At 52.1% G+C, this 140,937-nt stretch overlaps 2 protein-coding genes and 2 long non-coding RNA genes across 10 annotated transcripts; 2 read left to right on the top strand and 2 right to left on the bottom strand.

The window, feature by feature from the left end:
* Positions 1-20,727: 20,727 nt before the first annotated feature.
* Positions 20,728-48,304, bottom strand: Fam167a (family with sequence similarity 167 member A). Of its 5 annotated transcripts, XM_063234949.1 has the most exons (6): positions 48,075-48,293; positions 47,723-47,819; positions 43,185-43,284; positions 35,935-36,168; positions 34,915-35,648; positions 20,728-23,253 (listed from the first exon to the last, which is right to left on the bottom strand). In XM_063234949.1, the coding sequence occupies exons 5-6, from the start codon at positions 35,296-35,298 to the stop codon at positions 22,990-22,992; spliced, it is 648 nt and encodes a 215-aa protein (XP_063091019.1). In that variant the 5' UTR covers positions 35,299-35,648; positions 35,935-36,168; positions 43,185-43,284; positions 47,723-47,819; positions 48,075-48,293; the 3' UTR covers positions 20,728-22,989. The 5 variants fall into 5 exon arrangements, with proteins under 5 accessions (XP_063091019.1, XP_023417293.2, XP_063091020.1 ...); XM_023561525.2 differs by lacking the exon at positions 47,723-47,819 and having other exon boundaries at positions 48,075-48,304; XM_063234950.1 differs by lacking the exons at positions 47,723-47,819; positions 48,075-48,293 and adding an exon at positions 46,409-46,915.
* Positions 48,305-67,608: 19,304 nt separating this feature from the next.
* On the top strand, positions 67,609-114,383 carry Blk (BLK proto-oncogene, Src family tyrosine kinase). Of its 2 annotated transcripts, XM_063234948.1 has the most exons (14): positions 67,609-68,200; positions 100,575-100,751; positions 101,924-101,975; positions 102,129-102,275; positions 103,135-103,228; positions 103,873-103,971; positions 104,852-104,955; positions 108,915-109,061; positions 109,528-109,680; positions 110,281-110,460; positions 111,361-111,437; positions 112,922-113,072; positions 113,461-113,592; positions 113,939-114,383. In XM_063234948.1, exons 2-14 carry the CDS (start codon positions 100,647-100,649, stop codon positions 114,142-114,144), a joined length of 1,647 nt encoding a protein of 548 aa, XP_063091018.1. In that variant the 5' UTR covers positions 67,609-68,200; positions 100,575-100,646; the 3' UTR covers positions 114,145-114,383. The 2 variants fall into 2 exon arrangements, with proteins under 2 accessions (XP_063091018.1, XP_023417345.2); XM_023561577.2 differs by lacking the exon at positions 102,129-102,275 and having other exon boundaries at positions 67,610-68,200.
* On the bottom strand, positions 105,400-125,179 carry LOC106025737 (uncharacterized). 2 transcript variants are annotated; one of them, XR_010042672.1, is made up of 5 exons: positions 116,903-116,982; positions 116,555-116,786; positions 108,816-108,929; positions 106,295-106,443; positions 105,400-105,764 (listed from the first exon to the last, which is right to left on the bottom strand). It is a non-coding gene; the product is annotated as an uncharacterized LOC106025737 (long non-coding RNA). The 2 variants fall into 2 exon arrangements; XR_010042671.1 differs by lacking the exon at positions 116,903-116,982 and adding an exon at positions 125,056-125,179 and having other exon boundaries at positions 105,401-105,764.
* On the top strand, positions 124,386-135,240 carry LOC134472738 (uncharacterized). The gene is made up of 3 exons (XR_010042673.1): positions 124,386-126,068; positions 129,985-130,149; positions 130,889-135,240. It is a non-coding gene; the product is annotated as an uncharacterized LOC134472738 (long non-coding RNA).
* Positions 135,241-140,937: the final 5,697 nt, after the last annotated feature.

Here is a 140,937-nt window from a genome sequence, read left to right as displayed (position 1 = left end):
TCAAATCCATGACAGTGTGCTTCCCAGGCAGGTGCTTATGCTGCTGTTAAATCCTCAGCTTTAGTTAAAATATGGATTTCCATTCTCTGAAATTGGTAGAACTTTATGTTGGAGAAGTTTGAAAGTTCTGTTTATTGTTAAATCATTTTTGTTTTAGAGGAAAAGCTCAAACATTTACTGAATACCTACCATATGCTTTGAAACTAATTTGGCAATGTTTACTAACTTCTGGAAATGAACTTCTGTGCTGACATATTTATTCAGTTTGAAACAGATGGGTGGGTGTCTGAGGTAAGAAATGAGGGATTTTAAAGAATCTTTCTGTTTTATTAAAGATTCAAAAGCCATCCCTGTTAATATATTAATGTTGACCTTGTCACACAGTTGTATGGAGATCGTTTTCAACATTTCTGTTCGAGGCAGAAAATTCACACTTCCCTGGAAAGAATGTTTTGTGCTATAAACATTGTTCTTAATACATGTTTCTGCTGTGCAATAAGAGAATTTTGAGAAATTTGAGAAACCAAGTGACTTCATAATTTAAACCCTATCACCTATAGCTCTCCCATCCCCAACAGAAAGTGTTAAATGCTGTCCCCTTTTTTTTAGTTTAAAATATATTTAAAACCTCATTTCCTTTTCTTCACTGTGTGCCTTGTATTTTCCTGTCTCCAGCAAGGGTAATGCCTATATAATCTTTTTTTTTTTTTTTCTTTGTCTTTTTGAGACAGGCCCTTGCTATGCAGCTCAGGCTGGCTTTGAGCTCATTTTGTAGCCCAGGCTGGTCTGGAACTTGCCACACTCTTCCTGCCTCAGCCTCTTGAGTGCTGGATGCCTATATAATCTTACAAAATCCCAATGTTGTGAAATGTTTTTATTAATGTTTAACATAACATGGTCTGCAAATCTTAGGTATAGACCAATGCATTTTATAGATACTTACATCCAAGTAGCTACTACCTGATTGATAAAGATTTTTAAATTTATTTTTTCTAGACCTATGGTTGACCTTTCCAAATTCCTTATTAGAAACTATGCCTTCTTAGAGTTGATTCGTAGATTGATTTGTGGATTTTCTATAAAAGGTTACCTTTGTGAATCATGAGAACCCTCTTTCCAATCTTTATATCTTTTGTTTCATTATCTTGTATTTTAGCATCAGTAGGATGAGGGCTGTGAGCTTGGATGGGAGTGGTATACATGAGCGCGTTTGCCAGCTCCCTCTGGAGGAAGGTTTTCAGTATGTCACCATTCAGGATCCTGTTAGCTGGGGGTGTTTTATGAATGAAGGAGATCCCTTCTACTTTTGGTTTGCTGTAAAAGTCAATTTTTTTTTCTATACTGATAAACATGTTTAATATACTTCCTGTTAAAATTCTAGCAGGATATTTGTAGGTAAAGATAAGATAATTCCAAAATTATACAGAAACGTACAGAAACCGGAATAGCTAAATTAGCTTTGAAAAAGAAGAAAATGACACGAATCAGTCTATCTGACTCCAAGGCTTCCTGCATAGCCATGTGATCGCCATGGGTTGGTACTGGCAGAAAGGACAGACACGTGGACCAGTAAACGGAGTGGTGATCTCAGAAACAACTTTCATGTTTATTCCTTATATTTTGTCAGTGCTGAGATCAAACCCAGGCCTCCCACATGCTAGGCAGCTGCTCTACCAATGAGCTGCACGCTCAACACCCAAATCATTTTTGATAAAGGTACAAAAGTGATTCAATGCAGAAAAGATGACTTGCTCAGCAGATGTTGCCAGGGACAAGTTGATGTCTGCAGATCAAAATGTGAACCTTGGGCGAAGTCTCATACTTTATACAAAAATTAGCTCACAAAATATCATGAACAGAAAACATAAGTATATAAAACTTTAAAAAATAGTAAGAGAAAATCTTCAGAACCTAGGGTTAAGTAATGAGTTCTTAGATTTGATGCCAAAAGTATAATCTCTGAAAAAGTTAAACCAAATTGATATGTTGGACTTTACCCAAATGAGAAACTTACTTTGCAAATGACTCTGTTAGGGTTAAAAGACAGCTACTGGCCTGGAAGAAGATCTTTGCAAACCTCATACCCAAAAAAGAATTAACACGCATAATAAATGAAGAATCCTCAAAAGTCAATTCATTTAAGAAGCAGACGAAAGACTGCAAAGGCATCTCACAGAGGAAGAGGCACTTCCCTGCAGCCTGCCCCCTTAGTACTGGCTTAACTTTGACATCCAATGTGCTGAGTACATAACCTAACCTTGTATTCGATAGCAGAGTGGTTATTTTCTAAACACTTTCTGCTTCCACATTCTTTGATTACAGAGGCCAGGCTGTGGTTGGGACTCTTTTCCTTTTGCACCATTTGTCAGTTCCAGGTCGCCAGCTTCTCCACACCCAGTCTGGAACACATACGAGAATGCATCATTGTTTTGCTTCAGTTTTTTTTCTCCTGCATCTTTCTTCTAAAAGGGAGACAGGCTTCCTTTCAGAGTCTTCATAATATATATCCCATGTTTTGTTGTTCTTTAGAGGGAAGAGTAGGGAAAGGAAGTGTATTCCTTCTTGAAAGCTAGACTGCTTTTCATTTTTATTTTTATATATTTGTTGGTGATGAGAATCAAACCCAGGACCTTGCACATGCTAGACCAGCACTCTACCACTAGTTATAGCTCCAACCCCTCCAGCTAACTTTTAAAAGTTCAAAATTCATCCTCTACCACTATCCTCTATATGACATGTAACTGAAAATGATATGAAAGGAAAAACTCACCGATAGGCCCATTAAAAACATTTAAATAGGTTAAAATAAATTAAGGCAAATAGGTTAAAAGAAAAAAAAGAGATACATGTCAAACTCTGAGAACTGAAAGAGAAATTCAGCAAGGTGACAGGATATAAGACCAATATACAAATATCAAACGGGGTTCTGTATGCTAGAATGGACTAACTAAAAGTGAAATTTATATTGTAATGACATCTCAGTAGATGGGGAAATTTATTTGGTAAAACTGCTCTTTGTAAAACTCAGAAATGTAGGAGCTGAGAGGAACTTCCTCAGCCTGCTACAGGGAACTCACACACAGGCATGGACGCACGCACATACAGAACCAGCTAGCATCAGTCTTTCCCCTTAAAATCGAAGGACAGGAGGATGTCTACACTTGCCACTTCTGTTCTACACTCTACTGGAACTGCTACTGGAAGATCTATCCCGGAAGTTCTGGGGCAATAAAGCATGAAAAAGTAACAGAACACATCCTGGTTGGAAAGGAAGTAATGTTGCCTGAGTTAGTGACAACAGCTAGTGCATAAAACTGGAATGTATTGAAACACTACTGCAAGTAAAAAGTGAGTTTAGTGGGATTGTAGGACTGGAGATGGACACGCTGCTTGCTGATTGCTCTGTTACTACTTTCACCTGTGTCTCTCAAGTGTTTTGGACTGAGAAGCTAAGTCTGTGAGCCACGACCCTGGTCAGAAGTCTCCAGTTAGCACCCTCTGCTGAGACCTCCACCTCTCAGGTCCTGTCCACTGTCCCTCCCGGTTCCTCTGCCAGCTGTGTCATATTCTGTGCGGCAGTGTTTCCCCATCTGTTCTTCTACTCAGAGTCCACGCTCACTCTCAGCAACCCTGTCTATGTGAATGGTCCCCTTGGTGTGGGACCAAAGTCACCAGGCTAAAGAAGAAACAGTCCTTCTCCTGTGTGACTGAGAGTCTAGTGGGGAGAAATAGACAAAAAGCAAAGGGGTAATTAGCCGCACTGTGGTAGGTGCTAAAAGGTAATACAGTTTTTCCCTTGGACATCTGAACGGCATCTCAGAGTTGAGTTTCTGTTAGGAAATCTTGTGAAAGAATTTGCAGTGGGCACAAAGATTACCAGCTGACCCATCTATGCCTTTCAGCCATTATTATGAATAATTTTATTTTTAAGCAATTTCATAACTAATAATTTTTTGCAGCAATTTCACACCTGGTAAAACCAAGAGGAGGTGCCTCTCCTCTGCCACGATCTGGGGTGAGCTTTTCCACATCTCTTGAGGCCCCCGAAGCAACAGAGCTGTAACTGCTGATTCTCCACCTCTTTGGATTTTACTACATCTCTACCGATTTTGTTTTATTTCTGGGCCCCTCAGGCTGGTAAGCAGCTCTGTCTGGGTAGAAGCAATGAAGGTATTTGGGTCTATGTACTTTTTAAAAAATTTTCTGTTGGTGACAGGAAAATCTATGTTCATCTTTTGTCTCTTTCTATTGGTCGTTTTTAGCTCAAATCATTTAAGAATTCTGTGTCCACTGAGAAGAAAGTCCTTTTATACCTTGTACCTTACGACTCTTGTTTCTTTTTCAAATTGCTCTTGACCAAGAGCTGAAGTTGTGGTGCAGCCAGCAGGAGCCCTCTCTATACCTGCTGTGGAGCCTGGATTTGAAATGTTTATCTGTTTCTGGAAGTTTTTTAAACCCTAGATGAACCAAGGATTTAGCTCAGTGGTGTAAGCATCTGCCTGGCAAGCGCAAGGTCATGAATTTGACCCCTGGTGCCAAAAAACAAAACTAAACAACCCTGGATTATAATGTCCCTCAACTTAATGCACGTCTGTTCTAACTTTAGAGATAAATAAGTGCTCATGTAAATATTCTTAGAATTCCCACAAAATAAGGAGATAAAATTCCTAATACCAGATCAGAAACATTTTAGAATCCCATTTCGCATGATTAACTTTTGGTAAATGAGACTAGTTGAGTAATTTTAATTAGAGGAACACTCATGTTACTTCTTTCAAATGATTTTTATTTTATTTTAAAGAGGATGAAACAGACTAAAACCAATCACAAATCAGTATAAGAGAAACAGGACTTCAAAACATTACAAAATCAACAATAATTACCATAATACCTTTTGATGTCTTCAAAATACCTGCAGATAATTTCAGACATAGTAAAAACCAAACAACAGAATAAAACAGAAGCAACAAAAACAAGACATGAATGCAATAAAGGACTTCAAAACAAGCCAATAGTAAATCCAAAATTGCTACCATAATTTATTTTGCCATCCTTGAAATAGCTCCTCCTGCCATTGGATTTAACATAAACAAAACAGAATAAAACTCATCCCAACAAAACAATGGAAATGATATAGGACTTCAAAACAAGACCATAGGGAATCAGCCATGGCTACAACCCTCAGAAGGAGATCCCCCTAGATGCCACTCTGTACTGCTATCCTCTGAACCTGTGATCAGACCACTGGCCCTAGACATGCAATATTAGTGAGACATCACAGCACCACAGGCATCCAATTGCATTTCTCCTCCGTAGCTATCATCACAGCCTGCATTTCTCTGGATCAGCTGGCAGCTTACAGGGGGTATGTAGGGGTGGGGTACTTCTTGTCTGTCAGCTTAGGCACTTGGGCTGGGGTCGGGCTTATTTGCTCTGACTTTTTTTTTTTTATCATGCATACATTTAATCTTACTGAGTTTGTTCTAAACTCATACAAGCTTACTATCAAATAAGTACTTATTTAATTTATACAAGTAGAATTATTAAATGTGTAAATTAATGTCAAAATAAATTCATTCATTATGCTGACAAAATATTTCTTTCGGCCATAACTAAAGTTTTGTACTCAGAAGACAATTTCCAAGCTTTTTCGGTGTCTTGAGGCCTTGGGCTGCGATGTAAGTTAATTGATGGGTAATCGTGGCCCATGGGGATGACGTAAATACTACATCATGATGAGGCCTGGGTTACTAAATGTGACCTAAGTGTGCAAGCTACTCTGTCTGATTTGCACATGATGGAAGGATTCACCTTTGCACTTCTCTGGGATGTGCCGCCAAAAAGCGGGGTGCTCACTTACCCATGTCCTCGCTTCTCTTGCTCTGTGAGACAGGAGTTTGGTTCAAGTTAAAAATGTTAATTCGATGCTTGCAGCTCTGCACAGTGACAGGTCCACATATGCTGGGGTTTTTGTCTTTTTAGGAAAGACCACTTCTCCTAAAGTGGGGACACCCAGCTTTTCCAATGGGTCTTCAGACCACAGAGCAGGGGTCTCCCATTTTTGCAAAGCACCTCCTCCCATAGCTGCCTCTCTTCCCAGGAATGCACAGGGTCTTGGTCAGCCCGGAATCAGGCCAATAGCTGTCTTGTGCTCTCTCAAGGAGAGCAGGTTGGGAGAGGAACTTGTCCTGCCAGCAGCGCCTTACTGCAAGAAAGGGAGGAATGCAGCCCTGAGAAGGGCTGTGACTTTATTGTGGGTAGCACAGGGGACAGGTGCAGAGGAGCAGGGAGCCCGGGGGAGTGGGGGAGGACCTCAGGACGCTAGGAAGGGAAAGGTAGCCATGGGCTTAACGCCAAACAACCCCAGCTTCCTGATGCTCCCCACAGCGTGAATGGAGCCCCAGGAGAGGCCACTTCCAGGTGGCTTCCCATCCTCTGACCTTGTTGAGAGTCCCCAGAGCCTCTGCAACTGCACATCAGGGCTCAGCTTTCCAGGAGAGGGGACTGGTTTTGCTCACAGTCTCAGAGGGGTCCCGACACCCTAACGACGAGCCATAGTCCTGGAGGATCTGTGCATCTGGCTTGAGGTGGGGCACGAGTGTGCCATTTGTTCCCCACTCTGGCCAGGAATAGGCTTGGACCAGGCAGTCCCCACGGCCTGGGGGCTGTGGCAGAGGAACAGACAGGTCGTGTGCACAGCTTGGAGCAGCTCCTGCCCTGCTCAGCTGCCCGGCTGCTCTACCAGGTCTATCAGACCTTGGGTACTGACAGAGTTCTCCCGGCTTGCCAGAGTCAACAGGGCCACGGCCGTCAGTGCTGCTTTATCGCTGCTCTGAGCAGGTACGTTTGGCCGTTGTTTGGACAGGTCCTTGGCCTTTTCCCCTTGTCTTTTCTCCTCCGGAGACCACGGTGGGTCAAGAGCAGAATCTGTCCTGCCTTGGCCTCTCTGAACCCCTCTCAGAGCACCACTCTTCTACGCTTGACTCTTGGGCATTTCCTTTGCCAGTAGGAATTGTGTTTCTAGAATCCGTGGATGTGTAAACTGGGGCCCTGGATTAGATACGCCTAATCAATGTAGACTGAGCCACCGTCCCTGGGTGTGCTGGTGTCAGCTGCAGAAGTGGGGATGGGAGGTATTGCACGCTCAGAGTCCTATGTGGTGGTGTGTATGTGGCTTTCTGTCACTGCCACAGCATGCCTAGATGGTCCACTCAGATGGAAGACTTATTTCAGCTCATGGCTGCAGAACGTTCAGTCTTTGGCTAGTTGACACCATCGCTGCTGGATCTGCAGTGAGGCAGCTCATGAAGAAGCAGAGCTGCTCACCTCCATCTGTCCAGGAAGCAAAGCAGAGAGGCAAAGGGAACCCCAATGGCAAAACTTCCTCCTACTATCCCTCCCCTAAGGGTTCATCACCTCCCATAGCACTGCAGGCAAGTGACAAAGCCTTCAACAAAAATGTCCCTTTTGGGGACTTTTAAGCTGCACACCATAGCAGCTGTGAAAGACATGATAGCTTCTCCGTCAGGGGTCCAGAGCTGAAGCGCAAGGTCCTGATGGGGAGTTGGGCAGTTTCCTTAGGTCCTCATCCAGGAGAGATGACCTTCACTCCCCAAGAGCTTTTCCTCTGCCTCAGGTTCTCTGAGGTCTCTTGTTAGGAGTCACTGCTCCTCTGGTCTTGGCCTATGAGTGTTTCCCACAAGGGGTTTCTTGCGGAAGGGGAGGCTTCAGAAGCTTCAGGGGCCCTTAGGAGTTGTCCCAGGGGTGATTCATGGCCAAGAACATATGCAAGAAAAGCAAGGAATGCCCTGGCTTCTTTCTCTGTGACACATACAGATTTCACAGCAGGGAAAGCCCCATTGGTTTTTCTTGGGAAACAAGACCCAAATAATCAGGGTGGGATGAAGGTCCCTGCTTAGATGGATGAGGACAAGTGCCAAGGGGTGACTCCACTCCCAGGGTCACATATCGGAAAACAGGGACAAGCAGGCCGGAAAGCAACCCCACCTCTGACCAGCTGGTTCAGTGGTGCCACAAGTTTGCTTGTGAGCAGAACAAACTAGAAGCTGATCCCCCGGCAACTAAAGGCACAGTCTGTCATGGGGAGACTTAGTCACAGAGCTGCTGGGGCCCATGTAGAAATGGCTGCCTGCTGCCTGGATACTGAGGGGGGTCTTGGGAGTGGGTCACACCCAGGCCCCCCCCCTCAGGAGCGTTGGTGGGATGAGCAGGTCCACTGGGGAGAGCCGGGGAGAGGGATGCAGGGAGAGAAGAAATGTAGTGCTTGATCTCTAGTCCAAAAGGAGAGAATTTAGAGAGAGAGAGAGAGAGAGAGAGAGAGAGAGAGAGAGAAAGGAGGGAAGAGAAGGAAGGGAAAGCAGGAAGGAGGAGAGGAAATTAAAGATTTTGCAAATAATTGCAAATACTGTGTCTTGGAGCAGATGCAACATGGAGGCCAACATTTTATCCTACAGTGAGCCAGAGCTCTGGTCAAGGCAGAGCTGATCCCCTGCAGGGAAACCTCAGCAACAGGGACCTGGTCACATTTCCCAGGAACCCAGTGTTTGGGACGTGGTTTCTAGGAGACCTGGAGAGCCAGGAAATTGGCAGGGTAGCTGAAGAGGTGGAGGCAACTCTGCTCCCTGCTGTGTCCGCACATGGTTAGTGGGTTTTTTTCAGTCTTGATTCTGCAAGAACCAGACAGAGGGTGGAGCTCTGTATCTGGTCTAGGACAGTGGCAGTACCCCCAGGGGGAGGACCAGACATGGGGCCATCTAGTGGCCCTCCTTAGCTGACCTGCCCTTAAAGTGAGGAACCCCATGTTCTCTGGCTTACATTTCTAGGCCCCCACCTCCTGCCCTGCTACAGTGAGCACTCTGACCAACAGCCTGGCCCTCAGCACCTGGCATCCCCACCCTGGCCTGTTAGAGGGGCACCCCAGACCCCACAGCCCAAATCACAAGATGCTAGAAAATGACAGGTAGAGGACAGTTCAGGAAAGCAGCCGTGTGACCTGTGAGAGTCATGGGAATCTAAGCAGATTCTCTTGTGTAAGGCACTAAACAAAAACAAAATAGACAAAGCCAGGAGGCTATGGAAGAGGACTTTGGAGCCGCTTCAGAAGTGGCCAGAACCAGATTTGTTCTGGAAGGGATTTGTGGTCCCGAGTCTTTTACTGTAATGCATTTTCACAGGTAGCACTCATTGTAGTTCCTGGTCACCCTTTGTACTGAATCTGTTCCTCCTTTCTGAACAATCCCTTTCACTCTCTATGGTCTCAATTCCTTTCCTCTCCCAGCCAAGCTCCTAAAATTGTGAGTCAGACACCGCCTCTCCTGACATCTACTCCTGATTCTTTCTTGAGCCCACAAGCCTCCTGGCCTCCCGGGCTCTGCCCTTCGGTTTCTGAGGGCCCAAGAGAGGTCCCCACGGCCATCTCTCCTCCCCACTGCCGAGTGTCCCCCACCAGCCCTGGTGAGTCTCACTGGTGTGCAAGGATGTTCTCTGTGGACTCTGCTGGGGGCCAGGTGCTGGTGACGGTGAACAGCAGCAGGCTTGCATCAGAGCTCCCCGGAAGCTTCTGAAAGTCCCATCCTCAGTCACATTGCATGCCCGAGAATCTGCAGGACAGAAGAACCGGGAAGAGACTCCAGTCTCCCAGGACCCAGAACAGGCCACCGGCCAGGCCTCCCCTCACCTGGGTCTGCTTAATCCTTGACAGGGAGGCCAAGGCCCACCTGGACACATGGCAAGATCCTGTCTCAAAAAACAGCCATCAGAGGAGTCTCTAAAGTGCCATGGATTCAAGAGGAAGGGGACCACGGTAAAGGAGAGCACCCTGTCCTGGAAATGTGAGAGAGTTCAGAGGGGACGAGGTGACAGATGCTTACGAAGGCAAAATGAACAGGGTTACATCAGGGATTTTGAAACAATAACCTTTGGCCGCAGAGATCAATAGCAAGGCTGCTCAGGGCAATAATGAGCGAGGAGCCCATCAGAGGCCCGGAGATGCTGGGCGAAGGCCCACCTGGCAGCCTCCTGGCCGAAGCTCTGCTGTCCTCAAGCTGGCAAAGAGCCGGCAGGATGCCCTGCCCTGGCTCATTCACTGAACTCCGAACTGCGTGGCTTCTGATTTGTCTCCAAAGTACAGTAACCGTGAAAGGGAAACTTTGAATTGATTTGAAGTAGCCATGACTGGGCAACGTAAGACACTTAGGAAAGAAGACTTCCGGACCTGCTTCAGAAAGGGACCTAAGGAGGGGAGAAGTGTGTCTGAAGTGAGAAGGAAGGTTTTGATGGGCACTAAAGTAATCACAATGTGCCTTTTAAGGAATTTTTTAAAAATGGAAACATTCACAGTTTTTTTATCACACCTCATATGACTCGGGATAACCTATATTATATTCAGCACCTCCCGTTTTTTTCCACATAGATTTGATTTTCTTTTTAGTTGTTATTTTTTTTTTTAGCTATAGACTTTCTGAAATTATGGTCTTGTATTTTTCTGTTTTAGTTGTTTTGAGTAATTCCATCTTTTTTTTTTTTTTTGTCTTTTTCATTTTCATCGGTACCGGGGATCGAACTCATGACCGCTGAGCTAAATCCCCAGCCCCCGTTTTAGTTGTTTTGAAACTACATAATGCATACAAAATACATGTGGCATGTGCATATGGCATGTGCCAAATTAATGTATTCTAGAAACGTGTATACCTTGCTTTTCTCCTATTTTTTAAATTATACAAAAATATCTATAATGTAAAATTTACCATTTGAAAACATGTAACTTAGTAAGTGTAAAACTGCACAGCTTAAAACTCTGGACCCCATATGCACGGTTCTGCATCCTCTTGTTTAGTCACCTGTGAATCAAAAGAATATTAAGGGGAAAAAAGCTTGCATTTGTGCTGAACAGTATGAGTGTTTTCTCATCATTATTCCCTGAAAAATGCAGTCTAGTGACTGTTTACTCAGCACTGAAATTCTACGGGGCCATCGCCTGGAGATGAATGGGTGCAGGTTATGTAGGAGAGTGGCTGTCTGCAGATTCGGTGTCCGGGTTGGCCTGGAGTCAACCTCCCCTGGAATTGAGGGGTGGGCATCATGAAGCCAAGTCCTCAGTGCTAAGCAGCTCAAGAGTGGACATTTACAGGATGGTCTGGGGGTGAGCAATGCTGGAAGCAGAGGGCAGGACAGGACTGGAGGGCCACCGTGGGCTCAGGCCTGGTTGGCAAGGGAGGGGGTCTGAGTGCTTATTTAGGAGTACAAAGGACTGGACCTGTCCTCTGACTTCTCACATCTCTGAACAGTGCTCAGAGTGGCCTATGGCCAGCCCAGGCTGGGGGAGATGCCTGGCTCTTCTTGTCAGACAGGGGACCTGGCAGGCAGGTCAGGCACTGCTACCTGCCCTGGACAGCCCGGGGGGAGCTTTCTGGGGATGTGTCCCTGCCACCCAGCCCAGCAGTAGGGCAGACACTCAATTGGCTTAGTCGGAGGGCCTGCTGGATTTCAGGTGACAAGAGAGAAAACAAGTCCCTGATCAGTGACAGGTCAAGGCAACCCCTGTGCTTGCAAGAGGGGGAGTCATGTGGCCATTCTGCGAGCTTCCGAATGGGGAGTTCCTAGTTTTCCATAAGCAGCTGGGAATTTCTGTTACCTATTTATACAGAACCAGACTTCTGAGGGGGCAGACCGTGACAAATAGCACATCTACCCTGGCCTTTCATCTGTCCAGCTCCCATACCGCCCAGGGTCAATGTTATTTTTAATTTTATATGCATCTTTCCAGAACTTTCAAATGCATACCCAAGCAAATCAGATACCAGAGTCCTATCTGCCTCTATTTAATATATCCTAGAAACTTGTATAACTTGCTTTCTCCCTACTTTTTTGGTCATGGCAAAATATCCGTAATATAAAATTTACCATTGGAGCATTTCTCAGGCACATTCCGCACACAGAGTGCATTAGCATTGTCACGCAGTGGTCTCCACCGTCCATCCGAATCTTCTCACCTGGCAACCCTGAGAGTGCCTCCGCCCACCACAGCGCCCAAATGTCTGTCTGGCTACTCTTGGGGTAAGTGGGGTCACTCAGGCCCCACGTTACTGTCTCATTTCCTCCTTGGGGTTCACCCAGGCGCTCAAACCTCGGGGTTTCCTGCCACCTGCGGGTGGAGTTGTGTCTGTCTGTGCTCATGGCCCATCTGCTGACTGACCCGAGGGCTCCTTCACGTCTTAGTTGCAGTGGTCAGCGCCACAATGAATGTCAGGACGCGCACATGTCACTCTGTTCTTTGGGTGTGTGCACATTTCCTTTCTGTTTCATTGTTTTAACTTTAACAGTATTTTAAAGATCTTTCCAACCATGGGAAGATCTTTCTTTAATTTTTACTTTTGCATATTAGGGATTAAACCCAGAACCTTAGGTATGCTAGATAAGAGTGCTACTATTGAGCTACATCCCCAGACCTTTTTAGTTTATTTTGAGACAAAGTCTTGCTGAATTGCAGATTGGCCGTGAACTCGTGACCCTCCTGCCTCAGCCTTCTGAGCAGCTGAGATCATAAGTTTTGCTTTGTAACCCAGGCTGGCCTCAAACTTGTGATCCTCCTGCCTCAGCCTCCTGAGTACTGGGTTTACAGGCATGCCCCACTACACCTGGCTCCACATTCATTTTATACATGAAATCCCGAGTCCCATAGAAGGGGAGGACCTTCCCAAACTCCAGATTTGCTGAACCCAGAATTGGGTCTGCGAGATGAGCCTCTCACTCCAGACCAATGGACTCCCAGAGCCATGCTACTTTTCCCCAGCATTCTGTTATTTATGTAAAAAATTAATCCTAGCTCACACACTCAGGGCCTAAAAATAATATTCCCCAAAAAGTGAAAATGACATTTGAGATGTGGCTCCCTGTCATTCTCTGTCTCACATACACACACACCACCAATCATGCTGATAGAAGTGGTTGTCATTTCCTACACATGGACCAGGCAAGTGCCTGGTGATTTGTGCACCTCACATCTTCTGTTCCATCGCCGCTGAGTCAAACCCTTTTAACTCAGGGGAGAGAGACACGTGTGGGTAGTTCCCACCACTCGGTGTGCTGGTCACTATCCTCTTATACCCAGCACCTCTCCCACTGCCTCAGGGAGGGTCTGCCTCCTTTCCCCATCATCTGCCTCCTCTCCCAGCCGTCTGCCTCGGGGAGGCCGAGTGAGCAGACTGCTCGCCAGTCCCCTTGGAGTGCTGGGTCCAGGTGAGCCAGGGACTGACATCAAGGCTCCCCTTCTGGGGGCAGGGTTCTGAACCCAGAGTGTCCTGGCCTTGCTGGGAGCCAGGAAGGAGGGGGCACTAGGACCGGCTCCCACCTGCCAATAAGTGTCCCTATATGATGAGGGATTTGGACAGAGAGGGACACAGGCAGAGGAAGGCGCTGTGAGGTAGCTTTTCTCCCACATGGTTTTCCTCACGAAGCTCTGGTGAACAGTTTCTCCCTTCTGTTGTCCCCACATCCTCACAGGAGGACTGAGGCAGGAGGATCACCCCTAGTTCAAGGCCAGCCTGGGCTCCCTAATGAGTTCAAGTCCAGCCTGAATTGCATAGTGAGATCCTGTGTCAAACAAACCAAAGAAACAAAGAAACAACACTTTTTAAAATGTAACATTTATTAAATCAATCAGGTGACTCATGCCTGTAATCTCAGCATTTGGGAGGCTGAGGCAGAAGGATCATTATGAGTTTGAGGCCAGCTGGGACTACATAGTCAGTTCAAAGCCAGCCTGGGCTATGTAGGGAGATCTTGACTCAATAATAACTAGATAAGTAAATGCATGCATGCACGCATGCCTCTGTGTGAAAGGACAGAGGCCTCTCCTGCAGACCTTGCTCATGGCCAGCCTCTCTGTGGTGTGCGGCGGGGCAGGTGTGGCACAGGTGTGCACAGGCTGCAGGCTGTCCATAAGACCCAGGAGACAGGAGAATGAGTTGGAGAGGCCCCTTCTCCTAAAGCACAAGCAGACAGAATTGGGAAGACAAGGCTTGCAGAGCCGTGTCTGCTTGGAGAGGAGGTGGGGGCACTCCCGAGAGTGGAGTGTTTCAGAGCTGGGTGCGCAGGAGGAAGGCAGAGGTGGGCACAAGCCCAGAAGGACTGGGAGCCACATGCAGAGCCGGCAGTAAAGGGAGGGCACTGTCCCTCCTGTGAGAAAGCCAAGCGCCAGCTGCAGGATGCCAAAGGCCCAGGCCAGCCTGGGGACACCAGCGTGCGGCAGACTCCGGAGATGTCAGGCCTCTGCTGGGCAGGGATGGGCAGCGGAAGCAGGGAAGCGTCCTGCTGCACCATCCCTGGGGAGGTGTCTTTATCCACCAGGAACTGTAGCTTTGAAAAATTAGACGGTGAGCACCCAATTAAGCAGAGATTTAAAATGTACCATTGTTTTCAGGCTGATAACGGCCGTTTTATCTTCTTTGTGAGACACTGGGTGCCAGAAAAGAGGACAAGGTGAGCAGCAAAAACAGGTGGCACAAATGACAGTCGAGTGTGATTTCAGCCTCTGGTCACCTTGCTTCCCTGGTAGGCACAGTCACAGAATTCAGCTGCACTGTGACACAGCATGCCAACTGGAGGTTCTGGATTTTGAGTGATGGAAAACAGCATCTAGATTTAGGATAGCTCCTCAGAATCGGCACACCATGACAACCACAGCTGCCAGTGAAACAAATAGGGTGGGCTTTGCTGAAGTTTGACAAAATGCCCAGATAAATAAATTCCTCATTTGTCCAGCAGGGGGCAGCTTGGGCTTCCTTAACACAGTCAATCGCAAATGGTGACTAAAACTCACCCCCGCCTTTCCTCTGCAGGGATAGAAAGTCACAGACTTGATTTTCAGACCGCCTCTGCTGTGGCTAGGGTGGGCACCCTGTGCAGGGGAAGGCAGAGGGAAGCCGGATGAGAAATCAAGAGATTTCGGCCCATGTCCAGCGCCGGGGATGTTGGCCAATGGCTCAGCTCTTAGACCCATTTGTCAGTAATAGGAACTCCTGCCCGACTGCTTCTGCCCTCTGGTGCTGGCAGCACGCATTGCTCTTCCTGGTATGTCCTCCCTCAGCTTGGGCTGAGTGCAAATTCATGCTCTTTTAATATTTTGTATGATATAATTTGCTTTTTGAGACAGGGTCTTGCTACGTAGTTCAGACTGGCCTGGACTTACTGTGTAGCCCAGGCTGGCTTCAAACTCACGGCAATCCTCCCGCCTCAGCCTCCCAGGTGCTGGGGTTACAGTTGTGCACCGCCATGCTTGGCCCACATAGTGTAATTCTGAGCCCCATTTTGTCTCAGAAAGCCCACCTTTCTCCCTTATTCACCCCCAGCTGCTCCCTGTGGCTCTGCCATGGCTCTAGAAGTGCAGCATGGCACTCTGCTGTAGCCTGGTTCCTGCTGTCACAGAGCCTGTGCGGGACCCATCTGTGTCCTGCAGTCCTGCTGTCTGGGGTCATGTAGCAAGGAGCCAAGGTCCCAGCACTCAGAGAAGCTTCAGTAACTTCAGGTTTATGCAGGGCCATCCTTCCTCCCTCCAGAAGGATTCTCTGTCCTCATGTGACTCAGTGCCCAGCTCCCGCCCTGCTGCCCCAGCAGGTGGGCAGTGTCTTTGCCCGGACCTGGCTGGCCTGCTCTGTCTACTCGCCTCTCAGCTACACTGAAATGCAGCACGGAGGCGGGGTGGGGTGAGGTGGTATTTTTTAATTTTTGCTTTTGCTTTGCTAGAAATAGAAGCAGCTAAAATACCTTTTTTTCTTTTTTAACACCAAGTACATTTATTAGAAAAGAAAAAAGTGATGGACTATCCTCATATCTTTCCTTGAGAAATTAAATATAAAAGAATAAAACCAAAAACAAAGAGAAGAAAATAATCAAGATCAGAAAACACAAGCCCTTACAAAACTGCCAGCATCCTTTTCCATATAGATTAACACTGTGATTCTGACATTTCTGTAAAAATAGAAAAGACTCAAAACAGTCTAAACAACTTTGATAAAGAAACAAAATTAGAGCTCCAATCCTCCCCAGGCCCATGACTTATCACAAAAGTCACACCAATTGTGACAAAACGGCATTGATATCAAGATAGACCAACCCTCGAAGAACCAGTATAAAGTCCCAAAATAGATACCCACATAACAGACCATTGATTTCTGGCAAAGATGCAAAAGCAGTTAAGTGGACACAGGGTTGTACCCTCAATAAATACACTAGAATAACCGGATACCCACATGCAGAAACCCCAAACCTTCTGCAGCTGAAATATCTTACACAGAAACTTCTCTTGCTGCAAAAGCAGCTCTGTGTTCCGGGGCCCCTGTGACCACTTTGAAGACAACATCTCCAGGGCTCCTTCCCGACACTGATGGCAGGGTAGAGGCACAGGACGGGGAGAGGGCCAGGAGACAGCGGCGGCCCTGTGGGTCTCCTGTCCCTACGGAGCCTGCTGTGGTCTGCTGCAGAGCTGTGTGCGGAGTGACCGCCCGGGGCTCCGCAGACCAGGAGCAGCCGCGGTGAATGCGCTGAAGTCCAACCTCAAGGGACAGCTCTGTGACAAGCTGGGCGGGCGGGCAGTGTGGAGCCGGTGAGGGACGAGCTTGCCTGAGCAGAAGCTGTCACTCAGGCCCCTGTACTTGAAATTGGCTTGGACATTATTTAAGTGTGTGGGCAGTGCGGAAGGCAAAGCCATTTCCTGGTCTCAGATTTGGGGCTCATTCCCAGTCTTAGCAAACCTTCCCCACCCTGACTTTCTCGATTTTGTTTGCTGCTCGTCTGCTTCTCGGCCGCCTCCCACTTTCCTACTCTCTCTCCCACCTGTGATCCCTGAGCTGCCGCCCTGGGTGGTGCCCTAGACTGCACTGAGGTGAGCAGGGCTCCGGGCTCTGGGCAGAGCGGCGGCAATGCCATGCTTGTCCCCAAAACGCAGGAGTGCGAGTTTCTGCCCTCTGCTCCAATATCGGGTGTGCCCTGCCACTTCTCAGGGGAAAGAAGCCTTGTCCCATTGCACGAGATACAGCTGGAGCCACAGCGGAGGAATCAGACAAGGTGGCCTCAACCCTGCTTGACTTTGCCTCCATCGGTGAAAAGGTTTGTGTCCCCCCCCTTGCAGATTCACACTTCATTTCATGGATTCCTGTACCAAGTTATGTACACTTAAAGCATATTGAAAGCAGAAAGGAAAAAGCTAAAAATATCACCAGAGTTGTCACCTTTTCTTCTCACACCTAGTGGCATCCTCCTGTGTCCTGCCAGGTGCTGACACTGCCGTCAGATCTGCTGGTCCTTAGGGTGTGGGTTGGCTGCAAACATCCCAGAAGGATGATGTGGTAGTTTACTCGGTGCCTGTTCCTTCTCTCCTCCGCTGGGGGTCAAGATGACCCTGCGGGGGTCAGAGTCACCAACGACTGGTTTTGGCGAAGGCAGGAGGAACAGAAGTGACCCGAGTGCTTCCAAATGGATGTTTTTTTTTTTTTTTTTTTTTTGAAAGTATACAACAGAACAAGACAGAATAAAGCCAACTAAGATCATACAGTGAAATTGGTACAGAACTTCACAACAGGTTACCAGGATAACAGTATTAGGTATCACAGTATATTTTGTTATCTTTATAATAGTTGTTCTTTCAGTCATGTATATCAAAATGAGATGAAATATAGAACATTATAGAACTTATCAAAACAGAATATTGGATAGAGCAGTACCATTAATTAGAAAAGAGCAAAACAGTAATAAAAATATTTGCCTTCAAAGAAATGGTAGAAGGAAGTGCCCCTTATTTGCTATGGTCAACCTGCCAGGAGATGCTCAGATTTCTGGTTCCCATTTGCTAATGGGGTAGGGAGGAGAAGGAGGATAGGGGAAGTGGGATATTTGACTCTAGGCCATGTAGCAGTAGGTTCACTATTGCTAAGCAGGGAGGCAGGATGGTCATTTGTTTTCACAGCGTCCTCAGTTCCAACATGGCGTGGATCTCAGGAGACACTGCTGGTTCTCCCCCTGGAAGGGCTGCAGTCTGCCACCCTGCCTCCGCTTACCAGGGAGGGGAGGTGCTTGCTTGGCTTCCAAATGGATGTTTGATGGCCAGGTGTGGGAGGGCAGGGATCGGAGACACAGAGGAGAAGCAAGAGGCAACGCAATTGCAAGAGTGGGGGCTTCCACAGTGGTGGACGTCACTGGGCCTCTGGAAGCCACACGTCCTGGGTGTGGTGGGGCTGGTTGCCGAGGCCTCTCCCTGTGGCCACAGACAGCGTCCCTCTGTCTGTCTGTGTCTGAACCTCTGCTTCCTGGGAGGACATCAGTTAGCTTCGCTGAGCCCTCAACCTGCCTGCCTCAGGTTAACTGTTGGCCTCTCTAAAGCCCCATCGCCAGCCCCCAGGCTGAAAGCCAAAGGGAATCTGAGGAGGGAGAGGGCATCACCCCTGAAAGTGGCTTCTGCACCCCTCTCCGTGGGCCGCCCTCTGCCTTTCTGTTCCGGATATGCCCTCCCCCTGTTGGGAGCCGCAGCCCCGAGCCCGGTCGCCTCACTTGGCGGACGTGAGGCCTGTAGTAAAGAGTAAAGCCTGAGGTAGATTACCCCTCCCATCGAGCACGTTAGTTTCCTGCTTACCGCGTAAGCAACCCGCTCAACAATATAGTCTGCCTGGCAACTGATGATGTTAGCCAATCAGCTTGCCTTGCTTACTTTAACATGATTGGACACTGTATCCGTATATATACTGGTGCCACCCCTGGGAGGGAAGAAGAAGCCCGGAAGTAGAAGCCCAGAAGGAGCCGCGGGGAGCGGACCAGAGGAGGCTTCGGCTGGGAGCGATCCCAGGGCAGGCTGTACGGAGAAGAAAAATAAAAGAAAAGGTTGTCCACTGCCAGACTTTGTCGTGTGTCCTTCCTGCCGGCCGGGAGCGGACATCGACATCCCCCCACCCACACCTCCCACCTCTTTCCCCTCTCTGCTCAGCCTGGCTGCCCTGTCCGGCACCATGCTGGCTCCTTTACAAGACACCTTGCTCCTGCGGTCCCATCCTCTGTGAGGTTCCCTGGCAAATCCACTCTCTTGCTGCCTGCGGGGTCATCTCTGAGGAAATAGCCAGGTTGCTGGACGACATCAGGCAGCTGTGCTCAAGGGCTCCACTTGTGTGTGACTGCAAACCCCCAGGGGCAGCCAGTGCCCCCAGACAAGTCTGCTACCTGTCAAGGAACGTCTAAATACTTCTTTTTTCCTGATTCCTAACCCTCCACCCCTCCAACCTGTGCTCCTATTTTGCAGAAAAAACAGGGGCAAGGCCCTGGGCTGCTCTTTTCCCTGGGGCTCATGACTCCGGCCCACACATCTCTGGTTGCACCTTTGCCTTCTTGTTATGAAAAATACGGTGAATATTTAAATTTACAAAAACTTATTATGCAAAAGATACATTGCCATCAATCCCCCTCAAAATCCCCCTGGCTTAAACATTCTCATCCCCCTGTTGCTGCTTTCTGAAGCAGCTCCTGGCCTCTTCCATCAGGGTCCTATTAGCTGGGTTGCCCTGGCTGCTTCAGTGTCCTGATCAATTTGAACCATTTCCCTTTCACGGTCATTTTGACTTTGGGGAAGAGCCAGAAGTCACACAGTCCGGATCCTGTGAAGAGGTCAATGAGGACACACCATCATGTTTTTATTTGACAGAAAGTGCCGTGAACATTTGATCAATGGGGAATGATCAAAACATATAAATATTTGAATTAAAAAATATATTACAGCAAAAGATACATTGTCACTGATTATCTCCAGATACTCACAATCGTCCTCATTTTTTTGAAACAGGGTCTCACTCTGTAGTTCAGGTTGGCCTTGAACTCACTCACTTTAGACTGACCTCAAGCTCGAAGCAACCCTACTGCCTCAGCCTCCCGAGTGCTGGGATGACAGGCACATGCCACCATGCCCGGCTGCCCCTTCACCTTGAACACATATCCCATGGTTCTTGGCACTGCGATTTTCATTGTAATAAGTTTTTTGACTTTGGTCCCTGCTCACTCACATTTCTCCTTCTTTTGTAGCAAAGTAACTTGACATGGTGGCCTCTCCTGGCTGTCTGCAATCTATTTCACCTCCCATTCTCTCTTAGAGGTGTAAGAGGCTGACGGTATTAAAGCCGCGAGTCTTCCTAGCCATAGTTTGTGTTGCCTCTGTGGCAAAGGCTACCAGAGGAATGGACTGACCCGACCCTGGCTCTGGCTCCCACTCTGGCTCCAGCCAAAGGCAGGAGTCATGGCTGTGTCTCTTAACTCCACACCCTGAGCTCTCTGGTGCTCCCCGTGGGATTCAACAGTATCAATTACCAAGCAGTCTTGCTTTAGGGGCAGGCAGATAAAGAAAAGAATAGTGATGCTGGCCTTTCCTTCACACCCACAGCTTTATCTGAGTGCTCAAATGATTCATCCATTCATTGATCCATCCATCATCCATCCATTCACCTATCCATCCATCCTTTCACCCATCCATCCATCATCAAGCCACTGATTCACTTGTCCATCCATCCGTCCATCCTTCCATCATCCACCATCCACCCATTCACCCATCCATCCACTGATTCGCCAACCATCATCCATCAAGCCATTGACTCACTTGTCTGTCCATTCATCCATCCATCCTTCCAGTACTGTATCAGAATCAAGCTAAAAGGAAGTAAAGTTCTTCTTCATATGGAGATCTTCTTTTGAAATATTTTTATTTCACTTTATCTAACAGCAATATAGAAACATAATCATAAAAAATAAAGTTGTAAATTGTTCATTGATTACATAATAGCACTTGGTATTGCTACAGGGTAGGTGTTGGTCGAGGTGAGGCCAGGCCAGGTAGAGCCCGCCCAGGCCCTCTAGGTTTCTGTGATTGCTACAGACAGAGCCCCTGAAGGCAGTGGACCAGACCACTTGTGGCAGGAGCACTGTGCTTACATCCTTGGGGTGGTGACAGGCAAAACTGTGGACGGTCCTTATTTACATGCTGAGTTGACTGCAGACACGGGGCCAGCACTGCCCACACAGAGTGGGGACCTCACAGATGGGGCTGAATGACTCAGTCAGCTGCTTCAGTTCATCGTGGAAGGCGGGAGCTAACAGACGCCGGGCCATGTGCAGGAAACTGTCTTTCCAGCCACCTCTCTGACCCCCTCGCCCCACTTAAATAAAATCCTCAGGATGAAACAAACACAAAGCTAAGACATCCAACCTATCCCAAACCGGGTCTCTGGGGCTTGATTCTTCCAGGTGAACAAAGCAAGGAGGAAAACTGGCTTAACTGAGCCTCAAGCTCTTCAGCTGCACCCCACTCAAGAACCCAGTTTCCTTCAGTCCTTTTCTCCTACGGCTATGACTGATTCTGAAAAAAAACCCAACTGATCAGGCTCTTTTTCAGAATCTGGGTGGGCTCCGGCATTCCTCTGCGGGGCGGTGGGGACGACTCCAGGACAGTCTGGACTCATGGACAGAAGTGACAGGAAAGGGACACCACGCAGGACTCGGCAGTGTGGGAAGTCAGGATGAGTCCCCAGGGTTTTGGGGTGACAGGAAATCCTGGCTACATCATTCTACCCTCTTGGATGCAAGCACAAACTTTCTGGCTCTTGGAGACCACCATGAAGACACTGTGTTCCCTGTCGGCTGTTAGGGGCCACTTGTTTGTGTCTTCCCACTCACAGCCCCCAAAGCCGGGCCCTCCTCAGTGGGCCCTGGTGTGTGTGGATGGAAACTCCTGCAGGAAAGAGGTGAGGTACGTGGGGTCAGTTGCCTGGTTAGACGGCAGGACGGTGACGAGCAGACATGTGCCCTTGGGTCCACCTGAGCGGGTGGAGAGGAGAGCGGCTGCAGTCTTTGGCCTTGGCAAAGCATCAGGGCCATCTTTGGGGTGCGAACTCAGTGAGGTGTGATCTGGGGAGGCCTCATTCACGAGGACCTCCCAGCCCGGCTTCCCTTTGTAAGTCAGAGGGCTCCACAAGATCCCTCAAAGGCCTCGGGAATGCCTGATCTTGGGATCACCCCAGGCACCATGTGCTGTAAGTGTAGGAACAGCTCAGCTCGAACAGCGATAACGCCAGGAATCCGAGAGCCAAATCTAACTCTGCTTGACCTAGTCACCCATTTGCCTGCTCAGATGAGAATCCAGCAGTGACCCACAAGTAAGCCACACAGGGTGGCAGAGTGACAGTCTAGGAACACTGTAGGCCAGACAGTCTCAGAGGTAGCTCGTGAGCTCCCTGGGTGGCATCTCTGGTGAGACACAGTGAGGTGATATAGGTGACACTCTCAGAGATGTGCCCTCCTGGAGGATTTGGCCAATGGAAATCAGTTCCCAGCCTGCCAGGCGCTCCTGGGGGATGTGGGTGACAGTGCAGGGGAATGGCTGGGGGGACAGTCAACAGGGTGTCTGGTCTTGCTCTACCCAAGTGAGGCCAGTGCGTGCTCACCACACGTCCAGGCCACTCTGGAAAGTGTCCAAGATGCTTTAGTGCCAAGCTGAGAGAATGCTGGGAGCCTGGGCCAGCTGCTGGCTGAGGAGCCACTCTGCTACTTTTTGGGGATCCTAGTGGGTTCCTATCAAGGTCACTGGGTCACCTCCTTAGAGCCAGGAGTTGGGTGGCAACAGCACAGGATTAGTATACTGGTCTTCTCTCATTTCTTACACCCCTGGGGAGCCTCTCGTGAGAACAAAGTTCTGGGAGCCCTGTGGAGGACCCCAGTTCACAGCACCAATGACTCTAGACACAGGAATGTGGGCTGCTGAGGGAGGGAGGAGGTGGGAACCCAGTGCGCACCCTGCTTGTGCAGACTCTGTGAACGGAACAGGACCCCGGGTTGTGGAGACACTGGGACCCCCAGGTGGGACCCCAGCAGACACCTCCCACCAGGTCTGGGCACCCCACTTTAGCTGCCAGGAAGTAACGCCCTCAGCTCTGGGCCCACCCCTCAGGCCCCTCAGCAGAGGGAGAATCTCCGGGAGTTGATGTTCATCTTGGTGACTCCAATGAGCTTGAGTGGCGTGGAGAGGCTGAAGGCAGAGGCCAGGGGCAAGTCGCAGAAGAGGTCGGATAGCTCGTCCCGCTCCTCCAGCTCATAGGTGGCGTCGTTCAGCATCCGCCTGTGCAGGTGGCAGGTCTGCTCGATCTTCAGTTTGTTGATGTCCCCACACAGGCGCATGAGCTGCCTGGCCAGCTGTTGGTCCTGCAGCCTCATCTCTGCCTGGAGGGGGAGAGGCGGCATCGTCAGGAGAGGGTGGCTAAGGCTGCTGCTCCTACCAAAGCCAGGCCTGGCCTTCGGAGGCCTGCTCTCGGGACCTACTGGGCTACCTGGAGATAAGCGCCCCTTCCCAGCATAAAGAGACAAAGATTCAGACCCAGAGGTGACAGGTGTGACCACCCATCAGGACCCTGTGCCACACTAGCTACTCCCTCACAGTCCTTTACTGAGCGAGGTGCCAGGCAGTCAGGCTTCAAGGTGCTTCCAGTTTACTGTTACTGTTGAGAGATTTCTAGCTGGAGGAAGCGGGTGAGAGAAGGATGGGAATGAGAAAACCAACTCAGGCCCGTGGCTCCCCTAGGCAGGAGGAGGGGGTCTGATGGGGAGGGTACCAGGGGTGTCAACTGCAGCGGTGTTTGTGATTGCACACTACAGAGCCGGCTGGCTGCGGTGTGTATTTTTAAATTCCTTAGAATGTTTGAAATGTCTTGCAATAGAATTTCAAAAGAGCCAAACATAAAAATAAGTTACTGTTCACTAGTACAAGCCAGCCCTGTTCCTTGCTCTTTGGGGCTATTAGCACGAAACAGTTGCCCTTAACACCCACAGGTCACGGAGAGGAGGTGGAGACAGCAAAGAAACCCTGTCACCACCTCCAGTGGTGGTGGAGCTGGGCTGGGAACCCACAGAGTCAGACTCCAGGGCCCAAATGGCTGATGCCAAGTTCAGCAACAAGAGTGGCATGGAGTCTGGAGCCCATTCAGGGCTGAGTGACCTTGGAGGAAGGTCATCAGGTTGTTAGAGCCTCAGGGTTTCCCGATAAGGAAGGGAGTGAGAACTCCCATAAGCAGTTTCCAAAACCCATTCATATATTGTCCCTTGGGAGCCCTCAAAGCCTCCCTTGGGACCTGTCACCCCACTGATGTAGTCATGACATCCTCGGGAGCCCAGGCAGAATCTCGGGCCTTTCCTGGGAAACATGCTTTGCCACTCATCCGAAACATGCTTTGGGTTTTCTTCTTGCACATAAGGGACCTGAAAGCCATTTTTGCTATGAACCTTGCCTTCTCATTTGGATGTACAGGTGCCCAGTAAGTAATGAAAAGCAGAACAGAGTTTGACCCTTAGCTTGCATGTTTTGTTACTGTCTGGGGTCAAATTGCTTCTCAGCTCTGCCTGGGGCTGTGTTGATCTTTTAGACAGTGTTTGTCTCAGAGGTGGCAGAACAGGGTTGATTAGCCCTGAATTTGCATGGTCTCATCCCTCGTCAGGACCTAAAAGCCTAACATAAGAGGTTTACAGGGTTTCACACCCCGAACACCCCGAAGTTCCCAGCCACTACCCTAAAGCTGTGGGCACCTGGCATTGCAGTTTACATCGAGAATGCCCCCCCCAAAGGCCTCATGTGCTCAGGGTGGGGCTTTGCAAGGTGACGGAATTACTGGACAATATTGCTGACTGCTGTTGGGAGGTGGGGTCTGGTCAAAAGAGGGGCCATTGGGCTGCGGCCTGTAAGGGTGCATCTCCTCTCCAGCCTCCTTCTCTGCTCTGTGCTTCAGGGCTGCCCTGAGGTGAGTAGCTTTTCCTCCACTGTGCCCTCTGTTATGCTACTCCTTTAAATTGGGGTATTGGGTATTGCTTCTCAGCAACCATCCACCCTCAGTCACCCGAGTGACTAAGGCCCCTGGATTCCAGGAAAAGCAGAGCCCTGCATGACGGAGACCAAGGACAGCGAATCCTTTCCTGGGAACACAACCGCCCCTCAGCCATGTCATGGTATGACACTAGGGCTGACACAGTGACCAGTGGGAGCCCAGGCCACCAGCAGATCCCTGAGAGCTGGCCTGAACTGCATCTCACATGTTAGGACACAGTTGTGCAGAGGCTTCGGGACCAGGGGAACAGGATGGAGCCACCTCTTGCCAGGCTGAGCATGCTTTCCATGAACAGCTTTGTCACCAAGACCAGCTGCCAGCTGCTCCTCCTCCACCTGCGATCTGGTTCCTTTGCACCATTTTTTCCCTACACTTGAAGGTGGTAACTGTTTTGTACTTTTGTGTCTTTATGCTCTGCTGTGTGGTCTTCCTGGTGCCCGGAGCCAGATGCCCCAGGAGATTCTAGAGGGACCGTGGTTACACAGATCAAGGCAAACATTTTCACTTTCCCCTGCTCAGGATTGCACATAGACTTTGCTGGGTAAAAAAGAAGAAATTAGCAACATGACTGGTAAGTATTTCAACATTTCTCTTTCTCTCTTTCTCTCTCTCTCTCTATTATTTTGTAGCTCACTTTTCTCCTAATTTCATAACTGAGAAAAATTGAGACCAGAAGCCTTGCTGGAGGGTTATCCAGGTATATAATGCCAAAATTGGGAGAGAAGTCCAGAGTCCCCTTTGACTGGTTCACTCTTAAATCTGTGGGCAAGACTCGAGTTCAGAGCCGGAAAGTCTGCTGACAGGAACAGTGCCCCCGTGAAGGGTGACGGGCTGCCCTGGAGTGTCTGGACATTAGTTGCTTTCTGTGGAGCCCTGACTGGAACCTGGCACCAGGTGGGGTGTTGCCAGGGCCTGGGGAAGGACACTGGAGTCAGCTCTGTCTGCAGATGGCGCCTGGTCTCGCCCAAGCCTCTCTACACGTGGCTAGTTCTGCTCTCTGGGGCACTGTTGTCCAACCAAAGACAAGGCTCTCTGAAAAAGTGAGCAGCCTGTGGTTTAGATTTGAACCTTGGCTACAGGAATTGACCCTTTTGCCTGAAAGAATCTTTCAGAGGTGGGAATTTCAAGTCTGAGCAGGTGTCTGGGAGCAGCTGTGAGACATAGCCATGTGTGTGGGGTACCTGGGGAGGGAAAGGGGCTGTTTTTCTAGGGTCCAGGGGATACACAAAAAGGTCAGGGAGCCATGGAGGTTTGAGGGCACATTGGAGCCATCTGAAGGAGGGAGATAGGGGGCAAGGCCCTGGTTCTTTGGACTGGTCACAGGCCATCATGGTGCAGTCACCTCTGATGCTCATTCTGCTGAGGTGCATTTGATTGTGCACATGGAAAGGAAGACAAGGAAAAGCAGCATTTCAAAGGGCGTGGGATTCTGCCTGGGCCTCGCCCCTGCTCCGTGTGAGCACGAGGAGGGTGAGGACCTGGCAGCTCTGGTCTGACGGTGACTCTCAGCACAGCCACGAGGACTCACTGTGGGTCCACACATTCAGTAGCCCCTGGTACCAGTGAACATGTCACTTCAGACCCACAAACCTGGACCGGAAGGCTGGCTGTGTGGGAACCTCTGTGCTCTCCCTGTGCACCACTCAGGGGACCTGCCAGGGAGACTTGCTGCCTTAGACACCAAGCAGAACCCTGAGGAAGAGGTGGCTACTGGCTCACGAAAGCAAATCCATAGAGAAACCATCCACCAAGAGACTTCGCTTCCCCAGACAAATGCATTCTCAATGGGGCTGTCATTTGTTTGTCCCACAGCTAGGTAGCTCTGAATCACCAATGGCACATGCCATGCGTGACTGTCCCATCGGACGGCATGGGACGGTCCCCTTGGGAGATACAGCTGCTTGATGAGACAGTCAGTCGTGTGTGTACCCCCAGTGGTTCAAACCAGGAACATGTTTTTAAAAACACATTGTAGTGTACAGTGCAGAAGGCTAAAAGGAACGGCAATCTCCGTCCTGGGTTTGGTCTCTGGAAAGTGCTGGATTCGCAATGGAAGAAGTGGGCAGGTGGGTGGTACGTGTGCTGCTGAATGGACGCCAGGGCCTGGGGATGACACACAGGAGAGGTCCAAAGGTCCCCAGGAATATAAGTGAGTCTGGTGCTACCTCCATGTGTGAGGACACCTCTCTGAGGAGCAGTGGCCCAGCCTCGGGGGTCAGGCAGGGCAGTCCCTGCTTTGCAGCCCCTGGCAGGGCTGGGGTGGCAGGGTCAGCAAGGGTGAAACTCTGCTATGTGGCAAGTTCAGATCTGCTGTGTTCGTGACGCAAGTTTGGCCTCTGGGAAGGAAAGGACGGGCTGGGCTCCTGGGCAGGGCCTGGATGGGCCCCAGGGATGCTAGCCTCCAATCCCAGAGTGACCCCATGGGATGAGCAGCCATGGGCAGGCAGGACCCCCCATAGGCAGGGCAGACAGAGCACCCGGCCCAGCCACATTGCCAGGTGCCTTGGATGTGAAGGGGCCTGGACACTCTGGACCTGGGTGTGGGTACTGGAAACCATATTCTCTTGACCAGGTGAGGACCTGAACAGACATTTCTCAGAGGAAGACACCAGGGGCCAGCAGGTCCTCAGAGCCATCCATGATCAGCACCACCGATCACCACCAGAGTGCAAGTCCCAACCACAACTTGGGCTCCTGGCCTTCAGCTGCTCATCAAAAAGGCAGAAGCAACAGGGGCTCCGTAGGATGTGAGGAGGGGAGAACTCACCTGCACCGTCAGTGGGAGGGGAAGCAGGGGGGGAGTAGGATTCCTGTGGGGTCCAGCACTCTCTCCACAGTCTATCTCCAAAGGAAAAAAATCATTACATTGGAGGGATCCCTGCATCCATGTTTACTTCAGCCCTGCCCACAAGGGCCTGGACAGTGAGACAGCTGCGATGCCCATCAGCGGGTGCATAGATTAAGTAGTGGGCTATGCACAAAATGGAGCAGTGTGCATTCATGAAAAGGGTGGAATTCTGTATTTGTGGGACATGGATAGAACCAGACAGAGGACTCTATGTCAGGTGAAGTAAGTTTGGCACAGTGGACAAATATTATAAAGTCTCACTTATTCATGAAAGCTAAAACAAGTTACTTCAGGACAGCAAGAGTAGAGGTCACTAGAAGCTAGGAAGGTCAATGGGCAGGGAATAAAGATATCGGAATACACGGATGAATGAGGAATTAGTGCTAGTGGTCTTCAGCACAGAAGGAGAACCACAGCCTGAAACAATTTTATTTATTTTTTTGTCCTTTTCCTTTTCATCGGTACCGGGGATTGAACTCACGACTCCCTGCTTGCAAGGCAAGTGCTTATGCCGCTGAGCTAAATCCCCAGCCCCGAAACAATTAATTAAATTTTTGAGACTGAGTCTCATTCTGTAGTCTAGACTGGCCTTGAACTTGCTATGTAACCCAGGCTGGTCCCAAACTCACAGCAATCCTCCTGCCTCAGCCTCATGAGTGCTGGGATCACAGGTGTGAGCCACCACGCCTACTTCAGTCTACAATTCATTACTCACTTCACCACAGCCACGGGGAAGAGTTTGAAGGTTCCCAATAAACAAAACTGGTAACAGATGAGGATGGGAAATGCTCCTTTTCTTGACTCGCCCCTGACGCACTGTACACATGTTGAATTACACTCCTGCACCCATGAATAAGTACACACACATCCTAAAGGGATGTCACACGTGGGCAATGCCTCAGGAGGGGCAGTCCGTCAGACGCTAAGGGCCACTGGGCCTGCCCTTCACAGGAGAACCAAGGCCTCTGACTGAGAGAGGGGGAAGTTTGTAGAAAGAGGCCAAAGCCACAGACCTGGAGACTAAGACCGGGAAGTGCAGGAGTGAGAAGCTGTGCAGTCAGGCTCACAGACTAGGGGGCAACTGACGGCTGAGGAGGACTGTGGTGGGCCTGAGTTTGAATCCCTGCTCCACCCTCCATCTGGAGCAAGTTCCTTTACCTCAGTTCTTTCATCTGTAAAGTGGGGCAGCGATGGGGCCAGCCATGGCCTCCTGGGAAGGTCACTGTGGTGCTCTAGGAGCCGGCGGGTGCCCACCACCCTTCTGCTGCCTGGCTGTTGGCCTTTGTGTTCCCTTTATGACACAGGGACCGGCAGGGCTTTATCACCCATCTTGCAGTGATGGTACTGAGGCGACTGGACAGACTGGCTTTCCTGGGCAGAACTTGGCTGGAGTCTGATCTGATTACACGATTTCATGTCTGACGCTTTTCTACTTGACATGAGCACTGACTGGGCCAGCTGCAAGAGGGGCTCCTTGGTGGACTGCTACATCCCAGTGCTGCCCCCTGTGCCACCTAAGCTTCCCTGCCACTACAGATTGCCTGGGCACCACCACCAGAGGTCCCCGTGGACAGAACCCTGCCCCCTACACACAACAGCTGGTGGCCCTCGGGCTGCTGAGTTCCTACTGGACAAAGAGAAGGACACTGAGAGATGGGTCAGCTTCACCCCGTGGGCCAGCAGTGCCACGGGTCAGCTGTTGGCCCCAGGCAGAAGGCACTGATTTCTTTATCTTCTCTAGGAGACCCTCAGCTTTTACTGCCATCTGCAGGGTGAGGAAGGTGGACCCCAGGAGTGGGGACTCCTCTTTCTTTGGTCTTTTAGTTCATAACTTCCCCTCTCTGAATATAAAGTGTGGTGGTCAAAAATACAGTGAATGTTCAAATTAAAAAAAAATATTATTGCAGTATAAGACATATTGTTAATTCTCCCCAAAATATGGTTCTTCTTTCATGTCTTTAGTTGCACTATGGTGGCTGCTTCAATGTCCTGGATTCAAAATATTGGCTTTCCCAGTCATTTTGGTTCTGGGGAGGAGTCAGAAGTCACACAGCAGGGACACTAATATTTGGACAGAAGTTGCTGGAATTAACTGTGAAGGGTTCCTGAAAACAGCCAGAATGTTGGCTAAGAGAGTTGCATGCGAGGGGAAGGATTTGGAGGGGGATTAGCAAAACGGTGTGTTTGTATAATTTTTAACTTCAACCTCTGCTGTATTTTGTGGTCGTGCCTCATATATGATATATTCTTGGTTTAGAAATTTCTCAAACTATAGAAACATAGAAAGAATGATAGTAGCATTCAGAAATAAAGATCGGCAGTGTTGGAGCGTGCTTGCTTTGTGGGTGACTTGATTTAAACATTCTTTAGTGATGCCTGGGAGGCAGAGGCAACCAAGGGACAGGCTCAGAGGGTGGCCAAAGATGCCTGGGCTGGGTCCCTCCTGTGAGTTGGCCTCCACTCAGCCAGCCACTCACTGGTGGCTCTGAGCAACCTCATGTCCTCACCGAGAAGCTGGCCTGGTCCCTGCTAAGCGCTGTCCTGTGTCACCACCATGCCTGGACCCCTGCAGGTCTGGAATCAGGAGGGTGGAATACAGGATTTCTGACAGCCTGTTGACCTGAACACCTGATGCATCTGGGACAAAGGAAGGAGGTCTGGATCTGGAGGTGGGGCTCATCTTGGTTTGGCCATACCTGGCACTGGGGAGGAACAAGTCACACCCATTACCCCCTACCTCACCCCCCACCGTGCTTCAGGTCTCTAACATTTCCTCATCTGCTCAATGGGAACAGCAAATGCTTCTAAGCCTCCTGGGGGGCGGGGCACAACCTGCTCCTCAGCTAGGAGATAGGACCATGGCCCTTTCTGCCTCCCCCGCTGCTGTGGGTGAAGGCAACCTGTCACCTGGGTGGGCCATGCAGCTGGTATGGACAGTGCTGGCCTCAGGGAGCTGAGCCCACAGCAGGGCCACGTGCTCACTACACCGCAGCTGAGCAGGAGAGCTGTGGCCATGGGGCGCCTGTGGGCCAGTTCCAGGCCTGCCACCACACAGGTCCTGTCTGCTTTAAACCTGTTGGCTTTGTCTTCTGTCTCCTAACAACTATAAACAACTTCCTGGGGCACTGTCTGCGGGGACCTGGCACCTGCATGATCCTACAAGAAACACGTCTGCTGGTGCCTGGCAGTTTCACTGGCCGCAAAGGCAGCCCATTAGCAAGCTCCAATGTTTTGTTTTCAGCTTTGCCACCTCGGGCAGAGGGGAAGATGCTTTTGTCCATGTCCTTTGGCTCCCAGCTTGGCAAAGGGGATGTGTGAGACAACTGAGAGACTGGCAGAGAGGAAGGTCCCTGTTCAAAGTCCCATGGGTCAGGGGCATTTGCAAAATGTCCCGGATTCTACGCTCAGCTGAAGGGTAAGGTGGGTGGCTGTGGGTGGCACCTTCCCTCTTCTCAGTTTCTCAGGCTCGTTCCCACCCCGGGCCCTGTGCCACCTTCTGATGCTGGGATGGACATCCTGCCACCCGATCCCGAGTGGTGTCACAGGGACAGTCCAAAGTCACCTGTGCACCTTCTTGTGTTTTCCCCATGCATCAGCACCAGGAAAAGCTTCTCCCCCCACAGGTGCCCGGGGTGATGCCACAACTGTCACTTCCCGAAAGTGACAGGTCAGAAGGAGTGTCTGGGGCGACCCTGCAGCCCTCACTATGGGATGGTACCCCAGGAGGCCCTCTCTGCTCTTCACCTGGTCACAGAGGATGCAGTGGGACAGGGACAATGCTTCCAGAGTCTACTAACTGCCCCAGCATGGCTTCTGGGTGTCAGAGAGCAAGGTAGGGCCTGCCCACTCCTGGGCCTATGGCCCCATGGCCCACTGAGTTGCAGAGGTTTGGTTGGTTTCATTGGCCACGTGGAGAAAACACAAATTCCCATGTGACCATGCCAATTCAGTGGGGAGGGCCTGGCCCCGGTATGGAACACTTGACTCTGAGCTTAAACAAATACAGTATAATAAAAGTTATGCAAACTATTCTCGCTGGCTGAGAAACAGGTCAGGTTTTTTTTTTTAATAGGTCAGTTTTTTAAAGGCAGCTTTGCCAGTTCACAGAGGGCAAATTAGGGATCAATGGTCTGAAGCTTTGTTTTGACAGAGACTTAAAAACTAGCAGAAGCCAAGTATGGTCGTGCATGACTGTAATTCCAGTACTCAAGAAGGCAGAACCAAGAAGGTCTCAAGTTCGAGCCCAACCTGGACAATTTAGGGGCTTAAAGAGACCTTGTCTCAATCACTCAACCAATCAATCAATAAAAAGTAAGATAAATAAAATAAATCAGATGTCTATAGATGTAGCTCAATTCAAAGGCTTTGGGTTCAATCTCCATTACCAAAAAAACTACAAACCCTACAGGTTCCCCTTCAGTGAAGGGTTTTAAAGTTGCTGCTGTTTAACCCTGATGCGGGCAGGCAGGATTTCCTGTCAATGTGCCTGTGCTCCTATCTGTGTGAGGCTGCGCTGGCTCAGGGAGATCTTGCCCGGAATACACGCAGATCCTGGACAGTTCTGTCAGGAACCTGTATGTAGGCTCCTAGGCCCCTTCACTGGCCCAGCCCTGGCCACATCGGGGTTGACAACAGCACCCAGGCCTGGAACCACACTGGGTGCTATGCTCTGCTCTCCGAGGTCTTATCTTGGTTCCCTGGCCCCACACGGAGCCTCCTTTCTACTCAGAGTGTGTTCTGTGGACCGGCACCATGGGTCACCTGAGAGCCAGTTGGAAATTCTGAGTCACAGCTCTTAACCCAGACCCATGCAACCCGAGTCTTCCTGTCAACAAGTGACTCGGAAGATGGATGTGCACAGAGCAGTTCGGGGGGCCACTGATTGATCAGCCCATACCCCCAGGCCCCTGCAGTGCTGCCACTCCCCACAGCCCTCTACTCCAGGGGTGCAGGTGGAGAGTGAGCCCTGGCCCTTCCATTCCTGGTCTCACCATCTTACAGGGCTGCCTGAGCATGAGGAGCCAGTTTACTCACCATAGGATGCAGACAGCAAGCACAAGGCTTGTAAGAACCAGAGAGAGCAGCAATGGAGGCTGAGAGTCTCCCTCCCTCCTGCTTCTCTCCCCGCCCCACTGTCGTGGCCGAATCTTTGAGAACTCACATTTTTAGGAAAACCAATTCCCTTTGGAGAACACCACGTACTACTGCAGTCAGGAAGTGCCACCTGGCGGGTTGGTGTCCAGAGGCAACATCTGTCTTACTGCTGTGTCTGCTCTCAGCCAGGGAACCTGGCAGGTGAGGCCATGTGACAATTACAAGAATGACTACTGTGAGCACTCGTTTAGGGGTGAATCTCACTGTCACCCTCATTCCTTTATTACCCATTCAACAGCGCAGAGAAGCGGCTGAAAGAGTGGAAAGTGTTATGCCAATAGGAAGCACTGTTATCCGGGCTAATATTCCCTCTGCCTGTTTCGGATGCTGAACCCTCTGCTGTCCCCTGGGGGTCCCTCTGCACACTCCCAGGACTGCTCCTGCACCTGGTCCACCTTTCTGCTCCATCAGCTGGTACTGCAAGCATGGCGATGTTTGCAAGCTACTGATGTGGGACACCACCCCAGACACTCATGAGATTGGTCAGGGCTGCGGCAGAGGCTTCAGGAGCTGAGGTCGCCTCGTTGTAAGGCAGGCACCCCTCATCTGCACAGCGATGAGGGGCCAGGCCCTGGGAAGTCCCTCCTGGTTTGCACACACAGAGGAGGATCCTTTCTCACCCTGCCCACTCCAAAGGAGGCTCCCTGGGAACTCCAGCTTACTAAGAAAGTAAACTTGTCTGCTCCCAGAAGCAACACAGTCTCAAGTGAACTCGAAGACAAGTCCTATCCTCTATGAATGGGAATAATTTTTGATTTTTTTAATAAAAGCAGATCCAAACAGCTTAACTCAGGAATTCAAAGGGCAGCTTTTGGGGCCAGACTTGAGGCATAGCATGTCCACACCCCTACAAGCACCCATTGATCATGGAGCCAGAGCCCACAGGGGCTCTGGGCAGAGACCACATGTCCTCTGTGAAACCTCTCGGCATCAAGGATCACAACCAAAACAGGTTCCCAGGGAATCAGACACCCAGTTCCCTTCCCAGCCCAAACCCAGCTTCAGAAACTCCAGGTCTTGATGAGGATTTGTTTTCCAGGATTCTGCAAAGCCACCCAAATGGGTCTCTACACGCCCCGCTGCCCCCAGAGTTACTCCTGGCTCTAGAGGGCAGCCTGCCCTGGCCTCCTGGGTTGCTGGGACCTGGCAGATCTAACCTGGGCCTCAGGTAATGGGCAGGGCAAGGGCTGAGAGCTTGGGAGGCTTAGCTTCCTGCCTGGCTCTGCTGAAAAACCACCATACAGGGACTGGAGATTCCCCCAGGGGGAGGCGTGGACAGGGCACCCCGCTCTGCAACCCACCCCCTTCTCAGGCTGAGGTGCACTGCATAGCCAGAGATGCTCCTGATAGGAATCTGCTTTGCCTGTGGGCAGAAAAAGGGCCAAGCTGCTCATCCCAGCTCCAAGAAACATGCCCTTCCGCATACCCTCCTTCCTGCTGGAACACTGGTCCCCAACACTGCCGCCCTGACTCTAGAATGGACTACTACTCAGCCTCTGGGAGGTCCTCACCCGAGGCATGCTCCCTCCTGCAGGCCCCTGACAGCTCCCCAACACCACGCACTGTTAGCACAGCACCCTCTGCAACAGGCCCCGGGGCCACAGCTCCCAGACAGAACACCCTCCCGCAATCGGTGCCCAGCCCAGGATGTGGCCACTTGCTTGCTGAGTGAGTGGATTTGGGGCCAGCAGGCAGTTGGGGTGGAGGGCAGGAGAGGTGACTTCAAGGAAGGAGGACAGGCAGACTCCAGGAGCAGGAGTAAGATGTCCAGCGGGAGGGTGCAGGACCCTAAGCTGAGCTCAGGGCCTTGGGGCAACACATGCTGCCTCCAGTCCGGGGTTAGATGCTGCCTGACACATGGGTTCCAGAAAAGCAGGGATACGAGCTCTGCCCTGGTCTCTGAGGACAATCACAGATGTACAGGGGTGCATGGGTGTCAGGGATGGAAGGATGGACACAGAGGAGGAGGGGAGATGGGATGGGGCCCTGCAGGGCCCTGTCACTCACCAGTTCCTTCCTGAGCCAGGTGATAGCCTCATCCATGCTTTGGAAGCCCTCCAGCTTGCTGCCTGTGGACAGTGGCCTGTCGCCCTCCTGGGTGCTCCTGGGAAGTGGTGGGTGCTCTCTGGCCTCTGTCCAGCCCAGCAAGGGCTCCCTGGCCGCACACTCTGCCTGCTCTGAGCTCGCATCCTCTGCAGGTGGCCTAGGGAATGGCCATGTCTGCTCCTCCAGCCGAGCCTGCCACTCTAGGTAGGAAGGCCTGCGTGTCTCCAACTTCAGCTTCTCGGTCAGGGCCTTCAGGCTTCGGAGATGGTCATCCGGGGGGGCAGCTGCTCCCTCCTGCTCCTCATTCTCACCCACATCTTCCACTTGGATCTGGGGCGCAGACATTCTAGAGTCTGTCAGGGCAGTCAGACATGGGAGGGCGCGGAAGGCAGCGGGCAAGGCTAGGCAGTTGGCGAGGCTGGGGCCGGCTCTGGCAGTGCTGCATCCAGCTGGGGTGGGGTTGGTCTCGGAGTCTGGGGGAACTGAGAGCCTCTGGAGTCAGTCCTGGGGGCCTCTCAGAGGAGCTGTGGGGCCCAGGGTTTAGGATTAGTCCTGAAATCCTGTGGAGGCCATGCTCGGCAAAGGCAGGAACAGACAAGACAGCAGGAAACTGGCGGACAACGTTTGCCAAGAGCCACCGTCCCAGGGGGTGCAGAGCAGATACCAGGCCAGCGGGCAGGGGGCAGCTCGGGACCCTGCAGGAAGAACAGGAGCTGTGTCAGTCTGCATTCCTCCCACGCCCGTGGAGGCAGGCATGTCCACTCCCCAGGAGGGGAAACTGAGGCTCAGAGAAGTCCATGAGAGTGCTAGAAGTGAGACAACCTCACCTCTTTAACTCAAGATCTGCCAATGCCAGAATTTGATCATTTATAAAACAATCCCCCTTCTATGATCCAGTGCTTTTAGTAAGTCTACAGAGGTTTATTCTGATCCCCCTTTATGCTTGAGGAACCAGAGTCCTAAAGACCCTAAGTGACTCACCAAGACTGATCTCCTGGCTCGTAACAGAGGACAAGCCCAGCCTGTCCCTGAGGGTCCCCGGAGTCAGCTGAGCAGGCAGGTGGGCTATAGACTCAGCTGTGTGGGCTCCACTCGGGTGCCCTGCTTCTCCCTCGCCCGTCTTCCTCCTCCTCCTCCTCTTCCTCCTTGCTCAGCTTCCTCCTGCAGCAACAGCACCTGACTTCACCTCTTCAGGGAGGAACGAATCACCTGTGGCTGCAGAGGGAAGGAGTTGGGCTGTTAAACCAACACCAATCTTGTGACTCACCCTTCTGGGAAGCTGGTTCTCACATTCTCCAGGTGCCCACACCTCAGCCTTCCCTGGCGGGCCCAGCTGTGATCTGAGTCACTTCCCTGTGCTTAGAAGGGACATAAGCCAAGGGTCTTGTCACCCTCTCCCAGCAAGAGGGAGAAAAGTAACCCTGAGTGAGAATCAACAGGGACTCTCCCATCCTCAGGTCCCTGTGTTCCTGGGTCCCCAGGGACTGAGTATGTGGAGGGGGCGGCAGCAGATGCATTTGGCTTTCAGGGTGAGTTTGGAAAATCTGCACTGGGGCATGCAGCTGTAAAAGAGAATGAATGGCTGTGGAACAGCGTCCAAGACGAGACTTAGATGAAAAAGCCAGGTCTCAGCAGCCCGGCGTGGCCTCCTCCCTATGGAAAAGGAGGGAAAGAGGAGCCATGTTGGTTGATTTGTGAATGCTGAAGAGAAATCCCTGCCCGAGGTGGGAAAGACACCTCCAGGATGTGTGCTTGGAAAGAGGGGGACCCGGTGGACACGGATCAGGCGACAGCATGAAGAGGAGAAGGAGAAAGCCAGGGGCAGGCTGGGCTGCCAAGGGGGCCTGGTCTGCAGGGCAGATCTCCGAGACGATGGGGCGCCCTCGTCCTCCTGCTGAGCTGGCCCCAGTCAGGACTGAGGACTGCTGATCTCTAGAGATGCTTGGCTGGGATCACATCCCAGCTCTGAGCCTCAGTTTCCACATCCAGAAAGTAGGATGATACTGCCAACCGCTTAGGCTTTTGGGGTGCTGCCTGCATTTCAGGGTGCGCAGCGTCTGGCTGTATACAGCCTCCTTAGACTGTCTGCCGAGGCCCCTCCCAGGTGCCCACTGTTTGTCTGTCCCTTTGCTGAGAGGCCAGGATGCTTTCCGAGTGTGCAGGGTGGCCAGCCCTGCTGGAATTCCTTCCTAGGGTGAAGCCACTGGGAGAGGACCCAGAGATAACCGCTGGGAAGCCGAATCCTCCCTTCCCTGCAGGGGGCGCTGTGCGGTCAGGCTGTCCTGCTGGGGAGGGGACTCTCCACAGAGTGGGGTGGGGAGGTCGTTTTAATTAGCAGCTTCTGCAGCTGCTCCAGAGGACCTGGGAACAGGAGCTGGTAGGCTGAGTTAGCCAGGAGCAGCCTTTCATCTGCAGGGCTTCCTGGCGTGTGCCAAGCTCACTGCAGCCTCACTGGAGCCCAGGAGGCAGGTGGCAAGCGTGGAGGCAGGGAACAAGGGACCGAACACAGCACCCACCGTGTGACTGTGCTCAGCCTCTCCATCCACATGTGGCTGCCTTAGTGCCAGGCTGGGCGGCAGCACTTGTGGAGCTCAGTGCCCTCTGGAAGGCTGAGGCAAGATGATTGCAAATTTGAGCCCAGACTAGGCAACTTAGCATGACTCTTTCTCAAAATAAGAAACTCAGAAAGGGCTGGAGAGTGCTTAGCACGAAGGCCTTGAGTTCAATCCCTAGTACCCACCCCCCAAAAACATTCCTAAGAATTTCAGGATGGTGACCACAGAGCATAACCCAAACCTGTGACTTCCCATGCCTGGGTCCCACCCCCATGAATCTCTAGAACAACATTGACTTCTTAGGTCCTCAGATTAAACAAGGAGCTGTCAGCACAGTGCCCGGTCCAGAGGGAGCCCTAGACCAGTGGTGGCAAACATGTGGCCCCCATGCCACAGTGCAGTGCTTGTCACTGAAAGCTATAAAATGTTGCCACCCCTGCCCTAGACAATGCCACCCCAATGCATGCCACATTACCCCTGCCTCTGTACACCTCTGTACTCTGTACAGGCATCTGGTTGAATCTTGACCTGCCTGGGGACTGAGCTGGCTCCTGACCCTGCCCTCCTTCCCCGGAAGCCGACTCACACAGGCAGCTGGCCCATCTCCTGAGTTTTGGATGGCAAAGGCCTGAAAGATCTCCGTCAAGAGCAAGACTGTCTTCGCAAGGACCCCGCTCACTAGGCCAGTGCCCACACCCACTTCCTGCCTCTCACAGCTGAGGGTGCTGGGCTGACCTGGATTTGATGGCTGTCCATTCCAGAGGCTGAGGACAGACTTGGGCCTGTTTCTGGGCCCAGTGCTACTGCCAAGGAGCCCAGGACCCAGGCTCAGCCTTCTCCTCTGGGCCTGTTTCCTGGTGTGAACAGTATATCGGGAGCAGATCGGGTCCTGTATGGGAATGCTCCCTGAGCCACCAGAAAAGAGGGTTCTCACTGAGGGACAGAGGTCATAGCACCTTGCAGGCCTCCTGCCACCCCCAGCACACCTGCACCATGAGGACCTGCTGAAACAAGCTCTGTTCTCCAGGTCACTAGCACTGTCCCAGGACTGCCACCTCCGAGTGTCCTAGTAGCTGAAGAGGCCTGGAGGCGGGAGCTGAGCTGGAATGTCACCCACCCAGGCCAGGGAGGCCCAGGAGGAAGGTCCACTGGCCACTGCCCACGCTGGGCACTGAAATGGATGCATCCTGTGCTGGCAGAGAGGAGCCTCCCAGGTGCTGGGGCAGAGGCCTGGGCGGCCTCTCTGATGGGCAAAACAGCAGGGGACTTCGGGGCCTAAGCCCAGGGAGGAAGAGGTCTCTGTCAGCTGGGTAAGCCTAGGGTTGGGAGCATAGATTGAGGTGGAAGCCAAGACTAGAGACCCCGGGGGCTCTGGAGAACAGGATGTGAGATCTGGTAATCCCTCCAGGCCTGGGCAAGCCCCACCAAGCGGGCCACCCAGCGGCAGTGAGGACGCCTTGGGGGCGCCACCCCTCCCACCTCGTGATGTACCAGGGCTCAAGACCCACACAGCACCCACGCTGCCGTTCAGACACGTCTGCTGGCTTTGCTAGCCATGAGCTAATTCCCAGCTGCAGGAGGAGCCAGGTGGGTGCAGTCCCGGATGCAGCCCACACTCCAACCGCTTAAGGTACTCAGCTGGAAAACCTTCAAGCCCCCATGGCTGCTGGCGAATCCCCCTCCTCTTCCCCGCCTGGGCTCTCATCAGCACTTTCCTGATTTGGATTCTTCAGGAGCCATTCCTTTGCTCTGCTTCACGCACCAGTTTTGTAACCCCTGCCAGTTCCCCACCCTCTGGTTCCTCGCTGGCCTATACCCTGAGGCTGTCCCTTCAGCCCTGGGCCTTTCCTTCCCTCCTCTGCCTGGCTCTCAGGGGTCATCTCCTTCTGGAAGCTTCCTTGATTTGCCAGGGCTGTGTTGTGGGTGTCCGGCAATTACTTAGAGCAGCCACACCAGGACTCCTCCTGGCAGTGACCCCTGTGCTAACACTTGGTGCCGCTCAACTAGTGAGTACTGCCCCCCAGCTTTCAGACGGAGAGACAGAGGCATGGACAGGTTGGGTAACTGACCCCAGGTCAATGGCCGACTAAGCTGATCTGGAACTTGGGGCCCTGCTGTCTAACTGCTGGGCTTCCTGCCCCTCCTCAACTGTCACTCTCACCCCAGGCACTTTCTCAGTGGCCCCCTCTGTTAGACCCTCATGTTCACGAGGCTAAGGGTCAAACCTGTGTCCTGGGTTGTCCAACGCAGAAACGTGACACAGCAAATGGGCAAACAGGTCAGGATTCCTCTTGCTTGAGTGTGAGAGGAGCATACCCCACACCCCCTCTACCAGTTGTCCATAGGAGATGCCCCCACCTCTCCCTGCCCTGACACCCCCACCCCAGTCTTTCTGGACACAGATGTACGGGTCTCGCACTTGGAACCCATCAGAAACAGCTTCCCCTTGTGCCAAATCCAGGGACTCTGCACAGGACCCAGAAGAACCTCCCAGGTTCCCACCTTCTTGCCCCCTACTGTGAGGAGAGGGCCCTGCAGCACCCATGTCCCTTCCCCTTTGGGGTGGGGGTGGGGGTGCGAGTGGGGGTGGGATGGGGATGGTGGTCACATGACTCACCTGGGCAGATCACAGCCCAGGCCAGACGCTGGCTTTGCTCCCAAGCAGCCTGGGGCCCAAGCGCTTAGTGGGGAAGGGCTGCCGGCTCACAAGCCAGGCAGACAGGATGGTTTGGGGCCCTCATTAGACCTGGTTGGAAGCCACCTCACCCAGCCTTGATTATACAGCGGCCAAATTCTCCTCCTGGGCTTCGGCCACTCTGAGCTGGGTTCCCATGTTTATACCTGACTAGCAGAAGCTGATTAGAGGACAAGAGGCAAACGAAACTGTGTCTTGCTGATTCTTGGCTTTTGTTTGCCTGTTTGTCTGGCCTGTCTGGCCACTCTCCTGCTCTTCTGGCTGTAGTGAGCATCAGCTCAGTTGGGGATAGCAGGCTGAGTGCCCTTTGGTTTGCTTGCTTTGACCAGAAGACCAAATCCCCCCTCCCTTCTGCCTCTAGGCCCTGGCGAGCAGGTGGGAGCAGGAATTTCAGCTTGGCTATGCAGAGGCCCAGGCCTCTGGGATTCAGCTCTGTGACCGCTGGGTGTGGGAGGTGCCAGCCCTGAAGTAGCACCACCTTAGCCCAATTGTCCTTGCTAGAGGACTGCCGTGGGCCTTCTTCTCTGTCCTCCGGTGTGGCCTGCCTTCTCCCTCTTTCGCCATCTCTGTGAGCCCCTGATCCTGTTGCTGGTACTCAGGGGCTCTGATTTATGGGCAGACTCTCTCCTCTGTGTCCCTGTGTCTTCAGGGGTGGGCTGTGCTACCTGCAGTCAGGAGCCTCAGAGGGCATAGTAGCTGTCTGTCCCCTTCGTGAGACTACCATGAGTTCCTCTCATTCCCAGCTGATTTGTGTCCTCACCCACAGCTAACAACAGGCAAGTGTCAAGCTGTCCCATGCCTCTTAGAGGAAGTGCCACCCCTGGGTCACTGTAGAGAGACACCTGTCCTCTGGGTCACGCAGTCCTCCCCATCTGACTGCAGAGCCTAGGAGCTGGGGCAGACACTGCAGAGCCGCCCAGCCTGGCAAGGGGTGCGGGAAATGAGGTGCACTATTTAGAACATAAGTACAATCAGGGACCTCGCAGCCATGTCCCTGGCACCAGCACAGGCAGGGTGACAATAATGTCAAACTTCTAGGGTCTTCACACATTGGCATCTCTCCTACTCTGACTTCACACAGGAAAACACCGCGGCTCCCAGAGAGCACACTTGCCCTGGGAAGCAGGGCAATGGCCAGGCTGGATATACTCCCCACCAGGCCCCATACCTCCTGGCTTCTGACCCTCGGCCTGAGCCCAGGGACACAGGCACTGTCCCCTGCTTTTGGCCCCTGCGTGCCTCTGCAGGACCCCTCCAACCACAGTGCCAGTAATCTTCTGAAATGCAACCAGACCCCACTTTCCTGTGAGTGCCATCTTCATGAAGCTTGTGACACGCACTAGACACTGACACCTGCCAGGCACCCTGTGTGCATGACAGCCTTGTGATTTACAAACTACGATCACTCCCCGACAGATGAGGAAACTGAGGCCCAGAACAGGGAAACTGGCCCAGAGATACTCAGAGTGTACCAGCCAGGGTGAGAGGAGGAGCCAGCAAAGCTGCGCTGGGACCCAGATGGGAGCCTCTGCGTCCCCCTCCCAGTCCCAGCATCCTCTGGGTACTGTCCCCCTGGAGACAGCAGCTGTGCTCTGCTCTGCCGTCCTGTAACACAGGCCCCACTTCGGGGACCACTGGACTGCAACACTGAAAAGAAGCCTGAGCAGGCCTTCCAGTCACCTTCAGCTGGGCCAATGGTGGCAGAATCTCAGGCGACTGCCACCTTCCAGAGCACCCCACTGGTCAGAGCTGGCTACCGTGCGCCAGCCCCACCACGTGAAAAGCTCTCCAGCTGCCACCTCACGAGTCGTTTGAGAAGCTCCTGGAATGCAGAGGAGGCTGCAGCCCGGCAGGTCTGGGGTGGACGGTCTCTGGGTTGGCTTGGCAGCAGGCCTGGAAGCTGACCAATCTGCTGCTGCTCTGGCCGTAGGTGATGGCAGAGCTTGAACATGCATGTCCCTGTGTCCCTCTGCTGAGCATACCTGAGCAGGGTTGAGCCACAGGACCTCATCGGAGTCGTAGCCCAGCTAAGGATAGAATCTCTGACCCAGAGTGAGGTGGCATCTCAGTGCCCCCTCCTGCATCTGGTCATGTCTTGAGGACTCGGGTCTTTTTTCCTGGGTGGGCGCCACAGACTCTTGGGTCTGCACCTTGAGTCACAGGTGAACAGAAGAAGGCAGAGCTGGGCCATGGGCTTCTCTCAGGTTTAATCATCAACCCGACACTGGCGTCACATGGAGAGGCCCAGGCAGATGGTACTCACCTCCCAGCCGCACCTAGTGTGGCAGGTGGAGAGTGTGGTGTGGCTACTGGGGCTCTGCAGCCAGAGGGGGTTGAGGGTAGGGGACACAGCCCTGTACCCTGCAGAACTGCTGCAGGAGCTGCCTGCACCCTTCTGCCTCAGGTTACCATGGTGACCAAAGCAGAAGGGATGCCACTGGGCTGGCCTTGTGGCTGTCACTCCATCACTCTGTCACCCCCTCCAGGCCCACCGCCACCCCAGCCATGCTGGAAACCCCAGGATGGGAGACACATGTGGTGGCCCTGCTGTCTGTGTGAAGGGGAGTACGTCAAGGCTGCTATTTCGTGTGTGTGCACGGTGGCTCCCTGTGGGGCTATGCTCCGGGTGGCTGTGGGTGGGGAAGTAGGATTAGGGTTAGGATCAGGGTCATGCAGGACAGTCTTCTGTGGGGTTCTCCTCAAAAGTAGGCATACACCGTCTACACTGTAGGCAGGAGCACCCCACAGTGGTGGCTGCTGCCCCTCAGGTGGCCTGGACTTGCCACATCCTTTGCTATTTGATCACGCTCCCTGCACAGGCCCTGTGGGAATCCACCCCTCCTCCTGGAGGCGGCCTGGGCTCCTGCCGTTCCCCAGCTGGGTTGGGTGCCGTGGCGTCTCCTTCCTTCTGCAGACAGAGCTCAGCCTGCCAGGTCTCGGCTCTGCTCCTGCCCAGATCAAGGGCAGAGCAGCATGCTTACCTGCATTCTCCTGGGGACCTTCACCGCTTGAAGCTCAGTTTGCAGGTCCTGGGCTAACAGGTGCAGCTCTGCTCGGAATTCAAATCTTCCATTTGCACACCTACAGTAGCAAGAACAATCACAGACATTTAAAAATCATGCTGCACTTTATGGGTGTTTTTTTTTTCTTCCACACACTAGGACTCAGAACCCAAAAACCACATGGGACCAGCACAGGTCACCCAGCTCCATTAATGCTGCTGCATGGGCTTGGACCAGAATCCTTAACTCCAGGCTCATCCTTGCTTCTGTTGTCTAGAAAATGAGAAAACTTGCTTCCTCTTGCCCGGATGTGAGGAGGAAAGAATCTCTACAAACATTTAAGATCTTTGCAAATTCAAAGTGCCAGGTTAGTGCTGAATAATGGATGAGCCACACTCCTGCTGCTAAGAGGTGACCCACAGTCCTTCTGCAAGAAGCCTGGGGACGCAGAAACCTTTTCTCTCACTGTGCCCAGGGAAAAAAGTTAGGGAAGAAATCACCTCCCTAAATTTGTGTTTCACTGTTAATCAGTCAGGAGAAGGCCCTAGCTCCTGGAGCCAAATGTCTAATTTATGGCTTCTCTGCAAGGAGAGGACAATGCTCAGGGTTGCTCCAAGGAGGTGGGAGCTTGGGGACCCCCTGAGTCCCCACCATGTCCCCTCTGAGCCTGGGGCAGGGGGAGAGGTGCCAGGTCTGGGCAGGAAGGGCTATGGGAAAAGCAGAGAATGACGAGGTAGGGATGTCCACCCAGAATGGGGCCCAGGCAGTGTGTCATCATCCCAGCCTGTGACCCCAGGACTTTTCCGGCCAAAGGCCATAGTGGTAGTGGGGACTTGGGCACAGAGAACAGACAGAGTGGCCTTTAGAGCAGTCTGCAGAGATGACAGGAGAGTGCAGCTTGGGGTGGCGTCTAGGCTACAGGAAAAGGGACATTTCCCAGGTAAGCACACTGCAGCCCACCAAAGAGCCACCCAAGTGGCATTTGTCTCAGCCCCCAAACAAGGCAGTGAGACCTACTCAGATCCTCAGGGTAACCGGTTCCAACTTCAAATCAAAGCAAAATCAACAAACTCCTGCTTGAGTGGGATTTGTCCTTCTAACAATTCATTTCTGTTTTACTCGGCAAATTCCCAGCCTAGCCGTCGCAGAAGGACTTCTTAAGAGGCTCCATGGTGCATGTGTGTTTATGTGGGCTGCAGGTCTGGGCATGCTGACCTCGTGGTTGGAGGGCTTAGGGTTTCTAGCATGCAGCGGGGCCCATCCTGGGCTGGCAGGCGGGTCCAGCTGGCTGTGGGAATGATGCCATGGACACGCTGGGGTTGGAGGGCACTCTGTCCTGAGCGCCCACAGGCAGGATGGGACAGGTGGGTGTGACTGTGTTCCCTTATAGTACAAGCTGGTTCCATGACCTTGGTCAACCGATGCAACCCCCTAGACCTGGGGTACTTCATCCGGACAGATTGCAGTGGAAGCTGCCTCGCAGTCTGGGAGGCCCCAAAGGGAAAGGCGTATGTGAGTTCCCAGCTCCAGCCCTACGTTGACTGCTGTTGCTTGCCCTTCACTGAGTCCTTGGCCTGTCACATGGCGAAGCAGCTTTAGAGCCCCCACAGTCCCCTGGTGTATGTCCATGTACTACAGAGCATCACCGTCCTTCTCCAGCTGCACAAACCACAGGGACGTCTCAGCAGTCCCAGGCACACTGCATGCTCTTGGAGAGTAGGGCTGCTGCCCAGAGGGTCCTCAGTACACTCCGCACTGCCAACCTTAAATCCTCAGCAGACTTGGCGCCTGTGCTGTGCAATGTTACTGGGCTGGCTGCAACCCAGCTGCATTCCAGTCAGGACCCCTACGCCCCATCTCAGAGGAGGACGTCTCGACCCCCCAGGCAGCTGGGGCAGCTGTCCCAGTTTTTGTCCCCAGCAGCACCAAGCATTTGGTTCTTGGCCAGTGACTGCAAGGTATGTGTTGGTGTCCGTGAAGACAGAGATACCCAGATCACCCAAACAAACTCCAAGTGGCCTGACTCCGACAGGGGCAAGTGAAGGGATCTACCAAGCCCTCCTGGGAAGGCATTCAGGGTATCAGGAGACAGACCACTGGGACTTCACCGAGGCCCTTGGCAGGCTGTCTGGATCTGTAAATAAATGCCCCCAGAGCGCCTGCCTGTGTGGCAGAATCTCTTCTAAGGGTTGCCTGCATGCCAATCTGCTGTCCCCTTCCCCTAGGCTTTCAGGGCTGCTACCAACCAAATAAGATGACAGTGATGACCACACAACCATGTGAGAATCTTTCTGCATGGCCAAAGGGCATGTGTGGGTCAGTTCCTGCCTGCTGCGGGCTCCCCAGGACTGAGAGGCTCACAGGACCAGGCACCCAGGGTCCCTTCTGACTTGATGGTGGCTGGGGCAGCACCAGGCCCTAAATGGGCTCCCAGTCACAGACCCACATCCAGGACTGCCCAGTGGCCATTTCCAGCCAGACTCAGGTGCTGCTGGCTTCCTGGAATGAGGCCTTACAGAAGCTGGGACTGTGGCCACCACAGAGGCCTGCCTGGTACCAAGAGACATGCCCTGTGAGAGAGCCGGGGAAACCCACTGCCAGTTCCCACATCTGCATCAGGTACTTGGCAAGGAGTAAATCGGGGGCTCAGGTTGTGTCTTCCCAGAGAGAAGCTGAACCCTGTCTGCAGAGGCTGCAGGGGAGGCGGCTATGCTGGCTGGGCTGGGAACTCCACAGCATTGTCTGCGGGCCGGACCAGGCAGGAGAGGACCCACTGCCAGGAACTTGGAGGGCCCAAGGCCTGACCTGCCCCAGGGCAGAGGACCTCTCTTGTTGCACGGGAGCCAGAGGAGCTGTGCTGTGGATGGAGGTGAGGGTCCACAGGGCTCAGGAGGAAAGTGGACAGAGCGGGCAGGGCAGCCTGACTCCCCTTGAGGTTCCTCTCGATCCTCTCCTGGGTCTTCTGGAGAGGGTGTGGTGGGGAGCTGAACTCTGGTGGAGAGGGCATCTGGCCCAGCCAGGGAAATGCTGAGGTTTGGGGTCTTCCAGACTCCTTTCAGAAACTGGCCCTCTGTGGTGGCTGGGATGCTGTGGGGACTCCTGGCTCCCCGGACTCCCCACATCTACTCCAGCTTACTCCTCCCCGCCAGCCCTCCATGCTGGCTTCCTGTGCCCCACCCTCCCTGCAAGCCCCGGGTGCTCACATGTCAGTGACATCTAGTGACTCTGGAGGGACATCTACCAGTGGCTCTTGAGAATTCTCCATCTCCACTGTCATCTTCTGCCTTGGAAAGCAGCTCGATGTCCCAGTCAAGTAAAGAGCTATCATTTGGCAAAGCACAGCTCCGAGGGCCTACGTTCCAGGTGTTCCCTGGGCCACTGATTGTTGTCCATCGGCAAGATCCACCTGACCAGCATAGGAGAGACAGCCAGCTGTTCCCTCATTGCCTGGCGTGCACTGGTCTCGAAATTCACTTAAGTCCTCTTAGAGGGTGGCCGAGCTGGCAGATAGGGCAGCAGGAACTGGTCCCTCAGGGAATTCAGGCATGCAAATGGGAGGGCGAGGACAGGAGCAAGAGGACAGTCAGGGGTCTGGGTCAGCAAGAAGGAGCCTTCTGAAGCTGGCCAGGCCTTCCGGACCGGATGTGACAAACATTTGCTGGCTCCACAGTATCCCTGGAGATGGCAGGGACCTTCTTAGGTCACAGGATGAACCCAGCACACAGCTGTCAATTCATCTGGACATGACTGGCTTCTCCCCCTTCTCTGGATGGAGGACCCCTTGGATTTCCTACGACAACATCCCTTTAAGAGCACTGCTTCAGGGGTCTGGGGAGAGGGGCATGTGACTCTCTGCTCTTTCACCAGCTGCATGAGCTGCACCCAGTGGTTTAACCTCTGGTTTCCTTTGGCCACAAGGACACCACTGTCCCCTGAAAGGGTGGTCATGAAGCTAAAGTGACCACAGATGTGAAGGGTTCCCAGCACAAGCACTCCGTGAATAAATGCTGGAAGAACAGCTCAAGAGAGGCTGCTTTGCCAGGCCCCGAAACCACACTGGCAGGAGCCCCCATCCTGTGGATATGATCACGCTACAGGTGCCACCTCAGCTTTCAGGGACCATGCCAGCCCTTCCTGAGCAGGATGCCTGTCTCCCAGGACTCCCCTGGATAGCTCTGTGCTTGGGGACCCATCTCTTCGTCTGGGATTCTCCGGGGTGACAGAGAGTGTAGCAACTTGGTTCAGGAGAATCTGGTGCGGGCGAGACAGCACCAGCCTCCGCCACCTGGGATCACCCACCTCCAGATTTTCCCAGCCAAACAGGAAGCAAGGGTCTGATACAGGCACCAAAGGGTTTTCGGAAAAGCGCCACGCCCACCCGACTAGATGAAGGAGACCCCCCTCACCGCATGCGCTCCGCGGCCCCTCCTCCTGGTGACCCTGGTGCTGTGCGGTGTCCGGGTACTCGGCTGACCTGCCCTTTCCCTGAGGGCCTGTGCTACCTGGTCCCCTCTTACCCTGGTTTTAGTCCCAGGGCGATTGTGGGGCCCCCTTGTCCGGATCATTTGAGCTGAGATTGCAGTCTTGGGGCCAGGAACTTCGATGAGCCCGAGCCTGAGCGAAGGAGACAGGTGGGCATGGAGGTCACAGCTGACCTGGGCAGCCTGTACCACCCCTCTCTGCGCTGTCCCAAATGTCCTCCAGGAAGTCCAGCACTGGAGAGGCCAGCAGAGTGCTGAGGCTAGGACGGAGCGTGGCAGCCTCCCCTCCTGGGGAGGGTACGAGCCCCTGAGATGCAGGCGACTGGGACCCTCGGCAGTGAGGGCCCCGCCTCTCCCCGGAATGCTCTGGCCCCGGGCGCTAACCCACCTTTGGCGCGGGAGGCGTCGGCGCGATGGCGCTGGCGCTGGCGTTGGAGCTGGCGCTGGCGCTGTCCTGGTCCCCGCCGCCTGCTCCTGCCCGGCGCTGGCGGCTCCCGCCTCTCATGCATCCCGGCAGTGTTCTTTTGAAGGGACTTGGTTTGTTCTGCGTTGCGTCAGGGCGGTTGCCTGGCAACGCGGCACTCTGAAGCGGGCCTCCGTGAGGCCCGGGTCGCAGCGCGCGGGTCCTAGAGCCCCCCGAGTTCGCCCTCCGGACCTCAGATGAAGCCAAGCCCAAACATCCGTTTTTTTATGAAGACTGAACCCCTTTCCTGGGGGGGAAAAAAACGGAAAACAACAACAAAACAAAACAAAAAAAGAAACGAGCAATGTGGCTTTGCCACGGTCGGCGCTTTGCCTGCCCGGAGGGGGCTGCAACCCCATTCTCCAGTCTGAATCCCGCTCCACCCGCATCGGAGTGGGCTGTCCCCCGGCCTGAGGCCTGGCAGCGACTCCGTGCCCTGCTTGCCTGGAAAACCCAGAGCTGCAGGCACAGAGGACACCCAGGGCAGCCTGCAGGATCCGCGCTGGCTGCAGCTAGGTTCTTCATTCCTCCTCCCAAACCCAACCACGTCCCTGTCCTACCTGCCTGGGAGCGGAAGGGTCCCCAGAGTTAACCATCCAGTCTTTCTTTGCTTCCCCTTCTGCCCTGAAGGCAGCCTCTGCCCCTTGCTCCCTGTGTCCTTCCGGGACTGCTCTCCCTCACCCGCTGGGCTGGGGGACACTTGAGGGGTGACCTCCAGCTCGACCTTCAGCTCTGGGATTGTCCGATCTCTACCCACCACTGTCTGGGCTCTGAGGGGCTGAGCTAGGGTTTAGGAATATGGACAGCTGCGCGTGCAAACGTCTGCAAATCGTAGTGAGTTGATTCTGTTCATCCCTCGAGCTCCTTGTGAAGCTCCTGGAGTGCTGTGTACAGGTGTGAGCTGAGATTGCTGAACTGCATCAGCAGAACTGGCTCTGAGCTGCTGCATAGTTTATTTCGGGGGATATTGGGAGACATGAAGGGAGGCTGCAGGAAGAGCCCGGAGGACAGTGCCCATCTCTCAGGGTGGAAACCCTGGAGCCACCAGCCTGGGACCTGGCCTGGTCACTGCTCAGCAGATCACTGCAGCTACTTCTCTTGGGAATGTCCTCTGAGATCCTCCCTGCCCTGTGCAGGACTCTGGGGTGGGCAGGGGCCTTTCCCTTCCCTGCCACCTTCCTCAGGGCTCTGACTTGGTCTCCCCCCAGCCTCACTGAGACCCTCAGGAGAAGCCTTCTGGGCATTGGAACTGAAACTCGAAGCGCCCTCCTGCTTTTCAGAATTTCCCTACATTCACTTACTGCCCTCACAGTGTCAAGGAGCACCTGCTAAACAGCACAGTGTTCTAGGCTTTTGGGAGCAACCGAGGCACACGACTCCGCCTGAACCTGCTAATATCCTAGCAGATAAGCCAAGGCCCTAGTAAATTAGCAATATCATCAGTTACAGAGGACAAAACTGGAGGCCTGGACTGAAAGCAACGATGTGTGTATGTGGGGTGGGGGCAGAGCTGACCTCATTAGTAAGGGGGTTTCAGAGCAGAGGTTTTCAGAGGCGGAAGCAGGGGAAGGGTGATCCAGGAGAGAGCAGTCAGTGCAAAGGCCCCAAGGCAGCACATGTGGAGCAGGGCTAGGGAAGGCTGTGAGAGATGATGTCACTGACACAGCAGGGCCTGGTTGACCCCCCCCCCCAGGCCTCCACTTTCCGAAAGAACCGGCATGCACAGGGCACAAAGCACCCCACACTCCACTCTCCTGTCACCGTTTATAGGCTGAAGCTGCTGCGGGAAACTCCCTCTCTGAATCCCCTGTCATTCGTCTCCCTTCCACCTCCATGCTCACTGGTTTGGGAGATAACGTTTCTGTGTGGCTTTAGGATCCAGAGGATGGGAGAGGGACTTGAGGGTGACGCCTGGCCCTGTGTGAAAGAGCATTTAGGACCTCAGAGTCAAGGTCACAGTCCACCAGCTTCTGCCAGCTGCCCAGGAAAGGCCTTGTCCACGGGGGAACAACGGTGTGGTTTCCAGAGGAACCAGGAAGTGTTGGTGGGCGAATGTGGCAGCTGGGTGCTTTGCTGTCCTTATCTCTCTGACGAAGTGGCCCCACCCTAGGGCTGGGGCTGCAGGGAGCTTGCGAGGTCCTTTTGGGTCATTCTGCCAGCCTGCCTGGGTGAGGCATGGGGATTATATATTTTTTCTCAGTGGGATGCTAACTCGCTGAGTATTCACCTTGGTCCTGGGTGTCAACCGCCCCTCAGCCTGGCTGAGGAGGAAGAGCAGGCTTGGGCAGGGATCCTGAGGGTGTGAGGTGTCTGGGAAGCCAAGCTTGGAGGAGCAGCACCATCGCCCTGTGCAGCTGGGGGACCCCACCCCAAGTCAGAGGTGGAGGGGCAGGGGCAGTGATGAGGCACCAGGTGAGATCCTACATGGTGTGACCGGGAAGATGTCATTGCTCTCCCATTGTAGGGAAGCTGTAGGAGGACAGGACTGGACAGGAGGCCCAGGGCAAGATGGTGTGTGCTCTTCTGGAGGCAAGAGGAGCTGGCGGGGATGCCTCATGGAAACAAGGCTTGTTGCATTTCCCAGAGAACCATGATGTGAATGAACGGGAGGGTGGAGAGGGGCAGCAGATGGTGGAGGCAATCAGCAGGGGCCGCAGTCAGGCAGCCCAGGGTCAAGACCCGCGCAGCTGGGACCATTGTGCCTGCAGCAGTCACTTCAGAGAGCAGCCACTTCATGGATGCAGCGGGAATCATCTCATTAGCACTGAGCTGGAGAGGCCACTGGGCAGCCCTGGCCTGGACAGGGATGCAGAGAGCCTTGCTCTGGGCTTCTTCCGGGTCAGTGGCTGTGGTTCTGGGGACCTGTCCCTCTGAGTCCACACCCTTCTACTCTGCAAAGAAGATGTCAGACCAAGGAATCACACTCGGGCGAAGCAGCCTCTTCCTGCTCTGTGAGGTTTGGGTGGAGGCTAAACTATGAGACTGGGGAGCCCCTCCCCGGGGTCCCTGGGGTGAGAGGAGAAGAGGGGACCCCAGTGGGGGCTGAGGCCAGTTTCTCATGCCACACCGAGTTCCTGGAGTCCCAGGGTGTGAACTCAGAGCCAGACTTTGAGGTTGCTATAAAAACATATTTGTCCAGGCAGGAAGGAAGAATAACCCTTATTTCACAGTTTATTAGCTTTATTTATAATGTTCAAATATTTAGACACAGGGCGCGTGGGCCTGTTTCTCTGCATTTGCTTTGCGCTTTTCAAATGTCAGGGGTGGGCGTGATGATGGCCCATCTTGTGGTTTATTTAAGGAGCAGAAGGCACAGCACATGGTACACAGGCGTCTCCATCGTGGCCTCGGGAGGCTTGTTCTTTTCTCCCATGGACGCTTGCAAGAATGATAATGGTCTAAGCATTTGCAAGCCCGGCGCCAGCTCATGCCCAGGGATGGCTGGACAGAGGGCTGCCTTGGAGGCACAGAGTACTTGGAAGCAGAAATGTGGCCCTTCACAGTAGAGCTCATCCCTGCTGGGCAGGATTATAAGCACCATCTTCCCCCAGGAGCCTGCTGCCTCCCGGGATCTCCCTTGAATAGTGGAAAGAGTCCTGGGAGGCCACCAGGGGCTCCAGCTTTCTAGGCCCAGCTCTGTTGCTAATTAGACCTTTGTCGAATCAGTCATGAGTGACCTGAACTCTGGCATCTCCTGTCCCAGCTCTATGATACTCAGCACCACTGCCAGAGTCTGTTCTGCCTGCAATGGCTGTGAGGCCAGGGAATCTGGTGACCATGAAGATCTGGACCAGCGGCAGGCAAGGCCAGGACAAGGGTGAGTTGGGAGATGCTCACAAACAGGGTGGTGACAGAGGCCCCTCTGGAGTGGAGCCTGCTTGTCGTGCCTGCGTTGAGCCCAGGGTGGAGTGATGTTGGACTGATAGCAAGACACAGAAGTCAGGTCTTCAGGAAAACGCTGCTCCTACAAGAAGCCAGGCCTGGGACTCCAATGGCTTCTCCCTCTCCGCCGTGCCACACGCTGACAGTCTGGTTTGAACCACGAGGAGAGGCCCTTAGCGGGTGACTTCCTTTCTCCCAGTTGATCCCCTAGAACAGACCTCAGAGGAAGGTCAGGAGAAGTTGTCACAGCTAGAAGAAATGGAACTTAATCATTGTATGCCCTGGGAGGCCTGGTCAGAGTAAAGGCCAGGAGTGTTTGCCACGCAGCAGGAAGCGTGCAGGAAGAACGTGAGGAGATAGCTGTGGATCAGTCGCCCACTGAAACTTAACCAGGATCTCTCCCCTCTGGAGCTGCTGGGGTCTCCTGCTCTTAATTGTTCTCCTAATGTCAACTCACACTTACCTCCCGCATAGGTGTTAAAACAAGTGGGACGCAGCCCCCTCCTGCCCCGTCCTGACCAGCAGGGCTTGTGTCCAGGCACACGGCATGGCCGTAACCCCCCACAATGCTCTTGCTATCTGCTTCTTGGGCCAGATGTCTCAGCCTTTTGGGCCCCAGTTTCCTTATTTGCACACCAGGGGTAACAATGCCTTCCTTCAGGGGTCCCAGTGAGGCCTGGAATCAATGCCTACTGAATGCTGAGAGTCTGTTTGGTAGGGTGCAGGCAACAAAACACCAGGGCACTCATCAAGTCTGAGAGCCCGCAGGTGCCTCTGCCAACAGGCCTGGTCCTTGGCCCACTCCAGGTGAATGCTCTGCCGAGGAAACATCCAGGGATCAGGCCAGTGGTGTTCCAAGGGTCCTGGAGGTCCTCTCAGCCTTGTTTGCCTTCTGTAAGCATGAGGTAGCCCAGTTTGGAATCTGACACTATGAAACAGGCAGGCAGGGAGCAGACGAATGTGTCCCTGGGGTTCAGACACAGTTTGGGGGCACAGACTCCCGAGGTAGGAATACAGCAAGCCTCTCCAACAGTCAAGTGCCATTCAACTGATCCATGCCAGGACCAGGACTTTGTTTCTGCTTCACAGAGAGGATGGAGTGAAAAAGGGGGTGAGAGACAGACTCAGCCATGGGCATGTGGGGCTGGGCTTGCTCCCTGCACTGGAAGCTGGAGCGAGGCTGAGACTGAGATGCAGGGATCACTTCGGCGAGGTTGACTTTCCAGGAGCCACCACCACTTATTGCTTTGAGGTGTGAGGATAAAATTCCACAAACATGGTCAGCCCTCCCAGGGAACAGCTGGGATGATGCCACAGGCTTCTGAGGATGAGGAGGGGGAAGAAGAGGAGGAACAAGGAGATGGAGGAGGGGGACGAATAGAAAAAGAAGAAGAGAGAGGAGGAATAGGAAAGAGAAGGGGATGAAGAAGTACAAGAGTGGAGGAAAAGGGAGGAAAGGTGGGCAGGGCAGGGGAAATGTTCAGGGCAGTGTCCTAGTTACTTTATGCTCGTCGCTGAGACAAAATACCTGAAGCCCAAAGTTGGGAAAGGAAAGGTTTATTTCTTACAGTTTTTGGAGGTTTCAGTCCACACTCAGTTGGCTCCAAGACAGGCAGGTATGGCTGGGCTGCAGTTCATGGCAGCCGCCAACAGCAAACTCGAACCAGCAAAGAGAAAGACACACCTTCTTCCTGCCATTACATCACATCCTGGCTCCACCCCTATGTGGGTGGAGCACTGACACCATCAATCCAAGCACTATACAATGAACCATCACAAATGAACAATGCAAACTCATGAGGCCTGGGGGACACAAACATAAACCATGACAGGCAGGGTCCCTCCTTTTCCATAGCCTGGCATCCTGGGCCCTGGAGCCAGTGCAAGTCACCAAGAGACTTGGGATGCACGAAGAACGTGACTCTGTTTACCCACCAACCAAGTCAGGTCCTCACAGTGTCTGACTTTTTGTGTGACAGAGAAGAATGAAAAAGGGGCTGGGGATGCTGCTTGGTGCTGGGTTCCCAGCTGCACACATGAATAAAATTTCAGTATTATTGTCCATCTCTCTGGTTGCACTGAGCTTAAACATGGAATTTGCTTTCTTTGCATGGATGTTGGCCTTAATCTCTTTCTTGTTGCTGAGACACAATACCCAACACCCATGATGTAAAAGAGGAAAGGTTGATTTTGATTCATGGTTACTGGCTCCAAGACTGAATGGCGTGGCAGAGAGGCATAGCAGAGGAAAAGCTGCTTGTGTCATGCAACCAGGAAGCAGATTAAAAAGGGACAAGCTCTTGGAGGAGGAGGGTGCACTCTTCTGGTCACATGTCCAGTGGCTGGAGTCTTTTGATCAGGAGTCACCTGCAAACAGAGAGTCAGCTCCAGTGCCCAGATAACCCAGTAACCTTCCAAAAGCCCCACCTGTGAGAGCCTGAGACTTCTGGGGCACATTCTGCCTTCTCACATTTCACTCCTGCCCCCAAGAGACTCATACTACCTCTTCATGGAAATGCATTTAGTCCATCTCTGAGAGTCACCAAAGTCTTAGCAGTTCCAGCACTACTGAAAGGTCAAAGTCTAAAGCCTCCTCTGAGTCCTAAGACAAACTCTTAGTGGTGAGCCCTGTGGAAATCAAAAAGAAAGTTAAACTCTTCCAACATACCATGGCACAGGGCAAGCATTCCCACTCCAAAAGGGAGAAACAGGACACAATGGGACAAAAGCAAGACTGAAATCATGCAAAAAAAAAAAAAAAAAAAAAAAACCTTAAATTCTGTAGCTCCCTGTCCAGCACCTGTGGCAAAAATGTAAACTCCAAATGGGTGGGGCAGTCTTGTCCTTGTAGTGCTACAGGCAGATCCCTCATGGCTTCTCTCTTGGGGTGGCTTTGCTTACTTCCTGCAGCCTTCTCAGCAGATGTGCCATGTTTCTGACATCTCTAACTTCCTGGGGGTCTCCACTACATGCAGCTTCCACACTCTGCTCTGTCAGGGACAAATTGCCTGGCTTCTCAGGCCTGCTTCTGAAATCTGGGTGGAAGCCTGCCTGACTCCATGACTCTTGCATTGTGCATGCCTGTAAAACCACCACTATGTGGGTGATATTAAGTTATGCTACCAGGTCAAGCAGTAGCCAGGCCCCTTTGGATGGTGGCTAGTTAGGCCACAGAGTGCCTTGTTGACTGAGCTCCTGGAACTATGTCCTAGATGGTGCTGGATGAGTTGGGTTCCCTGAGAATCTGCTCAAAGTGAATATTTTTGCTTTTTCACCATCTATTGTGTGAAAATTGGGGTCCTGCTGATTCCCAGGATGCCCTCAAGGCATCTTTTTTATTCTCCTTCTTTCCAATCTTGTCAGCAGCCTTGCTTTCTAAAGCACCACTTTTGTAAGTGCTTCCTTTCTGTCCTCCAGCAAGCTTTTCAGATTATTCTACTTGACTTTTTGCTCCTGCTTCTCACAGTAGATCTTGCTAAAAGCAGCAAGCAATGTTCATGCTATAGCTTGAATGTTGGGTACCTTGAAATGTCCTCCAGATTAATTAGTCCACCACACTTAATCTCAAACTCTAATGAATTCTCAGGATATGGGCAAAATATAGATACAGAACAGCACACACGACCATCAGTCCAACTGCCAGTGGTGTCATTGTTCCCAATTGAAACTTTCTGAGCCTGGTCTTTACTGTCTGGAACTCTATGAGCATTCTGGTCTTTAAATCCTGATTAAGATCTCACATCAAGCTCTCTTCACAGCATCTCTAGTCAGCATCTATGAACCTTTCCAAATTCTTCCTTAAGCCACCTCCAAAGGCTTCTAAGTCACATGTTCAGGTATAGCCCTGGTAAGGATTCCACCTTTCTGGTACCCAAATCTGTCTTAGTTACTTTTTCTGTCACTGATACATAAGACTAAAATAAGGGAGAAGAGATTTAAGTTGTGGTTGCTGGCTCCAGGGTATAATGGTAAGGCAGAAGGATATAGAGGAGGAAAATCTGGTCTTGTCATGGTAGCCAGGAAGCAAAGAAAAACAGAAGAGCTTGGAAGGGGGACATGCCCTTTCCGGTCACACCTCCAGTGACTGCCTCCTCTGACCAGAGCCCACCTTCTAAGAGTAAGACAGCTACAGCACCTCCATCACCTTTCCATAGCTCCACCTATGAGCACAAGTGCTCCAACATCACTTATCAAATTGTTTTGTTTTTGTTTTAATACAATTGATTTTAATACATGTATGCATGGATGGTCTTATTGAATTCTATTGGTCTGACCCATTCCTGAGTCAATTACCACACTTAATTTTTTAAACTTTTAACCCATAAAGTTTGCCAATTCTTGTAGCAATTCTGTAGAAGTATTATTCTCTTTTTATAGATGAGAAAATTGAAGCCCAAAGGGTCAAAATGATTTGTCTACAGCCTGGCTCACCAAGTTCCCAAGACCAGAAGGGTCCACACAGGGGCTGTGGATTCCTCTGCTGGCTCAGTTTCCTTGAGGTCACTGCTTGTCCCACAGGAAATAACCAAACAGCCTGGTCCTTGAGCTTTGTCGTGAGTCCCGGAGAGGTTGTGTCCTAGCTTACATGGTGTCCCCTTATCCTGCCTCTAAGAAGACCCGCTGGGTGCTCTGGAATGCTGGGTTCAATTTCCTGTGATCTCCAGCCTCCTGAGAATAGCACTGCTGTGGTTGGCTGAGTTGCTTTTCTCTTTTTCAGACTGTATCCCCGAGACTTAGGCTGTGTTCTACTCTGGGTTCTAAAAACCTGGAGCCAAGCAGGCAACCCCTTAGCAAGTGGTCAAACTGCCTGGAGGCTCTGACTTTTCTCTCTTCTTTCCTTGTCTGTTCTGCTGTATTGAATTTCTCTCCCTTTTGCCTCATTATTCCATCTCATCCTCTTTAAAAGTGTTTATCTTGCTGTGTTGTAGAGGCAGTCTCTTTGGGAACAAGGTAACAAGGCCATCTGTGAAAAGGAATGGGAAGCATTTCCAGTAGTTTTGGGAGATACTTGGGGCCCAGTTGCTGCAAGGTAAAAGATTTCAGGGTCCTCTGGGGCCTCCAGGCTTCCCTCCCTCCTCCTTCTGATTCCCAGAGAGAACTTTCCACATGCAACTTCTGCAGCCTCTGGGCCTGAGCAGCTCAGCCCCACCCAGCCTACTCCTCCTGTCTCTGGGTTTGGTCTGTGTCCCATGGGAGCTCAATGACAGCTTCTGCTGCAGCTCTTGGGGAGCCCAAGAGCCTCTCAGATACTCAGCAACTCACAGACACCAAGATGAGGTCCACTGGCTTGGTCTCGATTCACCAGGGTGGGCTCCACCACTCCCCAATGGCCTCTGGGGGCTTCAAGATGGCCTGCGGCAGTTGAGTTGTAGACATGGTTGACCTTTCTTTAAATTACTGAGAAAGTTTGGTTTGTGGTCTCAGTCTTCAGGATTTGAAGTTCCCAGCACATCTGCTCTCAACTCAAACTGGTCATTAGTGGGATCGAGGAATGGAAGTTTGGGAAGTGTTTTCTAAGAGGCAAATGTTGGAAAGAAAAGAGGACTGGACTGTAGACTAGCAGGCCTGGGACTCAACCCAGTGTCTCTGCACACTGGCTTGTGGCTTTGAGCAAAATTCTTTCTTTTCTGAACCCTGAGAAATGGTGGCTTCCAGCCTCAGATCTGAGCAATATCTCAGTCACTCAGCACCTCACAAGGACCAGTTGAGTTTTGGGGGTACAGGAACAGACAGGCAGGAGAAGAACACTTCTCATGGGTCTTGACTGTATTCTGGAGATTTAAGACAGGCAAACCATCAAACCAATGCATGAGGCCCCTTTGGTACTGACAAGCATCAAGAAAAGAACATGGCCACCCAAGGAGAAGCAGTAGGGAGTGGGCAGTGAACAGTGATCAGGAAGGCAGTTGGCCAGGCCACTGACTCCTTGCCCTGGGGGACAACCATGGAAATGGCCAGAAGTGAGCAGATTCAGGTGCCACTGGATGTGGAGGAGCCCAGCAGAGTGTTACCTGGAAGAAGGTGTCAAAAGCACCCATCCTTGCTCAGGCCAGGTGCTGTCCTTTTGTGACCAGGCAGGCCTTCCAGAGCCAGGCTGGTGGTGCTGGAGGTCTGGAGAAGAATACAGGGATCTCTCTGGGAGGACAGGAGCATTGGCTGAGGACATCAAACTCTGCAGCAGAACTGGATTAGTAGCTGGGGAAGGGCAGCATCCTGGGCTGGCAGATGCTCAGTGCAGTGGCCATTGACAGCTGGAAGTCAGCTGTTTGTCGGCCCCTGCTGCGAAGGGACTTGTTAGGGATCTGCAGCACAGCACACAGCCACACATAGGCATCTGGAGCCACATGTGGCGTGTGTGTGTTTGTGTGTGTGTGTGTGTCTGCGTGCACGCATGCTTGCATGTGCACACCCAACGGGCATGATCATAGGACTCCTGATTTTTGAATATGCACTAACTCAGGGTGAGCATGGGGAACTGGCTTTCCAGCTCTGTGCCAGGCTTCTGCACCAACTCTCGAATTTTCTCCAAATTACAGCCCATCATGAGATGAAGGTTGCTACCTTTGCTTTGCAAAGGAGAAAGCAACATTTCAGAGGACTTCAGTTCCTTGATCAAGGTCACATTTAGCAAGCAGTAGAGCGAACATGAAATTTTTCTGATAGATCAGCCCCCAATCTGTCTACTCTCTGCCGGGGCAGAGGCCAGAGGCTTGAGGCAGTGCCTCATCCTGGAAAGAAGCTTTATTACCAGCTCACCCTGAAGTTCCCAGAGGGGAGAGACCATCAGAGTACACAGAGAGACTTCCTGTGATGTCCAATTCCAGTTGTGAGGCCATGGATCCAGCAGAGGCAGGAATGAGGCACTGGGGGGGAGGGTAGAGTCACAGTCAGTTACCCCACATCATGTGTCTCCCTCTTAGGGCCACAGTGTCCTCAGCTACAGAAGGAGGGGACAGTTCAAGTAGAAGAAAGGTGGGAAACCCCAGGACTCACCAATCCAGAGCATTGTGTGACCAAGCATAGCAGGCAAAGCACCCCCTGCCCTATCATTCATTGTCCCACTCGTGATGGAAAGATGAGGATAAAAGCAGGTTTGCCTTCCCTGGGCCCCACTGCCGTGAACAAAGCCACAGCACCATGCAGGAAGAAACGGCAACTGGAAGTCAGCCGTGCACTGTGGAGCTAGAGCAGAGGGCTCCCTCCAGCCAAGGGCTAACCACTGCCCGGGTCGTCTCATTGTGGCCATGAGGGATTACCACTCTGAAGACTTCTCAAAACAAAACACAGATCCAGATTTGAATAGAAATCCTCTGGCTTTAAGTTGTCATCGAATCCAACAAATAAAGTAAATAGGCTAATGAGCAAGGAGGCAAACAGAAGGCAAAACATATTTTGGGCTGACGGTGATCCTGGGCTGGATCAGCCCTCTCCTTGGTGGCGGAGTGCAGCAGGGTGGGGCATTATGTGTGCACCATGTGTGCACTGCCAAGAGCTGCAGTGAAGATGTGTGCGAACTCCTTGGAGGTACCAGCGCCGACAAGTCAGCAGCTTCTGGCTGCAACCAACCAGGGCAGCTGTACCAACAAAGTCTCACTGAGCATATAGGGCTGTGCACCCTCCCTGGAGACCTGAGGTGTCCCTACCATCACCACTTCCACCAGTCTAGGCAGCGTAGTCGAGTTAATGAAGGCTGACGTCCATGATTCTCGAGGACTAGGACCTGATCTAAAAGTGTTTGCTCACTGAACCTTCACAAAACCCTGGAGAACAGTCATCCTGGCCTTTCCACCCCAGCCAGGTCAGGGGACTCCCCAGGGTCAGTCACTAAGCTATATCAGTGTCATTTAGGAATTCACAGGTAAGGACTTACATTGTATCTTTAATGGAAAAGAAAGGGTCACAAAAGCTTTCTGGGTGTTTTTGAGAGAGCAAGCCACTTTCAGATTTGTTGTCTTAGGAACCCGAAGAACTGGACCTTGCTGTCCTCATTTTAGCAATGAGAAAACTGAATCCCCAGCAGTTGGATGACATAGCAGGAAGCTCACGGTGGCTAAGTTTACAGGATCAGGGATTTTAACTTCATACCGCATGGTGCAAAGGTCAGAACTCATCCCACGGGACTCAGAAGCCTCTCAGACTCAAGAAACTCCCATCCAGAAACTCCATCCCAGCATTTTGTTTTGCTTCATGGGGCTTGATGCCTGGATGATGGTGAAAAAAATCATCCTGGTTGGTCAAACTAACATTTAAAAAGTGAAATAGAGGTGGGATGATGTTGCAAGATGGCAAGCTAGGCACTCCCACCTCTTCTTTACCCACAAAAACAACAATCTAACAACTACAATGGGTGAAAATAGCTCTGGGAGAGCTCTAGAGTATGATTAGGAAGCTGCAAACCCCCTGGGGAGTGCAGAAACAGGACAGTGGCATGGAAAAATGTAGGAAACACTTGCCTGCGTCACCCCCAACTTCAGACCAGTGCAGATGAATGCCAAGTTTTTCCTTGGCCTTGACTTCTTTCCATAGAGAGGGGAAAGGCAGGCAGCTGGAATCCAGCAGCTTTCTCAACTGGGAATCCCAGCAGCCTTGCTGTTGCCATGGTGACCCACAGCCATGGCCATTAAAGATGCAGTCTTCGCCTTGGCCAGTGCCGACCCCAGCAGACAGAGCTGCCTGGCACGTACCACTCTGCCCCTCTGCAGCCAGAGCTGCTTCTGTGCCTTTCTGGGGCTGGACTGTTGGTGGCACCCACACAATGCCACTGCTCCCCCCCACTCACCCAATAGTCCAATGGCCCAGTCACCACCAGTGCCCACTACCAAACCTGGAGCTGCTGTCCACTGTCCAACAGGTGCTCCACAGATCTTGGAACAAGTGTCCATGGACATCCCTGCAGACCCCATGCCACACCCAGCCCTGAGCCTGCTCCTGATGAAAGTCTTTTCCCTTCATTACCAGCCCATAAAATTGAGAAGAGGTGACTACTCCTTTCTGCAGAGGCTCCAAAGGACACAGAACAACCAAGGAACCAGGAGCCACTGAAGGACGCAGTGCATCTCCAATAAACAAAGTACTGAAGATCTCAGATTTTCTGGCAAAAGAATTGCCTGCAAGAAACTCAGAACAAGAGAATGCAAAGAGACAAGTGAACTATGTCAGCAAAATAATGGTTGAACTAAAGTAGAAATTCAGTAAGATGTGAAAATACAAAAAAGAATCAAAAGGGAATTCTGCAGTTGAAGAATAAAATGAATAAAGTAAAAAAATTAATACAGACCATTCACAGCAGTCTCCATCAAGCAGAAGAAGAACCATCGAACTCTTATAACAAATACTTTGTAATTACCTAGTCAGAGGATGGAAGAAGAAAAGCATATATAACACAGGTTTACGGAACAACACCAAGTGAACTGGTGTACTTGTAATGAAGGTCCCAGAAGAGGATAAGGAGAAATATGAAGGAAGGTTATTAAAGAAATAGTAACAAAAAACTTCCTAAAACGTGGGATGGAAACAGACATTCAAGTTCAGGAAGGTAAAATAAAACTCTAAATAGGACTAACATGAGGAAGACAACATGAAGGAACATTATAATCAAATTGTCAAAAGTCAGGGACAAAGAATTTTAAAAGCAGCCAAGAGAAAAGCCACTCATCACATATAAGGGAAACGCTCCAAAATACTATAAACATGTTTCTCAGCAAAAAACTACAGCCAGGGTTTGCAAGGGAAATAACTCAATATAGGACACATAATTTACAGTTTTATTTTACAACAGTCACCCAAAGAATCAAACACAAAAAGTACAGGAAATTTGTGTACACACCAAAGATCTCAAAGAATCTAGTCGAGGGCCTGGATCCCATTGCAATGTCCTGCATGAGTCCAGCTGGAGACTTAGAGCCCATGACAATGTCTCATGCAAATCTGTTTCACGGATCTGCACTGGGAAGGCCCAAAGGTCAGTGGTGGAAGCTGGAAAGTCTGCATCAGCAGGATGGAGGATCAGTGCCAGCAGGCTGAGGATTCTGTACTAGTCAGGAGGTGATGCTTAAAGTAAGAACCAGCGCTGTCCCAAAAAGAGCCCAGCCATCCTCAGGGACAATGAGGTCCTGAGCTCCTCCAGGGATGAAACAGCCAGGTTCATATCGGAAAGAGGCTCACCAAACTCCTCCAGGAGAACCAACAATACTACCCCTTCCTCGCCAGGTCTCCTTTTTATGCTGGCTGCAGTCCTCAGGTGGGCCACCCACACCACGCTGATTCAGGTCATCCTGTGTTCCAAGGTGACCACCAGTGGTCAGTCCGCCTCCCCAGGGAAGTGGGATAATGTAGCCAGAGTACTGAAGGAGGTCTGAAGCCGGAGTCTGCCAACCTAGAATACTGTACCCTTAAATGCAAGGGTCCACATAGACTGAAAGCAAAGGGATGAAAAGAGATTACATACAAACGGTAACTGAAAAACAAAACAACAAAAAACCAAGAATGGTTGCATAAGTACCAGAAAAAGGCAGACTTTAAGTAATGAACTGTCTCTAGAAATAAAGGAGGTTATTATATAAGAATTACAGGGTCGGCTCAATGGGAAGGTATATATACATAAAGCAAATAAGATAAATTTGAAGAGAGAAACCGACAACAATATAAACAGTCAGAAGCTTCAGTGTCCTGCTCTCAATGATGGATAGAAGGTCCAGAGAGAAAATCATTAAACAAAGCGCTGGCTTGAACAACACTATGTATTAAATGGATCTTATGCAGACATATGAGGAATTTTATAATCCAAAACAGAAGGAAGTCCATACCTGGAAATGTACATGGAAAAGTCTCCAGAGTAGATCACTTGTTAAGTCACAGAATACAAATCAACAAATTTTAAAAGATAAAAACTATGCCAACCACCTTTTCTGATCACAGTGGAATAGAAAGAGGAATCAGTAAGCAAGTGGAAAAATTCACACAGCGTGGAAACTAAACAGCAGGCTCGAGGCTCCAGCGTTACTTGTAAAAGCTGAAGCTGTTTTGGTTATTGACCCTCCGCCACCTGTTTTTCTCTCTGGAAACTTGTGGACATTCTCTTTACCTCATTATTCTGACATTTTGTGGTCCAGGCCTTTGGCATCTGTTTATTTTTATCACTATACTGAGTGCTCAGTGAACCTTTTCAATCTGAAACAGGTCTTTCAACCTTGAAATACTTTCTGTAAGTGTTCCGTAATTTCTTCCTGTTTTCTTTGTTCCTTCTTTATGGAACTTTTTGTTATTTAACACTTAATTTTTGCACCCAGCATGGTGGTGCACACGTGTAATCTCAGTACTCACGAGGCTGAAGCAGGAAGATTGTTGCAAATTTGAGACCAGCCTGGCCTCCAAAGTGAGCTCAAGGCCAGCCTGAATTGTACAGTGAAATCTTGTCTCAAAAAGCCAAAAGAAAAAAAGAAAAAGAAAAGAAAATAGAAAAACCGCAAAATTTAATTTTTCTTCTTCTCTTCCATTTCTTTTTCCTGTTATTCTATTTCTTTGATTTTTCTTCAGTTTTTGTCTTCCAAATTTTTCATTTTTTCTATTATCCCTAAGATTTTATTAAAATGTCTGTGACTCTTCTTTTTTAAGCATCACACTTTTCTTGTTTTATGGTTCAGTTCTATCCGTTGCTCTCTAACATACTAGAGTCATTTTTGAAGTTATCCCTTCCTAAAATCACATAGGTTTTGTGTTCTCCAAGATTTTTTCCTCTCCTATTTTTTTTTGTCTCTCTCTTTTTAAAAGTTTTTTCAAATACCTACTTTTATGCTTGTTCTTATCCAGTTCCTCCTATGTCAGAGTGTTTCACTACAACAAAAACTACTTAGGAACTTGCATTCATTTGTGAAACCTGTCAGGTGTTGTTGTAATGGTGCTGTGGCTCGGGGATTTCCAGCTCTAGCAGGTTTACCCTACGTAGACCGACGTAGACTCTGTACTGGGCGGGCTACTCAAAAGAGTCTCTCTCTCTCTCTCTCTCTCTCTCTCTCTCTCTCTCTCTCTCTGTGTGTGTGTGTCTCTCTCTCTGTCTCTCTGTGTCTCTCTCTCTGTCTCTGTGTCTCTCTCTGTCTCTCTGTGTCTCTCTCTCTGTCTCTGTGTCTCTCTCTCTCTCTCTGTGTCTCTCTCTCTCTCTCTCTCTCTCTGTGTCTCTCTGTCTCTCTGTCTCTCTCTCTCTCCCTCTCGCTCCCTCCCTCTTTTCCCTCTCATTTCCTCTCACTCCTACATTATCTCCTGCATTTGACTTTTGGCATTTTTTCCATGGTGCCCAGATATGATTCTCTTCCTGTTTTATCTTACACCGAGTCCATTTCATTTCCTGACTTTCTAAATTAATGTTATTCACTAATATCAAGGAATGTTCACCCATTTTTTTCTTCAAATGATTTTTCCAAGCTTTTTGCTCCCTCCGTTTCCTCTTCTTCTTCCTCCCCGTTTCTTCTTCTCCTATTGCTTTTGGTCTGGACAGTTTCCATGGTCTCACAGATCTCTCTGGCTGTACTATTTCCTTAGGTCTTCTTGGTCTCTGGGCTTGGGATTTTATGACTTTTATTACTGTCTTGAGATTTACAGCCTCTGTCTCCTGCCACTTGTGATCTGCTGTTGAGCCCATTTCATGACTTTTTAGTTTTACTTTTTATACTTTTTTAGCTCTCAAAATTCCATTTAAAAAATAATCTCCATTTTAAGATTCCCTATTTGTGGACTTCTGTTAACATAATTTATTTAAATATTTGAACATAGTTTTCTTAATTTCTTGCACATATCTATAACAGCTGTTTTGAATTCTTTTCAGCACCTATTGACTGTTTTATTTTTCTTGGCACATTTTCCTAGTTTATTTTTCATTCCTAGTAATTTCTGATTGCGAGCTGAACATTGCAATGATTCAAATTTCTGTTTTATTTTCTTGAAAGCTATTTGTGTTTTGTTTTAGTAAATTAATCTGGTTCTAAATCACAGATTTAGTCTCTTCCATGGTGTGCAACTGCCAATATCGAAGACTGCTGGCCATTCAGATATAGTAGCAGACTCTTCTCAATTTGTTTTCTCCTTTGGTTATTTTTCTCTCACTTTTTGCAGGCATCTTTTGGGTTTCCCCTACCCACAGTCTCACTCATGCATATTGAAGCAGTCATTTAGGAATGGATAGGACATTTATTATCTCAGCTCTTGCATAACCCTCTTGTCTGCAAGGAGCTCCCCATTGCTATTCTGGTTGACTGTCCACACTGAACTGAGATACAATGTCAAGCGGACAAAGCTGCAGCTTTTCACTTCCTGTCTAGATTTGAGTCTATGGGCTTTAGCCCATAAAACTACAGGTTTTCACCTTCCCACCTCACACCAAATCCACTGTGCCCAGCTGCTGTGTGCTCTGACAGCCACTTTCCAATAAACCTGTGCATTTCTTTATCCAGCGTGGCAGGGGAACCCCAGGAAAGAATACTACAAACTGCTGGCCATTCAGATACAGCAGCAGATTCTTCCCAATTCATTTTTTGGTTATTTTCCAGAACCCTAACATGGGGATTTTTTTTTTTTTTGGCAATTTCACCTAGTTTTATATTTGTTTCTTTGAAAAGAAATTTCCCAACTTCTCATGCTACCATCCTTGAGGTGGATCTTAGATTGGATGTTTTAGGTTTTTGTTTTTTTACTCATGTATTCTATTGACCACAGCTTTGATTCTGATTAGAGATGAACTGGTGCCAGGAGGCTGGTCTAGACTCGTGGAAGGAGAGTGCTGAATTTTGCATGTCACCTCAAATGTGCAAAAATAAATGGGAGCGGTGAGGCGGATCACTTCAGAGCTGGGTGTGAGTCTCAGTCCGGCCCTGAGGGACCTGTCTGTGGTCTTCAACAACTGTGTCTAACGAAGGACAGACACCTCAGCCATGCTTCTTCCTGTCTCACTCCAGGTCCTCTGTGCGCCTCCCTTCAGCCTTTCCCATGGACGCCAAGATAGTGCACATGGCGAGAGAGAACGTTCACTTCTGCTCAGACACCTGGCACTCAGTCTCCATGTCATTTCCTTGTGCTTTTCTAAGTAGCTGCTGAACTCTCTCTCTCTCTCTCTCTCTCTCTCTCTCTCTCTCTCTCTGTATTGAAGAGACCGAGGACTTCTCTCTAGGCCACACTCAGGCCACCACAGTTAAACCTCTCCTCACTGCAAACTCTCACATCCCCTCCCACTCTAACAGTGTATGTTTTATTTTTCGTAGCCTCAGGTCTAAGTTTATAGACTTGAGTTGTACACAAATTATATATTCAGGCCCCATGGATAAAGCAGTAGAGGGAAGTGCAGTAGCTTCGTAAGATCTCTGTTCAGTAAAATATTCAACCTAGGAATCTGTCTGAGAAGCAGTTTGCAGAATTCTTAGCCAAGCCACCCCCTTGATAATGTCTGTCAGTGATTCCTGGTGGGGTTATTGCTCTTGCCTTTGTGCCCTCCTAGGCTTCTATAGCTGAATGCAGCTATGCCCCAGTAGCTGACTGTGCCCCAGTTACAACCATCTTTCACCAGATGCTCTCTCCAAGCCAGTGCATGTTTGTAGCTACATCCCCAGCCCGTAGCATGGTTATGCCAGCAGAGCAGATGATCAGAAAATTTCTTGCATTAATGAAATTTAAATAGGGAGCTGGAGTATTCTCATCACAAATCAGTAACTTTTAAAATCATAAATTTAAGGAGTTTGAAATTCTCTCAACTTGTATTTATCATTAGGTCCAACTTATACATGTCAGGAGGCCACTTAAGTGTTCACTGCCATACACTGAGCATGCCCAAGGTGCTGGAATTTTCCTAAGTGTTTTGCAGCGAACTACAGGAGAAGACGAAGCAGCATTCAAGACCAAATTTGGGAGTTAGATTAGGTGTACTCACACCGGTTTCCATACACACTAAATACTGTGATAGGCACCTTACACACATGAACCCACTTATTTTCACAAAAACCCTTTTGGAGAAATGAAGCAAGTTGCTTTCACAGTGTCTTAAAATCCAAGAACTCTGTGTTGCTGTTGCTACTGTGAACACTTCTTAAAAACTTTTCCTCTTAGCCCTGACTTGGAGGAAAGAAGCTCTGGATTGGGGCTGTGGCACAGAAACTGGTGGGTCTTCCGAAGCCCCCTTAAGGGTCCCAGACCACCAGGGACTGGAAGGACTCCCCTGGCTCTCCCTGATGGTTGGAGGAGAAACCATGGAGAGGTGGCTCACCGTGTCTCTGGGCCAGCAATCTATGGGACCGCTCAGCAGCCTGCTCGGTCCTATGGGTCCCTGGACTGCTGGGGAGCAGGACAGTCCCTCACGACTCCAGATGCCAGACTCCTGTCTCTGCTCCTCCAGCTTTTCATAGCCAAATGAAGCAGCGTGATTGGAGCAGCACTGAGGTCAGATCAGCTACTTGCTCTGATGCTGCAAAACCCAGGAGACATTTGCACTTACTGAGCACTGATTTCATAGCACCCTTCACGCTCACCCTACGGCTTACTGTACACAGCATCCTGTGGCCTAGCTATTATTAGCATCATTTAAAAGACAAAACCAAGCCAGCAAGGCTGAGCGAATGCTGCCCCGGCTCCCACAGGTGGCTGGCACAGGCAAGGCCTGGGCTCTTTGCCTGCAAGACAAGCAAAGTGCTCTGTAGTTGGTTGGAGGTTTTCCAGATTTGCCAGGCCTACCAGACTTGGTGTGGGAAATTTCTAGCCAGGCCACTGAACCAAAACCTTTCCAGATGAAGTAGATGTCTACTAGAGAAACCTCTGGGGGGCGGAGGGGCACCATAACCAGCGTGGCCCAAGGCCAGCGGAAGATCATCTGCTTGTGGGCCTTTCTTTCTGGGGAAGAGCCGCCGTGGGATCCAGTGGGATCCAGTGGGATCCAGTCCAGCCCACAGAGGACTTCACAGTGCCCACAGGAGAGGGCTCACGTTGACCAGCTCCTGAGTGGCAGCCGCTGGAGCTCTGATCACAGACAGGACGCTGACGCCACTACCCACTGCCACAGGAAGCCTCGAGCTACACCAACTGATCCAGAGGAGACAGATCCTCCTGGGGATGGGCTTTCTCTTTAGACCTGCTGCTTACAGCCAGAAGGGCGCTGACCTCTGACGAGCCACGGGGAGCAGTCGCTGAAGCCCTGCGAGGTACGTCTCTGTGCGTTCTGCTTCCCGGCATCTCTCATCTTTAACTTGCTCTAGATGCTCTGAGGCCAAGCTGTCTGATGATCGGGCAGAGACATCGCCCTGGGATTTGGAGGTGGAGAACAAGGCCATGTGTTGGCTGTGGATAGGCTGCTCTGACCCCTTTCCATCTCAGAGATGTTTTGATTTAAAAAGGTCATCCATACAAGATGGAGTCTGCATTGGGGCTGGGCTGCAGGAGGGAGATGACGGGGGCACACAGAGCAGCTGTGGAGCTGGAGGTCAGGGACTCGGCCTCCCTGGAAAGGGGCCAGTAATATTCACTGGGCACAGCCTTGTGAGGTGGCAACAACACATGGGAGCATCTGACAGGCTTTCGGTTTGCTCGGTTTGTTTTGGAGGGAGATGATTCTGTCTGGGGCCTGTAAGTGTTGGTGTGACTGAACGGATTTAGTGGTAACCATTTTGGCCTAGACTTCTATTACATCTGGAAAGGAAAGAATAGTTGAAAACATATTTTGAGAGGATCCTTAAAGTTTCTAGGGCCTTGATAGTTTTTCTATTCACTTTGTAATTGGCCATTGATTTTACCCCACTGACCCATGCTACACGGGAGCTGAAGACTGTTACCGTATGGGTGTGTCGTCTTTGGGAATTCCCTAGATACACGTGGGTGCCCCTGCAGTGCCTATCCCTGCACCTAGAGTAAGGACGGAACCCAGAGCTGTGCTGTGCAGGACCCTGCAGACAGCAGCTGAGCTGAGTGACGAGGCGGCCAGCGTCTCGAGAGGGGGACCTGTGTCTGTGCAGCAGCTCCCGCCTAGGGAGACTGGGAGGGAGGCCAGGCCACACGGAGCTCTACTGTGTGCTGAAGGCTGTGGGGATGCAGGGTGGCTATGGTGGCTGAGGTGGGACCTGTAACAGATGTGACAGGAGAGGTCCTTGAGGCTCAGCTATTATCACCACCCACATTTCAGTGTTGATTTTCATCTCTGAATTTTGTGATTTTCATCTCAGTATTTTGATTTTCATCTAATTTGTTGCCTTCCTGCAGCTTCATAATTCGCTGGCTTCCAAAACCGTGCTAATCTGGCTGAGGCATCGCTTCTGAGTGGGGTGCACCTGCCACGCCTGCACTGCAGGGGTGGGGTCCAGGCCCATCTGTCTCATTTCCTCGCCACACACCTGTGCCTCACGGAAGGATGCTGGCCAGAGCAGGGGCCTCCCCCAAACACAGGCTGGCTCCCTAGGCCCTTGTTCTGCCCTGGGGGCCTCAGTGTACTCTGGGGAGAATTTTCATCTTCCACATTACAGAAGTGGGGATGGTGGCACCCAGGGGACCGCAGATTTAACCCAGCTACAGTCTTGGGGGAGAATGGTAAAAACACAAAAGGTCACCAAAAAGTTTAGAGAGAAAGCAGGGACCACTGGGCCAAGAACAACAGTTTCCCCAAGAGTAATTAGCATTGGACCGCTTCTATTCTGAGGCAGAATGAGCATAATTTATTTTTTAAAAAAAACTTTTTATTTTATTTTGGAGTAATTCTAGACTTGCTGAGAAATCACAAAGGTAATTTTCAGCCAGGTTCCCATAATGTTAACATCTAACTTAACCACGGTCCACCTGCTGGAGCTACAATGTTAACAGCCGTACAATAGCGTGAATCAGACTCCAAACTGTGAGGATGAAACCTGTTTTTTCACTACTGACTTCTGTTGCTTTTGTTCTAGGATCTGATCTAGCATGTGAGTCCTGAGTTTGCCTCGTTGTCTTAGTTTTGTTCTGATCTGTGGCGGTTCCCCATCTTCCCTCTTCCTTTATGAGCCTGCCAGTCTGGAAACTTGAGCCTGTGGAAACTGTGCCTCGATTTAGATTTATCTGCTCTTTCCCGTTGGCCTACATAGTGGGTTTTAAGGAAGAATTGAAGCACAGCAGAAGTCCATGGTAGTCATAACCTAGCTGTGCTGTGGCCTGTGTCCCTCCCTATGCATTGGGGCCACACCCACAACCCCAGCAGAGCTGAGCACTGAAAAGAACCACAGCGCAAGCCCAGAGCTTGGTGGCGCAGAGAAGGGTCCTCCCATCCCTGCGTGGTTCCCGGTGTCCCCTGCTAAGGAGCCCTGTGTCCTTTGGGTCTTGTTGTCCCCATTCTCTGTGGCCTCTTTGCACACCTGACACCTGGGCTGGGAGACATGCTGGGACTAGGAGGAAACAAGATGTGTCCCAAAGAGACACATCTTGGGACAGGCATGCCGAATGGTTTCTTGGAGCCTGTGAGGTCCCTGAACTTGTAGGCCATTGTGTGAGGGTGAGGATTTTCTCTCCAGTGCATTTGTGGCCTTCATCAGCTTCCCAGAGGTGCCTGCCAGTCCAGTAATGATTGGTGTCACCACGTCGGATGTTCAATGAGGATAACCTACACTTGCCTCTCGGTGTGTTGTGGCCGTGAGGTGTGGAAAGGGTCTGGGCAGAGAAGTCAAGTGAAAGTGGTCATGTCCTGGTGGCTGCTGACCAGGAGGCCAGAGTTCAAGCTTCAGTCTCACCTCACTGTGTGGTAGCAGCCTGGTCCTTCCTCGGGGACTTACTTCTTTACATGTTGATAATAGGGCAGCACGATCTTCTCCAAGGTAAACCCTAAAGCTCCTTCCTTGGGCGAGTTGTACTTCTATAGTGAGCACCAGTTCCATTCTTCTGATGCCGCTCAAATCTCAGTATCAAAGTCACTGGGAGATCTTTGTAGTTAGAAAAAGGCACATTTTATAGGACGACTTTTTTATTGATTTTTTGGGCATAATATGTATTTTGAAATCTCATAAAGGAGAGCATGGCTTAGTGATGTTTCTAAGGAAGAGATGAGTTTACTGCAGTAGAGAAACATGAAGCTCCATGTTTTGAGTGTCCCCAGGTCAGGCTGACCAAGGGTTGTGTTTGGATCTCAGTGCTTGGACTGCTCAGAGAAGTGCATTCCCTGAGGCAGATGTGGGAATCCTGTCCTGGAGTGACCATACTGCCCCTGGCCTGTGCTGAGAGCTGCAAAATGAACCAAGTGGGAAACTCACCATCATGCTTATGTTTACTGCACTTCACCATGTTTGATCTGAGACCTCTCTGGAAGGAGCAGACTCCAGATCTGGAAGGTCATCACCTCTCCAGGGCAGGGCGTGGCCTTCAAGCCCCATCTTTCCCACTCTTTGCTGCGGACTCCAGGACCCACAGGGCCAAGCTTGCACCTAACCCTTAGGAACTGTGTGTAAGTCTCGGAGTCAGCTTTCTGCCGCATTCATTTACTGCCATAACTCACACTCCAGTCTGATTTCTTTTTCTATCTTTTCTCTTTTTGTCTGGTATTTATTTTTATAAGTGTTCTCAACTCTTTTTTTTTTTTTTGAAATGCCAGGAGATGCATGAATGAATAGACACAGGACAGCATTTCTGGAAAAACCCAATGTATTTAATAAGTACTCTGTAAAAATCAACTCTAGTCCATGATCCGTGCGTGGAAAAACCCTGCAGAGAAACATTCAGCCAGAGTCTGTGGTAGTAGACAAATAGCTAAAGTTTAAGTTGCCTCTTTTGCAAATATTCCACTTTGTGCTATAAAGAGCATATAAAGAATTTTGCTCTGTTTTATTCCTGCCACTTCTGGAGTACAAACTCATTTTTAAAAAATAAAGTAACTTTTCAAAAATCATTGTGCATTAGGATAGATAACCCATACTCATGGTTCTATCTGGGGGATGTCTTTTGGGAAGAGCTGGATGTCCTTTTTCTATGCACTAATATGGGAAAAGAAAGATTTGTATTTTGTGGCTTCCTTCCACCTCTCCACCTAACAGGCTGTGAGTCACCTGTCCAGGTGCTGGGGAAAGTGTAGGTCAAGAGATGTAACTGGTAGATTAAGAGCAGTGTGTGCTAGAAAATTCAACACCAGCTTTCCAGGACACAGATGTGCCCTCCGCATTTATAGGTTTGTTTGTTTTTGTTTTGTTGGTACTGGAGATTGAACCCATGACCTTGTGCTTGCACTTGAGCCGTTAAGCTAAATTCCTGGACCTCATAAGTCTATTAATAATTCACTAATATAAAGACTGTGTGCTTCATAATTTGTACATAATAGGGAAACACATTTTTCTTAATCATCAATGCCCTGCAGCCACCTGGTCTCATAGAAAGCTATTACTGACTTTTGCCATCCTGGGCCGGAGAATAGCAGGGCTGGGCTGAGCAGCATTGGCGAGGACCAGAGCAGGTATTTCCATCTATGGTAAGGAATGGATCGAAGAGAAACAAGACATCTGTTAAAACTACAGCCTTAGTCCGTTGGGGGAGTGACTTCTGCTCAAAAGGGCAATGAACAGTTTATAAATTCTCCGAGAAGATTCCTCAAGCTTTTGTTACTCACCTTGACTGTCAGGTCAAGAAAATCCACAAAACAAACTGACCCTGGGTTTGTAGGTTTGTAGTATTTGTCTGCGCCTGTGGTATTGACACTCACAGGGTCATAATTTGCCAAGATAACTCGACTGACCAGGAACTTGGTGTATCACCCAGTACTGCCACCTTACAAACACTGCCGACCTGTGCAGACCACGCTGTGTGGCCAATGCTAAAATCTAATAAATAAGTAGGAGGCAATGGGGTCTAAGTGCTGATGACCTGTGTTTTAGGGTAACGTACCCTCTTACACTTCATATAACTTAATATTACACCTAAAGCATTTATTTTATTTTTACTTTTTTGGCTTTTCTGAGACACAGTCTCACTAGGTAGTATTTGAGCTCAGTGACCCTCCTCTACAGAACGCCCACAGAGAACCTGCCTCCAGGGCTTTCCTGAGTCCAGAGCCTGGTGGCCCCACTGCTGCTCTGCACAGGAAGGGGGAGCCCTGATTGAGACCTTCTGACAGCAGTCAGGTCCCCACCTCAGCTCCAGCTGGTTCTCCCTGAGGCTTGGGGAGCAGGGACAGAACAGGAAAGAGAGCCCTATGCTGACCCCAGCTCCCTCTTGACAGCTGCTGCAGGCCGAGGCTGCTGGGCAGACCCTGCTACCTGGACACCCAGGCTGGTGGCCCTGTTTGTGGAGGTAGGGAACAGAAAGGGAGGCTCTGCCTGTATTCTTCCAGAGTCTCACTTGGACCAGGGCCCCTGGGCTCCCTTGGACCTGTGGTCTTGACCCAAGAGAAGGCGTCACTTCACAAAAGCCACCCCATAGGGCTTTCCCCACCTGGGACCAAGCCTCTGAGTGAGCCTCTGAGCTCTGGCTTTGACGCTCTTCCTGGCACAGCGTAAGTGTACACGGAGTGTGAGCATGTGCGCTGCCTTTTCCAGATGCATTTACAAAGTCAGAGCTGGGTGAAGATGCCAGGAACAGGTGGAGCAAGGAGAGATGCACAAATCTGTCAGAGCTACTGGGAGGACTCGGAAGTCACAAGTGGAATGCAGACTCCCCAACCTTCCTCCCCATGGTCCACACTGCCTCTGGGAGCCACCATACAGCTATGGGCATCCGGTCAGGCCACCATCATGGTGAAATGATGTGGGTGGACACTGTCCCAGCTTCATCCTGGCTTCAAGTAAAGATGCCGCCAACGCTGCAGGAGTTGGGAACCTTCCAGAGTCCCTCCATGGTGAACCCCAGTCCCCTACCCAGCAAAGGCAGACAAGTCAGTATTCTAACAGGACTCTAAAGAGACAGGCCCTGGTGGAAATAAAGATCCAGGTCAGAAGGGCCTGAGTGCTGGGAATTCAGGAGTGACCAACCAGGGATTTCAGGCCAGGCAAGAGTCCACATCACTATAAAGTTGAGTGTGGGCTCAAGATCAGCCCAGCTGAGGTAGGTAGGGTGCAGGTGACTTCCACCTGGGACGGGGGAGAACTCAGAAGCCAGGAAGGTTGGGTGGGCATAGCTGAGGACTGTCAGCCCCTGTCAGGCTAGGTTTATCCCCAAGACCATGATTTTCTGGCTGGACACTGGCATGGTACCCTGGCTGGGAGACTTCTCTCTGGGTTCCAACTCTTACTTTTCAAGGAGGAAGACAAACCGGCCCCGAGGACCCTTCCATCCACACTTTGTTCTGGGGGGCAGGCCACACACATGTATCAGCCTGGATTCAGGTGTCCAGACACATGCCAGCTGCCTTGCACTGTAGGCTCCCTAGGCCCCCATACAGCCCCGTGCTGCCCCTGGGAAGGGCAGAGCGGAAATGGTGGTCTCTGCCCCCAGTCATTAGCTGGCACTTGGCACTGCAGTTAGGTGTCAGGGATCATCACGGAGATGAGAGCTCAGTGTGTGCACACACACACAGACACACACACACACACACACACACACACACTTGTGCACACACCCTGTGACTGAGAGGAAGTCGAAAGCTGGGAGCTGACAAGCTCTGCACTGTGCTCACCTAAGACGGGGTTCTGGGACCCAGGAAGCTGTGTTAAAAGGCTTCTATTCCACCTAGAAGAAATGGCACAGATCCCAAAGAGATGCCCTGTGGAACCCACCCTCCCTGCGGGGTCTGGGCTCCTTCCGTGTCCTTCCATGGCAAAGCCCTTGCCCCCACCCAGCACGGCGGGGCCTTTCATGGGGCCTTGTGGGTCTCCATTTCTCCTCACAGCTAGCCACCTACATTGTCTGGCCCTGCTGAGTCCTGCTTCCCTGCACTGCTCTGCCTCCATGGCTTCTCGTGTCACCTGACCATCATGGCGGCCTGGGATGTGCAGGAGGCCAGAAACCATGCCAGGCCAAGAGCCTGAGGGACAGTGCCTGTAGAACTGTGTTCTTCCACTGCTTGCTTGCACCAACCCAGGTCCAGTTTTGGTGGGGCTGGCCCCAGGGTTCTGCTGTGCACTTGGGGTCACCAGATGAGTCCCTATGTGTCCAGAGGCCAGATGGCACCACACAAGGGCACAAGGGCACTTGGTTACCCCAGCTGTAAACTGGGCTGGAGATAGGGACCTGTTCAGGGGTGAGATCACAGTCTTTTCCTCTAAGGCTTCACAGCAGCACTGATCTCAGCCTTTCTCCAGGTCACAGTGACCCCTGAGGTGGGAACTGTCCCCAGGTTCTGTACTGGGACGTTCTCAGCACTGTTTTCTCTGTGGCTGTCTCTGAATAAGTAGCTGACCTCATCCTCCATGGAGACACCATGGAGACCTCAGCTCTGCTGCCAGCATGAGCAGCTGCCAGAAGACAGCCAAGCCAGGCTGGGGCTTTGGCAGCCGAGCACCCATACTTCCCACCACCGACGGGTCTGTCGCCCCAGACAAGTCAGGGACACACCATTCATATCCAACTCTGTGTGTCACTCTGCTTGTGGAAGACATGAACACAGAAGTCACGGACTCCCCCATCTAGACATGGACATTCCCCGCCCTTCATGCAAGCCAGTCTCTGCCCAGGACCTCACCCAAATGGGGTCTGATGGGAAGCAGGCGGGTGCTGGAAATGCTGACAACGCTGTGAGCTCTTTCCAGAGCCAGCCTTGGGTTTTGTGGTTGTCTGGGTCTGGGGGCTCCAAGGAAGCTGAGGAACCAGCAGGCAGCTGACATGGAGGGCTGGGCTGTGGCTACTGGGAGGAACCAGTTAATTTTGTACAGATGTATCATGTGTCCCTGACTTTAAGCCTGGAAAAATTATACAATCCCGAAGAACACTTTGAAAACAGATGCACGGCCATCGGTCATGCTGCCAGCCTAGCCTTGTTCCTCGGAGCCGGTCATCTCGGTTACCTGCTGCCCAGGTGCTCATTGCAGAAGCACCAGGGACATGTGCTTGTCCCCTTCCTTCCCTTCATCACAGCATAAGCATCCTTGCCATGGCTGCAGGTCTTCATCGTGATCCTGTCCGTGGCATCATCTATTTCACTGCATTCACTGTATTTCCTTTAGGTTTTTTAGCCTGTTTAGTTTTTACCATCTGGGAAGGCTGTGATTCAATGCAAGAGCCACGTGGAACTGCACTGCAGGACTAGAGGCTATTTTTCCCTAATCCCTCCAAGGAATGGCAATTAAACCGGGAGCCCAGTCTCATTTGTCTCATTTGGGGTGGGGCGGGGTGGGCTTTGAAGGGCATTGTCAGCAGCGGTGACTGTGGCCTGAGTGCTTCATCCCCTCTCATCCGGCTCCCTGACGACCAGATTTGTGGGCCAGGGCGGCTGATGTGGTCTTTGGCTGGAGAACAGGCTTTCCTGCCTGTGAAACCAAGTGACTCATAAGGAAACAACCCCAAAGCTTCGGTCTCATTTGTTCTTAATCAGAGGTCCGTGAACCATTCCGGGCTTTGCTGGGAAAGAGACCCTGAAATCAGGGCACCAGATTTGGGTTGGTGAATTTAAATTTTAAAAGTTTATAGACGTTAAATGTTAATCATAGTAAACACATAAGATCACGGTTTCCCTATTGTGCTTCAAAAATGGAGATGGTTTCCATAGTTTCATTAGATTCAGTAGTGGGGCTACAATTTTCAAGACAAGTTCAGAAACTTCCTTCCTCTCCCCCATTTCTGGAGAGTCTGTGATTGAAACGAAGAACTCTGAAGGTCTGTCTTTGTGCACAAAAGCCCCGAGGTCCAGAGTGGCATGGGAACACAGGATCTGAATTTTAAGGATCTGAGATTCCTGCCAAGGGACATAGCGTTAGCATGTGGGAACCTTGGACTGGAGATCAGGTCCTTCGCTGCCAATCTGTGTGTGTCCACTCCACTAAAATGCCGCCTCATTAAGAATGGTTCTATTTCAGCTTCTTTAACTGAAGGTAATTGCTGCTGTGTCAGGAGGGATTCTGCCACGGATCTTGCCATTTGTGGTTCTTTTTTTTTTTTTTTTGAGAAAAAAAAAACAGAAAAAAGGGTAGAAATAATACAGAATTTCAAAAAGTAGTAAGAAATCACTAGTTGATAAATTACATATTATTATCTTACTAGTTGCAAGTGATCTAAAGGATATAACTGTGTATGTTTAAGTGTGCAAGATAGATAACCATACTAAGTTTTTGTTAGTCCATCAAACAGAATGGTTTGTACTGTCATTGCTTGATTGTCATCTTTTTATGCTTTGATTTTGTGACCATTTGTGGTTCTTAACTGAAGAAACTGTTTTGGCATTTTTAAAACTACAAAGATTCCCCCCAAGTTTGCATTTCTCACCAGGTAGCCAGACAGATCCAGAAATACTGCACTGCTTAATTGTTCTTCCCAGCTGCACCCATGGGCCTAGGAGGCGAGCTGTGTTTATCAAGCTGGAGGGTTACTAGCTGAGGCTTCAGGAGCTGATAAACTGAAATTCATGAGACCAAATCAAACAGTTCAACCACCGGAGCAGGAGACGTCAGCCCGTCAGCTTCCTGAGGACCGTTGAGCCTTTCTTCCGTGCACAGCTGCTGTTATTAGCAACTTTTTTGCAGCCCGACTTCCCACGAGTGTTTGGTTTCCTTTCTCAGTAATCCTGTCTCGATCTCCTTGAAGTCTAGAGCGCAGACTAGAAGCCAAGAGAGTGGGCAGGTTCAGCGTCAGGTCCCTGGCTTCTCGGAGTCCCTGCAGGGTGACTGACCTGTCCTCAGTGATGGTCAGTGGTTCCTGAAGGGGCGCCAGCCTGCAAGGCGACGAGCAGCCGTGGGCTGAGGAGAGCAGTAACATTTCCTCCTCGGCGACACTTTGGGGCAGCACAGTGTTAAAGTTAGGTCTTGCGGCTTCTTGGCCTCTGAGTACTGGCTGGTGATTACTAATCAGTAGACAGGGTGACGCTAGATCTGGGTGTCAGTGACAAGTTTCCAGCATTGTTCTGGTAAGCGAAACTGTCCTTTATGCCAGCGAGATATTGCTGGGAGAGAGATAAGGAGATGTTTTCTCATGTTTGGATTTTCCGGGATTGATTGATTTGTTAATTCAGAGATTCAGATTTATTTACTGTGTTCTAGTGCTCAGGGGAGGCCTGAAAGGGCAGATATCAGAAAGGAAGGAAAGATGGAAGGAAGGAAGAAAGAGGGAGGGAGGGAGGAGGGAAGGAAGGGCCCTTCCCTTGGGGGCTGAGGGAGGGCAGACGTGTTTTCTCTCCGGGGGCGCATGCCTCGTGCTGGGGGCTCTGAGGAAGAGTAACCACAGGTAAAGGGCCCAGAGTTCACGCCACATTCATTGCATCCTGAGGGGAGATGTGCTTCAGGTGGCCCCCCAAAGACCTCAAAGAAATCATGCGAAGTGTTTGTGTAGCTCTTCTCCGGAGCTCTCACTTCTCACCATGGCCCAGCTGCTGTGGTCCTGAGTGGTGGGAATCCTCACCTTAAGCTGAGCACCGAGAACCAGTGGATGTAGCATGGGCAGAGGTGACCTGGAGGAAAAATGGCACTAAACATCTGAGTTTTATCATTTGGGCCTCAGCAGAGACTTTTACATGGGAATGTATAATTTATAGATTGCTTTTATTCAACTTGATCCCTTGAGGCAAGCAGGAGGCGAACTTCTGCCCCCATAAAATACTGATCTTGACTGTTGTCCCCGGGCCCCGCCTGTCCTCCGTGCCCCGAGCTTGCCGGGGTCCCAAGCTGCTCCATGCGATCAGCGTGAGGCCAATTCCTGCAACAGGTGCTCCGGACAGGGTGGGTCACTTGCTGACTTCCACAGGATCTGAATGTGTGTGGCTGGCAAGGCTGGCGTCCTGCAAGGCACTGTGTAAACTGGACCGGGAACAGCAGAGCGGCTCTAGCTGCCCCAGGTGTGGCACAGAGAAGCCTACAGTGACCAGCCCAATATTCATTACCAAGAACAGCAGGGGTCAGGGCTCCCCTGTCACAGGTTCACAGTGCTCTGGGAACTCGGAACCACAATATCCCTGTTTTTGTCAGCTACAGAGTCTGGGCAAGTTCTCAATTCCCCTGTCCCTGGTCACCTTGACTGTGTGGGGTCCACGGCTGAGGCAGGCGGTCATCCCAGCTCACTGCAGGCTCAGATGAGAGGTGGAGCCATGCCTACCCCTGGGTGCCTGGTCACCACTCAGGCTCGGGTCACAGCTGCACCTGTCCCTCTGTAAAAGAGGCCTTCACATCCCATGGTGACGGTGCAGCCGTAAAGAATGAGCTGAGCATAGAGACTGCAATGGCCTCCCACGCAAAGCCAAGCTGTAAGGACCAGGGTGGGGACAGAGGGACAGAGGCTGGGGACCATGAGCCACCCTGTGTTGAGGCCCTGCACCTGGCCACAGTGGCCATGGTGGCTTTGTGGACCTCTTTAACTTGCCATCTCCCCACCTCAGAGGAGGAGCCTGAAAAATATGCACCCCCTGGATTGGATCTGATTTCACATGGCATCACGGTTTTGGAATTTATCCATTTTCCCACAATGGCTCAAATCTGTCCCTCTTCACAGCTGAGTAGCGCTCCATTGACCACATATTTTGTGTCTTTCTCACTTAGTTTCTCTGCTATGAGAAATACAAAGTATCAATAATTACAGAACAAAATAAAAGAGAGGCAGCAGGAAATGGGGAGATAGATGGGGGAGATGGGCAGGGGGTCCAGGGAAAGAGGAAGAGGGGAAATGGGAGAGTGAAGGTATTAAACGACCAAGATTCAACATGGGTATGTACCAGCTCTTGAGGTGAATGAGAACCGTGTGTGTATCATCTATCCCAAAAATATATAAATGCAAACTATACAAGGGTACACAACTTGGTGTTACTTTTGTTTTTTTCTGGTACTGGGAATCGAACTCAGGACCTTAAATTGGTCAAGCAGGCGCTTGTACCACTGAGCTATATGACCAGCCAATCACAGAAATATACTAACACGAAAGTATAGATTCCAGCTGTCCCCAGACCCTCAGGATCATGTGGGGCACAGGGGAAACTGCTCCAGGCCTAGCTACCCCTACCTCTGCCCCTGCCCAGGAAGTAGGCTCATAGACCTCAGCCCTGCAGGCCCACTCAGGGTCAGGGTGCACCTGGATCAGGGTGCCTCAGCCTCCTGGCTTGTCTCCCTATGAGGACCCCATCTGGGCCCTGCAGCCACTGCTGACTTGTGTCTTTCCGAGGGTGGAAGGACCGCCAGCCTGGGGCTGACGGGCTGATGGGCTAACGGGCTGACCGTGAGGTGGCCGTGGCAGAGGACTGAGCGTGGCTGTGGTGGCACCTGCCTCTCTGTACCTGCATCAGGTACTCAGGCACACCTGGCCAGCCAATCTCTGCTGTCCTAGTTGAAAAGTGGGGCAGTCAGTGGCTCCTCTGGGCAGGCGGAGGTCAGGGTGAATCTTGCTGGTGGCCTCAGCTTGCAGTCCAAGGCCCGGCAGAGACCCTGGGACCAAGAACGTGGCCAACATCTTTGTGCATTTCCCATGACACCACCTGTCTCTATGTGGCTTCTTTGGATTCTGTGATCCTACTAGGGCACTGCTTTTATTTTCTCTTCCTCCCTTCCGTGGTCTTTGGCTTTATTTTCTAACTTTCTAAGCCAGGAACTTTGCTTGATTTCCAGAGCTTCGTCTTTTCTCCATAGTGCAAGCATTTAAAATTCCTCTTTTCCTTTAGAGGCACTATCTTGGCCTTTGGTCTCCCCCAACATCATGCTCACCATGCTGGGTGGGGGGCTTCTGGGGGATGTCCCACCTGCTTTCTTCACAGCAGTGATTTCCAACAGGGAAACCACGTTCTTTCACTGCCCTTAAAACCAGTCTCAGAGGTGGTCGCAGGCCCTTTAGAAACACAATGGTGAGAAACAGGAAGTGTCTGAGTGCAGTACTTGAGGAGGCAGGAAGTTCCTCTTGGAGCTTTTCTTCTGGTGGTGCAGCGGGTGCGTGCACACGGCACCAGGGCGTCCTGTGCTGCAGACAGTAATGCTGTTCCCTGATGGTCACACTGAAAAAGAAAAAGGGGTTGACAAAGCCCGGCCTGTGGGTGTCCCCACAGCCTGCCGCTGGGAGAGGTACCCATTGGAAGGGGGCTCTACTGTGACTCCCAAAGACCTGCTGACCCCCTCCAGGCACTTTAATCAGTGATCTCTTGGGGGGAAAAAATCCTCTATGAGGTCATGCACAGTTTCTGTCTTCTCCTATTTCTCTAAGAACTAAAACCCCTAAAATCCAGGGACGTGTGGGAGAAACTTCCATTTTCCAGAATGGTGAGAGATAGATTTCTGTGGTTTAACCACTTAGTCCTTGGCACTTCGTTAGAACATCCCTAGCAAACCAACTCTCCACCGCCACTAGGGCCCTAATATCTGCCCCTGCCCCTGATACCCACTGCCCTACACTGTGTCTATGGGTCTCCCTACTCTATGGCCTTCACATAAATGGGGTCACACGGTACCCACCCTGCTCTGACTGGCTTCCTTCACTCGGCAGTGTTCTCAGGTTCACCAATCATCTGGCTTGTGATAGAATTTCCTTCCCTTGTAAGGCTGAATAATTCCCATCACGGGCATCTACTGCATTTCTTTTTATCCATCCATCCATATGTCTGTCCATCCATCCATCCATCCATCCATCCATCCATCCATCCATTAGTCCACCCATCATCCATCATTCACTGATAGACACTTGGGTTGCTTCTATCTGGGATACTGTGAATAAAGTGCTATAACCATGGGGTACAGCACCCTGTTTGAGGTTTACACCCAGGAGTCAGATTGCTGTGTCACATGATAATTCAGTGTTTAAATATTTTAGGAACTGCCATATAGGACTTGGGTTTGACTTTGAGTGAAACAGGGGTCGCTGGAGGGTTCCGTGTAGGGAGGAGACATGAGATGGCCTCTGTCTCAAGGAGTCACAGTTGGCTGTTCTTTGGAAATGGGCCTGTGGGAGGGCAGGGGAAGGAGCAGGGAGACCGGGCAAGGCTGCTGCAGGTGTCCTGGAGAGAGTGACAACAGCTCAGTGGAGATGGGAGTGCAGGCAGGGACAACAGGCCCAGTTCCTGCTGCATGGTGACTGGGGCATCAGCCTAAACGAGTGAGGGCCCAGTGACTACAGTGAGAAAGGGCACAAGCGACTGGAAGACAGAGCTGCAGTTTGCAGGCACAGGGAAGGTATGAGCCCAGCAGGGCGCAGAGGGGACCAGGCGCTCAGTTCTGACCACTGAATCAGGGATGTCTCAGGAGTTCCAGGGACCAAGTAAGGGTGATGTTGCCACCTGGTTCTCTGAGTTCCTCCAGCCTCTTTTTGGACCTTTCCCCTCAAGGACATCACAGGCCCACAGCCCATGTACACCCAGATGCTCCGGGTCCTGAGTGATCTTTTCCAGCGTGTGTGACAGTGAGCAGTCCCAGTGGGGCCAGCCCATGACAAGCAGGGGGCCGCTTCAGCTCTTAGACCCATGCCCTCCCCAGCTGAGCCAGGGCGTGCAGGCTGCTGGACACAGCTGTCCCGCCTGGTCCTATGCTCACAGCCTCAGCCCCCTGTTGCATGGAAGAATCCTGCTCTCCAAGGCCTCGGGCAGCTGGACCACTCAAGGGTCCCCTCTCCAAGCAGAGAGGACAGTAGAAGGCCAAGAAAGCACATCTGTCCTCAGTGTTGAAAACTATCCAGCCCTCTGCCCTCCAAAGCAATGGGGGAGTCTCGGGGGTCATCAAAGGGTGCTTCAGGCTGGATCTGTCCCCATGACCATTGTCAGGGTATGCAAGGGAAGAGGAAGCTGGGGCCAGGTGGAGGCAGGAGTGTGGGGGGCACATAACCGCTTGGGGATGAGTCCAGTCACAGAGCCCATTCCTGCTTGGTCCCGGGTGAGGGTGGCCACACTGAGCAGCTATTGGTTCTGCATGGCACTGGGCACTTTATCCACAAACCACGGGCTTTCAGATGCTGGCTCAGCTAGGGCGAGACATTGGCCCCATCCTACTCCTGATGGTGGCCACTACCAGCACTAGGGCTGGCCAGGGGATGTTCACTTTCCTGCGAGTTTACACTGCACATTTGATGGTTTAGAAAACTCACCTGTTGGATGCCTACACCGCACTGTTGATTCTGAACTCAGACCCCTGACAGGGGGCAGAAGACCTTAATCACAAGAGGACAGAGCATATCTCCCCATCCCCATCCCAGGAAACAGTCCCTCTCACTGGGCCACCCTCCCACACACACACACACCCTTTCTATCCAATCCCGTTCCCACTGATAACCCTGTCTCAGCCTCTCACCGCTATTCTCACTCAGGGCCCCTGTTTCCCTCTCCTTCTGCAGCTCCGGCTAGGGTCTCCATGAGGGGCAAGTCAGCCCTGCTAGAAACTACCCCAGGTCAACCTGCCCTTTCTCCTCCAGCCATCCTGGCTCACTTTGCTCCTGAGCACCTGGCTGCCTCCTGTCACTGGACCCTGTGGAGCCCTCACCCCCTTGGGGTCTTGCCTCTCACTGCTGTCTGTCCTGTAGACCTTGCAAAGCCAGCTTCCTGCTGCCTACACAGGGAGGTCTCTGACCAGCCCAGTGCTCTGACCTCCCAGGGTCCTGGTAGACTTGCTCTGAGCTTAAAAGAAGTGGTTGGGCATAGTGAGTTCCTTCTGGGGTGCAAATCAGACGGCTCCTGGGGCTCCCCTGGGCAGCGAGGGTCGTGCAATCATCAATAGGGTCCACTGGGGGCTCTCAGGGCAGAAGGCAAGCTGTCAGTCTACATCCGGAATCCTGAAACAGCCTAGGTATTGGTCCCTTGTAGTTTTCGTGCTGAAAGCCTAGATGTGGGCAAGAACTTCCACACACCGCCTCCGACAGAGGTCCACACACATGTGCTCACGCATAGCAGGGAGCCCTTGGAAACTGTGTCTAAGTCTGAACGGTGTGAAAAGGCTGGCTATTGTATCACACAGGAAGAGGAATATTAAAATTACACAGAGCAGAGTGAGTTAATGCTTCCTTAGAGGCTCTATGTGCCGAACACTACCAAGGTCTTTACTTTTATATTTGCTAATTCTAATCCCCTGCGAGATGGTTATCACATCATCATCTCTCAGTTCTGCTGACTGGAAAAGCAAGGCTTCTAAAGCTCCAGAAAGCTGGCAGCGGTGCTTAGTTATAAACTGTGACATCAGATTCAGGAGACAGACAGTCTGCTTTCAGGGACTCCATTTTAGTCTGGCCCCCTTAGTGTTTTCAATTTCATTAAAAATTTAAAATGTACATATCACCCCAAAAGAAACTAAGAAGTAATACTCCAGAATAGTAATAGAGATTGCCTCTGGTTTTGAGCATATAGGAAAACTTTTATACAATTTCCTATATTAACGTTTTCCTTATAATGAGCACATACTATTTCAATGTAAGGGTTTGAGTTTTATCAATAAGTCAATTGCCACACACAAACTGCAGATAAATTTAACATATTTATATAGAAGCAAAAAAGGGGTGGAAGCAAACAGTTTGTGTTCAACACAATATTTAATATGCTAAGATAGAGCAGGGCTCATTTCACAAGGAAAGGAGACTCTGACTTTACACAGGCGTGAAATTTGCTCCATCAGCAACCAAAGTAGAAAAGTGATAGTCGAGTGTTTTAATGCACGCTGAAAAAAAAAGGTTCCAGAGAATGTAACAGCGCTCGTGTACAGGCTGCTCAGTGGCTTGGAAAGGGAAATAGATGTCTAGGAGCCAGTGTACGGTTGAGGAGAGGTCGGCAGTTTCTACTATCAGTAATACTAAGTTTTAGAACTTCTAGCCAGGGTAAGATAACAAGGAAAAGTACAGAAACATTCACACATTTAGAACAAAGTCATAAAAGACGATATATTTGTCTTCTCGGCAAGTCTACATCAAGTAGCTGAAAACCATTAGAATTAATAAGAAACCTGAATATACAAACTTTAGTAGCTTTCTTTGTCCAGTAATAACACTGACACTGCCAATTCTCCAAAACTAGTATGCGTTCAAAGGCAATGCCAAAAAAAATTAGCACAGAGTGTTTAACCTGTCAAAATTACTCTTAATTGTGTTATAAAACTAAATGACAAAGAACAATGGAGAAAATCTTGACAAAAAGGAATTAAACTGTACCCCTAAGTACGAGCAGTTGAGTCGTGTGTGGTTCCATGCAGGAATAGCTATGCAGCCCAGAAACAGGACCTGGCTTATGGGGGGACTTAGTGTGTGCTAGTGAGGATTTCAAGTCAAAGTGACGGGTTATTCTTTTAAATTTTATTATAAAAGTATCTGATTTGCCAATTCAATCATACATTCATCCTAAAGAATAATTCTAAAGCCTGTACTTTGTCTAACAGTTTTAATTTTTGCCTTTGACATTAAAGCTTTAATCAGTTTGGGTTTACAGCAGAGAACATTTGCACACCTTCCTCTGTTGTGTTTCTACGCAGCTGTGAATCACTATGGGTGAAAGTAAGTGTTTGTATCTCTCTCCCATGTTCTTTCCCTTTGTGGTTGCCTGTGACGTTCTCAAGCCGTTTCTCATCCCTAGAACTTTGGAGCCAGCCTTGTAAACTTCCTCCAAAGCACATGTTGATGAATTGATGGAAACGCTTTCACTTTTGAGTGATTAGGGGAGAATGTGCAGCTGTGCGCTGAGTCCTCCTACTCACGATCAATCACACCTCTACACAAATTTGCACAGTTTTGCTGGATATATGGTGAGCTTTAGTTGGTATTTGAAAATTTTGAAGTTCTAAATAATGATAAGCTATGTATAGGCCACATCCTGTGGGGGAAAATTAACATGTTCCATGAACACCTCAAAAATCACCACGCAAAAACAAATTAAAAGATTCCATCCATCGGGGGCTGGGGATTTAGCTCAGCAGCATAAGCACCTGCCTTGCAAGTATGTGGTCGTGAGTTCGATCCCTGGTACTGATAAAAAAAGCAAAAAGACAAAAAAAAAAAAAAAAAAAAAAAAAGATTCCGTCCATCATCCACCCTGATGAGGTCAGGTCCGGGGAGGTGGTTTGTCTTTGATGGAGCAGAGCCTGACTCAACCACTCTGGATGTCAACTGTGAGTCCCATGCCACCAAAAGTGCCTGCCGGCTGTCCTGTTTGTAAGTCGCTGCACAGGTTGGTGCATGAACACGCCTGTCACCCCGAGAAACGCTCACGTCTGCCCAGAGGGAGGGAAAGGCAGTGTTCCATGATCAAAATGGGGTAAATCAGATTATGTTTATTTGTCTGATAGAGTAGGATAAATAAAAGGAATTAAGGACCTATTCCAATGAAAAAATCTCAGAGACACAAGGTCTGTGCCAAGCAAAGCAAACTGCAGAAAGATTGCCTGTGTTATAAGGCCATTTTGTAAAAGCTTAAAAACCCAAACAAATATGTGTCTGCTTCTCACTGCTTATCCCATGGACCATAAATGCACCAAGTTGTATATGGCGGCAACACCCTCATTTCAAGATAATGATTACTTTCAGAGAAAGCTGGAGGAGAAAATAATGATCAAGCTATGGTCATATCTTTGGATTTGTAATATTAAAAAGGATGGTGGCAGGGAAGAGAACCAAAGTAAGAGGAACAAAATATCAATAACTGTTTAAATTAGTGCTGGTACATTAGTTTCTGTGCTTCACTGTACATTTAAAATGCTCTTAGTTAACACTGAAAAACTGACATAGTTCTTTTGTTTTAGGATCTCTGGATGGGAAAGACATTTATGAGGGTGAACAACAAAGGAAAAAATTAATAGGGAAGGTTAATAAGCTGGCCAGATAAAAATTATGCACTTTTGTGCATACTACATGCTGTAACATTAAAAAGAAAAATTATTAGAATGGTAGTTAATTTTTCTAAGTGAGAAAAATGTTTAGTGTACATGATGGAGTGAGGTATGCATTAAATATATGTGTTACATAAAAAGCTCCTCCTGTCAGGCGTATTGGCACATGCCTATAATGCCAGCACTCTGGAGGCTGAGGCAGGAGGATTGCTGTGAGTTTGAGGTCACCCTGGACTACATAGTGAGTTCAAGACTACACTGTGAGACCCTATCTCAAAATATAAAAAAAGCTCTGGCATATCATGGAGAAAATGATAAACACCTCAGTGTAAAATTGAAAAGAGGATGTGAACAAATCAGTCATAAGGTGGAAAATGGTGGTTGGTCAATAGTGATAGATATTAATAGGAAAGTAAATAAAAACTACTGATAATTATTTTTAAATTTGACGTAAGTCATTGGCAAGGGCCTGAGAAAACGGCCTTTGCTTCCACACGGACTGTAAATCAGCCTTTCCTCCACAGAAGCCAGTTCAGCATCGGCTGAGGCGCCTTAGCTCTGAGCACATCTGTGACACTATAATTCCACTCACACAAACATGGCTTCGCAGGCATTGTGCCGTGAAGTGTGTATATCACGAGTGTGTTTACAGCAGGTTTATTTACACTAGCCAAGTTTGAAAACAACTTATTTGACCAATAGTAGTTAAAGAAATGAATGATACCTCTGCAGAGTAGCAGACGGAGAGTAATACGATTTTAAAATTATATTTACTGACATATAATTTACACTGCGGCATTCACCCAAGTGACGATGGAGCAGGATAAACAGTGCAGCCTCACTTTGCGGATAGTTCATGTTAAACCTCTGGGAAACACCCGCCAAGTGATCCTAATGGTTTCCTTCTGATGCTGGACTTTTAAGTGATTTTTCACTTTTCTTTGGCCAAATACAGAATTTTCTGCATTTCTACCTTTGCACATTACATGCATAATAAAAAAGGAGACTGAAAAGTAAAGGGTAACTTTTAAATAAATTAACTTAGAGTGCTTAAAAAGTACACCCAGCTTTCTTCTTTTATTTCTGGAAGGAAACACTTATTCCTACTCCACTGTGTGTGTGAGTCAGTCGGGCGCTGTATCTTGAAAGGGTTACGTCCACGGGCCTGGCAAGTCCTCTGTGGGCTTTCACCTCATTGAAATTCATGGAAGACTTGAGCCAGAATAAAGCACTGGAGCTGAGGGAGATTTGCAGCCCGATTGTGACATTAAAAGCACTGGGAGTGAGGTGGTGCATGGCGGGGAAGCGGAGGAAATAATCACGCCGCGCCCTTACGCATCGTGAGAGAAAGAGGCAGAGGAGCCGGATGAATGCTTTGAAAAGCAGGGCGCAAAACAGGATGTAGATTATGATCCCATTTTCACTTTTTTAAAAATGGCTTTGGAAAATCACATGGCAGGATGCAAACACTGGTTGTCTTTAAATGGTGTTGTTGTCATTATTATTATTATTATTATTATTGTCTTTTTCCTTTTTATCGGTACCAGGGATCGAACTCACGACTGCCTGCTTGCAAGGCAGGCGCTTATGCCACTGAGCTAAACCTCCAGCCCCTTTGTCATTAATTTTGATCTTCTATGTTCTGAATTTCCCATAGCAAAAGCAAATTGCTGTGGCCAGGAGAGATACTCAGTGTGAATGCTAAAAGGTGTGTAGGGACCTCCAGTCCCTCTGCTTGAGAATTTCACTCCTGGAATCTCTGGTAGCAGCCTGATACATACTAAAAGCATCCAGATGTACTCATTTTTAAATTTATTTATAAGCTCTCCTGCCCTTTTTATACGTAACAATCATGTAATATAAGGCATTCTGCGATTTGTTCTTAACCACAATATATATTATGGACATTCTTCTTATTCAGCTATGTCTCTATCATTCTTTTACTAATTTATCTTTATTCATATGCTCAGTTAGATTTTGTTATGTGTAAGTTATCAATGAATATCACTTATAAGAATTCGATGAGTCTCAAGGGCTATAAACTGAAAATTGTTTTCCTCCGGGCCAACAAGATTTTCCCTGCCCAGAGCAAGTAGTGAAAAGTTTTTGTTTCTAAATCCCCTTTTTGCTTCACTTATGATTTTAGCAAATTCCAATACAGCTCCTCTGAGATGACTGTACGTGGAAGATGCTACCTCTTTCCTAGCAGCACCATCTAGTCCTCCTTTCACCTGTGCTGTTTTTGTTGGTAATTTTTAGCTTTCTTGTAATTCACTTTATGGGTTACAGTCATTCATCTAAGTCATCAAATCTTCATTTATCAAGTTTGAAAATAGTGTATTATCTCTCTCTTTCCTTTTGGCCTCATATCCTACTCTTCATAACGTGGCTATTTTTACATACTAACATGATAACATTTACATTGTGTTCAGTGCTTATTTTAACTTCATTGTGTTTCATCAGTAGGTTGATCCTCAAAAACTTTTTTAATTTCAAAGGCAAGCATTACGTGCTATAAGTACATCAATTTTTTCCGGTGGAATAATTGGGTCCGTCAAGGAGGCCTCTGATGCTGGGTCATTAACACTTGCCATTTGAGGGACAATATAAATATAAAGATTTAATTCACCTTCTTTTATTTTCCTCTCGGTATTTGGAGTCACACACAGCTGCCAGTGCTTCTTACATCTCGTGATGTCATCATTTCTAGTCTTTCTAGAGTACATTCTAGGTAACTGATTTTCCCTTGTATTTGTCTGCATGCAAGAACTGTCAGTGGCTTTTAGGCTTAATTTGGGATAAAACATGTAAAAGCTTTTCAACCATGTTACAAAATTCAACTCACTAAAGAACATGTGAAACTCGACATTTTGGGGCAACTCCAGGCCTTTTCCAATGAGCCTTAAATGTAAGTTATAGATCACACTCTGTCAGGCTCACGTGTCTTACACATACACTGATGAGTCTGCACAAACACACGTACTTTGTGCAACCACCAGCGCAGTCAAAATGCAGAAAATTTCCATCACCCCAGAAAGCTCCTCTCGCTCTTCTGAGCTCAGGTCCCTGATGTCATCCATGTCTCTGGCAGCCGCAGGTCTGCGTCCTGCAGCCTCTAGCTCTTCATGTGCACGGACTCAGGCCTCCTGGGGTCATCTATTGTCATGCTCTTTACTAATAACTAGAAATTCAACTTACCAATTTTTTTCTTTCCTGGGCTGTGCTTGTATTGAATTTTTTTTGAAGATTTTCCCCTAGTTTTATACTTACATTTAATTTTATAAATACATATAACATATATATTTACATATTAGTTCACCTTATATTTAGTGTTATGATCCATGGTGAGTTAAAGACATACATTGTGTGTTTAGATGGATATTTTGCATGCAGAAGTCTAATTTTTCCAACATATTTATTGAAAAATGATTTTTGATCTGTTGAGTGGTCTCTTTGGACTCTATTCTGTTCCAGGGACTCACTCACCTATTTGCTCATCAGTACCACTTTGTGTCTTTAGAATAAGTCAGGTAGAGTCATCTGCAAATTTCTTTAGCGAAGAGTTGGCTCTTCTGAGTCTCTGTCCACATAAACTTAACAATCAGCTGTTTGTGTCCCCCAAATGGCTGGGACATTGGGGGAGTTCTGCTGTACCAAATCAGTCAAGTCGAGAAGAACTCGTGTCTTGACAATATGGAGGCCTCCTATCTATATATGTGGAATATTTCTCCATTTACTTAGATCTTTGGTTTGTTTTATCAGGGTTTTATAGCTTTCTTCATATGGCCCTGACACATATTTCATTAAGTTAAGCCTACGTGTAGGTATTTTTGGTGTTAATGTAGACAGTATAGTTTTAAATTTCAACATTCAATCATTCATTTCTAGAACATTAGAGAGTAACTTTATATTGCCCTTGAATCTTGCAGTCTTACTGTAATGCTATATTAGTCATGGGATTTTTTGGGGGGATGATTGCTAATTCTTTGATATTTTTGACATGGAGAATCATGCTACCTGTGACAATTTTTATTTCTCCTTTCCCTTTCATTTTCTTGTTTTGTCGTACTGCACAAGCCGGAGTCCCAGTAGAATGTTGGCGAGGAGTTGTGAGCATGGACATCCTTGCTGTGTTTCTGATCTTACATATTACCTATTTTGCACTATTTTCCTGGATGTTTTTGGACCTATATTTGCAGATCACTGATTCAAACTTCGCAATGTCTCTTATTATTTTTCAATTATAGTTTTAATTTGCAAGAGCACCTTTTTCCTCCGATTATTTCGGAAGACAATGAGGTGCAGGGAGGAGAAGGCAGGGGATGAGATACTTTCAGCTCACATGGTGGTTTCTGTGTGAGAAAACACTTCAAAGCTGGAAAACACCACGAAACATTCTGGATATTATAAAAAAGGAGGTTATTCCCCTATGTCAAAAACAATGCAGGATACAGTAAATGTAAGAAATATTGGTGTGGAGGACAGAAAACATCCATTTCCCTTAGAGAAAGGGTATTGCTGGCAGTAAAGCTCTCCGCATTATTTATGAGCGACCCAGAGGAGGAATTCTAGGGTCTGCAAGGTTGTCTTCTGGTCCTTTGTACAATCCAATGCTTGCTCCAGAAGCAAAGCCACACACAGTAAAAGAAAACGGTCTTCATGACATAGCACCAGCATCTTCCATAGCAGGTTCTAAAAATGCGGATCCCTGATCCCCACCTGGACCCGTCTGTCAGAAATGCTGGGTGGGACTCAGGCTCAACCAGCTCCCTAGTGGCTTATAATGCAAACCAAGCTTTTAGGACCATTGCACCACTGAGCAGAACTGACTCCAGCAGCAAGAAATGAGCCTGATTTGATTTTTCATTCATTTTTTAAAAATGGGAACAATGTAAAAAATTTTAAAATGGAAAGAGTAGACTGAGACCCACAGTCCCATCCATATACAGTACATGGTATCTGTATGGACCTTTCAACATGGTTTTGACAACCTAATTATCACCACTGTGACACTTTTTAAAATACACATTTACGTGTGTCACCTGATAGAAGAATCTCTGTTCACATAAAGGAACAGTAGCTGTTTGCCCAGTTACCTGATGAATGGCACACAGGGTGACATGCAGGTGACTCCACCAGCAGGGTTTGATCTCATCACAGTTTTACCAGAAAGCTGTCTTCCTTCCTGAAGTTTTGCTTAGAACTGCAAACTTTTTATCATCTAAAATCTGTTCTATCAAATTTACCACAGTGGTGATGGTGGGTGGTGAATTTCCATAGCAGGGATATTTTTGTTTCATAAAATTGACCCACATGGTTTTCTCCCCATCACTGTGGCCCTGTTAGCACCCACTCTGATCAGAGGGACACCCCAGTCCCAGGTCACCACTGCCAGCTGGTCCCTCTGGAGGAAACCACACATCTCCAGTGACCCGGGAGGTACAGAGTAGCACTTCCATATCAGACCCACTGCCGCCACGTTGCTGGGTCTCCTCGGAAACTAAGCAGCTTTGGGCCTGGTGAGAGCTTTGGATAGGAGACCTCCGAGGAATGCTGAGGAGCTATGGGTTTTGGAAAAAAAGACTGCACAAAGCATTAACCATGGCCTCTGTAATCCAACCAATGAAACAACTTTGCAAACATGTTTCCTGTCTCAGTCATTTTAAGAAAGGTCCCTATTTCTCCAATATAATCCAGCTTTGGTGAGATTGCACTTGGCAGCATTCACGACCACGCCCTTTCCTTACCCTATCTTCCTTTGTTCCTGACTAGCAAACATGGGGCGAATGATGGCCTCAGGGCATCCTGTTTTGTAGCCCTTGGGGGAAACGTTCACTGACATCCTGGTGAGGGACTGATAGAGGAATTGAGGACCACCTGAAGCCTGAGCCATACTAGCACCCCTAACATGGCGTAGCTAGACTTTGGGAGCCTCCAGGTAGGAGCACCCCAGAGCACACTTCACCCTAGGGGGAGTACTCGAACTGGAAGATGATCCTGGCTATCACAGGGCCCAGGGAGTCCACTCAATGCACAAGAATGAGTGCAGAAGAGAAGTCAGTTATGGACCAGCTCAAAGAAGCAAAATCCAAGATGCAGAGCCTTCCACAGGACTGAAGCGTCCACAGCTGGGACCCAGGGTCCTGCTGATAGGAGGTGCAACAGCACGGGCACTGTGAGGGGTGCATGGACCTTGGCTGACGCCCAGGCAGGATAAACCAAGCACAAAGCCAGGCTGGCAATGACAGCTGGAATTCCAGTATGGATTGGCTAAGGCGGCTGGGTGCTTAGCCGATACCTTGGAATTATGGTTGGTTTTGTTAGCTTTGATAAAATGATGATGTGATCACAGGAAAACATGGTTTCACATTTTAGAGAGGCGTGCAAAGAGGGGGAGGTGAAATGACTTGGTGAAAGTCACTCCTTTATTCCTAAAAACGTTCTACATGCTTATTTCTAACAAAATGATTTATCGTGTACTTCAATCAAGGAAAAACTTTAAAGGTAATTATTGAATCTGGGTGATGATCAGACGCGGGCTCATTACACTCTGGCGTATTTTTAAACATTTCATAAAGTCAGTTTTAATCTAAGCAATTCCACCTTCACTGTCCTCCTCGCACCTGGCTAGTGTCCCCCAGGTGAGGTGGTTGCTTTTTGCTGCGTTCACAAAGCACCTGCCAGGCCCCCACCCTGTCATGATTTTGCTGACTTTGGAGTCCTATGCATCTGTCCTTCTCCCCCCTACCACGGAGCAGACTCCTCTGTCTGCCTCTGTGCCTTCTGCTACCCCTGACCCGGACATAGTTGGCTGTCACTGATTGTGACCAGGTCGATGAACAAGAGAACCCAGAGCCAAAGAAGCCACTGGGCTGTTGAGCGAGGAGGAGGCGGTGCCGTCAGTGCTGGGGCAGACAGGAGAAGGCCCTGGCTGCTTTCGGTGCCGAGCTGAGAGATGGGAAGTGAGTTTTAGCTCAAGCTTTGGCCTCCCCTTTTAACCAGGATCACAAACCAAGGGCTCCACTTTGTGCATCTACCTGCGAGATGCTGCAGCTCTGTGAGTCGATGCAGGCAGAGTAGTTGGGGCACTGCATGTGCTCCCCATGCCATTCACCAACAGGAAGCTGGCATCTCAGTGTGGTCACCAACTCCAAGATGAGCCCAGCTTTCTTGGTGGCTTGCCTGTCCTACCTGGATGCTTCCCACTGTGCCTGGCAGGTGGGTCCGGAGGTGAATCTTTCAGCTGATAGTGCGGCCAGAATTCCAGATCCCAGGCTTAGGAGTCCATTAGAACTGGATTTAAGGCTGCCCAATGGCTCACTAGCCATGTGACAGTGTCTAAGTGCCCGAGGTCTCTAAGTTCGCCTGTAGAAAAGGGGTTGCCTTCTCCCACCCACAGCCACTGGGAAGCTGTGATCAGGGCTGGATGTGGTGGCACATGCCTGTGGTCCCAGCACTTGGGAGGCTGAAGTGGGAGGATTGTCACTAGCTCAGTGCCAGCCTGGACTAGATGGTGGGTTCAAGGGCAGGCTGGACTACGTGGTAAGAATCTGTCTCAAACACCTCTCCAAAGAAGAATAAAGTAAAATACTCATTAGATACTATGATTAGGCACAGTTTTAAGGTACACAAGTAGCCTGTACTGCCAGTTTGATCTTTATGACTCTTAAGGGGTAGAAATTGTTATTACTGTGAGACTGGGACAGAAATGTCATGCTGCACCTTACAAAATGGCCGAGCCAGAACTGCAGCTCCTCATTCTCATCTCCCTCACTGCGACCCTCAGGACACGCAGCCAATACCACCGAGTTCCACCCCGACCTCCCCTCCAGGCACCGCCAACCCTTCCAGCCCCCAGCGCCAGGCCTCCACCCCCAAAGGAGAGGCCGGGAACCCCAGCATGCCCAGGACCCCTTGGCCGTCAGAACTCCACCGCTGCCCACTAGTTCACATGCACCTGGAAATATGCGCAAATATTATGTTAACCAAAACTAAAACTAACAAAAGAAAAGTCTCTGTGTGTAGCACCCTTCTTATCGCTCACCTGTCCTCACCCTCGTCTTACTCGGTCAGACATGACAGCAGTGGGGGTTAGATAGATATCGCCATTGGCCCTGGGCTGGAAAACCTCCACCTCTGCTTTCCTCACGCCTGCCACCATGGACACTTTCCATGGCTGAATTTGACCCCATCACCACCAAAAAGGACTGAAAATTCCCAGGCGCCCAGGGCAGCCACCCACCTGAGTGTCCTGGCACTCAGCTGTGCCAGGACAACTACTTTCGTCTGTGCAGTACAATCGTTTTAGCATTTTGGTGCATTTCTCCTTATTTTACCCAAATAACCGTATCCTGTTGTGGGAACAGGCATAATTAGACTCATGCAAAAGACACTGGAAGGAGATGGAGGAGCTACAACAAACGGGCAAGAAATAACTGAGATTATTAGAGTCTGATTTAATTCTGCGGATAGAGAACCACCCCTTCCCCACTGAAAGAGGAGCTCCGTCATTTTGAACCCCTCGCTGCCTTGAACTATGACTACCCTCACAGGACCAGAGGCTCAGGATCTCGGCCTGAAATTGCAGAGTGACAGCACCCTCAGGCTCTGCTTCTTTTCCCTCTCCAGAGAAAGCAGGCTTCATACCAGGGTAGCAGCCCTGCAGGGGAGGTGCCCTGGGGCTGTGCAGCCACCAGCTGGGGCAGGGAGCATGGTGCAGAGTTGGAGGCAGGGGCGTCCTCTGTCTCTGAGCTCTGCCACCTCCAGTGTGACCTTCACAATCCTCTCTGCCTCTCTCCAGCTGCAAAGGAGGGTAACTGTAGCTAATCTGTGGATGCTATCATAAGGATCAGCGAATTACAGCTGTCGAGGGCTTCTTAACCTTCACACGCCGGGCAAGTGTAAATCAAAGGTTTCTCATCTCTATTTTTATCGTCTCCCCGCCACATCCCCTGTGGTGTGGGCTCTGAGTGCCTCCCAGGGGCCACACGGGCCTCCGGTTCCTGTGGGATGTGCATGGCTTCTAATCAACAGCTCCCCTTCCCTCCCTTCCCCTCCAGCCACGCTCCCCACCCCATGTGCACATGCATGCCCTCACTCACACACATGTACTCATGCATGAGTGACACACGCACATGTACACAGACACACACACGTGAGCACACACCCATGAGTGCATGCAGTGCTGCCCTCACCATCTGACTCTCACACGCTCATGCACACACCCACACGCCCACACTGTCTTCCTCCCATCCCCACTGGAAGGAGGCCAGCGTGGGCTCATCGAAGTGAAGCCCCCAGAACCCCAGGCCGGCACCCGTCCCCTCTGACTCCCAGTGGACTTCTGCACTTCCTGGCTCCACCCAGCCTGAAGGCATGTGGGGCATCCTGAGTCCCAGGCATGGTGCTAATTGTCACTGAATCTGTACGTGGCTCCTGTCTCCAGCGAGAGCCATTTGTGCCAGGGCTCCACAGTGAGCCCAGTTAAGCATCCCTTGAAGCTGCGGGGTGTCATTGGTACACTCGCCACTGAACAGTTCGAGGGCACAGACGGGTGAGTGAGGCATCGTTTGATTTCAGAAATTTCACTTACTGTCAAGTCTTTAGCTGTTTGGTTGCGTAAAGGGGATGGGGCTGCTCGGAAAGTCTAGGGTTGGCAGCAGCATGGCCGACGGGTAGAAGTGAAGGCAATTGCACTGGTCACTCGGGCAGGTGCAGCGAGGTTCAGGGAACATTCTGGAAGCTGCAGCGTGCTGGTCATCCTGAGCTGGGGAGTCTGGGAGAGGTCAGGGAGGCCGTGCTGGCCTTTGTCACCAGCGAGGAGCTGGCCTGGCTCCAAGTCTTGAGCCTGTGTGTTGCTGCAATCAATCCCAGGGTCATTTTGTTTCTGTGCTTTTACCAATAATACCTGCTTATTACTTAAAAATCTCAAGAAATACGTAAATTCATGAGCAAGAAGGGTAACATCACAGCAAGTCCCAGCACCCAAGGTAAACAAGGTGAACGTTTTAGGAAACATCTTTTTTGAGGCACTGTTTTGCATTAACACCCACACACGCATTTTTAAATTGACCTTTTGTGTGTGGTGGTGGGGGGGGTCATCTGTGTTCTTTGTCTCTGCCTCTTCCCCTGCCACTGCTACCACCTGGAATGAAAGTAACCAAGTAAAACAAACTCAGCCAAGCAGCTGGGGTTCATCTCCCCAGCCTCTCCACAACACATGCAAACACATGCAGGTGTCTCCAAATGTGGGGTCGCCTCAGTTCTCCGTGGCATCTTTCCTTTCCACACACTAGAAATTCTACTTACTCTCACAGGTAAAGACTCAGCATGTTCTTTTCTAATAGCTGCATAATACTTTAAAGGAATTTTAGTGCACAGATTGCTTCAGCAGTTCCCTAACTGTTGAGAAGTTGCATTACTGATTTTTTTTTTTTTTGGAGGTTTCTGTTTGTTTTACTGCTACAACTATTGCTGTAGTAACATTCTTGTATCTATTCCCACCTAGCGAAGTTTTACTAAGCTGAAAGATACAGAATGGAATTGTGAAGTCAAAAGTATGTGTATTTTTCACTTTTAACAGGCTCAAAAAGATTTACTTCGGGCTGGAGTGTGGCTGGTGTTACAGTGCTTGCCTAACACACACAAGGCCCTGGGTTCAATCCCTAGCGCTGCAAAAATGAAAAGTAAATAAAGGAAAGATTGCTTTCTGAAAAGTTGGTGGTGTGTTTCGTATTCTATTTGCTTGATAAATATTTAACACACACTCTGAGCCATGTACTGCTCCAGCCATTCAGATTCAACAACACAAAGATCCCACTTCTCACAGAGTTGGGTGAAACCAAGTCAAAATCCTGAAAGACGACACTGGTCTATGTGAAATATGTGCCAACAATTTTCCCTTGCTTCAGCACGGATGACTGGCATTTTATTCCATTTACCTATTTATTTTATTAGTCTGATGTGATCTGATATATTTTATTACCTTAATTCATATTTTGCACTCAGTAAATAATATTTTTCATGCATTCGTGTTGCCATTTGGATTTCTGTTGCAGGAACTCCCTATTTATAATTTTTATGTCTTTTTCTGTTGAGTGGATTGGTGTTATGCCATACACCTGGCCAATTTTCATGAGTTCTGAACGTATTGTAAATAGACATTTTCCTGCTTTGGGCTTTGCAAAATCAATCTACATCTATTACTTGTCCACTTATTTGATGAGTTTCTTTTGCCAGACAATAGTTCAATGCTTATAAGTTTGTGCACATCTTGTTCCCTCTGAGAGTCTAGCAATTCCATTTTTGCTAGTAGTTGTCTCCAAATTTGTTTGATAGCTCTTTTCTTCTAATAAATTAAAAAAGCTACATACAGCAGAACCTCAGTTCATGAACAACTTGTTCGTGAACAACTCGGTTTGCAAACAGAAACATTTGGCAAAATCTCGCTTGCTCTTGCAAACTCCACAGTGGCTGATGAACAGGAGTGCAGCCCTCTTCCACAGAATCCAGGAACAAATTCAGTTCATGAACTGAGGCACCACCATATTTGAAGTATACATGGATTTTTTTCCAAGTTGGGGATGAAACCTAGGTCCTTCCGCATGCTAAGCAAGTGCTTTATTCCTAAGCAATATTTTCAGCTCTATTTTTTAAATGTGTTGTGAAGTAAGGGTTCAATTTCCCGATAGTATTTATTAAAGCAAGCCATCAATTTTCAAGTGAATTGAAATAGCATTTTTTCATGTATGCAGCTCTCCTATTTATCAGTGTCAGTTTGCTTATTTATTACTCGGCTCCCCCAGTTCTATGTCTATTTTCATGCTAGTTTTATGCTGTTTTAACTATAGTTTTCTCTTTTATAACTTTTTTTTTTTTTTTTTTTTTTTTTGGTACTGGGGATCGAATTCACAACCTCATGCTTGCCAGGCAGGCACTTAGGCCGCTGAGCTAAACCCCCGGCTCTTTTTCGTAATTTTAAAGCTAGGGTTAAGACTTTATTTGGTCAGGTAAAGTTTCAGATATTCTATCCAATTAAAAATTTTAAATTATATTCTAAAGTACATTCAATTTATGTTAGAGCAAGAAAGAAGTCTTAAGAAAGAGAACAGATTAAAATAGTGTATAAAACTCAATGGCCATGAATGGGTAAACAGAAGAAATGGCATATCTCTTCACATCATCAAAATGGCACAGGAAGGAGGAAAATTAGGAATAGGCTAGTTCCTAGAGGAGAAACTGGAAATGTGTTAAAGACCTGCTATGTCAGATGGCCCCAGAAACAGATGACCTAACACTGTGTTCTACCCAGCCTTTAAGGAGCATATAATCCTGATATTATTAAACTACTCACAGTTACAGAATTAAGGTGACGAGCTCCCCAGAACACCTTAACACTAATTCCTCACACCCAAATCCCACTTGGGAATGGAGATTCTTGTTCTAATAAGAAATTAGTACGTAGGCCCATTGCTGAGTCAAAGAGACTGATCAGGTAAACCTGCTCTCTAAGCCTCCATGTCTACAAATGATGTACCAGAAAATTTACCAGCACAGTCTCTGCATCCACAAACTAAAGAAAAAAAAATGACCCCATCAATAGGTAACAAATAAGCACCTGTTAAAATTCAGCAGCTATTTCTCATACAAACCTGGAACTCATGTCCAAACTTCTAAAATGAAAGATAATGCTAGTCTGAAATGACGGAAAGAAACATTAAATATGAACAGTACCCTACTATGGTTTAACATGTAAAGTGTGTGCGCACTGCTGGACTAGTTACCGCGGCTGTCTGCCGTCTACTCGAAGCTGGTGTAGTCTTTTATCAAGATGAGTTAGGAGAGTGACTATGTGAGGAATATGCTTTCAACTCCTTGAAGAAATAAACACAAGGCAACGCTGGAAGGAAGCCAGGCTTTACTGCTTGTATCACTAAAAGCCAAAACGCGCAATAGCACGTGCATCATGAAGCGGCATCAGCTGTAAGATGGTCCCGGGTTCCAGACATATTGAAAGTAGAAAGAGGTGAATTGGTGAGATACAGTATCTGTACCCAAAGGGTAAATGAAAACCTCAATCTCAGACCGGCCTGAGCACAACGTGTGGTGCTCTCGGGTTGGTCTGGACACCAGGGCCAGTGTGGCACTGGCTATGCGGTGGCCATGGACAGGCAGCTTGGCGGTGTACACCACCCCAGCAGTGGGCTTCGCATGAGCGTGGGGAGGACGATGGTGCTGCTGTGGGTGGTGTGGTCTCTGTATCCTGCGTGCTGATCCTCTACCCAGGAACAAACACAACCATACTTTTCTCACTCTGAATAAGACTCAGTTTGGCAGAGAAGCAGTGGGTGCCCCTAGCTGTTCATGTTGTGTCTGTTGGTCTGTCCTGTGTGTAAGGCATCTCAGCTGAAGAACCTGCTAGAACCTCTCACTGTTCTGACATAGCCTCATCATCTTCAAAGGAGTCTATAGCCCAGGGAAGAGATGTGACTTCCCTAGCTGCCCACCTACCCAGGGGCAAAATGAGACCCTGGCCCAGGCCATCCGACTCAGGAACACAGCAAGACCATCCTGCCTGGGGTTTTTGTCTCCAGAGGTTGGAGATCCACCCCAGAAGTTTCTAGCCCTTGTGTCAGGCCCAATGATTTCTGTGTCCAAAACACAGTCATTTCTCCTCTCTGAGCCACATAAGAGTTAGAGACACCAGCTCAGTCCACCAGCCTCTGCTAACCACACTCTTTCTCCTTCTCTTTGGAAGGGGCCAAGGGCTCCCCACTGCAACTGAGGACCCAAGGCCTCGTCCCAGGTCTGCCGTGTGCTGTCCCGCGGGATGGGACTGCTAAGCAGCAAGAGGCAGGTCCCCGAGAAGGGCAAGGCCTGGAGCCCTGTGAAGGCTGGTTCCCAGAGCCAGGCTCCCCCACCGCTGCCACCCCTGGTGAGTGAGTGGTTTTTGGGGGGCTGACATGGGTGGGAGAGAGCTGGCACATGGGGGCCCCGGCCCAGGCCCTCTGCAGCATTTCCAAAAACCTCTGTTTAAGATGACTGAGTCCCCTTTTGGTTTGGGCAGTGGGACTCATGCCTGTACCCCTGTTCTTCTCTGCCAACCATCATTGGCATATCCAAGTAGGCATCACCATACTCTAATGGGGACCCACTGGGGGCAGAGATTGTAGATCCCCGCTCCTGCCTTACTGCGCTGAGCCCCAAGTTAGCACAGAGCCCAACAGAATGAGAGGATTGGTGAGTAAATGGATGGCCCAGCCAGCCAACATAGAAGGTCGAGGAATTTCCTGCAAGTTATGGGCTAATCAGTGGTCATTTTAATTTTGCAAAATAGGTACTAATTATGGAAAAATCATAATGCTTCCCATTCCACCTCCCAGGGTACCTGGAGTCAGCTCTTCAAGCGCTCCTATCCTACATTTCCACACATCCTTTATGTTATGGATTCATGTTTTTTGAAGAACCATAGCATGCACACCACTTGCAAAAGTCTGCTTCAAAACTGGACCCAGTAACTATGAAATCTAAGAAAGGAACAAGTCAAGTTAAAAGACCATACAATGCACGGCCCCCTCCCATCCTCAGAGATACAAAGAGATTCATTCTTTAGAAGCTCAGTGCCTGCCTCCATGGGCCCCTCCACCCCAGACCCCCCAGCTCAGGTCTGCTTTCATTCTTGGCTTTTTTATAGCATCGCACACACACTCACGCTGTGGAGCTTCATCATTCGCGTTGTGAGCTTTAACTCAACTGATTCCGACAGCATGGCCCTGAGACAAGGGCTGAGTCCAGCGTGTGTTTGTGCAGTTCACTCACGTGTGCTTGTCTAAAACTCCGGCTCTTTCATTCTGTGGCCTGGCTGTGCTGCAATCTGTCTGCTTCTGCCGTGGGTCAGGTTTATCCCGTGTTTTAAAAAATGTTTTGTGCATTGTTATTACTGTGATTGCTAGGTGTGTGCGTACTATTTCCTGGACACATGCAGAAGTTTATTCACGTCATCTACATCTAGGAATATATTTGTTGAGTTGTAGGAGCTTCTGCAGCCAGCCCTGGCCACGCTACAGGCTGTAGAACTAATACGCAGTGTGTGTCTTTCTGCCCAAGGTCGTCTTTAACCACCTTCCCCCTCCACCTCCTAATGAACACCCAGACCAAGGTAAGAAGGGGACACACACCCTCTCCCCAGGGGCCCAGCTCTGTGGAGTTAGACAGGGATGGTCCGGGTGGGTCCCTCAAAGCTGGAGAGCAGTACTGAGGGCTGACTTGGCTGGCTTTGTCCCTGGCTTCTCCATCCCTCGGATCTCTCCAGGAACCATGCACGAGTCCTGTAGTGTGCCTGAGCCAGTGAGATTAAAGTCAAGACTTTATAATCTGGAAACCAAAACCAAGAAAAGAGTCCCAGGAAGGATAGGCGGAATCACTCAGCCCCAGGATTCAGGGCTCCTCTGTTCCACGGGTAGGGCACTGCAGAGTCCCGCCTCCCCAGCCAGCCATCCTCCCAGTCCCCAGATTCCAGTTCCGCCAGGGTGGGCAGGATGGTGTTGGTGACATAGCTCATGGTCACAGCCATCCTGTGCCCAGGGCTCAGACCTCAGCAGGCTTCCAAGGTGGGCCCTGGCTCAGAGCCAGCTGGACAGCATGCCTGCCATCACACCTGCATCGTGCCAAGAAGGGCGCAGAGCATGTAGCCCTCTCTGTGTCCAGGATAGGGAAGGTGTGCCATGAGGAACCCATGGCTCCTCCACCCGAGGCAGCCCCATGGGCAGAGCACCGGAGCTGCTCACGCCCTCTCCTACCAAAGAGGGACAGTCACATCTTCCAAGAGGAAGTGCTGGGCAGGGCATGAGCGACTGCCTGGCATGGGAACCTGAGTCTTAGCACCACAGGAAACATGGTCATTGGTGATGTTTTCACTGCTCTTTCCTAGTGAGGGACGGGACAGGCCCAGAGTCGCCCTCTCAGGAGTAACAGCACCGAGTCTACTCTGGGAGCTATGCACTCTCTGGAGACCTCAGCAGTGGGATGGACCTCAGTGGGGCTGTGGCCACCAGCGGTGTGAAGAGTCTGGGCTATGGCTGCCTGGTGCCAAGGTCGCCCCCTCTGAGGGCTGGCGGGGGAGAGGAGAGGACAGAGAGGGGACTGTGCCTCAGAGGCTGGGGCAGGTGAGACAGGGTGAGACAGCAGCCAGCGTGGTCCCCAGACTCTGCTGTCCCTAACCCTCCTGGTGGCCAGAAGGTGGCTCCTGTACGTGTCATCCCAGTCCCTGTCACATCTCCAAGGCTGCAGCGGCAGCATCTCTGCCTTGTCCTTTCCAGAGGACCATTACGTGGTGGCCCTGTACGACTACGCTGCTGTGAACGACCGGGACCTGCAAATGTGCAAGGGGGAGAAGCTGCAGGTCTTGAAGGAGTGAGTTTCTGGGTGTCCTCCCTACGGGGTCCCCCACGTCCTCAGCAGGTCACCGGCCTTGTTTTAAACTTGACCCAGCTGCCATTCCCTCCAAAGTCTCCCTGGAGAGGTGATTCCCGTGCATGACATTCTCTTTGCTCCCCCAAAACCCCTCCAGCATCACCTACTCTGCGCTCCTTGGGGGTGGTCCTCCCTTGAGAGCTCTGAACTCTGTGTACACACACTCGTGTCCCTCCAAGACCTGTGCCACCTGGATCACTGTGCCAGTGTCTCCTTCTGTATTTTTCTCAGAGACCCCGCAGCCCTTGCTCTCTGAGAGCTGTGGCCCACTCTTCCCACGGAGCCAAGGGCCTGACTGCGCCCCTGCGACTCCACCATGGCTTCAGGCGGAACATACGAAGGCTCTGGCTCTTCCTGGGTCCCCCCCCCCCGCCTTTGTCACAGCCCCCAGTCTGTTTGCCCAGGCCAGCCTCAGGTCACTCTCTGAAGTCCCATTTGGCAGCAGTGCATCTGGACACATTCTTCCCTTTTTTCCCTGGGCTCTGTCCCACTGGCCAACCGGCCCCTCTGTTAGTGATCGCAGGCCTGGGGCAGCCCAGGGAGGCCAGGGCCCAGTCTCCTATGCCTGTCTCCCTCCCCCTCAGGACTGGGGACTGGTGGTTGGCCAAATCACTCATCACCGGAAGAGAGGGCTACGTGCCCAGCAACTTCGTGGCCCCTGTGGAGACCCTGGAAGTGGAAAAGTAGGTGGACAAACAGAGGCCCGCTTAAGCCAAGGGGCGGCCACTGCCTCTGCCCTGCAGGCTGCTATGTGGTGGGGGCCTTGAGACTCCAGCAGGGAACCAGAGAGGGGTGGGGGTTGAAGTGCTGGAAAGGGGTCACCCCTGGTTCCAGGCGACGTCTGTGCCACTGTGTGATGCCAAGGACACTGCTCTTCTCATAGCAACAATAGTGGCCCTTTGACGGCTCCCTTGACAGACCTACCTCCGGGGGCCAGTGGCCTCCAGAGCTCACAGACAGGCCTGGGGCACCCCTCACAGCCTCCAAGGATGGGACCCAGGGTCAGAGGGATTCTCAGGTCCAGCTTTCCAGCACCCCTATGGCCACCTTCGCACCCCCAAGGAAGAGTTGCCTTGACCAGGCCAGAGAAGCCCATGCATTCGAGCCAAGGCGAGGAGCATGCAGCCCACAGTAGCTCTGTGCAAGGCTGGGAAATGTGTCCCAAGGGGTAGAACTGGGCTCCTCCACCATACCTGGACCCTGGGTGCCTCCACACTGCAACACTCATGCTGCGAGGGCATGGAGCAGGGACCCAGGAGCCCCAGCATCTCCGTCACTGGACAGTGGCTGGAGGCAGCTGTGGCACTGGGGAGGTGGCAGGCTGGGTCCACCCTGGCAGAACAGGATTAACAGAGGTCACCCCAGCAATGGCCCCTTTCAGGAAACCACACGTTCAGGCACCAATAGGAAGTGGGAAGGGATGGAGACAGGAGGGGAGGAGCAGTGGTGCCAGGCTGGCCTGGGGACAGGAGTGTTTCCTTGCTTGGGGGCCTAGGGACAGCTGAGGACTGCTGCGGGCAGCCTGGCTGCCCCTGGAGCCTCACTGCCTGTGCTGTTTTCCAGGTGGTTCTTCAGGTCCATCAGCCGGAAGGAGGCCGAACGGCAGCTGCTGGCCCCGCTGAACAAGGTCGGCTCCTTCCTCATCAGAGAAAGTGAGACCACCAAAGGTGAGAAGCCTGGCTGGCGCCCACCTGCCCACAGTTCCTAGGGGAGTGCTTGGCAGCTCCCCCCCCACCCCCCAGCTGCCTCTGCTGCTGGGTCCCCCTCTGGTTCTAGGGCCATCCACATTGTGACTGTCTAGTCACTCAGGCTGGACACTTCTCCCAGGTCTCAGAGGTAGTGAGACCCCACAGCACCCAGGCTGCATGGCAAGAACCAGCTGATGGGCACCTAGGGGGGCTTTGAGTCACAGGATTTGGGAGAAAGGAGCCTTACAGGTCACCTGAGCCAGAGGCTGGTGGGTGACATGAGTGTGGGAAGTGGCCTGGGCCCACGTGTGAGAAGGGGTGGCAATTCGGAGAACTGTGGAGCCCGTGCCCAGCTCCCAAGACTCAGGGACTCACTCAACAAACGTTGCTACATTTCTCTCTTTCCTTGGCGCTTAGCTAAGCAGCACAACTTTTTCATGTCCTTTCAGCTGTAAAATAAAAAACACTCATCAAGCATGTGTTAATTATGAATGCGTAACTGTATGAGGCCCGTGGTAGAAAATGTGTGAATGCCCAAATTAAAAACAAATCTATTACAGTAGAAGGCACAGCGCCATGGATTCCCCTCAGGATTCTCCCCTGCACTCTGAGTGTACTCATGCCACAGTTCTTGCCGCTTTCTGAAGCAGCTCTGGCGTCTTCTTTCTTGAGTGTCTTTAGTGGCGCTGTCCTGGCTGCATCTGTGTCCTGAACTGATTCGGTGCATTCACTCTATGTGGTCACTTTGATTTCAGGAAAGATCCAGAAGCTGCCATGCAGGGATAGATCTAGGGAATGAGATGGATACAGACACACACCATAGTGTCTTTATTTGATTAGGAATTGCTCCAAAAAGGAGATCAACTCAGGTGACCCACAAGTAGGGCAAACGTTTAAACTTAAAAACTGAACCACAGTAAAAGGCTGCCATTAATTCCCCTCAGGGCACTTAAAACACTCTCCCTCACTTTGAACGTATTTATCCAGTTGGTCTTGGCAGTGGGTCTGTTAGTGGTGGAAAGAATTTAAAAATTTATTTACTGTATTTTTTAGTCTCTCTTTGTAAATCAAGGAGAACTAGGAAGTGAGCCCATATTTAGCCATGACAGAGAGACTTGTGGACCCTCCTCCTCTTCCTCCTCTTCATCCTGGACCCTCCCTGACCAACCCACCCCCTGAGAGGTGATCCTTCCTCCTTCTCCTGAATGGGGTCATCCCCCGTCCCTGTTTGTCTGCTTCTGAGCTTGATACAAATGCAATCTCACTATATGAGATTCTGTATTGGCCAGCAAGGGCTACCGTCACAAGGACCACTAACCAGGTGCCATCAGCAACAGAGGTGATGTCCTACGGGGTCAGGCTCCGGCAGAGCTGGGTCCTGCTGAACTCTGTCTTCTTGGCTTGGTGCCTCCTTCTCCCTCTCATGTACTCCCATGGTTACCCTCTGTGTGTCTGTGTGTCCTCTTCCTGTAAAAATCCGTTCCTCTGCGTCAGAGCCACCCTGATCTCACTCTGCCCCAGTCACCTCTGTAACAACTCTGTTTTCAAACACAGTCAGGGACCAGGGCTTGGGGCAGCAGCCTGCGAATTTGGGGAATGGAGAGCCCAGTTTACCCCATAAAAGATGCACCCATGAGTTGGGAATGGCGACAGTTCAAGACATTGCTGCACAGAACCGAACACAACTGCCCCAATGCCTGTCTAGCCACGCCGACGTGGGGGACAATGGGGTCCAGAGTGAAGCTACTGAGAAGGAGCTGCTCTGAGCCTTACCCTGTGTGTGCCCTGGTACACCCTGGCCCCTGTGAGACACTAAGCCAGTGCCGATCTGACAGCTGAAGAAACTGAGCCAGAGATAGGAAGTGACGTGTCTGAGGCCGAGAGCATCACGGCCTAGAGTGTCAGTGGCCAGTCATGGGAGAGGTTCAGAATCTCTACCAGCTTTGGACTGTGTGGGCCTGGGTGAGCAAGGGCCTCCCCAAGGGCCTCCCCAGGCCCTGTGTCTAGTCTTCATCCATCAGGAGGGGACCTGCTTCAGCTTCATGGAGAGGAAATGGTAACGGGGACATTGAGGGGGAGGGGGAGACTGAGTGACCGGAACATAAGTTGGCTTCCCTGTGGAGGAGCCAACTCTCAGAGAGGCTCTGTGTAACCCAGAACAGCCTTCAGAGCAGCAGGACTCCCTCATGGCCAGGGCCAGGCTGGGCAGGGGTGCCCAGGAAGCTGGGGTGCTCTGTGCAGAATTTCCTGAAAGGCACCAGCAGCCGCGTTGCACCTTACACACACCCCTGCATGTACGGCCACATCTGCGTTTTAGGTACAGTTAGGACACTGCCATTGCCCTTGTCTTGGCAGAGCCAACCCGTAGTTCCAACCATTGCCCGAAGAGCTAGTACACTTTCCTCCATGTCCTCAACTCTGCCCTGCACTCGGGAGTTAGCTACCATACCGCTTCTCCCCCCCCCCCCAAACGCCACCTGAACTATGGCTTGCTGCTAAGGTGCCCCTAAGGGGCCACGGATATCTCCTGTCCTTGCTCATTCCAGAAAGGGGTCCATGCCAGGAACCAGCCTGATAAATCTGGGGGTGCAGATGGTACAAGTACTGTCACAAACTGCACACACACATGCACACGCGCACATACCCACACATAGCACATGCGCGCACACACACACACACACACACACACACATACACACGTGCGCGCGCGCGCGCGCACCTGCCTATGCACATTGCTCTCTGCAGTTCCGTCTGCGTCCCAAAGCCACAGCCCAGGACACCAGACAGGCAAAGAAGCTGCTGCCCCAGAGGCCCCCAGGGCTTCTGTTTATTGATGTGTTTCCCAGTTCAGAGATAGGGGGATCCTCCCAGGCTAGGGCATCTGAATTAGGGCCACATGCTTGGGGCAGCCCGGGCACATGGATGAAGTGTCCTCACTTCTTTGAACCCGAAGCCAGCAGGACAAGGAAGCCAGGGATGGGACCTCAGAGGAAGCCACGAGGCTTGGGCTGCAGCTGCCCCTCCCACCCCGTGGAGGGGGGCCAGGCTCCCCTACCTGCTTCGAGGCACTCACACACCATGCAGTAGGGAAGGAAAGGACTGTGAGAACCCGGGGTTCGCACAATGATGCCCCCACAGTAAGAGCAGGGTGAGCAAGCCCTCAAGAATAAGATCCTCGGAGCTGGCAGCCACTGCTGCATCAAAATTTTTTTTCTTGTCTTTTTCCTTTTTATCGGTACCAGTACTGGGGATTGAACTCATGACTGCTTGCTTGCAAGGCAGGCACTTATGCCGCTGAGCTAAATCCCCAGCCCCACCAAGATGGGGCGGGATGGGAAATAGCCTGCAGCGCTGGGCTTGGGGCTGGGCTTGGGGTCCCCCAGCAAGGTGAGGCACTCTGTCCCTTGGCGTCCTTCTGCAAGTGGGTAGAGATCATGCAGGCAGGAAAAGATAGAGGGCAGCAGGTCTGTGGCTCTGTGCTCAGGCCAGGATGGGAAAAGCAAGCGTCCCTCCACCAAGAAAGCGTCGTCCAAGCCTGACCCCTGGCGGACAAGGGTGGAACCGCTCCTGGCAGGTGGGCCCAGGGCAGCTGGGGAGGGGTCGCCAACCTTTACAGCCAGCAAAGTGAACAAAACCCTGAGGCCAACAGCGACCCCGAATTTCCATGACCAATGGCGGTGGGTGGCCAGGCCCCAGAGAGTCCCAAAGAACTGTGCCACCTGCTTCTGGTCCCTAGATGCACTTGGAGGAGTTAGGGGCCAAGCACAGTCAGGTGGCACCAAGTTGGGGGGGTCGCAGTCCCAGGAAAGTGGGCGTAAGATGCAAGAAAGGGAACTTACCTGGATGTGGCAAAAATGGAGCCCAACATTTGGGGAGCCTTATTCCAGAGCCCAGATGATGCTGCCTGTTGACCACTGACATCTCCTGTGTCCCTCTAGGGTCCTTCTCCCTGTCTGTGAAGGATGTCACCGCCCAAGGGGACATGGTCAAGCACTATAAGATCCGATCCCTGGATGAAGGGGGTTACTACATCTCCCCCCGGACCACCTTCCCCTCCCTCCAGGCCCTGGTGCAGCACTATACCAGTAAGAGGGGTGTCAGTGGCGGGGTTTAGTCCTAGATTGGGGGACTCCAGGGTGGGGATGGAGCCTAAAAGGTCGGCACTTTTCAGCATAAGTCAGATTCGAAGTCAGTGGCCTGACCCTTCTCCTGGCCCATTGTGGGGCCACTGGACAAGGACTTTTGGTCTCCAAGGGAGCAGGTCCGGGCAGCATGCCCTGTTTCATGTAAAATGAACAGATAGGCGTGGTAGTGCACACCTGTAGTCCCAGCACTCTAGGAGGCTGAAGCAGGAGGATCGTGGTGAGTTTAACACCAACCTGGGCAACACAGCAAGATTGTGTCTCAAAACCAAAACAAACAACATAAAAGGTCATGGGTATGCAGGTGTGAGTCAGCCAGGGTGTGAGGGGACACAGTTGGGGACAGCAGGGCTTCCAGGGGAGCTCTGGCTGCCCTGGAGCCCTCCAGCCTCTCTTCTCCTCTATGCAGAAAAAGGAGACGGCTTGTGCCAGAGGCTGACCGCACCCTGTGCGACCATGGCTCCGCAGAACCCCTGGGCCCAGGACGAGTGGGAAATCCCCCGGCAGTCCCTCCGGCTGGTGCGGAAGCTGGGGTCTGGGCAGTTCGGCGAGGTCTGGATGGGTGAGTCGTGGCGTCTGGGTGCCAGGGGCCTGACGCCTGCCTTGAGTTGAGGACCATGGAAGCCTGGAGAGGGAGAGCAGCACGGAGCGCTGCCGGTCCTGTACCCTGGCTGTGCTGGGGAGGACTAGAGCCAGCTAGCCCAGCTGTGTTTTCTCGCCACTTCTGCCTGTGGCCAGGCCGCCCACCAGCGCTCTCAGCTCCAGAGTCTAAACCATGATGTTTGGTTTTGGCCCTGGTTGGTCCATGTCTCTGGGGGGGGCGACTTCAGGGTGGACCCTGGCACTACCTGGAGCTGCCTCTGGCAGGAGCTACAACCAGGTCCCCGCCAAAGTGCTGCCCCCATCCTAGGCACTGTTACCTTTGAATGGGACACCCCCTCTGTGGGCACCCCCCTTGGCTTGTGGGTCAGGGTTCCAAGGAGGCTGAGGCAGGCCTGCACCTCACCCAGGGTACAACCCACGTCTACCATCTGCAGAGCCGTGTCTACCAGCTCCCACCTGTCCCATGAAAGGGACCAGAGCCAGAAGCTCAGGTCGGGCATCTCCAAGCATCTGACGGTTCCTCCTCCTCCCTCCTCCCTCCTCCCTCCTCCCTGTGCAGGTTATTACAAAAATAACGTAAAGGTGGCCATCAAAACCTTGAAAGAGGGAACCATGTCCCCCGAAGCCTTCCTGGGTGAGGCCAATCTGATGAAGACCCTGCAGCACGAGCGGCTGGTCCGTCTGTATGCTGTGGTCACCAAGGAGCCCATCTACATTGTCACCGAGTACATGGCCCGAGGTGGTGCCCAAGGGTCCAGTCTGGGGTGCAGAGGGTCCTAGGCTGTGCCTGCAGTGGGTTGTCCAGGCTTGGGGGTCTCCATAGGGGCTTGATTAGCAACGTGGGACATTTCTGGGGACTGGGGCCAGGAGCCAGCAGGGCAGAATGGCTGTCGCAGCCTGCCCTTCTGGTGGGTATTGTCCATGGGAAAGGGCATGGACAAGGCCAAAACTGGGCATCCAGTGCTGGCTCCAGCTCCAGTTCTGCCCTCCCCTGCCACGGGCCTATTCTAGCTGTGTGAACACCTCCCAGCTCGGAGGCCCACAATACGTCCTCAGGGGCAAGTGGCTTGGCACTGGGCCTTGGCCTTCAACCTCCTTCCCATCCTCCTGGTGTCCCTGGTCACACATTGCTCCCCAAGGAGCCTTTGTGTGACTGTGACACAGAGGGAACTTGTCACACAGAGGGCCGGCATCACAGACTGCTGGGCACTGCACCCCTGTAAACACCTCCCAGCTCGTTGGTCCCTAGGAGAAGCCCCGTTTGTCCCCTGCTGGTCTCTTGCTAGGGCTGGATCCAGCAGCAGAGCCTCTCTGGTGACAAGGGTGGGGGAGCAAGCAGATGCATAGGGGTGGCACAGAGCAGAACCTCACAGCCAGACTGGGGCCCGCTCCCAGTGCCCTGGTGGGGAGACCACAGATGGGTCTCTGCCCCCTGATGGGACACAGCCTGTGGGCTGCCAGCCCCCCTGGGGGGCTCCAGTGGGGGTGGGGAGTGAGCATGGAGGTGGAAGAGCTGAGGGGCATAAGGTGCCCAGCAGAGCAGGTGGCACTGCCTGGTCACCAGAGAGAAGGATGACACTTCCGAGGTGGGGGCAAAGTGCAGCCGCCTTCCTGACGCGCTGGGCGCCCTGTCTCCCAGGGTGCCTGCTGGACTTCCTGAAGACAGACGAAGGCAGCAGGCTGTCACTCCAGAGACTGATAGACATGTCGGCCCAGGTTGGTGCCGGGAGCCTGGGTGGGGAGGGAAGGAGTGAGGGAGGGACGGAGGGAGGGAGGGATGTCCTCCTCTGAGCTGCAGGCTGACCACGCTGCAGAGCAGCTGGTCAGGCCCCAAGCAGTGGTGGCAGAGTGTGGAGCCATGTGGAGGTGGAGGGCGAGGGCTCTCTGGTGTGACCAGGTCTCTCCCTGAGGGCAGAACTGTGAACACACCGCTCCTGTCCCGGGTGATGGGGACATCGAGGACCTGAGCACCCCCAGGGTCCGGGAGCCCTTGTCTCAGTGCAGCCCCAGCCAGGCCCAGCATCAGGCAGCTCGAGCCGTACAACAGTGCCAGGCATTTTTGCCGCGCGCTCCAAAGAGTCCACTTCCACCACCAGGCGCTGGACCTGCAGGCCACCCTGGACCTGCCCTTGACGTCCCTGGGTTCTGTGAGGGGACTGCAGCTGACCAGGGCACATAGCCAAGGGCTCACCCACAGGAAGCACAGCTGGCAGCCTGTGTGTGATTCTGTAACAACTGGAGTGCTTAGCAAGTAGGCTGTGGTCTGTGGTCAGCGTGTGACACACTCACACGCATATGCACACACACACACTCCGACAGCACAGGGACTCCCCACGCCCACGCCTTCCCACCCTGCCAGGCTTGATCTGCCCAGAGTATCAGAGCAGGAAGTGAGGTCACCTCGCTTTTTCCCACTGCGCTGGGCAGACCCCGCCACAGCGATAAGGCTGTCGCCTGTCCTCTCCTCTCTTCCTTTCCTTCTCTCACCCTCCCTTCTCTCTTTTGCTCCCCCTGCAACCCTGGGAGAGTTTGGGTCACTGGGGACAAAGCAGGAGCGTGGTGCACTCTAGCCCTGGGCCGAGGACCCCAGGAAAACAGAAGCTCCCAGGTGAACAGGTCCTGAGCCCCCTCCCAGACACGCACACAAGTCTGATCCCGTCAGTGCTACCCAGTCACGTGTCACTCCTACTGAGTTTCCCTGGGCGGCGGAGGAAGATGCCTCTCTGTTCCCTGCCATCAGTGGGTGAACAGCCTCCATGTCCTGGGCACTAGAGCAGCTCCCATGCGCTGGGGAGGGGCAGAGGTGAGGGCCCTTTGGGTGAGCTCCAGTGCTCGCCTGGGTCTGTGGCTGCTCCTAGTGACAGCCAACGGCACGTGCGGGTGAGGGCCTCGGCCACTGGTCACCTCATCGAAAGCTGGCTCTGCTCTGTGGTCTGGACAGAAGCTCCTGCACTTGGGGGATTCCAGGAAGGGAGCCTCCCTTCCTGCCCCCCTCCCGCAGACAGCCTTGCCCATCTTGATACCTATCCCCTGCCACCCTGTCTTTGGGTGGTGGGTCATGGAGGGGGCCAGGAGGAAGAGGGCAGGAAGCGCTGCTCCCCTGAGAAAAGCATCTCCCTCACCCAGAGCTCCGGGGCTCGCCCAGCTGAAGCCATCTTCCCACCTTCCCACACCCTTCACCATGTGCCCGGTCCCCGCAGGTCGCTGAAGGCATGGCGTACATCGAGCGCATGAATTCCATCCACCGAGACCTACGGGCAGCCAACATCTTGGTGTCCGAGGCCCTGTGCTGCAAGATCGCGGACTTTGGCCTGGCCCGCATCGTGGACAGCGAATATACGGCCCAGGAGGGTGAGCAGCACCCCAGCCTCCTCCCGGTTCCCCGAGGGCCCTCGGACATCCCGAGACTCTGTTTTAGAGAGTGTGAGAAGAGGCCCGGGAGCCCCAAGAGAGCTAGTAGAGGAGAGACGCTGGCCTTCCCTGCAGCAGCATGGCAGGAGGCGGGGCCAGGGACCTGCAGCCCCTCCCCATCTGGCCTGGAGCCCCCAGCCCAGGCAGCCCAGCAAAGGCTGGGAAAGCCCTGCAGAGTGAGCTAAGTCAGCCAGGTGTACGAAGCCCTGCACGGGGTGCTGAGTGGCCCCTGTCCCCAGGGCCTGCATTGGTCATGGCCAGCTCAGTGGGGTGAGGTGGGTCGTGGGTGGCCAGGCGCAGCCTCACTAAGCCTCGGACCATCCCGCAGGGGCCAAGTTCCCCATCAAGTGGACCGCCCCTGAGGCCATCCACTTTGGGGTGTTCAGCATCAAAGCAGATGTATGGTCTTTCGGCGTCCTTCTGATGGAAATCATCACCTATGGGCGTGTGCCCTACCCAGGTAGGTGGCTGCCTGGCGTGGGTGGGTAGCCATCTCCTGTGTCCTCTCTGCGGGAGCTGCCCCGCACTCAAGAGGAAATCTAGGGCCTCATTTCTGGCTCTTCTCCATAAATGAAAAATAAATAAGCCAGGCATGGCAGCCCCCAACTATAACCCTAGCACTCTGGGAAGAAGCACTCTGAGGCAGAAGGATGGCAAGTTCAAGCCCAGCCTGGGCAACTTAGCCTGGGCAGTTTTAGACCCTGTCTCAAAAATGTAAAATGGGTAGTGGGATAAATCTCCCGCCAAGGCCAGGCAGGTGATCTCCGGGCTGAGCCACCCTCCCCGTGCCTGTCCCCATCCCGCAGGCATGAGCAACCCCGAGGTCATCCGCAACCTGGAGCGTGGCTACCGCATGCCATGCCCCGACACGTGCCCGCCCGCGCTCTACCGCGACGTAATCTCCGAGTGCTGGCGTGGGCGCCCCGAGGAACGGCCCACCTTCGAGTTCCTGCAGTCGGTGCTGGAGGACTTCTATACAGCCACCGAGGCCCAGTACGAGCTGCAGCCCTAATGCGACCGCCTGGACCTCAGAGGAGCAGGGAGGGGACAGCAGGGGGCAGAAGCGACAGCTGCCTGTGCGCCCTGGACCAGCTCCCTGTAGCTCTGTGCTTCGATTTCTCCTCTGTGGGAGGGGAGGACCGAGCGATGACTTAGCCCAGCACTGGTCGCACCAGGATCGGCCCCCGGCGGCCTGCCATAGGTGCGCCTCCGTGACTTGGGGACGACTGCAATAAAGCCCGCGAGACTGCGCTCTCCGGTGTGGCTGCCCGGACCAAGTGTCGCGCGCGCGGGGGCCGGGAAAAGGTCACAGGCCGGGGAGCAGCGGACCCTCCTCTCCCACCCCGCGCCTGCGCATCGGCTTCGCTGCTCCTCGCGGCCGGCAGGTGGCGCCTTCGCCCCACCAACGCCGGCTCTGGAGCAAGGAGAACCCAGAGCCCGGAGCAGGGGGAGGGGGTGTCTGCAGGGGAGCTCACCCCGGAGGAGACCGCGCCCCAGGCTCCGAAACCCGCACCCTCACGTGAGGCCTGAATTGGACCGGGACAGGGGCACGAGGGGCGTGAGAAGGCAGGTTTCCCTCCCTCCCTTCTCCCTGTCTCCCTCCCCACCCTTTCTTCTTCTCTTTGACTTTCTCTCCTCTTGCTTGTTTTCCAGGAGTTTAGGTTCTCAGTGAGATGAACACAAGAGTGCACGGGGGCCCCCATGTCCCCTCCCCCGTCTCCCCAGGTTCCCCATTCCTAACCATCTTCCGATGGCACGCTGGCTGCGAAGGTGCCCTGGTGGGATCTGTGGTCACGCAGCGCTTTTCATGCCCGCACGGTCGTGGGTTTTGTCCAAGTGCATCCACCACGACGGCGTCACCCAGAATAACCCCCTGTGCAGCTGCGCTCGCTCATTCCTCCCCCTTTACCACTTGGCACCCACTTCTCGTGCTTTGACCCCTCTGACCAGATTGATGTACAGAGGGGGAAACTGAGGCACGGCGAGCCATCACACACTAAGGAGTAACAGGATGGGGGTGTGGGCCAGATCGGCGCTGCAGGGCTGTGGGGTGGGGTGCGGAGCCCACTCTGCAGGGCTCCTGAGTTCCAGAAGTGCATCCTGTTAGCTTGCACTGCAGTAGATGGAGACAACCCTGCAGGAAACCCAGGCCTCCTCAGCTCTGCTGTTTCTACGCGGAGGAAGGTCACCTGGGTTCCTGCACCCTCCTGCCTCGTTCCTGGCTGTTGGGCGGACCCAGGGTTTGAACCCTGGCGTGTTGATTGCAGTGCCAGGGAGCACAGCACTGTGGGAACCCAGGCAGGGGAGGTCTGAGGTCGCCCGGGTTAGGTCAGGAGATCCAGCCAGCTCAGGGAGCTAGAATGGAGGTGCCAGGGGACCCTTCTGCTCCCAACAATGGGGCCCCCAAGACCTGCGTGCCTCTGATGGATACCCCAGGGCCCAAGTGCCTTTCAGATTGGTGGTTGTTGAGCCCAACCAGAAAACTCGTATCTCAGCCCCAGTTTAAACTGCCCCCCACCAGCAGCCCCAGAAGAGGGAATCCCAGAGTGGGGTGCCTGGAGGGGGCCCAAGGCCTGGGAGCCCTGCCCATAGGAATCAAACAGGGAGTCCTGCCAATGCAGGGCTCAGGACAGAGCTAGATCAGCCCTAGGGTTCCTGCATGGAAAGAACTACTGACCTGACCCGGCCTGGAGCAACTGGGGTCCTTAAGGACAGAGAGGACCCTCTGAAATGGCCTCCCCTGCTGTCTCCTCAGGCAGAGCAGCTGTTGCCTCCCTGTTGCCCTGACCCCCAGCACTCGGCTCCGCTTGGCTTGGAGAAGCCCTGAAGTGGAAGTGGGGACAGTGGCCAGTGGGGTCACTATCCCCACCTGCACTGACGTCCACCCAGGACCGAGGGCCGAGGGGCCAGGCGGGGTGGGCCTGACTGTGCCCCTTCCCAATGGCACTGGTTGCGAGCGCTGGAGCCAGTCCAATACCCGGACCTCGGAAGTGCAGGCCCAGCTGGTGACTTTCCCGGCTCTGCTGCGCAAGTGACACAGAACCTGGAGGAGGAGCCACTTCCCTCTCCTCCCTGCCCCTGCATTGTAATGAATCCTCCACTAGGGGGCGTGCTTGTCCTGAATCCAGTCCCTGGCATTGGCTCCTTGTGCCACACATGGATGAGGTTATACAGGACAAAGGGTCTGGGGGTCCCCAGGCAGGAGGTGAAATGCAAGGGTGTATACTGGGTCTTGCTAGCCAGAGGGGAGGTCACCCCATCCCTGAACCTGCACTGGAGAGGGGCCAGTGCCTGAGACACCTAGTCACAGTACTGCTGTCCCTGGCTGGAGCTCCGGTGAGGACAGCCAGTGCTCGGGACACCAAGCCCCCCTTCTCGGATGGAGCCTGTGCTGGCCCACTCTTCCTGGACCCAGGACACACCTGTGATGTGGATGACAAGCAGGGTCCTCCATCATACAGTCCTGCGTTCAAACCCAGAATCCAGACACTTCCTGTCCCAGGACCTGTGACCGCGAACAGTGCTGAATTCTGCCAAGCCTCAGTTTCTTCATCTGTAGGGCAGGCACAGTCACGACAGCCCTGCAGGGCTCCTTACCAGGCTTCGAGGTAACAGCATACGAGAGGCGTTTGCCCGGGGCCTCTCTTAGGGTACCTGCGGAAATTGGCTCTTGTCAGTGGTCTTATGGCCTCAAAGCAAGGCCTGCTCTGAGCTGCACGACCTCTGCGCTCCCCTGTCTCTGACACTGTCCCTGTTCCGGGGGTCCTCACCTTCGGGTGGGACCCTGCAGGAGTGCAGGAGCCTGGAATCAGGAGTCTGGTTGGTCTAGCTTGTTCCAGCCTCAGCTCTGTGAGTTTCAGTTTCCTGACCTGTGGACCCTGGGAGGCAGTCTCTCCCACAGGGCGTGCCTAGGGTCGGGTGAGGATTTAGGATATGGGGCACTCTATCAGTTTGCCAGGACTCCTGTGGCTTCAACAGCTGACCTTTATTTCCTCACAGTCCTGAATACTGGAAGTCCCGGGGCAAGAGGAAGCAGGGCTGGCACTGTCTGAGGCCTCTCTCCTCATCTTCCTCCCCAGTCCTGACCACCGTCAATCCGCTTTCCATCCCATGATCAGAGTGTCTAAATGCCTCACTCTGTGGCCTTGAGTAGCACTCGTCTTATGAACTGGCTTATCTCAGTTAACATCACGTCCTCTTGGTGCATCCTGGTACATACCTGTTCCTTTCTGAGGGATAACGTTCCCTCAAGATAACATTGTATTTTATGGATTTTACTGTCAGCTTTTCATTGCTGTGATGAAACACCTGACATACACAATTTAAAGAAGCAGTTTCTGTGGCTCACGGTTTCAGGGGATTGAGTCCATGCTTTCCTGGCTCCAAGGCAAAAACATGGTGGCAGATGGGTGGGCCGAGGAGAGCTGCTCACCTCCTGCAGCCAGGAAGCAGAGAGAACAGGAAGAGCCAGAAAGAGGAAGGGTCTGGAATCAAGAGTATGCCCTTCCAGGTTATACCCCCAGGGCCCTGTTCCTGCTAAGGGCACAGTCAGCTGTGTGCCCTTCAGTGGATTAAAGCCATGATCTAGTTGCTGTCACCAAAGCCCCAGCTCTAAACGCTCGACACTGGGGGACATTTCTGATGCAAACCATAACAGTGATGAGCCATGTTGGTTTTTCCACTCATCTGTCTGCAAATATCTGGGTGACTCCAGCCACTGTGAATTATGCTGGTGTGGACACACACGTGCAACTATCACCTTTGGACTCATTGCTGGGCCAAAGGCCATCATGCTTAATGTTGGAGGGAGTGTCCTACTGCACCCTCAGCATCTCCGTTGTTTTATATTCTCACCAACAGCGACAAGGGTTCCCGTGTCCCCACTTCCTCACCAGCATTGTAACTGAGTTTTCTAGGTGCCATTAGAGTGGACAAAGTAGGTGGTGTTTCAACAGTCTGGCCGTGGTCACCTCGGGACCTCAGCCCTGGTGTGTGGGAGTTCTGGTTGTTTGTAAAGTGGCCCAGGCCCAGGTCCTCTGGTCCTTGCCATCCAGATGGGGTGATGGGGCCTTGGAAAGAGTCTGGTTGGGGCATCTTACTGTGCTCCTCAGGGTTGGGGAGTCTATGCTGGGACTGGGGTGCTGCAGAGTGGGGTGCCCACAGTAGGAAGGAGAGTGAAGAGGTTATTGGAACAGAGTCAGGCTTTGAATATTTTGTTTTCAAAAACCAGTCACCAAGTCCAGCATATGCATCATCCTGTGCTTCTCACAAGGGGGAAACTGAAGCCCCGTTTAAAAACCTGCCCCCAGGGCCAACAAGAGCCCAGTGGGAACAGCCCCTCAGCCTCAGGCCCTCACCAGGCTCTGGTGCCCCGGCTTCCTGGTAGATGGATGACAGCTTGCTCAGGATCTCTGGGAAGTGGAAATCATGCCCTGGAAGACTCTCCCATTAGACTTGGCAGTGCAAGATCCCCGGCCACTGCCAGCTGAGTGGCTCCTGTGGCTTGGACACAGCGCAGCATCTATGCAGCGGCCACAGCACCTGGTCTCAGGGCTCCATGAGTTACCAAGGGGGTCCAGGTGCCCCTCAGGAGCCTCCAGGGTGGTGTGCTCTCTGTCCAGCCTGGGTACTGGGAAGGGGGACCGGGCTAGAGCTCCCCAAATGTGTCCCTAGGAGGGGAGTGCCACACATAGACCCCATGCTCCACTGTGGCCCAAATGGAAGGATGGGAGTGACCATACAACCCTGTCCTCGCCCCTGGGGACACTGCAAAACGGGGTGAGAGGGCTCCGGGAAGCCAGGTGGATGAAGAACAGGGAGGAGAAGCCTTTGGTGCTGACAGGGCCGCCAGCCTGAGGGACTGTCGTGCTGGATGTGGCCACGGCGTCCCAGGACAAGTGCGATGACCAAGGCACTACATGAGCTCAGCTCTCTGATGATTCATGGAGTAAGAGCTTGGCCTGACATCACCTGAGGCCTAAGAATAGCCACGGGAAATGCTCAAAATAACCCTGGAGTCAGCTCGAGGGTGCTCACCAAAGCGGTCCGACTCACACTGTGGGGACTCGGTGGCCTCCTGCCCCAGGCCAGCCCCGAAGAGATAGCCCCGAGGATAGCCACAAGGAAACAGACAACCTCTGCTGGGCTCTGCAGCTGGGGCCCAACCAGGCCAGCCTGCGCTCCACCACTGCCTCTGCAGCCACTACGCAGCCTCCCAGGGACAGAGTGAGGCTCTGAGCTGCAGGTCACACAGAGCTGGAGCAGACTTGGGCCAACCCAGACCTCAGGAGCCTGAGCTTCCTGCTAGAGGAGCTGAGAGGGTTCGCTTCCCCTCCCTGCTCAGCTGAGATCAGGCTGTGGGCTCCTTCGTGGGCCACAGACCTTGTCTGAGCCCCAGTTCTACCATCTTTGAACAGACATAAGCACAGCCATCTTAGAGGGGCACCAGGACAGGGCACAGGAAGCGCCTGCCTCTCCTAGAATGTGTTGCCTTCCTTCCCCACACCTGCTCAGAAGCCAATCCCAGGCCAGACATCCCCTCCCTGAGACTCTCAGAGTCCTGCTCCCCTTTCCCACCCCGTCCCGCTTCCCCGGTGTCTACCCCCACCTTGGCCCTTGGGTTCCCACCATGGCCAGCAGAGGCTGACAGATGCTGACGGGAGCCAGTCCCCAGGGTGTGAGCAGATTGCAGAGGACAGATGAGGTGCAGGGGGAATGAGGCTGGGGGTTGGGAGGCAGGGCAGGAGGGCTTGTGTGCCCACTAATCTCAGCCCTGTGCCTCCTGGAGGCCCAGGGCACCATCTAGGGGCATCTCTGTGGGAGCCGTCCCTGGTACCAAGGTCACTGCACAGCTCATGGTTAAAATTAGCCTCAAGCTCATCGCCCTGGACCGCAGTGGCCTTTTCCCATGAATCCGTAGGACCTGGCCCTGCATAGAGATGTCTGCCCTACTCCGGAGAGCAAAGAGGACACAGGCCACTGTTCTCAAGGCTGAGGAGGGTGGGTGCATGCATGCTTGTGTGTGCACGTGCACGCAAGTGTGTGGGCTTGCACGGCAGGCATGATTAACCAACCCGGGGAATCCAGGCAGAAGAGGAACATGGAACTGTGCATCTCAGGCTTACCACAGTTCCTTGCTTGCAGTTTTTCACTCACCTCCACAGTTCCTGTCACCTTCCATCACCCAGGTTCTATCCAGCCCCAGCATCGAGCCCTGGGCTCAACACCACTAAGAAAAAACAGCCAGGCTCACACACCTGGAATCACAGCACACCGGGAGCAGAGGTGGGAAGACTCCAAGTTTGAGCAACTTGGCAATTTAGCCAGACTCTGTGTCAAAACAGAAGATAAAAATGAACTGGGGAGACAGCTCACTGTGCAAACTCTAGGCTCAGCCCCTAGCACTGAAAACAAAGAAACAAGCAAACAAACAAAACCCATGGCTGTCCAGTGAGCAAATGAGCCAACCGTGGGCAAAACGGGCACCAGCTTGGCACGCTTGCCACCTCTGTTGACCAGTGTCCTTATGTCTGATGTCATCCACATCCCCAGACCCTGGCACAGACCCTGGCACAGAATCCAGCCCATACCGTGCTCCATGGCTGTGTGTGGAATACCTAGGGGATGAGGATAAGTCACCAGTCCGCGTGGTTCACATCACTGGGTGACAGCACGGTGGAGCCAGTAACCCTGTCGAGCAGGGATCACAGGATGGCTTGAGTCCCAGAACAGCTCTGAGCATGAGCGGGAGAGAAGCTCGGTGCCCCAGGAGCTGGGCCGGGCAGCACAAGCCCTTGGTCGGGCTCAGCCCTGGGCCTGTACTAGGCGGTCATGGCCCACCAAGCAGGCAGTGCGTTAACCGGAAGCCAGGGCGGACATAACAGTGGCTCCGAAGCTCTGCATAGAGGACCTGGTGCACACGGGCCTTCCCGGCTGTGAGGGGTTAAACACTCTGAAGCCGCGGATGCCCTCTCTCTAATCCCGCAAGGCGAAGGCTCATGCAGGACGGGTGATCAAAGTTAACGTAGTATCAGATGGGAAGACAGTGTTTGCAGTGCCTGTATAACAAAGGATTACTGCAAAGAAAACCTGAGGAGCACTTCCTGCTCCTCAGGGCTGAAGACAGATGGACAGATGATAAGTGAGAGTGGGCACAGGGGGAGACGCTGCAGCTGCCCTGGTGTAGATGAAAACTCGAACTGAATCAGGGTGTGTGATTTCTTAGCCCTCAGCCCGCGAGTGCAGGAACACTGGACTCCAACATCGCTGCAAAGAGGTGGGAAAACACTCCTCCTGTGGCCAGGGCCTTTGGAGAGACTCCAGATGTGCTGTGCACACCCAGGACGGAGCTACGGCGCATCTTGAGAATCATCCCGCAGCCAAACAGGCCCTCATCCCTGAGAACCAGCGTGCCATGCCTTCCTGTGGCCAGTTCGTGGTTCCAGGGGGGACAGTGTAATGTAAACACTGAGTAAGAAATTAGGAGGGAAACTAGGGCACCGTGGTTTCATGGATTTGATTCTGACTTTAAACCAATAGCTTTGCAGCACCGAGGGATGTGGAGACAGGACCAGACCCTTAGCAGGGGATGTGCAGGAAAACACACACTGTGTATTGGTCACCCCCATGTGTATGTAAAGGTGCAGCTAAGGGACCCCAGTGGTACCCACCAAGGAAAGGCTTTGGGCCTGCAGGGGGGGCTGGGCTGATGGCAGTGGAGGATAAAGGAGGACGCTGTCTTGTGTGGCTGAAGTCCTTTGGGGCCACAGGGCATTAATGTATTTGGAGAAGAAAGCCAGACAGGTGACAGTGATGGATTGCTCAGTGCAATTGTGCCTGGTGCAGAGAATGGATGGCGGCCCCCCCCCCGGGGGCCTCCTGACACTGGACCTCCTTCACCAGCCCCACCCAGCCCATCTTCCAGTTTCCACTGCCAATCCGGCCCTCCCTGGGTTATCAGGCCTTCTTTGCAAGCACTGCCCCATTACAAGTCGTCAAGGCGGCCTCCACTAGCAGGAGTGAGGTGGGCAAGGACAGGGCTGGGCTCCTGCCCACCCAGCGCCTGACACTGATTGTGGTAGCCAAGCCCCTCCCTGGGCCCAGGCCAGGTTTTCTCCACTAACGGCTCTTCCACAGCTAGGATGTCCCCAAAAAAATGTCCTTTCATGGCACAGCCACGCAGTCATGCAGTGCCCATAGCACCAAACATTGACTGCATACCTCCCTCACAGGGACCAGTCATCATGCCAGGCAGTGACACCTTTACACAGTCCTGAGATGTGAGTCCTGGGTGCCCACTTCACAGATGAGGAAATGCTCAGAAGCGACCAGTGACCCAGATCTCCAGCAAATATGGGGCAGCGTCAGGGTTTGGATGCAGGCACCAAGACCACAACCTCAGGGATGACCTCCCACTGCCCAGGCTTCTGCCCAGGAAGCAGGAGTTCCCAGCCAATCTATTTGAAGCCAGCCTTTGGCAGCACCATTCCCAGTGCCCTTCACCCTACCAGTGCGCACTCATCCTGTCCACTTAGGCTTAGCAGTGGGGCGGGGCCCCCTCCATGGGGTGGCCACCACAAGAAGTGGCACCATCAACTGCCAACTTGAGCATCCTGCCTTTGCTGAGAGCAGGGAGAGAGTATCTAGGGGAACCAGAGCTCCGGCCGAGCCTCCTGGAACCCAGCCCTCTCTGGACTCGGCCAGAGTGCTTGCCAACCTCACTTTCCTTGCTTATAAAATAGAGGTTGTAAAAGCACCTGTGCCAATTGAGATGCTGGGCTCATGCCAAGCCTCTCAGTGTCAAGTTGGTCAGGCACCTGGAGCCCACTAAGCAAGTGGTGTCAGGAAGTGGGCATCACCATCCTCATCACTATCATCACCATCCCATGGTCACCATCACCATCTCATGATCATCACCATCACCATCATCATCATCATTATGATCATCACCATCATCACCGTCACCATGGTCAGCATCACCATCACAATCATCACCATCATCACCGTCACCATCACCATTATCACCATCATCACCATCATCACCATCACCATTATCACCATTATCATGGTCACCATCACCACCATCATCACCATCACCATCATCACCATCACCATCATCATCGTCACCCTTACCATTATCATCACCATCACCATGGTCACCATCATCGCCATCATCACGATCACCATCACCATCACCATCACCATCACCATCATCACCATCACCATCATCACCATCATCACCATCATCACCATCATCACCATTATCTGCATCAACACCATTGTCATCATCGGTGTCATCACTATGATCACCATCACAACCGCCATCATAAGCTATCATCACCATCACTGTCTTCATCATCGCAACTATCATGACCATCACCACCATCCTCATTATCATTATGCCTGTCCCCAGCATCATCCCTGTCACCACCCCCATTGGTATTATCAGTTCCAACCTCTGGATCTTGGTTCTTTATTTGGAAAATTAAACATGAAACATTAAGTCATTTAGAGTTGGAAGACATCTTCTAGGTGTCTTCCAACTCTAAATCTAACAAGACAAGGCCAAGTTTCCGTGGTATTCATGAGAGGACAGAGATTGCCAAACCAGTATAAAGGAGACAGAAAGGGGAAACTTCACCCGAGTGGCAGAGTGATCTGAAGACTTGCAGGGACCTTGCTCTGCCGGCTCCCAAGTGACTCGGAACCTGGGAAGGAAGTGGACAGACTTGAATCTAAAGTCTGCCCCATTGCTGTCTGGTCCCCTAGTCCAGGCTCAGCTGAGCCCTCTGAAGGCTGGCACGGCTGCACGGAGGAGGACCCCGTGTGGCATCTCAGGCCCGCTGGGGCCTTGAGAGGAGCAGGACATCCTCTCGGCTTTCTCACGTGGAAACTCACAGTTCTTCTGGTTACCATGAACATTTAGGGCAGGAGCTGAGATGCACCCAGTGTTCCCCCAGCTCTTGGGGACAAAGGTCAAGACCAGCAGGACTGACCTGGAGAGAAGCATGACCACTGTGGTCCCCCAGAGCTGGTGGTGACTCTGCTCCATGCTGCCCGGGTCAGCATGGGTCCCCACAGTTGCCGACAGTGGAAGAGAGACCCTGCCAGGGGTGATTTGGAATGGTCAGTGTGTACAGAGGGGGGCTGAGTCCCAGGAGCAGGTCAGTTAGAGGACAGCAGGGTGTCACCTCGAGGGAGGGGGCAGTTGCACCATGGGAGGTAGAATGGATGAGGAGGTGTGGCAAGAAGGAGAGAGCAAGGGGGAGCATCTGAGGGAGGAGACGGGGCACGGGACTCCAACATGAAGGAATAGCACTAGAGCAAGGACAGTGACTTCCCTGACCCGGAGTCCCCACCAGCTAGCTGGGCCACGCTTACGGGGCACTGCAGTCCGGGGTTACCAGAACAATTACAATCAGGACACAGAATTTGTAATATTATTCTATAAGTAAGTGCAGGAAATCTGTCCTCAACACTAAAGACCTAGAATATTCAGCCAAAGGCCTGGATCCCACAGCAATGTCCTGCATGAGTCCAGATGAAGACCTAGAGCTCATGACAGTGCCTCCCACAAGGACACACACCAGTCTGTTTCACAGATCCGTGCTGGGAAGGCCCAAAGGCCCGTGGTGGAAGTCAGAAAGTCTGTGCCAATGAGGTAAGGAGCTGTGCCAGTAGGCTAAGGGTTCTACACTGGAACTGAGAAGTGACACTCAAAATAAGGACCAGGGCTGCCCTGGAAAAGCATCACAGCCACCCTCAGCGACACGGAGGTCCCAAGCTCCGCAGTGATGAGAACAGTGGAGTACATGCCAGAAAGCCAGCATGATGAGCTTCTGGAGATTAAAACTCAGCTTCCCTTCTGGAGCCAGGAAGCAAAGTAAGGACCAGAGCTCCCCTAAAGTGAACCACAGCCACTCACCAACAAGGTCCCGAGCTCCTCTGATGACAATGGTCAAACTCACACTGTGGAAGGAGTCATGACGAGCTCCTCCAGGAGAACCAGCAGCTCAAACAGCAACACAGAGAAACCCACAACGCCTCACTCTTCCTCTCCACATCTTTATGCTGGCAACTTTCCTCAGGTGGCCATCTACACGCAGCACCATGCTGATTCAATTCAGCTGATGTTAAGTTGACCACCAGTTTTTAATCCATAACACAGGTGCTCTGGCCACCCAGCCCTGGGGTGGACAGAGGGAGGAGAGGGGAGGCCTGGCAGGGCATGGAGAGGGGCACAGAGAGGCAGCTGCCGGGCCTCCAGGGCCTCAGGGCTGGGTAGGTGGGCACAGCCACAGGCCTTCTGGGAGGCCCTTCCGGGGCTGCGCGGTTTCAGAGGGGACTTGGACTCAACCCTACACTCTGAGCACTGAGGGAGTACCTGGCCTGGGCTGGGGACTGTACCGTGTCATTCTGTTTAAAACCCTGTGAGAGTGTACAGAAGAGGAAACTGAGGCACTGGGGTTGGCCAATTAGGGCCTCTGAGCCGCTCTGTTTCTGCACGGCTGACAAGGTTCCCATGGGCTGGAGCTGTGGCCCTGATCTGGGCAGCTCGGGGAGCTCTCAGCCATGAGCCATCACAGGTGGGCAGGACTCTGAGTCCAGGTGCTCTGTGGGTTCCAGTCCGCTTCCCTGTGACACCAGCTGGCTCCACACAGCACTTGTGAGTACTGCCGTTGTCGTAAGTGGGATGTAATTCAATGCCACAACACCAGCTGCTTAACCTGACCATATAGGGACACGTGGCTGACCTCTGGAAGCCTGAGACGCTCACCCCAAAGGGACCTGGGGTGACTTCGAGCCAGCTCCAGGCTTTGGTGGCTTCTCCCTTGAGCTTCACTGCCACTGTGACCAGCGTTTGGGACAATGCCCAATACTCCAGAGATGGGGCGGCCACCAACAGCAGCCGTGATGGGGAGGTCACATGTGGCCCAGGTGAGTCCTCGAGGGTTGCTGTGCTCCTGCAGGAAGCCACATGAGGGGAGAAGGAGAGGCGGGATGGCAGTGATGTGCAGCCTTCTCCCTCCGTGAGGGCTGTGTTCCACAGCGTTGCATGGGACCCACAGACCCACAGGTATAGGCTCCAGCAGGTCCCCACCGGCCCCACCCTGGGGGGGCTGGAGAGCCAGATGGAGGCTCAGACGGCAGAGACACCAGGAGGAGAACACTGCCACTGCCTGGCAGTTATCCCTGTTGCTTCAACATGCCTCAGTTTACCTAGCTGCAAACCCGGGCAGCAGAGGCACCTACTGTCAGGTGGGGCAAGCTGAGTGGACCATGTGCAAACAGCAGGCTTGTGTCACATGCCCTGGATGGAGTCAGGGTGGGCCTGGGGCCGGGCCGCTTCCTCACTGCCCCTTGCTCCCCCATCCAGCCCTGCCCCGGCGGCATTGTGGGTGGTCACAGGCTCCCTGTGATAACTGAGGGTCACGAGGGTCAGCGCAGGGCCAGCAGCTGCCTGGGCTGTATTGCTGCCCCTGCCGCTGGGAGGGCCAAGCCATGGACTGGGGGTCTTGTCTCACAGCTATTGTGTAAACACCGAGCATCCGCAGGGGTCGGGCTGGACGGAAGAGCACCTCGTCCTTGGCTGGGAGCCAAGGGCCTGGTGGACAGCAGCACCGGGACCAGGAGTCCCCGGACCAGGGCAGGCTCCCCACAGGAGCCCAGGTGGCCTTGAGGCCCCACCCTCCAGCTTCTCTGCCACGACTAGGGTCCCTGTGTTCCTTTGTGGTGATGCAGGCCTACTGTGACCCAGTGTGGACGTTCCTGGTGCTGCTGAGCCATGAGTTTAAAAGTACAGTGGATTTTATGTCGTGTACATTTTACCATCATAGAACCTGAAATTAAAGTGGCTCCCAACTTGGAAAACAGTGGCCTTAAAGATATTTGCTGAACAAGTTATCCTCACGCCAGAGCAGGGAAGGATCTGGGGGAGCATCTGGGGGGCATCCGGGCACATCTTGCTCCATGCCCTGGGGAGGAGGCAGGCACTTGGCCAGCTCTGGGGGAAGGGGTGGATGTGGAGGTCACCGTGGAAACCGCCTCCTCCTGCCACCGCCTCCTCCGTCCTTGCCATCTAGGCGCTCTGTGGCCCCCACCCACGCCCTTGCATCCTCCTGCCCCCAAGAAGGGAGGCAGCTGCAGTCCAAGCTTCCTCCTCAAAGGCCACAGGAGAAAAGCCACGCTAATCTCTGGGGAGCATGTTGTTATTGCCCCGTAAATAAGGGGGTGTTCTTCCCGGACTGAACTGATTCTTCTGCTGGGCGACACCTACCACCCTGGCGCCTGAGTCTGCCCGAACCGGGAGCAGGGACAATGAGCATCAGGCAGGGGAAGGGTGGCGCTCGGCCACGTCGAGGGAACCAGAGCCCTGACCAATATGGACAGACTTTAGGAGGCCCTGCTGGAGCCCCAGGACCACTGTCCTCTAACCGACGCTTGGAACCCGTGGCCCCTCGGAGTCACCAGATTGGAGCTGCTCTCTGATCAGAGGCATTTCTGTGAGGGGAGGCGAGGGCCATTTAGTGACCACCGGTGTGGCTGAAAACCCAGAGTGATGCCCAGGGAGCTTCCCACAGACCTCTAAGTCGATCAGCACTTAGCGTTTCTAGTGCAGGAAGCAGCATAAATGTGGCCTGTGGGCAGCTGAGGAGACCACAGCAGACCGCACTGCGACCTCCTCCCAGGAGAAGGCAACCATGCCTCACGGAGAAGGAGAACTGAATTATGTGAGTGTTTCCTGCACTGGAGCCCCGTTAAGCCCCCTGACAGAGGAGCAGAGTCCCTGTTGTAGGCGAAAGGCTGGACCCTGCCCTCTTCCGGAGTCGCCTTCCTCCAGCCTGCAGGTGGAGGAGCTCGTGTGCAAGGGTGCAGGCTGTCGCCACCAACGTGAGGGGTTTCACTGAATCACGTGGCCCAGGCTGGGAGGGTGGCTGCTCCCCCATTGGAGTTTGGGGACCACCAATGGGACCTGGGCCTCAGACGAAGGTGGCAGAGAGGCAAGCAGCTGTCATGGGAGGAGGTATCAGTGGGTGTCACTGTGACATGGAGGAGGTAACAGCCAGCTCACCCGGCAGCTGTGAGATTTGAACTTAGGCCCTGGGACTAATTCCCTCCCAGGCAGCAGGAAAGGGGGGGACTCAAGAATAGAGCAGGATGACGGTGGGGAGTATAGTGGGCCGGCAGATGACAGGAAGCCCATGTGCGGGGTGGGTGCAGGCGAGACCCCAGCCTCAGGGACAGACCAGAAGCCAGGACCACGGCCAGTCAGCAACAGGCGGCCGAGATTGGCACCGCCAGGAGCCCCAGAGCTCCAGCCTGAGTCAGAGTGGTGGGGGAACCCGGAGGAGGGGCGGCACCCAGGAGGCCTTTGCTGTATGGGGAGGTCCAGAGAGGGAGCCCCAGGGCTGATCCTGCACACAGAGCCGCCTGTGCCCCCCACCACCCACTTCGCCTGCTTCTGCTCTCACCCCTTCCCAGTCTTTCTGCATGTGGAAAGAACCCATGATGGCCTGGCTGAGGCCGCCTAGAGGTAGAACTCACTCTGTAGCTCACTCTGTAGCTGGCCCGGAGCTCAAGGTGACCCTCCTGCCTCAGCTTCCTGCGTGTGCCACCACACTTGGCTTCCATTTCTCTCTTGGGGGGAGGTCGCCTGCATACGGCACTGACCTCACGGGAGCTCATGGTCCTCCGTCTCCAGCTCCATGAATCCCCCCCCCTGCACCCACATTCTCCCTACCACTGCGAACCCCAGCTCTCAACTGCGCCTCTCAGTGGACCATGCCCCCACCCAGCTGGCTTTTCACTTGCTCTTCTATCCATTTTGTTTTGGGAAGACTTAAAAATGACTCAGGTCATCACTGATTAGAGAGAAGCGTCCATATTAATTGAAAGAAAGTGTGTTAGTCTGCCTGGTGCTCCTGTCTGTAATCCCAGCACTCTGGATGCTGAGGCAGGAAGATCACTGGGAGTTCAAGGCCAACCTGGGTAGCATGATGAGACCTCGTCTCACCCCCCCCACCCCCAAAAAACCAGGTTAGGTTTGTTCTTTGCTGTATTTTTTCTTTTCACAGATGCATAATTGCACACAGTAATAGGGTACAGTGAGATAATTCGATACATTTGTACACTGTCCCGCGATCGAGCCCGGGCAGCTATCGTCTCTCCAGCTCCTTTCATACCTTTCACTCCTTCGTTGTGAGACGCCCTGGATTTCTCTCTCCCAGTCCTTCACAATGGATTGCTGTGCATTGTGGCCACCCTCTAAGACGGCTTCTTCTGTCCTGCAGCATCTTGGTCCTTGCTATCCAGTTTCCCTAGCCTCTTGGGTCTCTACCCTCTCTGCTTCTGTGAATTACTGTTTTTTTGCCTCCACCTGTGAGAGACTGTTTTTGTCTCTCTGCCTGGTTCATTTCCCAGAACACAGTGCTCCCCAGCTCCAGCTGTGTGGCCACTCTGAGGTTTGTTCTTTTTCATGACTGAGTAGTACTCCACAGTGCCCACCTCATCTCCCTGTCTGTGGTTTCCTGGAGCACCACTTCAGCTGATCCCACAGCCTGGCATGGTGAATGGTGTGACCGTAAGCGCAGTGCTAAACTCAAGCAGTGCCACAGCGCCTGCCAGCCAGTGCTAACAGACACTCAGGTCCCTTGGAGGAAGCGGAAGTCTCCGTCTGTCTTTCCATCTTCTAACGAAGCCTGGCCCAGTGGTGGGGAGAAAGATCACCATGTTATCTGATTCCCTGTTTTGTGTTATTTTAGTTATGAAATCTCAATGGCTGCTGATATGTGGGGTGTTTGGGGTGGGCTGGGAGTGCTTCAGGACTGAGATGGCACCCTGCTTCCGCCTGCAGGGTCACTTCCTGGCTCCCAGGCTGAGACTGCGCCAGGCAGACAGGTCTATGGGCCAGTCATAAGTGCCTGCTGCAGGACGAAGGAGATGGAGAATGTGCAGCCCAGGCCCGTGGGCCCAGCCATACCGCACAGCCCGGACAAGCACAGGACACGAAGGAACGAAGGTGCAGGGAGTGGAGGGGTGGAGCTGCCGGTCACTGAGGGAGCAAATGCACAGTGGGGGAGTGGAATGGCTGCAGGGACTGAGGCGCCCTGGGCCTCTGCGGGTCCCTGAGCCTCCGAGAGATGCTGCCTGTGCTATGGGCCTAGCAGAGCTGACCAGGTAGGCGTGGCACATGTGCCCGATCTCTCTCTCTCTCTTACACATGCACACACCTGTGCACAGAGCTTCATGGCCACTCAGCCCAGACGGTTTGGGGAGGGATGGGACCACTGTCTTCCCACGACTGGGACTCAACCTGATTTGTAGATCGCTGCCCACCAGCTCAGGGAAGCTGGGGCAGCAGCAGTGACCTGATGGGGCCCCTTGCCGGGTTGCGGGGAGCTCTGGTCGTGCAGTGGTCAGAACTTCACCAACGCCAAGCTCCTCCTCGCTCATCCCTCCTCTCCCGTGCTTCCTGGGGGATCCCTGTCCACTCCATACCCCGCTTTCTCCCAGAGAGGAGGCCACACAGTGGGCCCTGGGCCCTGGCAGCAGGGTCTCGGTGCTGCTTGCTTCGGAGATGGAAAAGGCACCGCCGCTGCACTGCGGAGGTTGGGGATCTCTGTCCCTGTCATCCCCATGGCCTCCTGGCTGCCACCTCTTCCCTCCCCACTCCCCCTTCCATCTATCTGTCCGTCTGCCCACTGGGCGGGTGGCCACCTGCTGCCCCATCAACCACCCACATCTGTTGGCTTTAACAGACATGGGGCTCCGGCCCTGAGCCCCTCATGCCCCAGCGATCCTGAACTCTGCATCTGGCTGCATGAAGGAGAGGGCCCTGCAGACGTCACACTGAAGCCTGTAACCAGACACCTTGGTGCACACAAGTAAAATCTTGCCACCTCCACCCAGGCCTTTGGGGGGCTGAGCTGCTGGGGACGTGGCTCAGGGAGAGTCAGGCTGGGGAGACCAGCCTGGCAGGGTCACCCCCATACCCCACTACTGTTCACATCTGTGCGATGAGGATGCAGGAGTCCCCCTCCCCCTGCCCCATGGCACCATTGTCCCACTGTGGCTGACACTGGCTGAGGTCTCCCTGCCTGACACAGGGCTGTGGTAGTCACTGTCAGGGCACCCCCGAGCTCTGGGGATGCAGGCAGGGGCTGGGGCTGGGGCGGGGACCTGGGGTCTCCAGGGGCTGAGGCCCGCCCTGTGGCTGCAGGCACTGGCAGGACCACTGCTGCCCTGCTCCTCTCCGGTGGGGTAGGAAGGACAAAGGGGTGCTGAGAACCCTGTGGCCAAAGGCCAGCATTGGAGTTGGGCTCTGGAGTGCACACCCAAAGTGTCAGGCAGCAGCTGAGAGGCAGTGGCCGTCGGGGAGGCACAGGGCTGTACACCAACTCCGACCTTCAGGCTCTGTGCCCCACTTGTCCAATTGAGTCTGCCGAACCAACCAAATGCTTATCCCATAGGAGTCAGAGGGACCCTTAGAGTCCGCCTAACCCAGCCCCACCCAAGGTTTGACCACCTGCTGTAACATGGGGAGGAAACAATTGAATACTCCTGGTGACAGGCACCTCACCACCCACGCATCTCCTACGCTTCCATTGCTGCGTGCGAGGCCCTTCCTGAGTTGGACTAACTTGCTGGCTCCTTGGCCTCCTCCTCCCCTCCCCTCCCCCCTTCTTCTTCTCCTATCCCCACTCCCTGGAATGAGGTGAGCAAGTCTGCTCATTGCCACAGGTCCTGCGTGGGGCAGTCAGTCGCTAACCCACCCCGGGACAACCCTCTCTATCCGCCTGTGAAGTGCCGAGGGCGATCTGAATGACCCTTCACTTCACCCCTGCTGGGAGAGGCCCTGGTGCCGGGAGGAAGGATGACACACTACTGCCACCTGCTGGACTATCGCTGGGATGCTTCTGCCTCACGCAAGCGGAAGGAGAGAGCTGTCCCACCACTGTCAAAGCCAGCGAGACTTCTGTGTTTGTGACTCTGAGGATTGAGTCCAGGGTGTTTGCGCTGATCTACATCCCCAGCCCTTTTTTATCTTTTGAGATAGGCTCTCTCCAAATCACTAAATTTCCTGGGCTGGGCTCACACGAATCCCCCTGCCTCAGCCTCGCAGAATGCTAGGGCCGCAGCTGTGCTGCCGTGCTCAGCTTTCTCATGATTGTTTTTAAAGCTGCTGGGGCTCACCCACCGCCAGTTTCAGAAAGCGGCTCATGTTGCAGATGCTTAGCTTCTTTCTGCCTCTCTTCATTCTCTACCCTGCCTTGGCCCCCCTGTCCAGGGCCCACTGCTCCTGGGGTGGGGGTGGGGTGGGGTGTCAGGGGCGAGGTAGGGCCGGTGTGGAGTCTGGGAGTCAGGTGGGCCTACAGAGTCAGTGGGCTTTGCAATCTCCCACCCTAGCCACCCACATGAGACCAGGCAGAGGCCAGTGACTCCTCCCGGGGGTTCAGCAGGAGAGAAAGGCCTGGCCCCCATCCCAGCAGCAGGTCTCTGACGTTTCCCTCTGAGGAGGCAGGAGCCCTCAGTGGGTCCTATACAAGGGCCGGCCTGCCTGGCCACTTCACTCGGACTCTAGCAACAGATACCAGATTGGCATCATGGGGAGCCGACCCAACACCTCACTGTGCTGTGGGTGCAGAGACTTCAGCCGTCACCTGGGTCTGGAAGCACAGCCAGATGGAGGAGGCCTGGGGACCCCCACTCGGGTGCCCACAATGCCCAATGTGCCTCCTTTCCTCTGCCTGAGACCCTGAGTGCCTGGGGAGCCTGGGCGCCCCACTACACCCTGCACCCACCCTGCTGGGAGCCCCGCCCTGCTCCCAGGGACCCCTTCCTATGCACCATGGTGCCTGGGCCATGACGTGGCGGGGATTCGGTATAACAGTTGTTAGGGACCAGAACACAGGGCCCGCTGTGTCCTCGGTAATGGGCACCATGGGCTGAGTGTGAGTCACAGCCTTGCCAGGCAGCCTCGCCTGTGAGGTGCAAGGGTGTGTCTGTCTGCTGCCTCTCTGGATACCTCCAGAGACCCGAGAGGGCTAATAAACTGCCAGCCAGTCTGCTGGCTGAAGGCTCCAACTTAGGTGGAGGATGGGTCAGGAAAGTCCCTCGGAAGCCATGGATTCTCTAACCTACGTCTACCTCCAGCACTGAGCTACGGTTCTACATTTCTAAGGCCCACAGCCACGTGTCTGCCTCTGCCCACGTGTGGCTGCCTCCCACTCAACCCTAGGGCACAGACAGCCCAGGCCTCCCCCTGCGGCCTTCAGCTGGTGCCTGGACCCCAGCCAGCCCAGTGCTGGGATAATGGGTTCTCCTCTCTCCAATGGAGCCAATTAAAAAGACAAACGATGGCCCATTATCTGCCCCCCACCCCGCGGCAGCCCCTCCAGGGAACAGGCCGGGGCCTCTCTGGCAGCTCCTCTGCCTCTGGGTGCTGCAGGCGGCTCAGGAAGGGGCAGGCACGTGGAAAAGGACGCCCATGCTTGGTCCCCCCTGAAGCACTCCACACCGAGTACCAAGCACTGCTGAGCCTCAGGGCTTGTTTTCAAGTTCTGGCCTTGGGCCGGCAGCCTTGCCAGAGGGCTGCACTGCTGAGGACCGTCTGGCTCCCTGCAATCTGGGGACTGCAGTCCCAGGCCAGACTGCCCAGGAAAGTGAGGGCACTTTGGCCGAAGAAGCCCAGGACTAACCCAGCTCCCGTGCCATCGAGCTCTGAATCGCCAGAACTTGGGCTCAGGACCACCCAGGGCCCAGGCTGGCAGGTATAGGGCCCCTGCAAGTCCCTTCCTGCTATGGCAACCCCAAGAAATTTATTCCAGTTCCTCTGCACCACTCCTCTCACTTCCTATCAAGCCTTCCTATCTGTCTCAGAAGTATCACCCTCAAAAGTTTTTCCTGAAATCTAACTGATGAGGGGAAAAAGCCTTTATTCCCATCACTGTCTAGTGAACTCCTACTCATCCTTCAAGACCCAAAGCAGTTTGTTACATCTAGTTTTTATTAGTCCTACCATTCTCCTACCACCTCTGCTGTACCGTAAATATTCTGTTCAGTTACTGGATATTTAGCTAGTGCCCGCCTTGTGCCAGGCACACAGTGGGATCCAGGCAATGTCTGCAGAAGCAGGATGACAGCGTGCCCACGTCTTCAGAGATGGGCTGGCAGGAGGAAAGAGACACAGAAATGATTTAAGCTGATCCCCGGCATGTGCTGCACAGTAACCAGGACAGGGCCTGCTAGTGCTTGCTGGCCTCTCCTCACACAGCTCTCATTAGGGGCTCCCCTGGAGCCTCCTAAGGTGAAGTCTGTGGCCTCTGGGGTCCGAGTATCTCAGACCTCAGTTTCACCAGGCCACAGAGGATGCAGCTCCCCACTCAGTGACCAGGGCTGCCCTAGAGGATCCCCAAGGACAGAGTTGCAGGCTTTGTGGGACCTGCAGGTACAGGGGACCCCAGGGGCTGGGAGCCGGGAGCCACCTCTGGAGGGGAGCATTGTAGGTGACCTTCAGCTCAGCCTAGGCCCATCGACCTTGGGGTCTCAGCGATGGGGCTGAAAAGGATTCAGGGATTGGCCAGTCTGTCCCACCCGCCCTGGCCCCTCACCTTAGTCACAGCCAGCCCAATGCTGTCAGGGAGGGAGATCGATGTCTGGGCCCCAGAGACTGCCCCCTGCACAGGGAGAGGCCCTGGGTTTGTGTTCCTCCTCCACTTGGTTGTTCCCTTGCTGGGGTTAACCCAGGGCTCCCCCACCCCCCTTACTGGTATTTTGTCCTGAGGCGGGGTTTTGCTGGGATGCTGGGCCCAGGCTGGGCTCGAACTCACTGTCCTCCTGTAGCACACACGCTGGTCAGTGGAGAGACCCAGACAGTCCCATCCCTTCATGGTGACTGTGTGGCACCGGGGACCCTCTCCACCTCTCCACACCCCCCAGCACCCATGTTGCCTTCGAGCCCAGAAGCTAAGAGGCCATCACCCCTATCCCACCTTGTTGACAACACAAAGCCAGCACTCGCCAGATGCCACCAGCTGCCCCCAGCCCTGTGAGTGTCCTTGTCCCTTCCCAGGGTCCCCAGTTGGGCTCTCAGAAAAGGGGCTCCAGGTCTGTTTCCCAGGGGGCTGCACAAGCTGGGAGTTTCTGGCTGCCCCTGGGCAGCTGCAGCTGCGGCAGGTATGCGGCTGTGCCCTTGACAAGAGAGCTCCCCGGCGGGTGGGTGCAAGTTTAGTCTGAAATTCCATCCTGGGGCCTCCCCTGCTCCGCAGCCCCAGCCCCGGGCCTTGAAGATGCTGCGAGCTGTGTGGGCTGTGCCTGCCCAGTGAAAGCAACGTGCAGGAGGAAGGGAAGCTGGAGACAGAGACCGTGAGCCCGGCGATAGCCAAGGGTCAAGGCCAGAAGCAGCCGGCCCGAAGGCGTGGGTATCCCCACTGGGCTGAGGCACCTGGGAGGAGTAATGAGTGAAAACCAGCCTCACCCACCACGGCTCCTCTTGGGACCTTGGGTCAAGGCACAGGCAAGTCCCACCCGCCTTTTGCCCTTGAACCCTGGCCACGTCCTTGGGCCCCCAGTCCTGGACCTCTCAGGCCTTCACGCTCATGTCACCGAGGCTTCCCAGTGGTGGCCTCCTGGGGTCCTCTCCACTGCCCTGCCCCTCATAGCCTGCCCTGAAACACACACACACACACACACACACACACACACACACACACACCCGCAGCCAGGTGACCACCTGGGGTTCGGCAGGGGCAGAATTGTCCCTCACAATTCCGCAGTTCCGGTGCTGGGGCCCTGAAGCCCAAGCCCTCCGGAGGTGACTGCATTTGGACCTAGGACCTTCAAAGGGCAGTGGAGGTAAATGGGGTCACCAGTGTGGGCTGTCATCCTGCATGACCGGGGCCCTTCAGGGAACAGACACACACAGAGGGACGCCCCTCTGCTGACACCAACTTGGGCTCCACTCAGCAGCTTCCCATCATCTCAGCCCGGCACCACGGGTCAGGTAATTTATTCAAAGAGAAATTTATTGCTCACTGTTCTGGAAGGCTGGAAGTTGATGACCAAGGCACAGCTCCCTGCTCCCAGGCTGAGCCTGCTGCTGGATCCCACTGCTGGATAGGAGGTAGCGAGCAGGAGGCCAGGTCCTCCCCGGGCCTTTATACCTCCCCAGTCCATGCAAGAGAGCAGGGTTCCCCAATTCATCTGGCAGTTTGGACCCTGCCGTGTTCTGAGCCTGCTTCCTGCGTCTATAAACTGGGAATGAGGCAGTCCCCCCACCGAGCCCCCCTGCAGTTTTACCTTCCAGGGTGTTTTTTGTTTTTTTTTTTTTTTTTGTCTTTTTTTTTTTTTTTTAATCTGTATGGGGGATCAAACTCATGAATGCCTGCTTGCAAGGCAGGCGCTTATGCTGCTGAGCTAAATCCCCAGCCCCACTTTCATGGTTTTAGCACTTCCTATTCAACAGTGATCTGAAAATATTAAAAGGAAAAAATCCAGAAATATTCCACAGGTTTCAGTGGCTTATCATCTGCAATATTGAAACGCAGTCTCTCCCCTTCCAACTTCATCCCAGAGGGATGCACATCATGCCTCTGCCCCTCGAAGCCACCCTTCGTCAGACACCTGCCCATTGGTCACTCGGCTGCCCTCTCCATCACCATGTGCACCGCCTCAGTGTCCCAGTGCTGGTACACAGGGTGAGGTCACCTGCGGCTTTGGGCATCTGTCAGGGGCCTTGCACAGACCTCTCCCAGACAAGAGGGGACCATATGGTCATGAAATCTCACACGGGGGACGTGGAAAAAAGAAGACTGCTCCCTGAAAAACCCCTGCTGTGTAACTTATCTCTTCCATTCCACTTGGCCCTGTCACCCAAAACACTCCTCTGACATGGGTGCCAATTACACCACCCCAAGTCTTCTATTTTAGAATAGACTTATGTGTCCTAAAATGTTGCAAAGATAATTTGTGTTCCTCTCAGCGTCTCCTGCTGTTGACACCCTAAGCAGGTTACATTTGTGGCAGTTAATACACCGAGGCTGCTCCTGATGCAGTCCTTTAAACTAAAGTCTACAATGCATCCACTTTTCCTTCTTTTTCACCAGTCTTTCTTTTTCTTTCCCAGGGTCCTACCTTACTGTTTAGTCCTCTTGTGACAGTTCTGGCCTGAGTTTTGTATTTTGGGACGCAACATTTGATGGGAGAAGCAGGTGAGAAAAGAGTCAGGGGATTCTCTGAGAAAGGGCCACGTTTTCTAGCACCGCACCATTTGGGTAACATGCACAGTCACTGGTGTGATACATGTGCACAGAAGAACCCCAAAAGCCTGTGTTTATTGTAGTCTCTGTTAACTGTGTGCATTTGTAACACTGTCAGGCCATGCTCTCCTTTGCACTAACAGACACACAGATATCTTTTATCTGTGTGTGTAAATGCATGTGTGTAACACTTGAAATTCACCTGCCTCGATGCCTGTCACTGTGCCCTGAGCCCTGAGACTGTTGGAACCTCTACCCCTTAAGGCGGTGAAAAGCCGCTTCCCTTTCTGAGCCCCTGAGGCACCCAGGCAGAGGAGGGGACAGCAACAGCTCGCTCAATTGCCCTCTTTCTCCCCGAGGACTTGGGCTGTGCCCAACACCCACACCACACAGGGTGGGATGAGCTGCTTCGCCCTGAGCCCAGCTGGGTGGCCTTGGGTGTGGTGATGGGGTCCTGGCTGTTCCTCTCCCACAGGGCGGGGGTACTGTGACTCCTGCTGGGAAGAGGCCAGTTCCCCAGGTTGCCTGCAAGAGTAGCATTAAAGGGACGGAGTCTCCCACTCTGCTGTGCCAGGAACACCGGGTTCCAGGACTCCGTCCATCCCGGGATCCGTGCCAGAACTCGGAAGAAGCTGAGTGGGGGACGTAACATCTATGACCCCGGAGCCTCGGAGAACTGCAGAGCCCATCTCCCCCCTTGTCCGACGCCAGCAGGGTGCAAGGCCACAGTCCTGGCTGTGTCACCCTCCCGGCTGACTTTAGTTCTCAACAATCTTTGATTTTGATGAAACATAACTGTGCAAGTCACTATTTTAAAAAATTCACACAATCAGATGAAGGGAAAATTCCACTGACAGCTGTAAAGTCCCCACCCCCTCTCAAAGGTGACAGCACCTTGTGTTTACAGCACCCGTGCAGCATGGGCCGTGCTAGATTTTACACGGAGCCAGTAAAGCAAGAATAGGGCTTGGTTCTCTGTGAGTCCCTTTTCTGAGGCACAGTACTAAGGGCCATGGCTGGGAGCTTAGGGCTCCCAGTTCTGGAGGCCCAAGGCCGAGGGGCAGCCTCTGGTGCCAGCCCCCCTGCTGCTGAGCCCAGGTCAGCGTATCATGAGGTAGGGGGCTGCAGGGTAGGTCTCTCCCAATTCCCGAAGCCACCACATCCGGTCCTGGGCACCGTCCTGGAGTCCTTGTCTCACAATCAGCACCTGGCAGAGGCCCCACTCCAAGCACCCGTGAGGGTCAGGGTGAGTCTCCACCTTGGAAGGCCTCTCGGGCAGGATTAACTTCAACATGAGCCCCTGGGGAGCCCACTCGGACTACAGTAGCTCTTCCTACTTCACAAGCCATCCTGGATCACTTGCCTTTTGTAGTTTTCGAGGGGTCAGAGTCCCTGCTAGAAATGATAGCCTCAAGTCACAATCCATGCTATATGAAGTCAGGAGAGAGTACAGCCAACCCTAGGGTGGAGGTAGGGTTGCTCATCCTGGTCCTGACAGGGTGGTGACCAAATGGGTCACATCACATTTTAACCAAAGAGCTGCAGGGTCACTCGGATGGGGGAAGCCTTCCGGGCAGGTCCTTTGACCGTTCACTCTTATTGGTGGATGTGTCAATCTCCAGATCCCATGGTGCTCTCTGGAGTCTGGTTCTGGGGTTCCTTGGGGCACCCTCAGTGCAGCACTGTGGCTCATGCATGATGAGCCAGCAAGAATTTCAGGAGAAAGCAAATGAGTGACTGGAGGCATGGGAGGAGCTGGCGCTTCAAGGACTGCTGGGGATAGCAGGCTGGGCGAGTGCAGTACTGAGCCTGGAGGCCCAGGACCCCAGCCTCTCAGGAGAACCGTGACACAGCTCACAGGAAGCTTGTCTGCCAGTCAGTACTCAGTAGAGTGTCCACATCTCCGCTTGCTGTGTGAAGACGTGAAGCCCACATGACCGGACAGGGACAGAATCACAGCTCAAGCTGTGGCCTCACTGAATAGAAATATCTCTCCTATACCAGCCTCAGCAAACAGTTCACAGACAGCACACTACTCACCTTTCCAGGACTGGGACAAAACACCCAACATCCACAGTGTAATGAGCAAAGATTTACTTTGGCTCTTGGTTGCAGAGGTTGTAGTCCATGGTAAGCTGATTTCATTGCTTCAAGTGCTTGGTGAGTTAAAACATCATGGTAGAGGGTTATGGGAGGGGACACTGTTCACCTTCCAGCAGCCAAGAAGCCAAGTGGGAAAGCGCTGGAGAGAGAGGAAGGACCAGGGATAGGAATATCCCCTTCTGGGTCATACGCCCAGTGACCTACTTGGACCAGCCAGGTTCCCCTTCCTAACAGAATATCCAGCTATGAACTCATTAGTGGGTGGATCCTCATGTGAGCCTTTGGGGGGATATTTATGATCTAAACAATGAGAAAAATAGCTATCCCTGGGACCAAGAGGAAAGAATAAACAAAATCAATAAATTGATTGATGCTTGGGAGTCAAAGTGTGGGACTGAAGATCATCACAGACTCCATCAAGTAGGCCCCGGTCACTGAGATGGGCAAGGTGGAGAGGGTTCCCATGTCAGGAAAACCAGAGTCCAAGGCCATGGCTGGAAGATGGGCCAAGCTGATTACACATGCAGGTCAAAGCTGTGGCAGAGACTTGATTAGCTCTGTGGGGCTCTGCAGAGGGGCACTGGAGACCTGGGCATGTGGCTCCAAGTCCCAAAGGTCAAGCCCTGACTCGCCTCTCACAGGGGACTCACTCACCTCTTGAAGTTGTGGTGTTCCTAACTCTGAGGCTTTTAGAGACACAGTAGGATTCTCTGAACATCTTTCCCACGTGCTGCCCCACATGCAAGGAGGCCCCAGGCGGGGCTGAGCCAGGCTTGGGGTAAGCCAGGCTCCCCAGCTGCTGATGCTGGGCTCTGGGGCTCAGCTGGGAAAGATTCCCAGGCATGGGGTGGGGGTGGGGGTGCTAGTGTGCCTGCAGGGCATCAATGAGTGTGGGCTTGGGAATCTTGTAGTAGCAAATCAAGTTACATCACATCTTTGAGCCTTTATTTTGCCACCTGTGAAGTGGAGTCTCACATCTTGCCCGATGATGGTTAGGATCAGCTCAGCTACCTGCAGTGCCAGGCAGCTGGTAGAGGCCCCAGGAGGGGTGACTATATTGGGGTAATTCCCCATTTGCCCCCAGGTTCCCCTGGGAATCTTGGACACACCCCTTGGAGGGGCTGTTGTCCTCCTGCCACATCCTACTTGTATCCCCCAGATTTCACAAGTTGGGGAATTAACCCTGAAACCCATGTGTTAATGGCATTTGGAGAGGGGCCTTTGGAAAATGACATGGATCAGAGATCACCATCGGGGGCCCATGATGGGACTGGAAGGGGAGGAGAGGCCTTTGCCATGTCCTAATCCAGCAAGTAGGTCCTCGACAGACGCCGAGCAGGTGCCAGCACTATGCTCTCAGACTGCCTGGCCTCTAGAACCGTGCACCAAGCAAACTTATTTTCATTTCAAATTACCCTCCCAGATATTTTGTTATAGCAACAGGACAC

This window comes from Cavia porcellus, unplaced genomic scaffold, assembly GCF_034190915.1.
Source record: "Cavia porcellus strain 051 isolate PalLab524CR breed Dunkin Hartley unplaced genomic scaffold, mCavPor4.1 scaffold_24, whole genome shotgun sequence".
Lineage (NCBI taxonomy): Eukaryota > Metazoa > Chordata > Mammalia > Rodentia > Caviidae > Cavia > Cavia porcellus.
This window is presented reverse-complemented; position numbering and strand designations above follow the sequence as displayed.

Bases quoted from the DNA above. Each gene is read 5' to 3' on its own strand.
- Fam167a (XM_023561525.2), bottom strand. From the start codon at position 35,298: ATGTCTGCGCCCCAGATCCAAGTGGAAGATGTGGGTGAGAATGAGGAG. The intron at 23,254-34,914 runs GTGAGTGACAGG...CTCCCCCTCCAG, and splicing joins CCTGGCTCAGGAAGGAACTG to GCAGAGATGAGGCTGCAGGA.
- Blk (XM_063234948.1), top strand. From the start codon at position 100,647: ATGGGACTGCTAAGCAGCAAGAGGCAGGTCCCCGAGAAGGGCAAGGCC. The intron at 100,752-101,923 runs GTGAGTGAGTGG...TTTCTGCCCAAG, and splicing joins CCCCACCGCTGCCACCCCTG to GTCGTCTTTAACCACCTTCC. The intron at 102,276-103,134 runs GTAGGGCACTGC...TGTCCTTTCCAG, and splicing joins AGGGCTCCTCTGTTCCACGG to AGGACCATTACGTGGTGGCC.